The 142,698-nt window shown below is 36.9% G+C and overlaps 9 protein-coding genes across 23 annotated transcripts in view; 8 read left to right on the forward strand and 1 right to left on the reverse strand.

Annotated features, from left to right (window-relative positions):
- Positions 1-5,014: 5,014 nt before the first annotated feature.
- Positions 5,015-9,796, forward strand: tmem115 (transmembrane protein 115). Of its 4 annotated transcripts, XM_067393874.1 has the most exons (4): positions 5,015-5,338; positions 5,418-5,467; positions 5,818-6,849; positions 8,144-9,796. In XM_067393874.1, the coding sequence occupies exons 3-4, from the start codon at positions 5,993-5,995 to the stop codon at positions 8,370-8,372; spliced, it is 1,086 nt and encodes a 361-aa protein (XP_067249975.1). In that variant the 5' UTR covers positions 5,015-5,338; positions 5,418-5,467; positions 5,818-5,992; the 3' UTR covers positions 8,373-9,796. The 4 variants fall into 4 exon arrangements, with proteins under 4 accessions (XP_067249975.1, XP_067249973.1, XP_067249976.1 ...); XM_067393872.1 differs by having other exon boundaries at positions 5,015-5,467; XM_067393875.1 differs by lacking the exon at positions 5,418-5,467.
- A 1,488-nt stretch (positions 9,797-11,284) lies between these two features.
- Positions 11,285-15,933, forward strand: rhoab (ras homolog gene family, member Ab). Its single transcript, XM_067395037.1, has 5 exons — positions 11,285-11,440; positions 13,678-13,835; positions 14,211-14,331; positions 14,454-14,584; positions 14,882-15,933. Exons 2-5 carry the CDS (start codon positions 13,680-13,682, stop codon positions 15,053-15,055), a joined length of 582 nt encoding a protein of 193 aa, XP_067251138.1. The 5' UTR covers positions 11,285-11,440; positions 13,678-13,679; the 3' UTR covers positions 15,056-15,933.
- A 5,634-nt stretch (positions 15,934-21,567) lies between these two features.
- sema3h (sema domain, immunoglobulin domain (Ig), short basic domain, secreted, (semaphorin) 3H) lies at positions 21,568-44,687 on the forward strand. 3 transcript variants are annotated; one of them, XM_067393877.1, is made up of 18 exons: positions 21,568-21,746; positions 21,865-21,964; positions 28,574-28,728; positions 29,411-29,473; positions 29,660-29,779; positions 30,977-31,070; positions 31,168-31,287; positions 31,482-31,627; positions 32,678-32,792; positions 38,306-38,375; positions 39,797-39,941; positions 40,092-40,311; positions 41,664-41,752; positions 41,838-41,879; positions 42,191-42,348; positions 42,523-42,584; positions 43,001-43,143; positions 43,231-44,687. In XM_067393877.1, exons 2-18 carry the CDS (start codon positions 21,871-21,873, stop codon positions 43,645-43,647), a joined length of 2,253 nt encoding a protein of 750 aa, XP_067249978.1. In that variant the 5' UTR covers positions 21,568-21,746; positions 21,865-21,870; the 3' UTR covers positions 43,648-44,687. The 3 variants fall into 3 exon arrangements, with proteins under 3 accessions (XP_067249978.1, XP_067249977.1, XP_067249980.1); XM_067393876.1 differs by having other exon boundaries at positions 21,568-21,964; XM_067393879.1 differs by having other exon boundaries at positions 21,568-21,964; positions 42,194-42,348.
- A 4,460-nt stretch (positions 44,688-49,147) lies between these two features.
- On the forward strand, positions 49,148-56,809 carry borcs6 (BLOC-1 related complex subunit 6). 3 transcript variants are annotated; one of them, XM_067393882.1, is made up of 6 exons: positions 49,148-49,196; positions 51,064-51,563; positions 51,950-52,430; positions 52,518-52,678; positions 54,683-54,766; positions 54,860-56,809. In XM_067393882.1, the coding sequence occupies exons 2-6, from the start codon at positions 51,075-51,077 to the stop codon at positions 54,983-54,985; spliced, it is 1,341 nt and encodes a 446-aa protein (XP_067249983.1). In that variant the 5' UTR covers positions 49,148-49,196; positions 51,064-51,074; the 3' UTR covers positions 54,986-56,809. The 3 variants fall into 3 exon arrangements, with proteins under 3 accessions (XP_067249983.1, XP_067249981.1, XP_067249982.1); XM_067393880.1 differs by having other exon boundaries at positions 52,515-52,678; positions 54,860-56,411; XM_067393881.1 differs by lacking the exon at positions 49,148-49,196 and adding an exon at positions 49,233-49,374 and having other exon boundaries at positions 52,515-52,678; positions 54,860-56,411.
- A 1,156-nt stretch (positions 56,810-57,965) lies between these two features.
- si:dkey-72l14.3 (Glyco_hydro_56 domain-containing protein) lies at positions 57,966-62,378 on the reverse strand. Its single transcript, XM_067393806.1, has 4 exons — positions 61,866-62,378; positions 61,378-61,773; positions 59,321-59,410; positions 57,966-58,496 (listed from the first exon to the last, which is right to left on the reverse strand). The coding sequence occupies exons 1-4, from the start codon at positions 62,376-62,378 to the stop codon at positions 57,966-57,968; spliced, it is 1,530 nt and encodes a 509-aa protein (XP_067249907.1).
- An 18,047-nt stretch (positions 62,379-80,425) lies between these two features.
- On the forward strand, positions 80,426-98,220 carry xpc (xeroderma pigmentosum, complementation group C). Of its 5 annotated transcripts, none has more exons than XM_067393884.1 (16): positions 83,940-84,033; positions 84,921-85,067; positions 86,844-86,960; positions 87,446-87,691; positions 87,825-87,933; positions 88,098-88,182; positions 90,002-90,159; positions 91,697-91,817; positions 92,321-92,413; positions 92,500-93,291; positions 94,106-94,266; positions 96,342-96,423; positions 96,494-96,625; positions 96,708-96,877; positions 97,420-97,513; positions 97,658-98,220. In XM_067393884.1, exons 3-16 carry the CDS (start codon positions 86,864-86,866, stop codon positions 97,967-97,969), a joined length of 2,652 nt encoding a protein of 883 aa, XP_067249985.1. In that variant the 5' UTR covers positions 83,940-84,033; positions 84,921-85,067; positions 86,844-86,863; the 3' UTR covers positions 97,970-98,220. The 5 variants fall into 5 exon arrangements, 3 of the variants coding, with proteins under 3 accessions (XP_067249986.1, XP_067249985.1, XP_067249984.1); XR_010895875.1 differs by lacking the exons at positions 83,940-84,033; positions 84,921-85,067 and adding exons at positions 86,701-86,729; positions 97,206-97,296 and having other exon boundaries at positions 97,658-97,689; XR_010895876.1 differs by lacking the exons at positions 83,940-84,033; positions 84,921-85,067 and adding exons at positions 86,701-86,729; positions 97,209-97,296 and having other exon boundaries at positions 97,658-97,689.
- Positions 98,221-99,294: 1,074 nt separating this feature from the next.
- Positions 99,295-112,989, forward strand: arih2 (ariadne homolog 2 (Drosophila)). Its single transcript, XM_067395041.1, has 15 exons — positions 99,295-99,485; positions 103,290-103,723; positions 103,856-103,923; positions 106,333-106,405; positions 106,694-106,835; positions 106,942-107,063; positions 107,911-108,020; positions 108,127-108,244; positions 108,370-108,420; positions 109,912-109,933; positions 110,027-110,178; positions 110,748-110,891; positions 111,314-111,382; positions 111,481-111,588; positions 111,696-112,989. Exons 2-15 carry the CDS (start codon positions 103,499-103,501, stop codon positions 111,765-111,767), a joined length of 1,476 nt encoding a protein of 491 aa, XP_067251142.1. The 5' UTR covers positions 99,295-99,485; positions 103,290-103,498; the 3' UTR covers positions 111,768-112,989.
- Positions 112,990-113,441: 452 nt separating this feature from the next.
- Positions 113,442-127,468, forward strand: impdh2 (IMP (inosine 5'-monophosphate) dehydrogenase 2). Of its 3 annotated transcripts, XM_067395038.1 has the most exons (16): positions 113,442-114,353; positions 116,492-116,540; positions 117,083-117,184; positions 117,758-117,832; positions 119,107-119,313; positions 119,396-119,483; positions 120,484-120,683; positions 120,777-120,867; positions 120,945-121,040; positions 121,604-121,639; positions 122,689-122,760; positions 124,646-124,789; positions 125,308-125,452; positions 125,769-125,912; positions 126,202-126,285; positions 126,882-127,468. In XM_067395038.1, exons 1-16 carry the CDS (start codon positions 114,256-114,258, stop codon positions 126,901-126,903), a joined length of 1,653 nt encoding a protein of 550 aa, XP_067251139.1. In that variant the 5' UTR covers positions 113,442-114,255; the 3' UTR covers positions 126,904-127,468. The 3 variants fall into 3 exon arrangements, with proteins under 3 accessions (XP_067251139.1, XP_067251140.1, XP_067251141.1); XM_067395039.1 differs by lacking the exon at positions 121,604-121,639 and having other exon boundaries at positions 113,443-114,353; XM_067395040.1 differs by lacking the exons at positions 121,604-121,639; positions 122,689-122,760 and having other exon boundaries at positions 113,450-114,353.
- A 3,176-nt stretch (positions 127,469-130,644) lies between these two features.
- The window catches only part of dalrd3 (DALR anticodon binding domain containing 3), a 13,838-nt gene continuing 1,784 nt past the window's right edge, over positions 130,645-142,698 (forward strand). Inside the window, exons 1-13 of one of the 2 annotated variants that reach the window (XM_067393886.1) lie at positions 130,651-131,033; positions 133,281-133,585; positions 133,677-133,987; positions 135,169-135,227; positions 135,303-135,404; positions 136,309-136,373; positions 136,494-136,552; positions 136,652-136,734; positions 136,813-136,939; positions 137,417-137,475; positions 137,971-138,087; positions 138,256-138,324; positions 140,890-141,882. In XM_067393886.1, the coding sequence (XP_067249987.1) occupies positions 130,833-131,033; positions 133,281-133,585; positions 133,677-133,987; positions 135,169-135,227; positions 135,303-135,404; positions 136,309-136,373; positions 136,494-136,552; positions 136,652-136,734; positions 136,813-136,939; positions 137,417-137,475; positions 137,971-138,087; positions 138,256-138,324; positions 140,890-141,009 (1,677 nt within the window). In that variant the 5' untranslated portion in view covers positions 130,651-130,832 and the 3' untranslated portion in view covers positions 141,010-141,882. Of the gene's footprint in view, positions 131,034-133,280; positions 133,586-133,676; positions 133,988-135,168; positions 135,228-135,302; positions 135,405-136,308; positions 136,374-136,493; positions 136,553-136,651; positions 136,735-136,812; positions 136,940-137,416; positions 137,476-137,970; positions 138,088-138,255; positions 138,325-140,889; positions 141,883-142,698 lie in introns of those variants that run through there. The other variant, XM_067393887.1, reaches the window with a different exon arrangement.

Below are 142,698 nucleotides of genomic sequence, written 5' to 3' on the forward strand. Positions count from 1 at the left end.
ACGCACATCATTTTCAACGCACACAAATGTATCCAATAAAACAGCGTGGAAGCGGGGACTGCGGCATAATAAAAGTTCCTCTGCTGTCGAGCTGTGTAGCACTTGTCTCTCATTAGCAATCGCTCCAGCTCCTACAGCACTCGTCCTGCTCTGCCTATACTACAGTAACGTTAATAATCTCATCCATGAACATGATTTCTTCCCGAGTCCCGTTGGATTCTTTTCTACCTGCTGTGAGGTGAAGACAACATCTCCCATGATTCCGCGCACAAACTCAGCATCATCAAGCTATGCCTTTGTTTTGAATAAGCGACCTCTAGAGGCGAAAAATTACAAATTGTGCTTTTAATCTGTCAGCCAGGTCTCCTGAGCCGGGGCCTGCAACAATAACTCGGAGACAGTGGGAAGCTGTCTTAAAGGATTAGTCCACTTTTAAATAAACTTTTCCTGATAATTTACTCACCCTCATGTCATCCTAGATGTCCATGTCTTTCTTTCTTCAGTCGAAAAGAAATGAAAGTTTTTGATGAAAACATTCCAGGATTATTCTCCTTATAGTGGACTTCAATGGGCACCAAACAGTTGAAGGTCAAAATTAGTTTCATTGCAGCTTCAAATTGTTCTACACAATCCCAGATGAGAATTAAGGGTCTTATCCAGAGAAACCATCGCTCATTTTCTGAAAAAAATTGAAAATTATATAAGTTTTATCCATAAATGCTCATCTTGAACTAGCTCTCATCTTCTTCTCTGTTTGAATTCCAACAGTGTAGACACTGCTAAGCGTATTACTGCCCTCTGCAGGTCAACGTTTTGAACTAATTTTTATATGCAATATGCTAGTTCAGTAGTATATAACAATTAGTTCAAACTTTGACCTGTGGAGGGCAGTAATACACTTAGCAGTGTGTACACTGCTGGAATTCTAATAGAGAAGAAGAAGAGAGCTAGTTCAAGATGTGCATCTATGGTTAAAACTTATATCATTTTCTTTTCTTTCTTTTTTTCAGAAAATGAGCGATGTTTTCACTAGATAAGACCCTTATTTCTCATCTGGGATCGTGTTGAACAATTTGAAGCTGCAATGAAACTAATTTTGACCTTCAACTGTTTGGTGCTCATTGAAGTCCACTATATGGAAAAAAATCCTGGAATGTTTTCATCAAAAACTTTAATTTCGTTTCGACTGAAGAAAGAAAGACATGAACATCTTGGATGACATGGGGGTGAGTAAATTATCAGGAAAGTTTATTTAAAAGTGGACTAATCCTTTAAAGGGTTAGTTCACTCAAAAATGAAAATTCTGCCATCATTCTCACCCTCATGTCGTTCCAAACCTGTGACTTCCGTTCATCTTGGGAACACAAATGAAGATATTTTTAATGAAATCTGAGCGATTTCTGTATCTTTATTCACAGCTACTTTGACAAAAAAATCATAAATAGGACTAATCCATATGAAATGAGTGATTCAGTCCAAATTTTCTGAAGAGACACAATTGCTTTATACACTGGACAAATTTAACGTAGGCTTTATTCACATATAAACATTCATCAACTCACACATCAGTTGTGATAAACGAAAGCTCAAGCATCTTTGCTTGACATGGATTAGGAACAACATGAGGGTGTGCAAATGACAGAATTATCCCAGAACTATCCCAGTTTAGTGATGTAATCACAAACCCAAATCAGATCTGTCCCTAATCTTGCAGCAGACAGACATATTGTCCTGCTATCAAATAGCAGTCCCTGTAATCATTATTTGTCAATTTATCAAACATACTGTGTATCATTTTAGTGATAAAACCTTTCCCAGGTATCTGCAGCTCTGTCTGGATTTGCTTTGATCACACTGTTTTTCACTGTCTGACCATTTAAATAGTGAGGTTGTGTCTGCTCTCTCTTTCTCACAGTCAATTTATGATCACATGCCATGAACCGTGACTGTGAATAAGTATGGCAGCAGACCAGAGGCTTTAATTGGGAATGCCTGGTCTTGTCTGGTCTAGTGCCATCAAAAAAAAAAAAAAAAAAAAAGACACAAGCCCACATTACTGTTCATATCTACTGCACATCACATGATATCAGTGACACAGATTCAATTTCACACTGTAAGAAGAAATCAAAGGGATAGTTCACTCAAAAATTAACATTCTGTCATCATTTACATTTACATGTTATATGACTTTTATTTTTCTGCGGAGCGCAAAAGATGATTTTTGAAGAATGTTGTTAATAGAAATGGTTAAAAGGAAGGAGCAAAGTACAGAAAATTGACAACAGCTAACAAGAGTGATAACAAGAAGACAACAGATGAGTAGTGTGATGAATGCTGAATGAAAGATGAAAAGATGACAGGATCTTGAAAGCAGGATGACAAACTGACAGAACTGGAGAGGACAGATAGTGTGATTGTGTTTTCATGTGTTTGCGTTTGCATGGTGTGAGTGTATACTGAAGGACAGACATCAGTTTTTAGCGACAATGATCTTATTTCCCTCCCCCTATTATCTTTCTCTTTTCTCCTTGCCTCTTTCTCTCACATTGAAATGCACCACACGTATTTGTGTCTCCTAACCAAATGTGTTCATCAGGTGTTGATTCGGTGTGTAGGATAAATGTGTCACTGGAGGCAAGGGAGAAAGGAGACAGAGCTCCTTCATAATGCAATAAAAATTAAAGAGTGCTATCAGTGGGTCATGACTTCCCTTTTCCTATAAATGTGGCATATTGAATTTGTGGAAAGGTCCTGTTTAGTATTCGGTGTGCGTGTGTTTAGGGGGGATGGGCAGAACCCAGTGGTCTCCATAAGGAAAATTGAGTAAAAAATGGCATAATGAAAGTCTAAATAAAGGTTTCTGTTATGGGTTAGTTTTGGAAATAGAAAATATCACTAACTTAGTGTGCATTCAGGTTTTGCATACATTGTGAGTGAGGTCCAGATGACAGTTAAACATCTTTGGGACCAGATGTTCCCCACAAACATAGTAAATTGTCTTAATGAAAATGTAAAAATGCTGAATGATTTAGGGTTTGGGCATAGAAAACATCATTAGTTCAGTATAAACCCTTTGCCATGATACATAAATGTACGTGTGTACTGCTAGGATATAGATGAATGGACATAAACCATCAAAATTAAAACCATATTGAATTTATGAGAGCTAAATATTTGTAGACGTCAAGAATTGTTTTGTGTGTGAGAGGGTGAGAACATTTTATCCTTTCTGGCTTCAGTATCACTGTCTGCTCTGCCTATCTGTAAAGGCACAAGATGTGCAACAATACCTGTCAGCATCTCAGCGCGTATGCAAGACTCCAGATGTACAAAGGAGAACAGCTGAATGAACAGTCGAGTACATGGTGCTCTACACAACTGAGGTTGCACCCTCTGTATATCTGCATAACCTTTTCAGACTCTGATGGAATGCAAGATATTTGTCATCATCACTCAAGTATCACAACTAGAATGGGCCTTAGAAGCTTCATACTAGTCAGTGTGGGATTAATTTTGTCTGCCATCTAGTGGACTAGGTAGGACAATGCATTAGCATTGTCATGTCACTTGACAGGTATTTGCCACTTATTACTTAAAACAAACTAACTAGTATTTTTATTTTTATTTAATCCCTAATTAGTAGGCTATATTTTTCAATTTCAGTATTAAATATATATTAGAGACTAATGCTTACTCCAATAGTGACTATAGCATTTAGTTACTTGTACTTGTTCATTCAATAGGCTATTGTTATGCCGGAATTCTAATTGAGAAGAAGAAGAGAGCTAGTTCAACATGAGCGTTTATTGTTAAAATGTATAAAATTGTAAAAAAAAAAAAAATTAGAAAATGAGTGATGGTTTCTCTAGATAAGACCCTTATTCCTCGTCTGGGATCGTGTAGAACGCTTTGAAGCTGCACTGAAACTGTAATTTTGACCTTCAACCGTTTGGGCTCCATTGAAGTCCACTATATGGAGAAAAATCCTGGAATGAAAAACTTTAATTTCTTTTCAACTGAAGAAAGAAGGACATTGGACATCTTGTATGACATGGGGTGAGTAAATTATCAGGAACATTTTATTTAAAAGTGAACTAATCCTTTAAGTCACTTTCAAATCAACCAACTTTCTGTTGGTCAACAAATCCGCGTGACCAACTTTAAAGGTGCTAAAGAGGATATCTTCGTCGACTTAGAAACCAAAGACTGTTACTGAGTTTTTGAAATGAGCGCATGCGTAAGAACAACCCCCCCACTTTCGTGGGAACGCCTCCCAAAACTCGTGCACAAGTATTGGAACACGAGTGTTTACCACCGGCATTCGCTGTGTTGTGTTAGTGGATTCATTATGACGGACTCACCACAGGTAACTCATAATCTGCAGTTGTTACTCCTGTCTCCGGACAAAAAACATTGCATGCAGCACCTGTGGACTGTGGAAAGTTACTGGAGCGCGCAGCCGCGCTCCTCTCTCACAAGCAACGTAATGGCAGTGATTGACAAGCCAGAGGGCCAATCGCTTGCGCGATGATCGCTTAAACGATTGGCTGATGTTTTTAAGGCCCTACCTCGTGCACAGATGATGTATATTAATATTATTCCTTTCAGTGCACCTAATAAATAGTCTTTTATCAGTTAGTAAAGACAGTTTCAAGTAATATTGCAAAAACGTATAAAACAAAACATCCTCTTTAGTACCTTTAACACGATGGGAAATTTGCGTTTGCCCTCACGCAAAATTCCCTATGGCAGGGGGTTGCTACTTTGAGCAATAGTTACCAGCAAAGCAATACATATTTGTATCTAGCTAGCCTACTAGTCACTATTTGATTTTTCTTTATTATTAGTAATTAAATAATACTAATAAATATACAAAATAACTACATGTTAGTTTGAATGAATATATAAAAACAGCCGCTAAAAAGAAAAACACGACTTGTTTAGCGTTCAAGGGTGGTTGGGGGGGGAGGACTACATTTCCCAGCGTTCTTCGCTAAACGGCAGCGTAAACGACACGCCCAGTCGCAACGCTGGACGGTGACGTTTGCAAATCTGATGTTTGCGCTTTGTGGCTGTTAGCTGGAAACGCCACACTCTCAAACAACAAAACAAGCTTAATTCAAGGGAAATGTCGATGTGAGGATATTAAAAAGAGAAGCCCTGGACATTTGTTTCGGATTCACGCTTTCTGGCTTCAAACCTGTTACCTGAAGGCCTGCTGTGAGAGGAAATCCACGGACTGAACTGCGACTCCAGGCCGGTCTGAGAGGACATGCCACCGGAGAGAAAGCTGCTCAAAGCTCGTCCTTTTTCGCGTGTTTTACTCGTAAAACAAACGGCAAGTGCCTGAACTAAAACCAAAAGACTTTTATAAGACATGAGACTGTCAAACTGACATGAAAAATTTGTTAAAACAGACCGAGGAGGTGAGGTTTATGGAGTGTTAGCAGACGGTGCTGATAAGCAGGTAACGTTAGAGTACTTACTCTGATAGAAACGCATAAGTGATGAATTATATGTTAAGAATCCGAAACAGGAAAACCTGAGCATGTAGATAGTCATAATAATGTTTTGCCAGTAAGGTCAACTACTTACTTAGCAACATTTACCTTGAATAAAGCTGTAGTATTGTAAAGTATTTTGTATACGCAATTGACAGATCAGATTATGTGTTGTATTTACTAGGAAACATTATTATCTAAAACAAGAGTTCTTTTGAGGGAGGTTAAGGTCTACTTATCTCACCACAAGTGTTGCAACCACCTGTAAGACCAGTGTGAGGTAATAGTCATTTTCTCTCCTCTATCTTCATCAAAGGCACCATCCCAGAGTTTCATATGTTGCAGAACCTCTGTTGATGAGGTCACACTCCATGCATGTTGATGTCTGGGTTCCAGCTCCTGGTTGTGTTCCTCATGTTTGACACAAGCTGCTGATTTCTTAGGGTCACCATTTCTGGAGCGTTTGCAACTGAGGACTTGAATCCATCAGGATGAACCGTTACCTGCCAGTGGCACGGCAGCACTTTCTGAGTGCTCTCGCGAGCACGAGCGTGGTGGTCAAATCCATATGTGCCACAGTAATCCTGTTGTACCTGCTCTCCTGGGCTGCTAACACCACTTACCTGCTTGGTGTCACACCTGGCTTCCTTTTTCCACCCAACTTCTGGATTTGGACGCTTCTGACCCATGCGGTGGTGGAGCAGCATGTTTTTGGTGTGGCGGCAAACATTGCTACCGTGATGGTTGCCGGGCGGCTTTTGGAACCATTATGGGGAGCGCTGGAGCTGCTGATTTTCTTTGCTGTGGTAAATGTAGCAGCCGGCCTCCTATCTGGACTCTCCTACCTTCTCACCTACGCTGCGACCTTTGACCTGGACTACCTGTTTGCCGTGCGGGTGTACGGCGCACCCGCTTTTCTTGGGGGTGTTCTTGTTGCGCTGAAGCAGACTGCGGGTGACACCACAGTGCTTCGAGTTCCTCAAGTACGCTTGAAAGCTGCCCCGGCACTAGCTCTGCTCGCAATAGCCGTACTGCGGCTAGCGGGGCTGCTGGACACTTCAGCTTCACTAGCAGGGTGTGGGTACGGCGCTCTGTCCGGGTGGGTTTACCTGCGCTTCTACCAGAGGCACCCTAGGGGGCGTGGAGACATGTCGGACCACTTTGCCTTCGCCTCTTTCTTCCCAGAGGCACTCCAGCCGGCTGTTGGGTTCGCAGCCGGGCTTGTGCACGCCGCCCTTGTGAAGATGAAAGTTTGTCGTAAAATGGTTAAGCGCTACGATGTTGGGGCTCCGTCCTCTATCACCATCAGCCTGCCAGGCACAGACCCTCAAGATGCAGAAAGGCGGAGGTATGTTTATTTCATTCCGACCGATACCAAAAAGCCCATATTTATTTTCATGTTGTGCCTGATATTAAATGTATGTGCTGTTTCTTCCAAATAAATTAAAAACGTCAATCATTTTAAATGTTACAAATGAATTTAGGCATTACAACATTATAATGTACAGTATGAAAAATGGATGTTGATTCGGAGCTCAGTGTTATTTTAGTATTTTATACTGTCATAGTATTTATTAATATCTTGAGTTGGGTCTTTTAACAATTTTGTGTGTGATTTGTAAAAAAGAGTTAGTTCACTTTAAAATGAAAATTCTCCCAAGCTTTACTCGCCCTCAAGCCATCCTAGGTGTATATGACTTTCTTCTTTCAGATGAACACAATCGGAGTTACATTAATAAATATCCTGATGCATCCAAGCTTTATAATGGCAGTGAACAGGACCAACGTGTTCGAAGCTCAAGAAAGTGCATCCATAATCCATAATGTACTCCTCACGGCTCCAGGGGGTTAATAAAGGCCTTCTGAAGTGATGTGTTTGTGTAAGAAAAATATCCATATTTAACATGTTACAAAGTAAAATATCTAGCTTCCGCCAGACCGCTTACATAATCAACTTACGAAAGTTACGGAAGGCGGTTTGAATATGGAAGCTAGATATTTAACTTTATAACTTGTTAAATATGGATATTTTTCTTACTCAAGCGGATTGCTTCACTTCAGAAGGACTTTATTAACCCCTGGAGCCGCGAGGAGTACGTTTATGATGGATAGATGCACTTTCTTGAGCTTTATACTCATTGGTCCCATTCACTGCCATTATAAAGCTTGGATGCGTCAGTATGTTTATTAATATAACTCAGATTGTGTTCATCAGAAAGAAGAGTCATATACACCTAGGATGGCTTGAGGTTGAGTAAAGCTTGGGGAAATTTTCATTTTAAAGTTAACTAATCCTTTAATATTCATGTTTTGCTTTAATTTTATTTCGGTTTTAGTAATTTTCGTACTTTACCTTAAACTTATATTACTTTAGTTAGTTGCCAATGTAACATTTTTAATTTTCTTTGAGTTTAAATTTACATTTTCATTTAATATTTGTATTTTGTTTAATTTCAGCTTTATTTCATAAATTATTCGACAGTGACCAATATAGTTCTGACGTATTGTGCATCTCTAGAGCCAATTAAGTAAATCAATTTGAAGTAGATCAGTCTGAAGTTCTTTGTTTTGGTGTATCTTTTTTTACTGCACCTTCACTGGCTGATAGCAGCATCAGTTCATTTTCATATGTTTTCCCATAGGCAATTGGCATTGAAAGCTCTGAACGAGCGCCTAAAGCGTGTGGAAGACCAGTCGGCTTGGCCCAGCATGGAAGATGAGGAGGATGATGAAGATGAGGAGGTGCGGACAGACACTCCTCTCCTTTCAAGCCGAGAGACTTTGCCACCAGCACCCAGCACCACACAAAATCCTACGGGACAACAGGAGTCCAGCATCATAAGTTTCGAAGATGCTCCAACCCATTCCTAACAAACACAGACACACACAATTCTTATTTTTGTCCTGCAGAGTTCAATTTAACCTTACAAAAATGCTACTGGAGAAATGACACACACACTATCTTGGTACCGTTTTACATAGACAAACAAGGAGTTGCCACTAAATGAATACATTACCCAAATAAGTAAACTAAATGACAAAGACATCCACTCTCAGTTTTTCAGCTGTACAAAAAGCCCTGGACTAGCCTGAATCATAGCAACTACAGTGCTCCAGTACTTCTGCTTTGTTAAAACAAGAATATCTTCTCTCCCTCTGGCCTCTTGTGTAAGGTTTCTGGGGTGTATCTTTTCTGAATAAATGCTTTAGTGGATGATGGAATTGAAACTCTCTTTTTAAATGTATGGCAGACTCTACAAAATGTCTATGGGTTGCCTCTTTTTGTTGGGTGTTTTTTGGGCTTGTATCAGGAAAAAGACAATATTTCTGATATTTATTGAGCAGACCACGGGACTTCTTGCTGCTTACTGATGTAACAGCATCATTAGAATGTCTGGAACATCAAGAGCTGGATTGCTTAAAGTGAAGATTGTTTGCAAATTTTGGGACTTTTCAAAGAATGTGATCTCTAATTTAAGGTTCTGCTCCCACAGGATGTGGCCCTTTGATATCCTGTTTTCAGTCATGGCGATTTGATAGGTGGAGGCATAGAGAGGAGAGAGTTGGATACAGTCATGTCAAAGATATTTTTGTTCAGAGTAGTTTGAAATGATGATAGCAATACAGAATCTGATTCTGTCCCCTGTTGTACCCTTTTCCTCAACTGTACTTTAATGATCTGTCTATATGTGTTGGCTTTGATAAGAGTGTTTCACTCTAAATTATGAGCTTACATAATGGACCTGTTTTTATAAAACACAGATTGTCTACACAATGTGGCTTGAGTTTCATTTAATGCAGATTCTGACAAAATAGCTCAGCTATTTCTTTGGAGAAAGCTGGTTATGTATGATTTTTGGGTAGGGTTCCTGAAATTCACTAATATTTTTTTTTTCTTTGGGGTTTTTATTACTAGTAATTGTTGACCTGTTTTCTCATGGTTACAAGGCATCAGCCTTGATGCTTCTCTGGCAGTGTCATTCTCTGATTCAGGTTTCAGCCTAATTTTCTGATCTCTCTCCATCTGTAATAAAGATTGAATGAAGAACACACCTGTACCAGAGGACCTTATTGATTCAAAACAAATGATCAGTTCTTTACTTATGTTATTTGTATATTTTCTTATACAATATATACAGTCAAACCACAATTTATTGCGACACCTTTTTCATTCATTAATACAGTTTATTCACTATAGTTTAAAAAAATGGTAATAAAATATGACAAGATCTCAGAGTTAAATTGTATCAGAAAAAAATAATTATGTCAGATAACACTTAAGCAAAACATGGTCAGGTCAAAGTGTCTGAATAATTTTTTTTTTAATCAATTTTACTGATAGTCCACTGTATGATGAATTGTTGGGTATAATATGTCAGTTTACTTTATTTTGCTATCGTAACTATGAACTATAAATTAACTATAGTATCCTGCACCCACTAGTAAAAATATATCAAAAATATCTGAATAATTTTTGGTTTGACTGTACATACACCCACACACTCCTACATATACGTATGCATATGTACATTAACACTGGAGTCAGTAAGATTTTTAAAATGCTTTTGAAAGATGCTCAACAATGCTGCATTTAGTTGATCAAAAATACAGTACAAAACAGTAATATTATGAAATGTTATTACAATTTAAAAAAAAAAAGGTTTTCTATTTAATACATATCTAATTCTGTGATGCAAAGTTTGATTTTCAGCATCATTCCAGATTTAGGTGTCACATGATCAATGCTCAAGAAACATTTATTATCAGTGCTGAATACAGTTGTGCTATTTAATATTTTAGAAAACATTTTTGATCAATTTAATGTATCTTTGCTGAATAAAAGTTTATATATACATACATGTACACATTTATATTTATACACACACATATTATGTAAACAAACTTTTATGTTAGATGCGATTAATCGATTTGACAGCACTGATTACAACACGTTTAGGCCTTGATCAGAGATGATTTCTTTGCATGTCCAACAATTCCTAAAATATTTGCAATTAACAAAGGCTGTGCATGAGGCTTACTGTGTTTTACAACAATTAAAGCTGGGATAAGAAGTGGAACTAGCCACAATATAGCGCCCTCCACCGGTCACCATTCACTGTCATTATTTGGAACAAAGATGCAATAAAAGTGGATGGTGACTGAAGAATTCATTCTGCTTGTAGTCTTTTTTGTGTGTTCCACAGAAGAAATTCAGTCATACCGGTTTGGAACAACATGATGGTGTATAAATAATGACAGATTTTTCTTAAATGTGGCTTAAATACTAAAACAGGAGGGTTTGTTTGTGGACTAACGGCAGTGTAACGTGGTACAGTCGCCGATAGATGGCGCAACAAACATGCACCATCGTCTCCCTTCATCCACTCAAACAAGCTCATCCACCCTGAAGGATGTCCTGTTAAATGTGATTGCCTTCTGTTTCTACACGTTAAAAAAAATCGAAAACCGCTTCCAAAAAACAAAACTGTTAAACATAATATTCGGTGCTGGTTATTTCCTTTTACGTGATACATTTTGATTTATAGCTTTCCAAAGAAACTTTATTCAAAGGTATGCTTATGTGGTAGGGGTTGTTTTAAGCTGGAAAAAAGTTGTATGTTGGTTAGATTATTATAGTCATTTTTGTTGCATGAACGACACGCTTTTTTTTAGTTTTTAACTTCATATATAACACAAAACTGCCTTGTTATAGTGGTTAGGGTGGTCCGTTTCTCATAATGACTCATTCATCCGCCGCCAAATAAACTCTCTTCAACGTGCTCGCGCAGGCGTGGCTCGAGCTCGTGCACGTCATCCCTTCCCCCTTCTGAATGCCCGCGCTCTGCGCGTGCACGCCAACGGTTTATTGTATCGGACAGAAGAGGCGACGGAGCTCCACCGTTGGAATTAAACAAAACGGCTAGCCATCTAAACTGCAGGTAAGACTACTTTACTTTCACTACTTTACTTACTTCGTGTTTATACACCTATTATAAACTTTATAAGCCTAATTCGACTCTGAATCGTTGTTTTAAAACTACTTTTTTGATATCGTGGAAAGGTAAGATCTTAGCGACTGACCATTCACCGCTTCCGCAAGCAGCCGCCGGCCGGGAGTAGCAGCTCACCCTCAGCGTCTAGATTTTTAAAAACCGTTTAAAGCTTTGTCTATGTATTTAGACATGTAAATTAGCTTTAAAATGTTTGAAGAAAGCGGTGAAGTTTACACACAAGTGTTAGGTCGTAGATTTCATCTGTATTACCGCTAACAGTTATATATGTGGTAGAAGCTGTTTGTCTTTGTTTTTTTAAAGCAGAGAGCTAAGCTCGACCCAGACATGCGCATAATCTCAGATTTAGACGTAACTAGAGGATTAATGATTTTATTTATCTTTAACCGTCCATTGAACCATTGTTCTTCAGTGGTTTTATATATATATATATATATATATATATATATATATATATATATATATATATATATATATATATATATATATATATATATTAGTAATTTAAAATAAGCACATGATTTATAAACTGTAATTTATGCAAATATTTGAAATTATAATCTGATTGGTGTATGTTTCATTAACCTGGGTGATTTTTACTTTCCTGTTTATTGTTCATTTGAGATGTATGAGTTTCTCTGGGATTATCTTTGGTATTGTTTTATTTGGTAGTACAAAGGACTTTAGGCTATCTCTTTTTTTACTAAGGTAATTTCCCATCATTTGCTTTAGTCCAGTCTAGAAAACTGTAATGTCTTCATGAAGTGTAGTGTTAAACAGTAGTTAGATGTTCAAGTGAGATGATTATCTAAAATATGTCATACAAACAACATTTTTTTTAAGTTGGAAACAAAAGTATAGGCAGTCAAACGCATTGACCCAAGCTTAACTTTTTTTCCAGTTAGTTATGATACAGTAGCACAATCCTTTATTTTAATGCATGACATTTTTCCCAGTGACCAAGTTATTGTGAGTAACGTACCTATTAATGTGTCTTTAATCAAATACAGTGCTTTGAAACTCCCATCAGGCCTTACTTACAATGTCCAGTCAGTGTAAATGTTTCATAAATCTATGCTAATTTACATTTTTGAGTGATATTACAGACTTTTTACACAGACACTACTTCTCCTTGTTTCATGAATGAAGGTTCATTGAGCCAACAGGTGCCATCCAGACTAAACTATATCACTTTGAATAATTTACAAATCTCAGTGTTGCCATGTAGTTACCAGGAGGTCCCAGAAGCCATGTGGCCCCATGCAATCCAATGAAGTTTGACTTCCATGAGGATATAAGAATATCAGATAAAGGAGGTGCTGATAAACATCAGATTCATCTTCAGGTCTTGAGTTACCTTGCCTGTTATCCAGGCCCTTGGGCTGCACAGCATCTCATATTAATATATATTATTAATATCATGTCTCCATTTAAGTAGACATGTTGAAGTTAAGAGAGAGAATCTCCCACATCAATAGGCAATACATTTTTATATAGTGGGCCATATGGAAGATAGAACCGATGGTTGATCTTTAGTGCGCAAGGCTTTGTCTCGTCTGCTGTTTTTTTAGACTTTGATCTCAGCTTTGCTGCACTGTGTGTGTGTCAGTGTTTAATCTACTGTCCATCTGAGCTTCTCTCATCGCCACGGGCCTGTTCATCAATAATGTGGGCTCTGTTCTGTAGCTGCCAGCTTTATCTTGGCCACTGGGGTGCAGCTTGCACTTCAAAGACATCTGGCCCAGTTAACAGACACTTCCAGATCTGCCTCTATTTAAACGACTGTTCTGGATCAGAAAATGAAGTGACACGTCACGTTGATGCGATCGGATGAGTTGGTTCTGGTGTGGTCATGTTGAAATGACTCTGTTGAAGGCTTTTTGGATGTCACCGTTGGCTGTGATGAGTCAACTGAGGACTCTGAAGGCTCTGAACCCTGTGTGGCTTTGATTACTGGGCTTGGGGTGTGTTGGTGTGTATTTACAGGACTTAATAATAGTGGACGACTTCCACAAAGGGGCACTGTTTATATTAGAGATTTGTATTTTGCAGGAAGTGACATTGAAAATGAAGTATCCCAACATTAATAGCTATGGAGATGCTAAAAAGATGACTGGGAGTGTAATGCTGCAATGTTTAACTGTGTATATGTGTGTCTTTTGTAGGAATGGCAGCGATTCGCAAGAAGCTGGTGATTGTAGGAGATGGAGCGTGCGGTAAAACCTGTTTGCTTATTGTGTTCAGTAAAGACCAGTTTCCTGAAGTCTACGTACCCACGGTGTTTGAGAACTATGTCGCCGACATCGAGGTTGACAGCAAACAGGTGAGCAAAATGCTTCTTCAAAATTGTCTTCTGCTGTTTTATGTAATTATGTATCAAATCACACCAATTACTAAGGTTATTTTATGCGGATTAATGAAACGATGGATTGTTAAATGAAGATGGAATTAAAGTTTGACTCCTTTATGTGCATGTAAACCCCAAAACCCAGTTTAAAAAGCTAATAAGTCTTTGCCTGTCAGTTCAAGGTCTTAGATGCGGCTTTAATGTGAAAATATTGACCTGATTCACTTTCCTTATTTAGCTTGACATGCTGAAGGCCTCTCCATCTGTCCTTTTTTGCAGTGCAAGTCAATTTTAATGGTTTGGGATGTTCAGAATGTGTGCTTGAGCTCAGTGTGTCTCTTTACCCGATAGGTGGAACTTGCTCTGTGGGATACTGCAGGACAGGAGGACTATGATAGGCTCCGGCCTCTTTCGTACCCAGACACAGATGTCATTCTCATGTGCTTCTCTATTGACAGTCCTGACAGTTTAGGTAAGGATACTCCTTTGTTTTTTTGGTATATCTTTGTGTTCCTTTCCCATATGTGCATGCTGAAATTACACTGTCTTTCTCATTTTTGGATAAAACTGACCATTGATTTTTGTCCTCTATAGAGAATATTCCAGAGAAGTGGACACCTGAGGTGAAACACTTTTGTCCAAACGTTCCCATCATCCTTGTAGGCAACAAAAAGGACCTACGGAATGATGAACACACACGCAGGGAGCTGACCAAGATGAAGCAGGTAAACACAAATACGGAGTGTTTGCTTAGAAAGAAAAAAAAAGAAAAAAAAACGCTTATTATTACTTTTCAAATGGGTGTTAAGGCATGTAATTTCTTAATTCAATCCAAACTGCAAAAAATTTGAAGCTTGCCACTTTAGCATAAATGTACACTCATTCAATGACATTAATTAGTTAGCTTTGCCTGATTGAATATAGAAACAAATACAGTATTTGGTAATTTTTACTATTGGCATAGAGAAAATCAATGCACAGATATTTTGTACTGACAGAATTTTGTGTTGACTGTCCAATAGGAGCCTGTTAAGGCAGAGGAAGGGAGAGACATGGCTAATCGAATCGGAGCATTTGGTTATATGGAGTGTTCAGCCAAAACAAAAGATGGAGTTCGGGAGGTGTTTGAAATGGCCACTAGAGCGGCGCTGCAGGCACGCAGGGGAAAGAAGAGCAACAAATGCAGTCTGCTGTGAATACTCGCCATTGGACTCTATGCCTCAACTGGGGCTCAAAAAGAATGTGTGTGAGGGGCACACTTCTATTTACAGTCATACACCCCCCTCACATGCGCCAAATGCTTTTGGGAAAGATCCCAGAAAAAAAGCTTTTTGTCTGTTTTTTCCTCCCTTTTGGTCATATATTTTTAGTCATGGAGATGTTTATCAGTATTTAAGAGAACTTGGAGAAATGGGACTTTTTTTTGATGCTTTACCTGAATTTGTGGTATCATTTAAGCTTGCCCATCTGCCAAATGCTGTCATGTGACTCTTTGGGCTGATTGGAAATGAGTGATCCTGTGAGCTGCCAATCAATACTTCAGCCCATCCCCCATATGCTGGGCTTTTTTCTGCAACATGAAACAGGGCTGAACTTGATTGTTTCTGTATGTATGAATTATTTTAAGGTTTTTCTTTAGATCAGGGCAAGATTGGGATTTTAGAACAAAAGTACAAACTAGTTTTAAAGCAAAAAAGGGCATGGGGCTGGGGGGGGGGATATGTATACATACCTGTACATATGAGCATGTGTGTATTTATATGTACACACATTCAGGACTGGAAAACATATTTGTAAACTAGACTTGGTAATCTTGTGTAATAAAAGATGTTCTATAAGGAGCAACTCTGTGTTTTTGTGTGTGTATGCTTGTAGGAAATGATTAACAATTCATGTCTAAACCTTCGGAAACTAGCAGAATGTAAATGATACAGGAAAAAAACATTTTATTTGTCTTTTTGTAAGGAGTAGTTTACAGCGAAAAAATACTGCTGTTATTTACTCATTCCAAACCTGCCGTTTGAGAAGTGTAGACATTTTGAAGAAAGTTCACGCTACTTTTACCCTTACAATAAAATCATATATTCACCACAGTCATCAATGGACTTTATGCACCCCGACTGCCTATGTATTTCTGCTAAAATGTGCTATGCGAGCTTTCTCCCACAGCAAACTGTGATAGTTATTAGAAATATGACAAAGAATTTGCTATCACAAATATTTATAGTGTGTGTATGTGTGTATATATATTTAATTTGAAAGTCGTTTTGGACAAAAGCATCTGCTAAATGAGTAAATGTGTGTATATACATACATATGCAGTTGCAAGAAAAAGTGAACCATTTGCACAATCTGAAAATGTGAATATTTTTAACAAAATAAGAGAGATCATGCAAAATGCATTATTTTTTACATAGTACTGTCTTAATAAGATTTTACATAAAAGATGTTCATATATAGTTGACAAGGGGAAAAAAAGCTGAATTTATTACACATACTTTTGCACCAATGGTACTTTTGAACCAATGGTTCGCAAGTATGTGAACCATTGGTTCTTAATACTGTGTGGTTACCTGGATAATCTATGACTGTTTTTTTTTATACATATACTGGGACCAAACGCGCTTGAATGTAAAGGTTTGTGTCTCGTTATTTTATAACTACCGATTGATTTTGCATTTATATTAGAAATTAAGAATTATTAGTGTCATTGTAGATAGTGGTGCAAATATCTAAGCTATCTAATACTTCAAATCTCAAGGTTAAATCAGAAGATGTTTCTGTAACAGCTGCCAAAAATAGTATATAGCTCCACTGTGGTTTTTAACAAATTTTCAAAAACAAAACAAAAAAAAACTTTTCAAAACATCCCCCCCTCTGTTTTTTTCACAAATCGCACCCTGTATATATATATATATATATATATATATATATATACACACACACACACACATGTTTGTTTTTGAGAATTGTGGGGACTTTCCATAGGCCGCAATGCATTTTATACTGTACAAACCGTACTTTCTATCCTCTACCCTACCCCTAACCCTAAACCTAACCATCACAGGTCCCCACAATGTGATATAAACAAAAGCACACTAATTCCATTCAAAAAGTGAAACTTGTATATTATGTTCATTCATTACACACAGACTGATGTATTTCAAATGTTTATTTCTTTTAATTTTGATGACTATAACTGACAACTAAGGAAAATCCCAAATTCCGTATCTCATAAAATTAGAATAATGTGAAAAGGTTCAATATTGAAGACATTCATTACAGACAGACTGATATACATATATATATATATATATATATATATATATATATATATATATATATATATATATATATATATATATATATATATATATAAAATGTGTGTATGTGTAGAATTTGGAAATGATCATGTATAGAGCCAATAAGTGTGTCAAGTTCCAAATGGACAAAAAGTACTCACATAAACAATTAACTAAAGTACTAAAGAAATCATAATATATTATTGGTAAATAATGTAGTTTTGGTCAATTCCTCACACAAAGCTCCTGTATGATTTTAACTCAAAAGTTGTATGAATTATATTTCAAATAACATGAGGATGAGTGAAGATGGTGCAGTTTTCAAACTATTCCCTTAAACTCACAGTATTTTGCTTCCAAATCCAGAGAGGTTTGATTTCAGCAAAAGTGGAAGGGATAATTATGCTGCTTCCTTAGTGGTGAAATCAACTAACATTGTAAATCTCAGTTCCTGGGGTAAAATCAGGAACTATTTTTCAGCTGTACCTTTTACACAGAAACAAAATACAGATCTGTAGCATACCATCGTAATCTGTCCACATACAGTAGTACGATCTATGTGGAAAATAATCATTATGGGGTCATGAAAACTTACTGACAAGATAATTACTTCACAGGACTGGAATGAAAAAAAAAATTAATGGATGTGGAAATTCTGCTTTCATTTTGTCAGTGAACAGTATGTTCTGTTTTACTCTGGTGACTAAGCCTCTGCACTCCAGCTAATGTTGAGAGAGCTCTCTGATTCAGAACTTGGTGAAGAGGAGCTAGAATTATTTTGAGTTGCCACCCACTGGATAATCCAGGATTCAGAAGCCATCTTTCCCAATATGGATAATGACAGTGTAGTGGATAATTCTCGGATATTATGCAATACAACACAGCTTGATTTTATTTGACTGAGGGAAAAAAACATGACTTGTTGAGGAAGGAAGGAAATAGTCACACAGCCCCCACCCCCAACGGGCAACACCCAGACCTATGCTGGCTGAAAAACTGAGCGCCTTGCCATTTTCTGTCTTTCTTGTGAAAGACTGCGCCGTGACGTGGGACTGAGAGAAAAAAGGGGCCGCCGCCCTTTCGCAATCTCTCTCTATCTCTCGGAGAGCTCCAACCTTCCCCGCTACTGCTGCGTAAGTGCAGCGAGTCTCAGTGAAACGCCGGGGTTTATATATGCGCCTATTTTTAGCCTCAGCGCGTGAAGCTATTTTTAACCAATATGAGCTCATCGCTTTCCCGCTCGTCCAATCAGAGCACAGGGTTGAGCACGTGTGTGGGCGGGAAGCACAGAAAGAGAGAGAGATGAATAAACGGACAGCTGATAGAAACCGGGCTGGCAGTACGGGAGCGCGCAATGCCCAGCGCGTTCTCATGGTCATAAATGTAAAATAAATAAATAAATAAAATAATATTTTTATAAAAATATAATAACAAAACATCATTAAAGGTTTATTAAATTATTATAATTTAAAAAATGACAATTATCAAATATATAATTTTTTAAAATTAAGGCTTGGGACCTTGGGACATTCAACGCATGCTCTATCGGTCTGTGGTAGCAAGTGCTGTTTTCTATGAAGTGGTGTGCTGAGGGACAGATGCCAACAGAACAGAGAGTATTCTGAGGAAGACAGGGTCTTTCCTGGTGACTAAACTGAACTCACGGAGGGTGGTGACCGAGAAGAGGATGCTGTCCAGTGTTTCAAACATTTAAACACCCCTCGCATCGCAATAAGAGCACCATCCCCTTTACACGTATCATGCCATGGTGTACCACTGAGACACGGAAAATCCTTTCTGCCCACTTAGTCTGTACAACTCATCCTTGAAAGTGTGAATCATATATTTGCACTACTACTGCTTCCCTATATCGCGGTTTATTTATTGTTGGTTGGTTTGTTTGTGTGTGATTACATTATACTGAATGATGTGTACAACACCTGTAGGCTACTGTAAATGACACTGTGGAGATTAATAAAGCAAAAGAAATATCTATGATAGTAAACTTTTAACTGTACAACAGTTTCCACTTCCAGTTCAAAAACTAGTTTTAGCCTATACAACGTCGACACCTGGTGGCCAATCATCATCATAATTCTAGTTGTATTTTGCATTTTATAAAGGAAATAGAACTATATGAGGCCTATTTAACTCTATTAATGCTCGTTTGATATTAAATTAATATTCGTTTATTCTACTGCATATAGTGGTTTTCTCAAATTTTAGATGCTGTTCAATTGTTATGCTGACCCTAAACACAACACTATTATAATGCCATGATCTTTTGTAGCCTACAGGTGCCATAGCATACCAGAATATTCTTTGAAATACCTTGGGAATACTACAATGGTAAATAAATATGGTAATCATTCAGCACTAGACGGAAGAAAAGCAAGAAAGCATCTCTTGGAAGAATCAAAAACCGGCAAGAGACAAGTGAGAACTTAAAATAGACATCTTTATTTGTAGCTAATGTATTTTAGCTTGCTCTATACACAAAAATAACCTGGATGCAGAAAAATAAATAAAATAAAATTATCTCCATCAATATAAGATAGAACAACAATTTCAACTCCACTTATATGGCAAGTAGCCATAAATAAGCAGTAAAGTACAGTTAGCAAGTCATAATCGAAAACAAACCCATTCAGGATAATGCAAGATCCCTTTGTGTAATTTGTACAGGGTTAACACTGTGGCTTCTTTTCTTAAAGGTGCTCTAAGCAATGTCACGTGTTTTTAGGCCAAAACATTTTTTGTCACATACAGCAAACATTTCCTCACTATCCGCTAGCTGCCTGTCCCCTGAACACCCTGTAAAAAAACGCAGTCTGATTGGTTGACCACTGTTCCAAGGTGTGCAATTATTTTCAGGAAAACGCATGGCTAAAGTAGTTCTGGCAGGTCTTGACCGCATTACAGTTCCATATCACTTTGCCAAATAGCCAACCATAAAAAGAAACAAAACCCACAACAACACCGACCAAGCAAATAAAAATAGTAAACTATAGGATGAAAATGACAAATTATTGTTTTTTTTTTTGCCACAAAATGCATTTTATTGTGTCCTGAAATCTCAAACGCCCTCCTGCTTTCTCTCTTTCAAATGTACACACGTCACGTATGGACACTCACTCGCACAGAAACGCTTGGTCAGCACTGCTCTGACAAATTAATCAGTAAAATAGTTTAGCAACGTATGATACATGACTCACCAGTGAGGTAATAACTGTGTGGTTCTTGAGATAAACTTATAGTTTCTCCATGAAACAGCGTGTACTAGAGACACGCTGCCATGAGAGATGCACAGACTCAGGTAGGCTACTTCACATATGCTGCTTATTCTCTACTAGTTCTGAAATGACGTTTTGGAATTAGGAACGGAGGCTTGGGATGAGATGCGTAAGAAATCAGTCGAAAGCAAAAGGACAAAAAAACTGACAAACATCTTGAAATACAACATCTGAACAGTGTCATGAGGTGTGGTAACCGGAGTATAAGCAGAATAATTAACTCCGGGCTGTTGAATTCTTAGAAAATAAGTATCTCCGCCGCCTGCTTTTTTGTGGAAAATTGGGTTGTTGAAGCTCGTTGTTAACGTATATTACTAACTGAAACACTACTGCCAGCCAGCGGGACATTAAAGAGGAAGTGTTTGTCCAAGCTCACAACAAGGGAACGATAATATCTTTGCATGGGAACACAAAAGATTTTAAAAAAAAAATTCCTCCCATCCCAATTTTTTTCCACCACCACGTCCCTTTAGGGGCTCCGTACATTTGGATACACATCACCTTCAGTTTCATGTAGACTTTAATTTTTACTTGTAAGAGGTGGTGTATTAAACCATAATCTTGGTTCAGTCGATAGAGGGCGTCAAATTCACACAGTTGCATTTCTGACTATGTGATCCAGTAAAAAAAAAAAGATCCCTCAGAGCTAAGTGTGTGTGTTATAGGTCTGCTAGGGGAGACTTATTCTTTTGATCTTTTTGTTAATTGTTTATGTGACCTGATTCAGCTACCATTAACTCTGATCCTGCTAGATTTAATTGGTGTGTGTGTGTGTGTGTGTACATAAACAAGACAGTGAGGGTAAGAGATGAAAAGAAAGAAAACCAGCATGAGATTTCAACAGTCATTAAGCAAATGAATCCTAAGAGAGGGTCACATTCAGCAGCTGTCTTATTCTTTAAAAAAAGATATACACAGTAATGGAGCAAGGGAGAGATGGAAAGAGAGAGTGAGAGAGGGGTTGGGCACAATTGGGACAGTTCCCTCCTTCCCAGCAGGGGAGTGTTTGAAATAAAAGAAGTGAATGATAAGAGACGACTGAAGGAGAGAGAGAGATCATAAAGAGTTAAAAGATGCAAAGAGAAGCAGAGGGCAAGACAATAACAGAGTGAACAAAACAAAGAGAACGGAGCAGAAAAAAGAGAAATGCCAGCAATATTATAAACACAGAAGACAGACCAAGAGAAGAATTTGCTGCAACACTGACCTGAGCAGGATTATATTACACTGCACTGCACTGCAAGCGCACACACACACACACACACACGAGAGGTGTGTGATGCTGACATCAGGTAGACACCATTTGTGTGTGTTATTTCTGAGCAGAGGACGCCGAGAGTGTGTGTGTGTTTAATCCTTGCTAGAGTCACATAGTGTGTGTGTGTGTGTGTGTGTGTGTGTGTGTGTCAGACAGCCATGAGGAGGATGCTGGCTTTCTTTTGCCTAATTTCGGCACCTCTAATGGACGCATGGAGACCATCACAACCACGACTGCACTTCCAACACTCAGGTGAGGCAACTGAATTTTCTATCAAGATATTGGTCTTTTCCATGTCCTAACCTTCACACAAACCTTTCTGCATTTAAAATTTTAATCCAGACATTATTTAGTATGTTCTTTTTCTCCCACAATGTAGATGATATATAATATATTTCAAATCATTAATAAGGCTTGGGTCATTTAACATATGCACTAGTAACACATTACCATAATATGTTCTGTTGGTCTGCATATTTCAGTGAGACAACTGACTTTCCATTGACTTCTGTTGAGGTTTTGGCATTTTTATCCCTTAAAGGGATAGTTCACCCAAAAATGAAAATTCTGCCATCATTTACTCATTCTCAACTTGCTCCAAACCTGTATGAATTTCTTTGTTCTGCTGAGCACAAATAAAGATATTTTAAAGAATGTCGGTAACCAAACTGTTGATGGGCCTCAATGACATCTATAGTATGGGAAAAATGCTGTAGAAGTTAATGGGGTCCCATCAAATATTTGGTTACTTCAAAATATATTTTTTTTGTGTTCAGAAAAAAAAATCATACAAGTTCGGAACAACTTGAGGGTGAGTTAATGACAGAATTTTAATTTTGGGGTGAACTATCCCTTTAACCCTCACACAAACCTTTCTGCATTTCACTCTAGATGATTTCAGGTTTAAATATGTGTACCATCTGTAATGGTTTGACAGGACTATATCATGTGTGACATTGTGTAGACTGAAACTGCTTATGTTTCTCCATGACCTAGAAAACCCTGCACAGATACAGCCATTCTGCCTATCAGAGACAAAGGAAAGTGTATGTGAGGGAAAATATTATGTATAAAGTGTTTGTGTTTTAGAAAGTTCTAGGAGTAATACATATCTTAATTAATCCGTGTATGTCTGTATGAATGCGAGTGTTGTGTTTACTTGGATTTCTTAATTACCCAATTAGTCTTTCATTCACACAGACTCTCAAAGGGTATGAACATAAGTGTGTGTTTGTGTAAGGCAACGTCTGGTGGTTGATTATTATACAGCTCATTTTGGCTTGATTTCCCTGATGAGATGATAAATGACAGCTCTTGAGTAGCACACACACATACTAACAACAGTTTTATGGCATTGCATAAGTAAAATGATATATGCAGTAATATATCCAGCAAATCCTTCAGCTTTATTAAATCTATTTTCCAGCTGGTCTGCTTTGATTGGTCAATTTTCAATTGACTGGCCTTCAGTAGGTGTGATTGATTAAACATGAGCGTCAGTCAATTAGCCACTCTAAGCTCTGGCAGTGTGTGTGTGTGCGCGCTATAATTATGATGTATACTCATATTTTGCTCAGGTCAAAGGTCATAGTTAGTAGGTCTGACTGAGAGATTTGAGAAATACCAGAACACAGCAGTGTGTGTGTTCGCCCAGTTTATTTTAACTGTGTGTTTATGCATGATCCCTGAGCCTTGTGTTCCCCTGTCACAGACTTATAGTCGCACCTGTTAACATTTCCACCACACACATATGAACATGCCAGCTGGTGGACTGAGCAGTAATAGCTGATAACTCAATTTGCACAGGAAGTGTGTACTGTTTGACCTTGCGCGCCAGTAGCACTATGGGAAAATATGTGCTCAAGGAAACACACCCTAACTTTCATTCACACTTGCAGTAAAGTGTGCTTGTGAGCAGGTTTTTGAAACAAATTTCAATTCCGATTCACAAACTCTTCATTTTTGATTCCCACTGAAATTCAGTTTAATTTGAATTTGATTTATTGTAAAAAACAATCTTTTGTTGTTGTTTTTGAAATATTGTTGCTGTGGTTGTGCTTGCACTCCTGTGGTTCGATATAATGTTTCTTAGCTGTATCACACGCCACACATTTGCGCTAATCGAGTAATCCCACATCAGTCTCTCTCATGACTGAGGTAATCTAATGTTCAGATACACTCACAGCTTGTGTGGTTAAATATACAACATTAGGTCTGTATGTGGCTAAATATACCCTCAGCTGGTCATAGAATGATGGACGGAAGGGTTTGTTACTCACTTTGCGTTCATATGTGTCTGTTACAGAGAGTAAAATGACAGTTGTAGTTGTACTAATGGTATAAGGCCATCAGAATGTCTCACTGTTTGTCTAATTTAGTTTATGGCCAAAAAGGTCATGAGTCAAACTGATTACAGTCTAGGGCTAAGGGATTCTAGACCACCTAGTCATAAAAACTCACTTCCTGTTAAACACACAGGAGACAGGTGGAATACCAGCCCATAATCTATCTGAGTGATTCGAGCACACACACGCACATACACACCCTTGTTGCCACAGCAACTGCCCCCAAGAAAGGGGGCAATGAGTAGGACTGGTGCCACTGAGAAAAAGCCAGGAATGTGTGTGAGGTTGCAGGCTGTGACAGATTGTGTGCATGTCCCTCGTGACAGCTGAAATTTTTTAGTGTGTGTGGGTGAGAGAATATTTTAAAGGAGTGATAAACACGCAAACCATATAGAACAACCAACATGATATGTGTGTTTGTATGTTATTTTTTAGTGACTGGATTTTTGGTGTTTTAAGATATTATCTGATGCACTCTCACTGTAATGAATTCATTTCCCATTATTCTCAGGGCATATTTTCAATCTTTTCGCTTATTCTATTCATTTCATGGGTTATTTTATCTCTCTGTCTGTCTCATCAGCTGTTCAGATTTTTAAACAGGTTATTCTGCCCAAAGGTGAGACTGTCTGGTCCACATGTGAGTTTATATGAGTTCATTGTGTTAAGGGAACGTACCAAATACAATGTTACTTTGGTGGAGAGTTTTAAATGTTTTTAAAGGAGGGATAGTTCAACTATTTTTTAAGATTCTGGCGGTTTTATGGCACATCACTGTATTTTTTTTCTTTATATAGGTTTATAGTGGCTTATTTTACTGTCAGGAGTACATTCAATTTTTATTTAAAAGGGTTAGTTCACCCAAACATGAAAATTCCTTCATTTATTATTCACGCTCATGTCGTTCCACACCTGTAAGACCTTCGTTAACCTTCGGAATGCAAATTAAGATATTTTTGTTGAAATCTGATGACTCTGTGAGGCCATAAAGGTAATAAAAACATATTTAAATCAGTTCATGTGAGCACGGTGGTTCAATATATTTATATTATAAAGCGATGAGAATATTTTTGTTGCGCCAAAAAAAAAAAAAATAACGACTTGTATAGTGATGGCCGATTTTAAAACACTGCTTCAGGAAGCATCAGAGCACAAATGAATCAGCGTGTCGAATCTGCTGTTCGGAGCGCCAAAGTCACGTGATTTCTGCAGTTTGGCGGTTTGAAACGCGATCTGAATCATGATTCGATACGCTAATTCATAACACTCCGAAGCTTCCTAAAGCAGTGTTTTGAAATCGACCATCACTAAATAAGTCGTTATTTAGTTTTTTTTGGCGCACCAAAAATATTCTTGTCATTTTATAATATTAATATTGAACCACTGTACTCAAATGAACCGATTTAAATATGTTTTTAGTACCTTTATGGATCTTGAGAGAGGAAATGTCATTGCTGGCTATGAAGGCCTCCCTGAGCCATCGGATTTCAACAAAAATATCTTAATTTGCGTTCTGAAGATTAACGAAGGTCTTACGGGTGTAAAACGGCATGAGGGTGAGTAATAAATGACAGAATTTTCATTTTTGTTTGAACTAACCCTTTAAAGTCCATGTGAACCGGAAGTTGCAAACGACTTTTCTCCAGTATTGTGACGTATTTCCAAATGAAACGGAATATTGAATAGAGGGCAGAGTTTTACTTTAGCGCTCCTCCTCTCCATCTCTCGCTCATAGCAGACTAACGGTCAGAGGGGAGTGGTTTAAACGATTTCAACCCAAGCCGTCAAACTGACGGCATTAAAGAAGGGGCACCGTTGCAGAGGGGAGGAGCATTTTCAGATTTTGATTAAATATTACGAAGCCAAACAATTTTTTTGTGTGGATTGACTTGCACAGATGAATTATTCACCACAAAACTAGCAATTTGAGCTAACAAAATAAATAAGGTCAATTTTGATTCATGTGTACTTTAAGTATAATGCCTATTAAAGTATTATTAAAAACATTGTAATGTCAAATACAGATTTACTTTGGAAAACCAATATATAAAACTAACAATTTAGTTAATATTTTAAAATGTAATTAAATAAAAATTCAAAAATTGCTTTTTTTGGCAAGTTTACTTACTGATGTTTAAATTAAAATGTATTAACTTATGTGATATTCCTTAAAAATAACGTTTATATAAGGTGTATTATTATTATTATTATTATTATTACTTTTAAAAGTACATACTGTGCAATAGTAATATATTTCTTTTTCATAATTTCTTCAAGTTTGACTGAAGTTTTATTTTGGCGTGTTGTAATGAAGACCTTTGAGTTTCTGTGTGTTTTAATAAACGGTATTATTATTATTATTACTATTGTTATTTTTTCTTGAAGTACACTCTACTGTCAAAAAGCAATACATTTCTGTTATAATTTCTACCAAGTTAAACCAAAACTTTTATTTTGACGGGTTGTCGTGAAGAACAACTTGTTGTCCAGTAGAACTCTTGAATGAAATGGTGAAATGCTCGTGAAGTGACTTGGAGCAGATCTGCAGATGAAGTTCATGTCCTCATATAGTGAGACTGACTGCAGATGCTGATAACACCCATAGACTGTAAATAACACCACGAGGCACGAGCGTTAGGCATGTAGATGAAACCGCGGCGTTCATTACGCAGAACGTGTAGACATCAGGTTTATATAGGAGTCTTGTAATGTTCATTGTATAGTCCTGTTTTTGAAATTCCGTAACATTCCGTTTTATACAGTAAGTTCTATTTGTGACTGTATTCCGCGCGCGTTTTCTGCATCCCGGAAATCATGTTAAAAAGAGTTAACGTTAGTTGGGTGGATTATTTATTGTTGCGTTAAAAAGTTATAAACATTATTAGGCCTAAGAAGCGTATGCATTTATTAGAGGTCTCAATTGAATAGTTGCAGTGTTATTGTTTCAGCAACACACATGGCGGTTTTTGCAGAATACATGTCGGCGAAATTAAAACCGGTTAACAGGCCAGCACTTTAAGTTCAACCCAAATATAAATATTCTATCACCATTTACTCACCCTCACGTTGTTCCAAACCCGTGGCTTGACTTTCTATCTTCCATAGAGCACAAAAATGATTTAAAAAAAATAGTGGTCCATATGAAATAAAAGTGGTCCATATGAATCATGCACTATATTCCAAGTCTTCTGAAGTCATATAATAGCTTTGTATGAGAAAAAGATGCAAAGATTGAGCTGTTATTCACTGATAATCTCCTCAAGTGGGCTGTTAAAGGATTAGTTCACTTTCAAATAAAATTTTCCTGATAATTTACTCACCTCCATGTCATCCAAGATGTTTGTATCTTTCTTTCTTCAGTCGAAAATAAATTAAGGTTTTTGATGAAAACATTCCAGGATTTTTCTCCTAATAGTGGACTTCAGTAGCCTCCAAACGGTTGAAGGTCAAAATTAGTTTCAGTGCAGCTTTAGAGGGCTTCAAATGATACCAGATGAGGAATAAGGGTCTTATCTAGCGAAACGATCAGTCATTTATATAAACAAATGATCACCTTCCAAGTGCTTCCGCCAAAACCACACTTTTGTATTCTTCAAAAAGCTTACGCTGTATGTCCTACGCCTTCCCTATTCTACTTAGAGAACGAATGCGGCGCCAGTTCCATTTTTTCCGTAAGTAGAATAGGGAAGGCGTAGGACATACAGCGTAAGCTTTTTGAAGAATACGAAAGTGCTGTTTTGGCGGAAGCACTTGGAAGGCGATCATTTGTTTGTATAAAGCATATACATTTACATTTTTTTTCGAAAATGATCATTTCGCTAAACAAGACCCTTATTCCTCGTCTGCTATCGTTTAAAGCCCTTTGAAGCTGCACTGAAACTAATTTTGACCTTCAACCGTTTGGAGGCCATTGAAGTCCACTATAAGGAGAATAATCCTGGAATGTTTTCATCAAAAACTTTAATTTCTTTTTGACTGAAGAAAGAAGGACATGGACATCTTGGATGACATGGGGTGAGTAATTATCAGGAACATTTTATTTGAAAGTGAACTAATCCTTTAACTTTTGAAACGGATCATTTGAATATGCAGTAATATCCAGTAAATAACGTTTTAAATTTTGGTCTATTCCTCTAACAAAGCTATCATATTTTTCAGAATACTTGGGATATAGAACATGAGTCGTAGACCATTTTATGATACGTTTGTGGTAATTTCTTGAGCTTGACAGCCTCATTCACTGTAATTATATTGTAAAAATTTACCAGTATATTCTTTGCAAATTCACCTTCTGTGATGCATGGAAGAAAGAAACCCTCTTTCTCTGTATTTTTCCCCCTTTCCCATATAAACAATAAAGCTAAATTGCATTTTCTTTATTGGCCTGTCAGATATATAGGATTTATGATGAAAAACAGAAATGCTGCATATAAGATGATCTCAGATCAGCTAAGGGGGTCTTCAATCATAACAGAAATGTATAAAATAACCTGTTATCTTTCTTTCTCTGCCTCAGAGCTGGTGCAGAGCGGCAGGCTCATGTCTCTCTCTGTGCCCGCTGGGGATCTGAACTCTCTGCTGCCGGATGAAGACAGTCGTCGCCTTTACATTGGTATGAAGGACCATCTGCTGTCCACCAGCCTGGATGATATTACTCAAATCCCCCACAAGGTATGTACACACCCACACACACTGTTTCTCTTATATTCTTAAATAGGGGACAGTTAACTCTAAAATTAAAACCCTGTCATTATATACTCTCTTGCTTTACAAAAGAAGAAGTTTAACAGAATGTTCATGCGGCCCTTTTCCATACAATGAAAGTGAATGCTGACCATAGGCTGTCAAGCTCAGTAAAATACGAACAGTATGTTTCTCACAGAATAATATCATATAAGACTTTGAATAGATCATATATAAATCATGGACCGATCTTATGATACTTTTTCAGTATTCTTTTTTTATTTTGGCGCTAGACAGTCCCTGGTCACCATTCACTTCCATTGTACGGAAAAGAGAAGCAACTTAAAGGATTAATAAATGAAAATTATTTTATTAAAGAAATAGTTCACCCAAGATTACTGCAGTATCAAACAAGCTATGAGGCCCTGTGAGTGTATTTGTGCATGTGTGCGTAAGAGTGTGTGTATGAGCCCATCCCTGCCTGTCTACATAACTAAGTGTGTATTCATAATGATTTCATCTAGTAATACCAGAGTGGCATTCAACTGTAGTTCCTCACATGCTACATGATAAAAGCAGCATATGCATCGACATTTAATATGGTTAAAGAGAAGCTTTTATGCATACTTGTGCACCAAATTCATATCTGTGTGTGTGTGTGTGTGTACAGATATACTGGCCTGCAAATCCAGAACGGATCCAAGAATGTATAATGGCTGGAAAAAACTTGCAGGTAAAATGTGATTTTATGTACCACAGCTTATTTAGACAGCTATTCTTGAAGTGTCTAATTACAAACAAATTAAATAATTTCAGTCCTCGCTGTCTGGACAGTTTATTAGTTCTGTCTATACTGAAGCTCAGTCGACATCACAAGCAGGCTTTGTTCATGAGTGATAGTTTTCTGTTTATGTCACAGATGGACTGTGCTAACTTCGTGCGTGTGTTAGAGCTTTATAACCAAACACATCTTTACGCATGTGGAACTGGAGCGTTCAACCCTCGCTGTGCCTTCATCCCTACAAACCTCTTCCTCAGGGTAAGGAAGGACTACATTTCCCAGCGTGCACCTAATATTATTTTATTTCTTACATTTTTTTATTACTAAAACTAAAAATGTGTTACATGCAATTAAATAATGAAAATCTTAAAATGTTTAATAAAAATAAAAAGTGTTACAAATTCCCCAAAAAAGTTTACTGTTCTAAAGGTACCATCGAACGTCTTTTTAAAAGCTGTAGGTCTAAGGTGTCCCCTGAATGTGTCTGTGAAGTTTCAGCTCAAAATACCCCATAGATTTTTTTTTATTAATTTTTTTAACTGCCTATTTTGGGGCATCATTAAATATGAGCCGATTTAGGCTGCGGCCCCTTTAAATGCTCACACTCCTCACCCACGGAGCTCACACTTGCCTTTAACAGCATAAACAAAGTTCACACAGCTAATATAACCCTCAAAATTGTTCTTTACAAAGTGTTCATCATGCAGCATATCTAATTGCGTAAGTATGGTGTTTATTTGTATGTTTACATTTGATTCTGAATGAATTTGAGGCTATGCTCCGTGGCTAACGGCTAATTCTACACTGTTGGAGAGATTTATAAAAAATGAAGTTGTGTTTATGAATTATACAGACTGCAAGTGTTTAAAAAATGAAATTAACGACAGTCTTGTCTCCGTGAATACAGTAAGAAAGAAACGATGGTAATTTACAAATATCACTAAAAATATCATGATATCTTGGATCATGTCAGTTATTATTTCTCTATCTGCCATTTTTTGCTATTGTCCTTGCTTGCTTACCTAGTCTGATGATTCAGCTGTGCACAGATCCAGACGTTAATACTGGCTGCCCTTGTCTAATGCCTTGAACATGAGCTGGCATATGCAAATATTGGGGTCATACATATTAATGATCCCGACTGTTACGTAACAGTCGGTGTTATGTTGAGATTCGCCTGTTCTTCGGAGGTCTTTTAAACAAATGAGATTTATATAAGAAGGAGGAAACAATGAGACTCACTGTATGTCATTTCCATGTACTGAACTCTTGTTATTCAACTATGCCAAGATAAATTCAATTTTTAATTCTAGGGCACCTTTAATAATAATTAAAATGTAGTTTAAATTTTTGTTATTAAAATAAGAAGTTACATAGATATCTAAACATCCTTAATTAATGCGTATAAACCAAAATAAATCATTTGGACTATAAATAATGTAAAGAGTTTTTCAGGTCGAGGAGCAAACGCTGCCGTATGAAGACACTGAATCAGGGAAGGGAAAATGTCCGTACGACCCTCGCCAGAGAACAGCTACCGCCATCATAGGTAAGTCAGTGTGTTTATAGTTTATCGGTAGTTTATCTGTTTGTGTAAGAACATGCCAGTGTTACTCTGATTCAAATCTTTGTGTGTGTTTGTTCAGACGGTGAGCTGTACGCTGGCATCTCATCTGACTTTCTTAGTCATGATACTGCTTTTATTCGGAGTCTGGGGGAGCGACATGTGATTCGTACTGAACAATATCACTCTACATGGCTGCAAGGTGATACATGTGCAACCACACATACACCTCAGCTAGCACAAAACACTTAGACTTACACTTACAAAAATACACACACAGCACGTTGTTGACAACACTTAAGGATGCACTGTGCTCTGTAGCACAAGAAAATACCATATCGTTTACACAATAAGAGATTTATGAGTTAGTTTACTATATATTTTTTTTCTCTCCAGGCGCTGAATTTGTACATGTTGCAGCGATGTCAGAGAGTGATAATGAGGAGGATGATAAGGTCTACGTGTTCTTCACTGAGCGCGCACAGGAGGCAGAAGGGGCTGCTGGGAAGGTCCTCTATTCTAGAATCGCCCGCGTCTGTAAGGTATCTATCAGTGTGTTCCTACGTGCCTAACTGCACTTGTGTGGCCACTGTCTGCCCATCTCTGTGAATCTGATAGGATGTGCTTTCTCTGACTGGTTGATTTCTATCATTTTCATATGAAATATTATTTTAATAAGATAATTAGAATATACTTCATTTTTATTAAAATAAAAAGTGTTGCAGATCCAAAAAGAAATGTATCATTTTTGTCTACTGATTTACTACGGAAGCTTGTTTCAAGATGGAAACAAGCTTTCGTAGTATTTAATAGGTAAGTACACTGTACGTACATGTAAGTACACGTACTTGTGAATTTTTATCTCACAATTAAGATTTTTTTTTCTCAGAATTGCGAGTTTATAACTCTGAAAAAAGAAGTCAGAATTGTGAGATAAAAATTCACAATTACCTGTTCATCTTTATTACAGTACCTGTACTTACAGTGTACTTACCTATTAAATACTGAGCAATATAAGGTAACTACATGGGTTAAGGTTAGGTTTAGGTGTAGGTTCAGGGTTAGTACCTAGTTATTACCAAGTTATAATTTTTGTAATAAGTATATAGTATGCACAGGAACTGGACTGTAAAATAAAGTGCTACCGTTGTTATTATTAATAACCTTACTAAAAGTACTGTAGTGGTACCAATGGTAAAGTGATGGCATCAGATGGTAATGCCATAATACTGTCATATGTATGTCATAGAAAAGAGTGATTACCATATTCATGCAATAGGGTATTTACATCTACATCAAAGAACATGCCCACAAACACTGTATTAGAAGGGTACATGTCCAAAAAACATGATATTTCCTCGGTACATGTCAGAAAACCATGATATTTGCAGGGTCCAAATGTCCAAAAAACATTGTATTACTATAGTACATGTTCAAAACCATGGTATTAGCAGGGAACATGTCCAAAAATCCATGGTACCATCTCAAAAATAATCAGTATATATGATATTTTTTAGTAAAGAAGACTAGCAGGAAAGGGATATTATGGTACTATATCAGTGTGTTTATCTCTCTTTTTCCTCTCTTTCTAGAATGATATTGGTGGTCAGCGTAGTTTGGTTCATAAATGGAGCACCTTCCAGAAAGCTCGTATTGTTTGCTCCGTACCAGGTCCTGACGGCATACACACACATTTTGACAAACTCCGTGAGTAATACACGTGCCACATGAAATGCCACACAAAAAAACATTTCACTCCCACATGATTACCTAACCAAAGTTTAAGCAAATCTCTCAAATTAAATAAGGCTTTGAGATAACCTTGTACATTTTTAGAATATAATTTATACTGTTGATACCGTGTGTGTGTCATATATGCCCAAACGTCCGTGATTTATGAAACAAAGTTTATCAGTACACTCACACACACACACACAAACCACACACAGACTCAGACACACACTCAGACTGATTGATAAGAAACCGGTTTCTGTCTGTCTAAACAAAGTCCTCGCATAGAATAAACAATTCTTGAATCCTCAGTCTGACTGAACTTTTACTATAATCTCATGCTCACATTATATCTATAAGATATACACATCAAAACACATACATATTCAAATGTTCATCTCATCTATCAGATGACTACATTGACGATAGCACATCCCCTAAACAATTTTACACAATTATGAAATAAAAAACACACCCTGCAATAATCAGAAATCAAGGATGGCTTCCATATCTGACTTGATCTTTATCAAATCTGCAAGCAGCTCTGAACAGAACTATTCACTGTCCAGCACCATGGCAATCTTTAAACAGCTATGTTTACGCAACTTGTTTAACTCAGTGCATGTCCAGTTTTGTTCAAGTGTTGTGAAATGTGTTTATTTCATGGCTTACCAAAGTATTTAGAACATTCATAACAGCTTTGTTCTGATTGGCGAACACTTTCATGTATACTTTAACTTGTGAATGTGAAAAGCGTTAATGATTTTATAATATAAACATGCTGTAATACTAATATGCATCTAATCTTAGCTGTACTTTTGCCCTATGGTGGTAATCTATAAGAATTCTCTTCTATATCATGTTTACATTGTGCTCCACGGCCCCTAAACAACTACATCTCCTTTAATCTCCCCCTACATCAGGGACCCTCATGTTGCCATGGTTATGATGAGCCAGACCACACTGCAGACAGTAAATGTTAATCAAGAATATTGAGGTTATAGATTATAAGAAGAAACATGCATAAACTGACAATCAGATGCAAGTTAAGAACTACCAGGTTGCTGGAAGAATGGAGTTAGAATTGTATAGAATTTTATGTTTTCATGAAATATGGAACAGATGAAGCTTGATTAGATCTTAAAATTGACTGGTGTGTTTTTTGGTATGTGAGACTAAAGGTACTCCAGAATGTCACGGTCTGGTGTAAATAAGTTTAGATAATGTCTGTGTTTGTGAGTGTGGAGGTGATGCTGCTAGTTGATTTTGAAACTGTTGAACTGAATTCTTGTTATGTATGATCTGTTTTGAATTTTAAATAATTTGTGGTTGATTTGATGAAATGGGTATATTTATTAGCTGAAATTCAGATGGATTAGTCTTGTGTTTATGTGTGTATGTGTATGTGTGTTTGCATGTACATGCACATGTATACTACTATTCAAATTTTGGGGTTGGTAAGATGTTTTTGAAAAAGAATTTACCAAGGCTGAATTTATTTGACCAAAAATAGTAAATACTGTAATATTATCACAATTTAAAATACAGATTTTCTATTTGAGTATATTTTAAAATGTAATTTATTCCTGTGATGGCACAGCTGAATTTTCATCATCATTACTCCAGTCTTCAATGTCACATGATCCTTTAGAAATCATTCTAATTTGCTGATTTTGTTATAGTGAGGAGGACAACTGATAATTAAAGGTGCTATCGAACGTTTTTTTTACAAGATGTAATATAAGTCTAAGGTGTCCCCTGAATGTGTCTGTGAAGTTTCAGCTCAAAATACCCCATAGATTTTTTTTTAAATTAATTTTTTTAACTGCCTATTTGGGGCATGATTAGAAATGCGCCGATTCAGGCTGCGGCCCCTTTAATTGCTCGCGCTCTCCGCCCCCTCCCGAGCTCTCGACTCTATCATTGCATAAACAAAGTTCACACTGCTAATATAACCCTCAAAATGGATCTTTACAAAGTGTTCGTCATGCATGCTGCATGCATACATCAGATTATGTGAGTACTGTATTTATTTGGATGTTTACATTTGATTCTGAATGAGTTTGAGGCTGTGCTCCGTGGCTAACGGCTAATGCTACACAGTTGGAGAGATTTATAAAGAATGAAGTTGTGTTTATGAATTATACAGACTGCAAGTGTTTAATAATGAAAATAACGACGGCTCTTGTCTCCGCGAATACAGTAAGATACGATGGTAACTTTAACCACATTTAACAGTACATTAGCAACATGCTAACGAAACATTTAGAAAGACAAATTACAAATATCACTAAAAATATAATGTTATCATGGATCATGTCAGTTATTATTGCTCCATCTGCCATTTTTCGCTATTGTCCTTGCTTGCTTACCTAGTCTGATAATTCAGCTGTGCACATCCAGACGTTAATTTCTGGCTGCCCTTGTCTAATGCTTTGAACATGGGCTGGCATATGCAAATATTGGGGTCATACATATTAATGATCCCGACTGTTACGTAACAGTCGGTGTTATGTTGAGATTCGCCTGTTCTTCGGAGGTCTTTTAAACAAACGAGATTTATATAAGAAGGAGGAAACAATGGAGTTTTAGACTCAGTGTATGTCATTTTCATGTACTGAACTCTTGATATTCAACTATGTCAAGATAAATTCAAATTTTAATTCTAGGGCACCTTTAAATACATATTGACTCTAAAGTGTTTAATGTCAGAAATTATAACACAAATTGATAGAACACATGAGTTAACACCTAAAGAGGAAAATTATTCCTTATGTTTATGGGTCATTGATGAATAAGGTTTTTAATAATGGAGAGATATAATTAATTTTGTTTTTATTAAATAAGTTTTATTAAATGTTAACAATGAGATTATGTGTTTTTTACTGTCAATTAATGCTGCTTTTGTCATTTTTTATAAGATGGACAAAATTTATCACTAAATAAATTTTATCATTTGGTTTAACCAAAATTTTGGTTTTACCGAATGACACTTTTGGTTATACCGAATGACAATATTTTCAAACAATGCTAACAGGCTGATATCTAGTAAGCTACCAAAAGGACAAACAAACATTATATATTTAGTACAAGTTTTTAAAATATTACCACATTTTCCATGTTTTATAGCGGTTGTACCGAATGACCTGATGTTTCGGGATATGTGTATGAGCAAGTGAAAACATGAATTTTTCAAAATTAGTTACTTTGCTTCACAACCATGTGGTCCTTCGCAGGTGTCTGAATGATGTCACATCCTGTCACATGATATTGACCGCATGACTTGATCCAAAATCGTCCCTTTATATTGGTTACTGCAAATGACATCAATGAAATTCATTTTTCCAGACATTCTTTCTCATAACAAAGCAACGACTTCTACACATAATTTTAATACCATTTTGCACTATGTTGATAAATGATGTTATAAAATCATGCCAGAATAAAAAATATAAACATTTATTACATTTTAAGATATTTTAATCACAAACAAAGTGGCTGTATTGGCCTTTGGACGGTTAAACCGAATGACCTTTTGACACTTCAAAATCTTTAAAATACCTTTAAAACCTTTTAAATTCAATAAAATAGGTCTAGTTTTACTACCTTACATACTTTAGATGTCATATCTTTGTTATTTATTATTATTATTATTATTATTATTAAGGTCACATCATTGACCCTTATACACATTTTATCAGACCTCTAGAGGTTTTGTCACAAACTGACCCAATTTTCTTGAATCCACCCTTGAATGTTTTGTATTTTTGAACTTCATGATGATGAATATATCTTAAAATGAGTGTGCCAGCGCATATGCCATTTGTCTTGGTGGTCTGCTGAATGTTTTGAAGACCGTCAGTATCTGTGTGTGTGCATTTTCACGTCTACGGTGGCACCCCCATCCTGTTTCCACATAATCTACTGGCTAACTCTAGATGGGGATGAGGGAGGACAGCAGAGAGCAGAAGAATCAGAGGTTAGGAAGGATAAGAATGGATAGGGGCAGGATAGAGAAGTGTCAACATGTGCAGGACAGACAAAACTATCTGTACTCAAGGAGAACAAAAGCTTTTGTTGGAGGAAATTGACACAACTATAGCATCCCCGCAAAAGTGAAAGAGAAGAAGAGCCATAGAATAGGGGGTGGTGAAAACAATCTGAAAAGGAGGAGAGGAGAAAGAAATGAAGGAGGGTTTGGACAAATGAGGGATAGTATTGGGATTGAGAGGGAAAGAGGGAGTGTGAATGCTTAATTAAAGGGATTCTTTAGGGATGGTTTGTGCGTAAGATGTGAGGGGAAAACAGCGGCTGTGTGTGGTTTACCACTGAGCGGTGTGCAATTAAGGTTTCAACTATTTTATAGTGCAGATCTAGTTTATGTTCTCGGTTTTCAACAGTTTACGAGAGTCAGTTAATTTGTAGTAGCATGTCCGCTGTAGCATGGATGTTTAATACTGTGGTTTCCAATTGGTGGGTCGTGCGCTTTATTTTTGTTTTTTGTTGTCAAGGGCTGTGTGTTTGATTAAACTCCACAGTATTTTTGATTGAGGTCGCTAAGATATTTACATTTTTTTGAAAGAAGTCTCTTATGCTCACCAAGCGGAATTTATTTGATCAAAATTACAGTAAAACAGTAATATTGTGAAATTTAAAATAACTATTTTCTATTTTAGTATATTTTAAAATGCAACTTTTTTAAAAATGTTACTCCAGTCTTCAGTGTCACATGATCCTTCAGAAATTATCTAATATGCTTTTTTGATGCTCAAGAAACATTTCTTATTATCAAGGTTGAAAACAGTTGTGCTGCTTAATATTTTTGTGGAAACTGAAAAAAGGTTGAAAGAACATTTTTTGTTTTGAAAGAGAAATCTTTTGTTACGTTAACAATTTTTTTTGACTGTCACTTTTGATCAATTAAGGGTGTCTTTGCTGAATATAAATATTATTATTATTATTATTATTATTATTATGTCCCCAATTGGTATTTCATGTTAATCGTTTTGCATATTGCTGGGTCTAATAAATTCATGGCCATTCGGATGTTAAATTTTTTTACTTTTTATAGTTTAACAACTATTTTGCCTTTGTTTTAGGCTGCACTAGGGCATTAGAGTCCTGAAAACCAGTTGAGAACCTCTATCTTAACATGTGTGTTTGATTTGATAAGGCTTTTGATCATATCTGACATGGCTGGAATGTGAGAATGCAGACATGAACTAGTGTACCCTCAACACCACACGTTCATTGTAAAGATGTGTGTGTGTGTGTATGTATTTGAGCAGAAGCGAAACCACAAATATTCTGCGTTACACACGTTTATTTGTATGCTAAAGAGAGTGTGACCAGGTAAATATTCTTTTCATGAGTTTATACAGCCTTGAGAGGAAACCAGAGACCACACACACTCACTCTTTCATTAGCATTGACTGAAGCGCACAAAAAGCACACTTAATATTCTAACCCTGTTTTCTGTTTTTCCATAGAGGATATTTTCATTCAACGTGGAAAGGACAAAACGAACCCCCTCATCTATGGGCTCTTCACCACTACAAGGTGAGTCTTACACACTGATCTGGTATCAGATTTTAAACCAAGGGCAAGAGCTGACATTAAAAAAGGACATTTCTGTCATTTACTCACCCTCACAACATTCCAAACTTGCTTGACTTTATGTAAAACACAAGTTTTTTAGAAAGTTGGTTCTGCTCTTTATCATAAAATAAACTAAATGTCACAAAAATCATCATCAAATGTGTGCTATATTCTAAATCTTCTAAAGCCATTTGAAAGATTAAAAAAAAAATCAAAAGTGACAATAAAGATATTTATAATGTTGCAAAATATTTCTGTTACAAATAAATGCTGTTCTTTTGAATTTTCTATTCATCAAATGTAAAAAAAATGTATCATGGCTTACACAAAAATATTAAGCACTACAACTGTTTTTAACGTTGATAATAATAGGAAATGGTTCTTAAGTACCAAATTAGCATATTAGCTTTACCATCACAAGAATAAATTACATTTTAAAATTATTAAAATAGAAAACAGTTCTTATACCGGTTATTATATTTCACAATATTGCTGTTTTTACTGTATTTTTGATCAATTAAATCAAATTTTTATAAAACAAAACAACATAGTAAATATATATAGTGAATAACAGAACAACATAGTGAATATATGATTACACTTTATTTTAAGGGGACATACTTACATTGTACTTACTCAAATAAGTACTGAGTAACTGAGTACTTTTATGGTTCTGTCTTGTTGTTTTTTAGAGCTTAACTGCTCCTGGTCACTCTTCACTTTAATTGTATGGAAAAGAGTAGAGTAAAAATCATGAAAACCATGTGTGTGTGTGTGTGTGTGTGTGTATGTGTGGTTAAGGGTGTGGATAAAATTGCTGTATTACTGAGTCATACTTTCCAGCAGGTCTATGATGACATTAATGATGCACCCATGATGTTTAAAACACATTAGAAGTTGAACCAATTTTAAATCAGCCATCTCAAATAACACATGCATTCATCTTCCTTTGTGAAAGTGTGTGTGTGTGTGTGTCTGCTTAAGGTTTTGGAGAGGGTTGCTTAGGGTGGAGTGCACAATGAAGTATGGATTCTAAAAAAGCTGTTTGGAAAGAGTGACAGTGTTATTGCTCTCTGTTGAGCTGTTCCACTGAGTGTGTTAAATCTCTCAGAGACTCGTAAAGACTCCAGCTTTCACGGCAGACCCAGATTCAATTCACTTTTGACCAGATGACACTGCCACTTTCATTTGTGCCACCAGACCTGGGTTTTAATTGGATTTAAGCTGGGTGAAAAGGCGTAGGAGAACAGAATAAGATGAATTCTGTTGCTTTGATACATTGTAATTGATGTCTCAAGTTGAAGCTGTCTACTTACAAATTTCAATCAATTAATAATTTATGTATCTATGTTTTTGTTTGTGTTGGTTTCCTCTCCCTACAGCAATATCTTGAATGGATCCGCTGTGTGCGTGTACCGCATGCAGGACATTATTAGAGCTTTTAAAGGAAACTTCCTTCACAGGGAGGGACAACAGTACAAGTGGACAGAGTATACAGGCCGAGTTCCCTATCCCAGACCTGGCACAGTGAGTCTTTTCATACAATAAGCCAATAATTATTTCTTTTTTTTTTTTTCATACGTTTCATTTTTTAAATATATTTCAATATTGAGGGCTATGAAATCATATAAATAATTATTTTTAGACAGTAATACTGAACTTCCCATCAATATTCAGTGTCCCAGCAGGACATACGGAGGCTTTAAATCAACAAGGGAATATCCTGATGAAGTTATCTTCTTTAGCCGCACACATCCTTTAATGCAGGAGCTGGTGCATCCTCTTGGGGGTCATCCTTTGCTGATCAGAGTGGGCGTGTCTTATAAACTGACCCGCCTCCTTGTGGACAGAGTGGAGGCGGTAGATGGACAATATGACGTGTTGTTCATCGGCACAGGTGTGTGTTTGTGGTCAATATTAAAATAAACTGCAGATTGACTGAATTTAGGACGTATATGTCCATGTAGTTTTTTAAATACTGTTAGTGTATTGTATGTGTGTAACAACAAAATATTCCAAGGCACTCATGTGGTTAAGCATAAAATGGCTTTAATAAATTGGGTCATTAAAAAATTTATCAACACGCATATATATATATATATATATATATCATTCATATCTGACTCTTGGTGATTCTTCAGGTCATCTCTCACCATACACAAGAATGTCCATGATTTTTCTTCTTCCAATCTTCCCCTTTACATGGCTTGGGACTCACACACAAACTGTCACGATCACCATCTGTTCCACAAACACATTCATACCTACGGACAATTCAGTATCTCCAATTCACCTACAGTGCATGTTTTTCACTGCATAAATAAAAAAGAGGGGAAAATAACATAAAGAAAAAAATAATAAGAAAAAAAATGTCTCATTTACTCTAGATAACATTGTTCCCTTAAAGGGATAGTTCACCCAAAAATTAAAATATTCCATGATTTACTCACCCTCAAGCCTCATGCCCAGGATGCCCGAGAGGCGTTTCAAAGATGGCCGCTGAGTGAAATGACTTGTCTTAAAGGGACTTTGGTTGAGCTTGTTGCCCAACCCTATTTGTTTGAACCGCGAGAGGCGTCTACTCTCACCTACTCATATATCATACGTCCGTAAGTCGACTTGCGAATGGATGTTTGTCGGAAGCTGGTTATTAAAGTTTAGAAAGTTTTAAATATGGATTTTTTTTATTTTTATTTTTTTACAAAAATCCATCGCTTTGCTTTCAGAAGGCCTTTATTAACCCCTTGGTTAACTTTTATGATGGATGGATGCAGATTTTTGGGCTTGAAAATTGTAAATGCCATTCACTATCGTTATAAAGCTTGGAAGAGCCAGAATATTATTTAATATAACTCTGATTGTGTTCATCTGAAAGAAGAAAGTCATACACCTAGGATGGCTTAAGGGTGAGTAAATCATGGGATAATTTTCATTGTGTGTAAATTCAAAATGTCTCGCGTTGTAAAAGACGTTTAAATCTATTCCCACCTCTTACAGTACATGGAATAGTTTAATTTCCTATCACTTTAAGGGAGCTATCAGTACGATGACCCACCTCATTATAATGCCTTGCCATAGGACGCAACTAACATTTAGTGCGAATAGCATAATGTTCGGCCACTCTCAATCTCAACTTCCTTTTTGTTTGACCTATATAAAATATATTATTACATGAGAAGAATTACAATTAATGAAAGACTTTACCAGAGAACACATCATTGGAAGTTTTATGTGTATGTGTGTATTCAGATTCTGGCCTGGTTCTGAAAGCGATTCACCTTCCAAAATCTAATGGACAAAATCAGGAGGTCACTCTGGAACAGCTGCAGGTTTTTAAGGTAAAAAATCTGCATCTTTAACATTCCAGATTCATTAGGATGAACTTTTTAAACATTAACTTGCTCATCTCCTGTCACTCAACAGAACAAGTCACCAATCACTGCCATGACGATGTCCAAGAAAAAGGTACAGTGTTTATCAATGGAAGCACACATACACACACGCAAACATACATGAATATATATACATGAACACTTTTATAAATGCTCCCATCCTGTCACCATGGCAACTTGAGAGGGTGGAAGATACTTAAAATGAAACTGAGAGTTTTCACACATTTTTTTCCATGAAAAATCTAGGATGGAAAGAGCACTGTTATTCTAGAGCTGTATATCGGAATGTGGTTTAAATGTTTGGGTTTTTCTGGCCCAGTTGCTTACTGAAAAAAGCAGTAAACAGGATCACATCCCATGTGATTGTGTGTGTTTTGTCTCCAGCAGTGGCTGTTTGCTGGATCAGCAGAGGGTGTGGTTCAGTTGCGTCTGTTCCACTGTGATCTGTACGGCCAGGCCTGCGCTGAATGCTGTCTCGCTAGAGACCCATACTGCACTTGGGATGGGCACTCTTGCAGCCCATACATGCCATCTGCACACAGGTGACACACATCTCAAACTCATGCTTATTTTACCTTGATTACAACTGACTGTATGGGTAGCTTGTTTGATAGAATCCATTATATCCGCAGTTTCTCGTACATAGAAACCGGAAAGCTTTGGTATTTGGGATATCTGAAATAAATCTGATCTGAAACATTCTTCCCTGTCTGCAGAAGAAATATTCGTCAGGTTAATGATGACGGCAACCCGCTGAACCAGTGTGTCAGACAGGGAGGTAAGAGACACGGACAACCAGACATTTAATGTTGTTAAACATCCTGCTTAGAACAAATATTTTTATGTTTTTATGATTTCATTCATTCAAAGCTGGGTGGAAACTAAAAGGCTGACTGAACTCTCATCATTTCAGCCATTGGAAAAACACTTAAAATTAACATAAAGTAATTCAGTCTTAAAAACGCAGTGACCAATGCCATGTGCGCATAGACCAATTCATTCAATTAAAAATATAAATTATTTATTTAAGTTAAATACAACAACAATAATAATAGTAAAAAAGCATAATTATTATAAAAAAGTAGAATTATTATTACAACATTAATAATTAAGTATTATTATTATTTACAATTTAATTGAAAACCTAAATAATTTTTCATTTTTGTTTTAATTATTTCATTCATTGTTATTCAGCTGGTCTTCAGGTGGAGGCAGAGGAGAAGACACTAGTTGTTGCTGTGGGTAACAGCACCTACCTAGAGTGTCTACCCAAATCTCACCATGCCACCGTCACCTGGTATAAAGACATAGGCGAGAACAGCTTGGAGCAACATAAGGTACACCTACCCTCAAAATATGCATGCACACTTTAAAAACTTTATCAATATTGAGATGTCTCTAAATGTGAATCCTCTGTTTTTCAGATCACATCTGGGGAGCAGCTGGTTGTCATCAACAGAGGCATCCTCATTCCCCGGACTGAGCTCAATCATGGCGGCGTTTATCACTGTCAGCTAGAAGAGCATCAGTTCCGCTGGACGGCCGTTACTATTCGTTTAATTGTGTGGAGCCCCGCCCTGCAGCCCTTCCTTGGTCCCGCGCAGCCATGGTACCAGGATGTGATGGCACTGATCAACCACAGCAAACTAGAGCGACGCTGCAAAGAACTCAGCCAACGTCACAACAACAAGGAATCAGGGAATCACAAGCATAACAAACAAGACAGAAAGAGAGCAGACCGGCACAAGCACAGAGGAGGGGGAGAGAAAGAGAAAGGGAGGGGGCGGAAGAACCGGAGCAGAATGCAGAGTTCAGCGCAGAGGCTGCCGAGGAGCGCGTAGACAGGTGTTTACAAAGCTGCCCCAAACAAGTAAATACAACAAACCATGCAATATACCGAATGCATAGTACATTTATGCATACACACCGTCATATTAAGATGTTTGCTCTGTTCCAAAACTAATCGTGCAGCAGCATGTTAGAGCATCAGTAACGCTCTGTGAAAAAAATACATGCAAGATGGGGGATGAGAAGAGAAAAATGTTAAACTTACTTTTCATTCAAAGAGAAGTATCAGTATAAATTGTTCAAAGGTTTGGGATCAGCAAGGACGCATTAAATTGATCTAAAGTGACAGTAAATAAATGCTTTTATTTTTAACTTTCTAGTCATCAAAAAAATCTTGAAAAATATTATGTCACGATTTCCACAAAAATATAAAGCAGCACATCTGCTTTCTACATTGAGCACCAAATCAGCATATTATGATTTCTGAAGGATCATGTGACAATGAAGACTGGGGTAATGAATAAAACTTCAGCTTTGCCATCACAGGTATAAATTACATTCAAATATATTCAAATAGCAAACTTTAAATTGTAATAATATTTCACAATATTACTGTTTTACTATATTTTCGATCAAATAAATGCAGCCTTGGTGAGCAGAAGAACATTTTTTTCAATAGCATTAAAAAAAGATCTTACCAACCCAAAACTTTCGAACAGTAGTATAATTAAAAATGTATTATTTTACCAAATATTATTTTACCAAGTATTTTATGCTTATTAGAATATTGAGCTGTTTGCAACATACTTATTAAAATGTCAACTATTTAAATCAATTGCAAGTCGAAACTGTTTGTGAGGTTTGTTTCAAATTGCATACTGAGTTCGATGATAGTTAGATTGCTGCCTATGTAGGCAGCGAGGCAGCTTACTAGGTTTTGGAACAAAGCTAATATCTGAATCATGTGAAGGACTGTCGCTAAGCAATTTAAATGGTTAGTTCACCCAAAAATGAAATTTCTGTCATTAATTACTCACCCTCATGTCGTTCTAAACCCTAAGACCTTCGTTCATTTTCAGACCACAAATTAAGATATTTTTGATGAAATCCGAGTAGTAAAGACATCGTTAAAATAGTCAGTGTGACTACAGTGGTTCAACCTTAATGTTATAATGTGACGAGAATACTTTTTGTGCACAGAAACAGAACAAAAATAACTTTATTCAACAATTTGTTCTCTACCCTGTCAGTCTCCTACGCAGTTGATGCAGTCCAGCACTTTCGTGTTTATGTCCGAACGCCAGCTCAGTATTGTCCAATGCTGTTCGGACGGATGCATGCGATGCTGATGCAGGAGCCAGCCAATACAGAGTAGGCGTTGTGAAGTAGAACCTGCAATGTGTCTTCAATGTAAACTGCATAGGAGACTGACAGGGTAGAGAGGAAACTATTGAAAAAAGTTATTTTTCTTTTGTTTTTGCGCGCAAAACATTTTCTCGTTGCTTTATAACATTAAGGTTGAACCACTGCAGTCACGTCGACTATTTGAATGATGACTTTATTACTTCTCTGGACAACAACAACAAAAAAAAACTCTCAGATTTCATCACAAATATCTTAATTTGTGTTCTGAAAATGAACGAAGGTCTTACGGGTGTGGAACGACATGAGGGTGAGTAATTAATGACAGAAATTTCATTTTTGGGTGAACTAACCCTTTAAGAATGATCTGGAAAGGGTGTGGTCAAGAAAAGTGTTTACTTTAATATTAAAAACTAATAACTAATTAATTATTTGAGGACTGTGTTAAACATATCTGAAAAATCTTCTAAAGCAAGGGAGTGTCTCCAAATGATCCTCTGTTGAATTAAAGACAAATCTTCCAAAGTTAGGGAGCATCTGAAAAAGTTCTTTGTTTTAAAAAGACTTCAGTGTTGATGGCACTTTTTCATCTGTACTGAAATGTATTGCCTTATTTATCTTTCATGGTATTTATTTTTCTTGTGATTTTGTGCTTTGTGTTTATATTGTCTTGCGTTTTAAGTGTAAAAATTGTACATGGTGTTCTTTTCCTTTTGATATTTGAATAAGGTGTAATTCTGTCTCTGACGTCACTCTTCAGGGTTTCGAGAGATTTATTTAAATTAATCAATCAAAGCAAACTCTCAGAAAAGTCCCAGAATGCTACAGATCCTGTAGGATGATAAAAAGCATATTTTTCTGGGGAACGATGGAGGCACAAAGGGTGTGTTTTATATTATTGGACTGAAACGCCAGCTTCTTTCTCTTGCACATGGACACATGCATGACTGCCAAGAAGTTTGGCACCCGCCCTGAAAGTGCCTCCATTCAGAAGGATGGAAAAATGAAAAATAAATTAAGGAAAAAAGGATTTACAGGCTTTAAAGTACAGTAGAGACTGAGAGAGAAGAAGAGCACATTAAAATGCGGTCAGGCCAACACCACATGACAGAGACAGAACCAGTGATCTGTGTATATGTTGGAGCAGCTTGGTTCACAAGGAGACTCGAACAAAAAAAAAAATGTTGTTAACAGTCATAGCATAAACAGAAAATGTAGAATTGATGTTTCATGTTCATGTTTTATATGAAGAGGTAAATCCTGCCATCAGTGATTTGAACCTTGTGTATTGTGTGAGTTATAATTTTCTTTGTTTTGCCTTTTATTGTAAATCTGGTTTTTATTAATGGACTTTGAACCTTGAATAAAGTTTTGGAAGACTTGTGAAATTGACAGAAAAAGAGCAGAATTCAACATTACACTACTTTATGTATTCGACTTTGTAATAATAATAACATCAGCATATTTAAAATAGAGTGGTGCACCGCTCTATAATGCAATACCAGAAAAACATGACTGCATTAGTAATATACAACAGCTGACATATAATTTGCGGCCCTTTTAATCAAGTCCTGCTGTAAGCAGAAAATTATCATTGACATCATCATCACATTCAAAGTTTTTTTTGTTGTTGTTCAAACAATGAAAACAGAAACACTCTCACATTCACAAACATGTGCACATGTTGGATGGACAGCATGCTGGAATTTTCTCCAGGGTTTGCTTGCGGTGTGACAAGCATTTGAATTCCATGAGCACATCTGTGTATATTGCATCCTCCTTATATAAATGACAGGACACTGGGAAATTGACTAGGCGCGTTGCCTTGGATACGGCTGTCCCTTAAATCACTCAGAACTGAATACCAAATAGACTTTGGAGAGCCTATATGACAGTAAATGAGATTGGCGAAGAAAATAACGAAGCAAGGGGGTGAGAGCGAAAGAGAAATTAAATTAATTTCTGACAACCAGAAAAACAGATGACTGCTTTGATGTTGTTGAATATTGACAAAAAATTAAGAAATTTACTGTCTTTATGGTCTAATTTAGCACAATTCCCCATGAAGAGGTGGATTCTGGAATCCACTGCCGCTTCAGTATATACCTTTTAAGTTATTAATTAACATTTATCTTTCTAAATATTAAATTATTTGAATGACTTCTTCAACGTATGTTAAAGCATTTATTTTCCTTTTCAAACACTAGAAAATAATTATGGATATTGTCTATACCTCTCACTGAGAGAAAACGTGTTATCAGTATGTTTTGGGAAAGTTTCCTGCTCAGAGCCGAGCTCAGATTAACTTCAACCTTGAAGAAGCTGTGAATCATGTGTATCGTGTATGTGCGCTAAGTGTTCTGTGCAGGTCCCTTTGTACTGGACAACTGGCATTCTGCTTGAGACCAGCAGACGTCATGCCATGACCCCAAAAGGATATCTAGTCCCTAAATCCAGAGTCCCCTCGTCAGCATCCTGACGAATGGAGATATGCTTCTGACTATCTGTCCATGTGTGGAAGATTACCAAATCTGTCTATTTTTCTTAGCCAATCAGAATCATTCAGCCTGAAGTAATGACGTAGTTAGTTGACTCTGTTAGAGTGTAATTGTTATGGAAATGTGAATGTACGGCCTACGAACTCCTTGTGAGACTTGAAGTTGGCTTCTGCTGATGAAATTGCAAACTATTCTTCAGTAAAACTTCGGGTCTTTATTTATCATATCTGGTCTTTTGGGTCTTTAACTGTAAAATTAAATTTAGATACTATTTATAGTACATTTGAACCCATAGTGTAGCTACAAGTAGTAGCTAAATATATTTTTTAAATACAGAGATAGTATATTAAAAGCACATTTTAGTTCATATTTCATGGTGTCTCAAAATAGCACAGTTGAGTACACTTACATGTTCTTAAGATGATCTTAAGAAGTACTAAATAATAATTTTTAGTATATTAAGTACAAAATTAGTGCACGAAAATAGACCACTTTAAGTATATTATAGAAATGTACTTTTTTCACCTGGGAACAGCCAAATAATTTTAGCCATATTTTAGGCTACCATTTTAGCCTTTCTACAATATTGCCAATAGTTAATTCTATAGGCTAATTTAATGTTAACGTTAACATTAATGTAATAAAAATGACAGCAATCGCAAACAACAATATTTACCATTGAGACATATCAAGATACTACTGAAGGTGAACTTGACCTTCAAACTCCACATCCTGTTCAAAAAGCCTCCTCAAAAGTGTGTACTGGCAGAGTTTGAAGAAGAAATAGTGTTTTTAAAGAAGATGTTTTTTTTTAGGACATGTTAGATGTGTTTTTTTAGGACGTGTTAGATGTGTTTTTTTAGGACGTGTTAGATGTGTTTTTTTAGGACATGTTAGATGTGTTTTTTTAGGACGTGTTAGATGTGTTTTTTTAGGACGTTCTTCATAATTGCTCTATTCTTCTATGGAACAGCCACTATCGCAATCGAATTAATTTCCAATGGATAATAACATCTCACCTACCCTTTTTTTATTGTTGAATTTACTGTTCCACTCAGAAATATATCAAATTACAGATGTAAAATGAGAATGCTGTTTCATGTTGACTGTACAGTCCCTAAAGAAGAAGAGAGAGTATGTGAGGGTCAAGACTGTGACTCAGCATACTTTGGCTCTACTTCAGAGGGCTTTATTACAAGGGTAGGTTTTTTGGATAATAACAGGATCTTAGAGGTTTTGGTCTTGGTCACGGTTTTGTGACAGGGTCAAAGCCGGCCTGAGTCTTGCTGATGTGGTTGACAATTCCTTTAGTTTCAAACCAATAAAAGGACAGCAGGGTAAAAATACACACGCATCCCACTACACCGGACGTGGGCGAGAACTCCACGAATACCTGAATCCATCGGATTCGGCGGAGTCTACCGCCCCTTGTGGTGAAATATGCGTACTACATGTCTGTCTGGACCCTGGACTGTCTAGATATCTCTCTTTCTGAAAATATATGAATAGATTAACAGATTTGTTTTATATTAATTGTACAACGCAGTCATATGATAAATCATATTGAGCTATGAGTATATAAACATACAAAATACGTTTCTATGCAATGTAATACATGCCTTCTATGTCATGAGATTTCTCTCTGTCTGTAATGCGGAACTATAACGTCAACGTTGTTTCTGTACGACAAATATTTAGTGCGGACTCAGCTGGCAACCATCGTCCTGGGCGAAAAGCTGCAGGTAAATATTTAACTTCATAAATCATCCAGTGCATTACATCCTGTCGAAACATGACAGATCAATCCAAACTCAATCAGAAGTTGTCATAAAGCTGCGGGTTTTCGCTGATATCTCGCGTTATAACTATGAATTCAGAGGCCTGCTCTACAGCTGTAGCTTATCGTAAAGCTAACGTCAGGTGATCATTGTCTCTTCCTTAAACCGTTTTTTTTATCTTTTTTGCTGATCTATGTCTGATTTGTCTGGCTGTGATGCTGAATGTGTGAGAAAATGTCGTCTGTAAGTCATGGATTAGACCCCCAAATCAGTGTTTTTGGTGATTTTAGCGTCATATGATTTCAGTTCCTCTTTCAGAGACACACGTCATTACGATATAAAGTCTTTTTAGGTTTTTAGTGATTATGAAACTGAGTAACGTTAAATGTATAGTAAATAAATTGATGAACATCGAATAAACTGACAGCTGTCAAAACAGACGCCGGAAACTGAGGCTCATAACGCCTCAGTCGTGGTCACACATGTGACGTGAAACCTGCAAGATCATTCGTGATAATAAGTGAGGTTTTGAGTTTAATCTCATATACTATTTGCACTTTGAATATTTAGAGAGTGCTTTGATTATGGTTGCCCTTATTGATTGCACTTAAGACTAAAAGAAAACTGTTATTTATTTTTATGGTAACACTTTACAATAAGTATTCATTAGTTAACTTTACATGAACTAAGGAAGAACAATACTTCTACACCATTTTAGTTAATGTTAATTTCAACATTTACTAATACATTGTTAAAATCAAAAGTTGTATTTGCTAACATTACTAATGCAAATAATACTGTAGCAAAGATATTGCTCATTGTTGATGTTGGTTAATACGTTAATGTTAATAAATGAGACCTTATTGTAAAGTTTTACCATTTTTATTTATACTCTTTTTATTTCTATGGACAATTTGTGGAAAGGCGTTCAGTTAGGAGGTCAAAAGTTGTAGAAGCTCATAAATCATGTACAGTAAGGCCTGAAGAGATATGAAATCATACAGGAGAGAAGCCAGTTTGCGGCAAAACGTTTTACAGTGCTTGAATATTGTTGTCTTTTACTGCGTATGATAATTCAGTCTCAGAAAGTAGAACTGAAATAACATTCATTACAAGATGATTAGAACATTTCAAATACACCTTCAGATTATTCTTCTAATCATGTATTTCATCTTTGAGGATTTCTTAAAAATAGTGTGTAAAAATCTTGTCTCGTTCTCGTGAACGCAATCTCGTGTCTCGTCTCGTGAGATACCTGTCTCTTCACACCCCTAATACTTAATAAAAGAAGAAGAAACTAATTAACTTATTTTACGTCAAGGTAGTTAACTGAAACTAAAACAACAACAAAATGTTTGTTACTTTACGCAAAATGAATGTTAACTGAAATACAAAAAAACATTATATTATAATTTTTCTTTATTTCAACTAGTTGGCAACATTTCTCATTTTTATTTGGTTGAAATTGCTGCACTGAAAAATAAAATTAAAACTAATTTTAAAAACTAATAAAAATGATGAAAACGCACAGCAAAATAACTAAGACTTTAAAACTAAAATGAAAACAAGAAATAAAACAAATTTTATATATATTTCGATATAGATATAGATATATAGATGGATCATCAAATATGCTATGTTGTCTTTGTATGGTGAATTTTCCATAGAATAGTATAGAAACTCAGACATGTAATAGGAATTATGAGCCAAAAAACTGTAATTTGTACAAAATTTAATGAGAATTTATGGCTTGCATGCATCACACTTAACTTTAGCTTTACATCACTGATGATGATGATGATGATGATTAAGATGAACTGTTTTGTTGTAGTGGGTGGAGGTATGAGCCGCTCTCCTGTGACCGGTCAGGATGCGCAGGAAACAAGCAACGGGGTGGAAACCTCTGATTCTCCCAAGGCCTCTGATTGGTCAGGACCTCATGGCTTCTCCCACCAGGAGATAAAGTTCATTGATGGGGATGATTTTGAGCCTCACATGGACACCCCTGCACTGTCAGAGACTCTCAAACACACACCTCACCACATGGACTCATGTAGAGACACACTCCAGTCACACACAGATCACTCAGAATCCCCGCCTACACTGGTAGAGTCACTGGTTCAACACTCCCAGTGCACAGATATTCCAACTGAAGATGGGACAGACGAGGACACACTCTCCTGTGACACTGAACTAACACACGGCTGCTCTAAAAAAGAACTGGAAGAATGGAGAAGGGAGGAGGAGGAGAAAAAGACAAGTGATGGAGAGGTGAACAATGTCAACAAGAGAGAGATCAAGCAAAGGAAAGAGACTCTTATTTCTGTACAGGTAAAGGGTTCAATCCAGTGTTCTTTGATTCTCATTCAAATGTATAATATGACAAATACTAACTTAATATTCATAATAATATTAAGTATAATAATTTAATTAATATTAATAAATAATTTCTATAAATTAAGGAGTTAAATCCAATCTATACTTTTTTACTGAATTCAATTAAATACTAATATATAATATAATAAATGCTAACCTAACAATACTAATAAAATATAAATTTTAAATATAATTAAATTAATAATAAATAATAATTCCATTAAACTAATGAATTTAATTAATTAATAATTACAAAATTAAACATTGTCCAATTTTTGTGACTCAAATATCTGTTGCTGTTTGTCTTGACATTGTTAATAAACTAATCTGCCCATTCACAGCCAGTTGCAGCGCTCTCAACCGAACACCCTCCTACTCACTCTGAACCTGATGAATGGTCCAATCCTGATTCGTCTGATGAAGTCCATCCAAATACTTCCATTTCTCCTGATGAGGCCCCTCCCCTTGTTCCAGCCCCTCACCCCGACCAGGCCACACCCCCTCTGCTGCCAGACCTGGACGATTCTCCATGCCCAGCTCACGTGATGGCGGAGGTACGTGTGCGCTCTGTCCCAGAGCGAGATCGAGTCGTGCGTGGTATGCAGGACAGTAAAAGCTTGGATGAGATCAGTGGGGCGTGTGGGGGCGGGGCACGAGGAGGCGGAGCCAGAGCTGGCCAGGCGGAAGGACGCAGAGCCACCATATCCAGCGCCTTAGAATTGGAGGGTACCGTCAGCCATGATGGAGATCTCACACACTTCATCGCCAAAAATCTTGAACAGAAGATTAAAATGAGCTCGCGGCCGAGTCTGGACACTGATTGTGAGTATCTGAGGGTGTCAAAAAAAAGTTTTGATCTGTTACAATGCCTTTGTTGTCATTAATCAGTAATTATGACCCTTGCAGCAGACTGTTCTGGGCCTGTGGTACGTGGTCGTAGCTCTTTGCGTCGTCCGGCTGATATTCCGCCCATTGACCCGTCAGTGTTGGTAGACCTGCATAAACACACACAGGATGTGGCTCAGAGTGTAGAATTGATGCTGCGAAGCCTCAGTGGAACTATACAGAATGTGAGTATTACCTTGTATTAAAGGTGCCCTAGAATGTTTTTTAACAAGATGTAATATAAGTCTAAAGTGTCCCCTGAATGTGTCTGTGAAGTTTCAGTTTTCTAGATTTTTTTTAATAAATTTTTTTTAACTGCCTATTTTGTGGCATCATTAAATATGTGCCGATTTAGGCTGCGGTCCCTTTAAATTCTTGCGCTCCCCGCCCCCGAGCTCTCGACTATAAAACCGTGCATAAACAAAGTTCACACAGCTAATATAACCCTCAAACGGATCTTTACAAAATTTTCATCATGCATACTGCATGCATGCATCGATTCCTCTGAGTATAGTATTTATTTGGATGTTTACATTTGATTCTGAATGAGTTTGAGGCTATGCTCTGTGGCTAAAGCTAACATTACACACTGTTGGAGAGATTTATAAAGAATGAAGTTGTGTTTATGAATTATACAGACTGCAAGTGTTTAAAAATGAATATAGCGACGGCTCCGTGAATATTGTAATACACGATGGTAACTTTAACCACATTTAACAGTACATTAGCAACATGCTAACAAAACATTTAGAAAGACAATTTACAAATATCACTAAAAATATCATGATATCATGGATCATGTCAGTTATTATCGCTCCATCTGCCATTTTTTGCTATTGTTCTCGCTTGCTTACCTAGTCTGATGATTCAGCTGTGCACATCCAGACGTTAATACTGGCTGCCCTTGTCTAATGCATTGAACATGGGCTGGCATATGCAAATATTGGGGGCGTAGATATTAATGATCCCGACTGTTACGTAACAGTCGGTGTTATGTTGAGATTCGCCTGTTCTTCGGAGGTCTTTTAAACCAATGAGATTTACATAAGAAGGAGGAAACAATGGAGTTTGAGACAATGTATATCATTTCCATGTACTGAACTCTTGTTATTCAACTATGCCAAGATAAATTCAATTTTAAATTCTATGGCACCTTTAAATACAGCCACCCAAGAAAGCACTTGCACATTTAAGCCACAAAACATCAAAACAAGTGCAATATACAAACAAATGAGGCTATTCCTTTTTTTTCAAACTAACTAAGCCATTTCTAACCCAGTTTTTAGCCAACTGCTCTCAAGGTGATTTTATTGGCAATATGAAGTCAGTTCCACTCAAATTCACACTTGGCCTTTTTCCACTGACATAATTCAGGTGCTGGCTCCTGGCCCATTCGCGAAATGCTCTTAAGATTTCCACCACAGAAAAGCCAGTTCTGGGTCAGAAAAAAATGGTTCTGCACTATCCCTAAATACTTGCTAATAAATACTATGTCAGGGGGCGGAGTGTGGAAAAGTGTTTCGTCATTAGTTTTTACACAACAATAATTGGCTACGAAACTATTGTGTTAACATTGCAAAAATGATTAGTTCTAGTTTGATAACAAAAGTGTTCATTGGTGGTCATTAAATACTGTTTTTGGGGGGTTTGGTAAGATTTTTAAAATGATTTTGAAAGAAATTTCTTTTGCTCACCAAGGCTGCATGTATTTGATAAAAATACAGTAAAACAGTAATATTGTGAAATATTATTACAATTCATTATTACAATTACAGTTTGCTATTTGAATATATTTTAAAATGTAAAATATTCCTGTGATGTCAAAGCTGAATTTTCAGCATCATTACTCCAGTCTTCAGTGTCACATGATCCTTCAAAAATCATTTCAGTATGCTGATTTAGTGCTCAAGAACATTTCTTATTTTTATCAATGTTGAAAGCAGTTGTGCTGTGCCGTCACTTTTGTTCAATTTAATGTATGTATTCTGAATAAAAGAAATTCTTTCAAAAAAATTCTAGCTGAACTGAGAGTTATGCTACTATTGCAGGAAAAACAGAAAATTTCAAGCTTTTTCAGTGTTCATTTTGTAGGCGACCCTCATTCCAACCAACTTATGCATTTATACAGACCCATGAAGTGCACATATTGTTATGAATATAAAATGAATGAAAATCTCTTATCTCTCCAGATGACTGCATTAAGTGTGGGTTATATCCAGACATATAGAGATTCTGTGGACAGTTTGGGAGAGTCAGTGGACATGAGTATAAAGGTGAGAGTGACTTATAGTAATTTAGTCAGGGGAGTTTTCAATTTTATTTTATTTAGTATTTTGATCTATGTGTGCTTGTGTATGTGTTTCCAGGGAATGTACACGCTCATGGCGCGGTGTGAGGAGCTGGATCGCTCCATGCAACCTATACATACCCTAGCTGCTCAGATCAGAGACATCAAACGAACCCTTGATGCCCTGGAGACCATCTGCAAGTAACTATGGAAACAAACCACACCCCCTAACCGAGTGGGGACTCCACCCCTTGAAGACAAGCGGTGGCTCCGCCCTCTGCAGTCATTCTGCTACATACTGTGCAATGGAACATTTTGCTAATTATAATGTTTCCTAGCAAGGCTCTGCAAGTGCTCGTCCCCTTAGAGACAGCTTGGTTCTTACCCTTCCCCTCGGAGACCACATCTGTAAGCACCTCCTTTTGTTGTGGTTCCTCCCCGCTAGAAAGATCACCGGCAAAACAGCATTGACTCCTCCCTGTGATTTATGCCGTCCAACATCCTCCACATGAGGGATCTGTTGACCCTGTGTTATTGGTGGCTTTTGGGCAACTGATTGGTGTTACTGTTGCCCCTGTTTATGAAGCGAGTGAATGCATGTATCGGTGGGTGTTTTCACAGATTGCGTTGTTGGTGTTAAATGCGCCTATTTGTAATTTAAGACATAGAGTAGAAATGTAACACCAATATTTGCCAGTATGGAAGCCATGCTCTGTGTATATTTGTTCCTCCTGGACGTCTGTGTTTCTGCAGGATGGATGCTATGCATCCCAGATCATTTCCTCTTTTCACAGCAACCATTGTTGAAGGGATAGTTCATTTCTGATTTCATTTACTCACCCCTCATGCTGTTGCTGTATGACTTTCTTTCTTCCATGGAACACAAAAGGAGAAATTTTGAAGACTGCTGGTTGCTCTTTTTCATGTAGTTACAGTGAATGGTGATTGGAGAGCTCAGGCTTCAAAACAGACGCAAAAGTACCATAAATCGTGAATAATGGCTTAAGTTTTGGTCTGTATCTCACAGCAAGCTATTGTACAACTACGGAAGAGTTGTGCACACATCGAATTGACTACATTTATGGTGCTTTTGTCTTTTTTTGGAGCTTGAAATTGCATTGATTGCATGGAAAAGAGAAGCCAGGATGTTCCTCAAAATATCTTCTAAGAAAGGCATACAGGTTTGGAATGACATGAGGATGATTAAATGATGCCAACATTTTTAAATTTTTTGGTTGAATTCTGCCTAACACAAGCATCGTATAGGCTCGCCTATGAATTTTGGACTCTTGATTTCCATATTTAGAGTCATGACAGATGGCCCATTAATTGTTTTGTTGTCTGCAAGTGTTTATCACTAAAAATCAACCCCACAAATCAGAGGAAGGTGAGGAGAGATCGGAGGTGAGTGTGGAAAAAACAAACAAACAAACAAAAACATCAGGATGGATGAAATTTGATGACCTTTCTCTGTCTGGCCCTGTTTGAACTGTCTCGCTCTCTTTCTTTAATTGCTGTCTTGCTAACTATAACCCTGATTTGTCCAACAATCTGTCATTAATGTGTATTTTAAATTATTATATAAACCAAAATAAATTTGCTAGAATGATCTACTTAATTTTTTGTGCCTCTTCTCTTTATATTTTTAGATTTAAAATAGTTTGTTGCTTTTTGACAACAAATTTGTGTTCTTATAGTTACAGCTGGATCCTGATCTGCATTATGTTTCAGGGATTATGTGTGAAACAGAGGGAGAGAGATTGTTTGTGTCCTCATATGGCTTTAGCAGGATTATTTTACACTGGCGGATAAAAAGGTTTTGCGTATAATCCCTTATAAACCCTAATAATCACTGATGGATGCACAGATGCATAAACACCTAGATTCACACTTGTTTATTATTGAGTTGGACATTGTAGTTTTTCTTATCATCCTCCTCTAGTTAATATATTTTTTATTGAATAAACTACCAGATCTGCCTAGTAGTCATTCATATCTGTCAGTAAATGTTTGAAAAGGGTTTACGTTTTCATGACGGAGAACAGTGTTGTTTTGTACAGTCTGCTCAGATTAAGTGTAAACTTTACTGGTTTCTGTTTTTTCAGTGTCAAAATGGAGACTAAACATTTGATTAGATTTGTTTAGGCAGATAGAGGCCAGTTACACCCCGACCCGGCTGCATTCCGGACATCTCGTGATTGTGATATCGCTGTCCTGTTACACAGGTTTGACGTTGTAGAATGTGATGAGCAAATAAATAAACATTTTGCCCACGTCTGAGGTTACAGTACCGTTCAAGAATTCGAACCCAGCTACATTTTTTTTTTTTTTTATGTTTTTGGAAGACTTTTATGCCCACCAAGGATGCATTTATTTGATAGAAAATACAGTAAAATGGTATTACAATTGATCTGATTTCTATAATATATATTTAAAGTGTAATTTATTCATGTGATGGCAAAGCTGAATTTTCAGCATCATTACTCCAGTCTTCAGTGTCACAAGATCCTTCAGAAATTATTTCAGAAATCATTCAAGAAATATTTCTTATTACTATCATTGTTGAAAATAGTTAAGTTAATATTTTTGTGGAAACTGATACATTTTATAGGATTCTTTGATTAACAAAGTTCAAAAGCACAATTTATTCGTAATAGAAAATATATTTTTAACGATGTAAAAGTCACTTTTGATTGATTAAATGCATCTTTTCTGAATATAAGTATCTTTTTTTTTTTTTTTTCAAAAATGGAAAGAAGCCAAATATTACCCCAAACCTTTGAATGGTAGTGTATTATATAAAGTAAATGGTATTCATGATGGAAACAGAAGGTATAAATCTTTTGGATCAAAAGCAGAAACAAAATAATTTCATACTTTATCTGTATAAAAATTTATTCGGCACTTAGCTAGTCTGTTTTGACTGAGCCTATTAGTTATACAATACATTATAGAAGATAGCTAATTCAAAAACCATTCAGGGTCATTTTGTAAAAAAAGAAGAAGAAAAAAAAGAACTATCAGTTATTCTGTTCATTTTCAAGTGCAGGTGATTCAGTCATATTCAGATTTAAACCCATCTCTGAGATTGTCTTTCACAGTAGTTCTTCTCTTAACAGAGATTTTCCTTTGGGTTTTCAATGTGCAATCAAAGTCAAGGCCAACTGGGGTTCGCAAAAGTCCCGTCACACTCCAGCTCCCAAAACGTCAAACATAATGAAGCTGAAGAGAACCAGCAAAGAGAGATGGATTATGGGGGTTTTAAGTGCAGAACTTCCACTGTCCACCATCTGCTTGGTAGGCACTTCTGTCACAGGAACCGCTGGAAGCACTGTACTCTGACTCTGGCTCTCAATCACTGTCTTTACTGTTGGCGATGTTATTTGTCTTCTATTTTCCAGCACCGCGCCTGATTCTTGATCGGCTGCTGTACCCTCCAAGGCTTCGAACAACTGGCAGCGGAAGTTCTTCTTCCAGAGGTCCACGTAAGCAGTGGGAAGCTCTCCCGTAGCCCGGACACCTTCTGCCCCGTTTGGGAGAAGCATAAAGTTGGCCGAAGGAAGATGCAGGTATGTGGGGTCCTCGGGTTTCTTCCGCACACAGCGTCCACGGCCTTGACACAGTGAGACTCCACAGAGACGTGCTGCAGTGGTCACATTGACAGCATAAGGGCCGAGAACCTGACGAACGTACAAGCCAAACTCGGAGCAGGATTTCTGCAGGAAGCATTTATGCAGATGTAAAATAAATATTATCAATCATACAGAAATCTGTTATGGCTAATCATTAAGATGGCTAATCATTAAAAGCATTAAGATGGGCAAACAAAAAGGTGTTGTGATTCCCAATCACATTCCTGGAGGCCCACCAACACTGCACATTTTTTATGTCTCCTCAATCAAACACACCTGATTAAGGTTATCAGCTAGTAGTGACTCAGAGATCTAAAATGGGTGTGTCAGACAAAGGAGACATGCAAAATGTGCAGTGTTGTTGGGCCTCCAGGAATGTGGTTGGGAACCACTGCACTATACGATTCAAAAGTTTTGGGTCGGTAAGATTTTTTTAATGTTTTTTGAAAAAAATGCTCTCCAAGGCTGCATTTATTTGATCAAAAAAAAAAGAGTAAAACAGTAATATTGTGAAATGTTGTTACAATTTAAAATAGCTGTTTTCTGTTTCAGTCTGTTTGAAAATGCAATTTATTCCTGTGATATAAAAAAAAAATGTCAGCATCATTACTCCAGTCTTCAGCGTCACACGATCCTTCAGAAATCATTCTAATATGATGATTTGCTACTCGAGAAACAATTCTTATTATTATCAGAGTTTTTAAAAAAAACTGTTGTGTTGCTTAATATTTTTGTGGATAATTTTCTTTCAGAATTCTTTAAGTTTTGAAATAGAAATCCTTTGTAACATTATAAATATTGTTACTTTTAATCAATTTAATGCAGCATTGCAGAATAAAGGTATTCATTTCTTACTGACCCCAAACTTTTGAATGGTAGTGTAAATGGACAAATGATTAAATGATTACCTGTGTTTTAACTGCTAAGGATTTTTCCCATATAATGACTCCAGATGCTCCCATAGCAGCACTTTCTCCAATTGTATTCACCAGGTCAGTCTGATACATGTTCAATACAGACATAATTATGTGGGTGTACTGAGTAACAACAAATAGTTCATAGTTCACCCAAAAATTAAAATTCTGTCATCATTAACTAACTAACTCAAGTTGTTCCAAACCTGTATGAATTTCTTTCTTTGCCTTTGACTTCCATAGTATTTTTTCCCCCCATACTATGGAAGTCAAATGAGGTCCATCAACTGTTTGGTTACTGACACTCTTCAAAATATATTTGTTTGTGTTCAGCAGAAGAAAGAAATTCATACAGACTGGGAACAACTTGATGGTGAGTAAATGATGACAGAATTTTAATTTTTGTGTGAACTATCCCTTTAAGGTTAGTCAGTCTACTTGATAGCCATCTTGGTAAGACCTGGGCAGCTATTTACAGTAATACAATTACAACTTGAATGAAAAAGACTGAAATCTCCAAAAGTAATTGTCAATTGTATGTTTAAATAACATATTTCAAATCAGGAATACTATCAGACAGGCCAAATTGAGGCAATTATTTAGTTGTTGTTGTGGTTCTTTTTTTTTTTTACATCTCCTCCCTATTGAAGCTGTATCTGCCTCAGAGTACAAATATGAGAACGGTAAATGTGACTTTATATCTCACAATTACAACTTGAAATCTCAGAGCTGACTTTATATATCATATTTGCTAATTTATGTCTCACTATCTCACACAATAGTAATAATATAATATACACTATATTGCCAAAAGTTTTGGGACTCCTGCCTTTACGTGCACATGAACTTTAATGACATCCCATTCTTAATCTGTAGGGTTTAATATAGGGTTGGCCCACCCTTTGCAGCTATAACAGCTTCAGCTCTTCTGGGAAGGCTTTCCACAAGGTTCAGGAGTGTGTTTATGGGAATTTTTGACCATAAGCGCATTTGTGAGGTCAGGCACTGATGTTGGTGAGAAGGCCTGGCTCACAGTCTCCGCTTTAATTCATCCCAAAGGTGTTCTGTCGGGTTGAGCTCAGGACTCTGTGCAGGCCAGTCAAGTTCCTCCACACCAAACATGCTCATCCATGTCTTTATGGAACTACTTTGTGCACTGGTGCGCAGTCATGTTGGAACAGGAAGGGGTCATCCCCAAACTGTTCCCACAGAGCATGAAATTGTCCAAAATGTCTTGGTATGCTAAAGCATTAAGAGTTCCTTTCACTGTAACTAAGGGGCCAAACTTTACACTTTACACAATGCAGTCAGGCAAGTACTGTTCTCCTGGCAATCACCAAACCCAGACTCGTCCATCGGATTGCCAGATAGAGAAGCGTGATTCGTCACTCCAGAGAACACGTCTCCACTGCTCTAGAGTCCAGTGGCGGCGTGCTTTACACCACTGCATCCGACGCTTTGCATTGCACTTGATGTAAGGCTTGGATGCAGCTGCTCGGCCATGGAAACCCATTCCATGAAGCTCTCTACACACTGTTCTTGAGCTAATCTGACGGCCTCACAAAGTTTGGAGGTCTGTAGCTATTGACTCTGCAGAAAGTTGGCGATTCTGCGCACTTTGAGCCTCAACATTCACTGACCCTGCTCTATGATTTTACGTGGCCTACCACTTCGGGGCTGAGTTGCTGTTGTTCCCAGTTGCTTCCACTTTGTTACGATACCACTAACAGCTGACCGGACTTATTGCAAAGGTGGCAACCTATCGCGGTACCACACTTGAATTCACTGAGCTTCTGAGAGGGACCCATTCTTTCACAAATGTTTGTAGAAGCAGTCTGCATGCCTAAGTGCTTGATTTTATACACCTGTGGCCATGGAAGTGATTGGAACACATGAATTCAATGATTTGGAGGGGCGATACTTTCCCAGTACTTTTGGCAATATAGTGTTAATTGCAACCGTGACATATTTAAGCACAATTATAAGAACTGTGATATATAACTATATACATACTGGCTCAATTTAACAGATGGCAACCTACTACTTATTACCTCTGAGAGAAAGGAGTTAGAGGATCTGTACACAATCTTGATCAGCGGAAACACAGGAAGATCGAAGGTAGTCCCTGCAAGAGCCGCCACTCGTAAAGCCTCTCTGATCTGATTGGTTGCGTAAAGCCACGCACCTTTTGTTCCCTCTGGCAGCTTCTCCAGAGAGAGGACTGGATAAAGGGCACCGCTACGTTTCCAGAGCCACATCAACTCATCATTAAGGGCCATTTCTGCCGCAGGGCATCGTCCCGTATAATTGGCTAATGCTATCTGGGTGGAGTCAAAGTTATAACAGTTAGGATATGAGGCCATGCCCCATAATCTTTGTGGGCGGAGTCTCTTCACCTCCCGCAGGGTTTCCATCATTATGGACTGTGCTGCTGCTTCAAAGTCCACCTGACAGGAAACAAAATCATTTATTCGATTAATACAATAGAATTCAGAATGATAGTCTTTGTAATATCATGATATGTTATGATTGTCATCACCTGAGACCATTTCTCCACTTCTTCTGTGTTCCAATCTGGAAAAAATCCCCGGAGAAGTGCCCTCGACTCCACAAGATACTTTGCTTTATTTCCCTTGTTCCTGTTCCACTGAAGTGCCCACTCCTGCCAGCGCAGCACCCCCAACCCAGGTGCTCCTGTCTGGGGTAATGAGGCTGTCAGGTCGCCCTCCACCTTCTGGAGGTGAAGGTCAAGGCTGGTGTGTTGTGGTAGGCCACCATTGACAGGACAATCCTGCATAGTGAAATACGGGTAAAGTCCTAGTGTGTCCTCATAAAATATCGCAACACGGCCTTCCCACTCCATCCCAAATGCCGCTGGGTTTGGCCGACCCAAACAGTCTTTATCTGGAACCCCCCACAGGACCAGGAAAGGCTGGCCAGCGAGGAGAGGAGCTCGGGCAGGACCGCAGACACATGCAGGAGTGAAGAGACAGAGGTGGAGGAATAGATGAGAAAGGGAGAGGAGGTTAAATGTGTGTTTTCTTTCAGCCATGGAGCTGAGTAAGAAGTTTCAGGGTCCCTCACCCAAAAACTCACGCAAAAGCTGCCTCGCAGAAGGATGATATCTGGAGAGAAAGACATAGAAGGTGGAGAAATGTTTTTGGTGAGGTGTTTATTGCTTTGTTTTTATTTCTTTTGTGAGGACTTCTGTTCTAATGTGTTTGTGTCCATAATGAAACCAATTAATTCGGTTTTTTATTTTGTCTGCGTTCTGATGACATAAGGACATGTTGCTCGTGGGCGGCGCATGTTGTCATCGAAAGTCGCCAATTACCACAATTACGTGTGTGTGTGTAATAGGCCCTATGTATAATTAATTAATTAATTTATTGTTGTTATTATTATTTCTGGGGAAATGTTTAACTGTTTTTTGTGCAGATATAGACGGTAATAATAATAATAAAATATAAGAAAAATCACAGAAAAATTAGCTAGAGGAAAAGTGTGACCACCAGTCTCTATTTACCAACTAAAAACATGTAGCTGCGACGCTATGTCAGAGAAAACAAAGGGGGACGATTTGGGATAATTAATCGCTAACAGGATTAATTAGTGCTGCCCACATTCGGCGTTAATCACTCTTTAAATTGTACCAATAAGAATCTACACTTCATAAACTTTCCAACAGAGGGCGCCAGCGCGCCAAGCATCATCGGCGTCTCATAAAACTGACGCAACATAGGCTATTTATCTATCTCTTCATCGAATACTGGGCAAAAACATAATTATTTTTACTTCAATACTTGGTAGTTATTATTTTATTCATTGTAGAATAATTTTTAGAAAACTGTTATGTTCGTGTATTCCTTGAAAATACAGTACCCTTCTGCAAAACCATACTTGCCTAAAATGGCTTGACTAGTTTCCCGACCTGGATAGGCTTGGTTGAGAGGCGTTTTTGAGCTGGTCAGACTGAGAGAGCCAGCTGAGCACCAGCTTAGCCAGGCTGGAAAACCTTAAAACCATCTTTTTCAGCATGGTAATGATTCACTTAAAAATAATAATAATAATAATAATAATAAAGATTTATCTGCTCTAAACACCACAGTTAAAGTAATTTCTAATTCTACATTAAGTTATTATGATTTAAAAGAAGAAACTAACAGTTATAAGTATGTATGTATTTGTGGCTCTTCATGCTAAATGTACCCATTTTACGCTGGAGTGCTCACTCTGAAGTGATTTTGGCCACACAACCATGCCTGTTAATAGCTGTGACACACACAGAGGAGAGCCAGTTATATATGTGTAATGAACTGAATGCAAAGACATCTTTCTGAGTCAAATGAGTGTCTTTCACTGAATAGGCTGCCTGAAATTGAAACTGAAGGACCTGAAATCTGCGTTCACACGCATTTAGAAGTTGTGTTCTTTCTCATCCAGGTAACTTGGCAAAGTTTTGTTGTTGGCTGTGATAGATTTAAGCCAGTTCCTGCTTTCGAGGAAGCATTGAGGAATTGACTTTGCTTTTATAATGCCAATTTCCATCTAATTTATCTAACATTTTGAAAAAAAAAATGTTTAAACATATAATTTGGTTTGTTTGTTTTGTTTTAAACTGATACTAAGTTTGGTTTTCCTCATTAGGTTCTCGAGGAGATGGGATCGGAGTGCTGGATTGTGTTACTCACCTCTGCATTGATAGATCAGTTGTGTGTGCCTGGAGCTCAAGGTCAAAGAATCCAGAAGCAAAGGTCAAGATGAAGAGGACTCCCCTGGATGGGTAATCATAAGAAATGAGTGTTTCTGTGCAGGTCTGAGTGTCCAGGTGGCTCAGAACAGGAAGCCACTGAAGGTAGAAACTTCAGCCCGACCATGAGGGATGAGAAGACAGGCTGTCCTAACAAACGGATGGATGAAGTGACAGAAGGAGGAAATAGAGAGAAAAGCAGGCTACCTCACCTTCACCAGGGTAATCTGTTAGTAAGCAGGGTCACCACGGACCATGACAATCACATGATCAGACTCACCGTAATCCCTTAATCCAGCACTCCCTCCTAAATGGCAAACACACCTAGAGTCAAACTCAAAAAAAGTAAATACGCACTATAAAATGCACTGACTGCTATTTGCTTTTCATTCTCCATCATTCATGTCAGGAAACTGAACATTAAGGTTTCATGAATGACCTTCATATCAAACTTTCATATCTCTTCTTTATTTAATCTCTGGGTTCTGCCTTTCTTCTGCTCCATTCTTTCTCATTTCTCTGTCAGTTTAATCCTAATTCCTGAAGAGGATCACTGGGAAGATTGTTCACAATTATATCATCCAAATCTGGCATAATCCTGAAGTCTTTATGACAAGAGAAGGATTTGTTTTTTCTGCCTGCTGTCATTCTAGGTTGAGGGTTTGCTCTTTCTCATGTTTAGACTGAAATGTAAACTCATAAATGTGACATTTTTGGTGTCTAAACACTGAGCATTTTGAAAGGTAAAGAAAGGTAGTTCTATCTTGATAGGGTTGAAATTGTACAGAACAGAAAAAAGGATAAATATATACACTGCCATCAAACATTTGGTGACAGTAAGATTTTAAATAAAAAAAAAATAAAACATTCTGTAATTTAGCAAGGATGCATTCAATTGTTCAAAACTGCCAATACAGACATTTTCAGTGTTGCAAAATATTTCTATTTTTTTCTTGTTGTTATGCTTTCAACATTGATAATAATAATGAATGTTTCTTGAGCACCAAATCAGCATATTAGAATGATTTCTGAAGGACATGTGACACTGAAGACTGGAGTAATGATGCTGAAAATTCAGTGTAGCCATCATAGGAATAAATTACATGATAATATATATTCAAATAGCAAACGGTTATTTTAAATTATAATAAAATTTCACAATATTACAGTTTTATCAGATAGATGCAGCCTTGATAAGAGACTTTTCAAAAATCGACCCAACCTTTGAATTATAGTGTGTATATATACTTACATTCATGTATTATTTAAATTTGAATTATAATTAGGGGCCAGTCACCAAAGGTGCATCGGCACCTATTGTAATCAGTAGTGTTTTATTATTATTCTTTCACTCTGGAAGTCTATGGCAGCCCATAGAACCGTATGTTAAAAAGTTGTGAAATCTGGCACACTTATAGAGGCCAAACTGAACTGTCATAGCAAATTTGAAGTCTCTATCTCAATCCCCCTGTTGCCACCAGCTGTCCAAAGTTGCATGTTTATGCTAATAACTTTTGATCTGTAAGGGCTAGAAACAAAATTCCTCTTTTTCTCTGGTTCCTCAAGACAATTCGAATGCACCCTACGACATCATTTTCCGTCCTGAAAATTTTCCCGCCATTTTGATTTTTCCCCCCAAAAAAACTCCTCCTAGGCCATTGCTCAGATTTTCATGAAAATTTAACCAGATCATCTTCAGACCACGCAGACAAAATGTTATGGAATTCAAGTCGATTTCTCAAACCGTTTTTGAAAAATGTGTGAATGAATTTTACGTAGTGCTTGCGAAAATAGACATAAGGCTGTATCTCCGCAACGCTTTATCATGTCATCACAAGCATGACCTGCGGCAACATGCAGTGTTTTGGCACAGCGCCACCTACTGGTCCGGAGATACAAATAATGGCTATTTTTGCTTATAACTTCTGAACAGTTTGTTTGTCCAAAAATCATAAATGTGGTCTCATTATGAAACTCTGTATGGGTCATCAGCACGATGCCTTGAAGGAGCCTGAGAAGTTCCGGACCAGCACCACCTAATGGAGAAAAAATATATTATTATAACTTTGGATGTGGTTGACTTATTTTCACAGGAGTCATCTTGTTAGAGTCCTGAAACCTTGCCGAGTCCAGCGATACCAAACATGCCATGTTTCTCCTTATGGTTTGCACAGCATGGTGATTTAGTGCTTAAAAAAACTTTGCTTATATCTTCGAAACCGCTAGTCCGATCAAGACGAAACCACCATAGTAAATTCGCAATCATAGTTCGTTAACTATATGCTGATGCCCAAATGTCAAAATTTTGATAGTAAGTGGCAAAAAAAATCCTATCGAAGTCATCCATGGGTCATTTTTTACGTTCTCATAAATATAAATGTATTAAACTCCAAAACGAAATGAGATATTTTCACCAAATTTGACACACACATGTATGGGCTCACTCTGAGGACACATTATGCCTCTTGGTGGCGCTATTATTGAACAAAACATGAAATTGCATTAACTACAATACAGTATTATGATATAAAATGCTATATTTTATGAACGCATTGGTATGCTATTACGAAACTCAGTATGTGCCATTGGCACCAAGCTCTGAAGGTACTCAAAAGGTTTCGAGACAGCGCCTCCTTGTGGTCAAATGTTAAAATTAAATTTAAAAAAATGCTGATGGCTTTTGACAAATATAACCTATTGTCATGACTCTGGTCTTAATAGATTCCTTGGGTCATGCCGAGAACATAGATAACAATGTTGCAGTAGTTGGCCAAGCTTGCTGTCCGCCATTTTGATCTTCTTTAAAAACTACTTTGAAACTACTTTTTCAAAGTCCTCCCAGACTGTTAGTCCGATTTTCACCAGATTTGATTCAGATCACCTTCAGACCATACCGGAAAAAAGTTATGGATTTCGTGTCAAGAGACCAAACCGTTTTCATAAAGTGAGCAACAAATTAGAGGCATGTTGCCACAATTACTCTGAAGCTGTATCTCTGCACTACTTTGCCCTATTGACACCAAACTTTGCATGTTTCGTTGTCACCTTACTCTGACCACACCACATCAGTTTGGTCACAGCGACAACAATTGGTTGACTGTGATAAACCTTTCAATCATATTTCTAATGACCATGTTTATAATTTTTCAGCCAATTTGCCTAAAATCATCTTAAATGTCATTACTTGCTTGTTGTTGCAGCTGGTCTGACACTTGCAGCCATGTTGGCATGGCTTATCGTGCTCTTTGTATTATATTGTAGTTATATATTATAGTTAGAATTATAAATACATTTATAAAGCACATTTGTATAAATAGTATTTATTGCACTGAATTTATTCTGATTGACAAAAATATATTGTGTCCATACAGGATGATTTATATTACTGTATTAAAATGATATTTAAAACAAAGGTTAGAAAACATTTTATTTTCATTTTCTATATGCAAAATATTTAAATTTTGTGTTGAAATATGATGATATGATTCACTCATTTTTTTTATTTGATTCACTCAGTTAGGCAAGGTTTTGTTTATTCTCTGCTAATATCAGATTCACTTGTGCTTGTTATCTACACTGTATGCTATTTTGTTTTCAGTTGTATGTTCATGTTATGTGTGTGTGGATTTGTTACCTGGTCAAGGTTTTGTGTGTTTGCGTGTGCATATGTTTAGTTGAGATTATCTGTTTGAGGTATCTAAGGTGATGCCTGCTCTCCAGGTCCCGTCACCATGGCAACGGCTCAGATGAGTCCGGCCCAGACAGCGGATGGGGGTTAAGAATGTGTGTGTGTGTGTGTGTGTGTGTGTGTGTGTGTGTGTGTGTGTGTGTGTGTGTGTGTGTGTGTGTGTGTGCGCTGTTGATGGTTTGTACACGGAAGCAGGTTTAACGGTGATTGTGTGTTGTGTTGGTTTTGGTAAGATTGACCTTTATGTCATTGTGCTTGATGCCAGTTAAGTTGAACACTGATGATATGAAAAGTGATTTAGCGAAGACAGATAATCAGGGGGAAAAAACCCACAGTAACCTGAGGTTATGACAATGAAATTGTACTCAAGAAGTCACGCACTGGGATAATATATCACTTGTTATTTCTCTCTGTCTCTGTTAATGCAGATGGAAACAGGTGTAGAGGCTTGGACTTGACCTCAGTCCCCCCACTGAGTCAGAGTAAACACCTCTTTACAATCATGATTCACTGCTTGTGTGTCTTTGCTGTTTTCTTGCTGGGCAATTATAATTAAAACGATGTAAACATTTTTTAACATGTATTTTACATTAATCTAATTTAAATGTGAGCGTGTATATCATGAGTTCGGTGTAGATAGAAAAATGGCTGATCATCTTCAAAACAGCATTCATAACACATTTCTTAGTATTAGCCAATATTCTGATGGTGTAGTCGAAGCGCTTTGTTTTCTGTGAAATGTTTTTCATGTGGATATTTGTGTCATACCAGGAAAATGTGTGAGCGGTGTGACTTTAAATATTGTATTTGATAAAATGCGGTTATCTATACTAGAAATGTGTCCTGAATGTGAGCAATAGAGCTTCTGTGAAAGCAGTTGTGTAAAAAAAAAAAAAAAAAGGTAGTTGAGAAAAAAAATATTTTTGTGACTGGTATCTAGGTGATGAATTCAGCACTTTCAGAACATTTTTCTTTTTTGAAACAGGCTCAAGTTCTTCTCTATTTGATTGAAATGTCACCTGGATCACCAGGTCAATCATCTTAATTAGCAGATGGACCAGACGTCAGACGTGTGTGAGTGAGTGTGTATGTGAGAGAGAGAGAGAGAGAGAGAGAGAGAGTGTACAGGTTTGGCTGTACTTGGCCGTTTTTTTTAAACTTATACATTTCGTAAAACCTGTCAAACTTACCTGTGAGGACATTTAAAGAGCTCCCCACTATTTGAAAGGCCTGCAGTTTGTTTTACTTTATAAGAATTTGACAGTCTAATAAATTTCACTTACGGATTTTGGAATGTTATTTTAACGTTATTTTAATTTTTATTGCATGACTTACTTCATAAGTAAAAGCAAATGGACAAAACATTCCTAACTTGACTCAATCTCAACTTCAACTTCAAACCAACAACCTTAGCAGCCTTACCCTTAACCTGTGCTTTATTCCTAACTAACCACAGCCACAAAACCAGTGCCCCTCCTTAATCTTTACCTCAACATAAAACCGTCTTCATAACTTTAGTTTGAACCTCAAATTCGACCTTGTCTCAACCTGAACTATCACGTGACTAATTGTTTCTTGCTTACGCTGTTTACAATAGTAATTTTTAGCACAATCTGTCACTTTAATGTACTGTCACAGTGCTGTTTATACTGTAACTGTATAGAATAGCATTATAGGATATCATATACAATCAAACCAATATGTATTCAGACACTATACATATATACAGTATATATACTATATATACAGTCAAACCAAAATGTATTCAGACACCTTGAACATTTCATTCATTAATACAGTTTATTCACTATAGTTTAAAAAATGGTAATAAATTATGACAAGATCTCAGAGTTAAACTGTGTCAGAAAAAAAAAAAAAATCTTAATCTTAAAAATATTTAATATCTTAAATGTCAGATAACACTTAAGCAAAACATGGTCAGGTCAAAGTGTCTGAAGAATTTTTGGTTCCAAATTTTTATCAGTTTTACTGATAGTCCACTATGAAGTATTTTTGGGTATAATATGTCAGTTTACTTTATTTTGTTACCCTCACTTATATAAATGAACTATAGTGTCCTGCACCCACTATTAAAAATATATCAAAAATATAAAAATTGCCTGAATAATATATATATATATATTATGTAAACACACTTTTTTTAAATAAATAAAACTTTTATTTAGCAAAGACATATTCAGCTAACCAAAAGTGACATTAAAGACATTTATAATGTTAAAAAAGAAATTTATTTAAAAAAAAAAAAAGCAGTTTTTTTTTCTATTGTTCTATTTGTCAAATAATCCTTAAATGTTTCCCGGTTTCCACAAAAATATTAAGCAGCACAACTCTTTTTTTTTTTTTTTAACATTGATGATAATTAATTTTTTTCTTGAGCAACAAATCAGCATATTAGAATGATTTCTGAAGGATCTTGTGACAAAATGAACATTTAAAAAAAACATTTTGCAATATATTCAAATAGAAAAAACTTCTTTTAAATTGTAAAATTAAATTGTATTTTACAATATTTCTAAAATAACTGTATTATTCAATCAAATAAATGGGTGAGCATGAGATACTTCTTTCGAAAACATTTAAAAAATCTTACCATCCAAAAATTTGAGTGACACTTTATTTGTACTTTATTTGAATTAGCTCTTGTATGTCATTTCATTCAGTCAGTGTAGTTTGCAATTCTGTACTGCTGCTGTACTGCAGTCTGAGCCTTGTCACAAGCATTCAGTGCCCAGTGAACCCTGCATAAGCTGCGCAAATGACAAATAAAAATAAACTTGACTTGATTTAACTCAGCCTCAAAACAAACCTCCGCCTTAATTTAAACCTCAACCATAAATCATTTATAATAATAATGTCTGTATATACTTGTAATACTGTATAATAATGATTATATAATTATAATCATTAATCATGATTAGATTTGACTCCGTTCAAAAAATAAAATGTGTTTACTGTTTACAAGTTCATGGAGCAAGCATCGTCCTGGTATAAATTTTAAAGCTACTCATTAATTGGAATGAAGCACAAGCTGTATGAATCACTTTCATGATCCTTTGTCCCTTCAATGTCCGTTTTAGGACTGAAAGTTCCTGTTTCTTGTAATTGCATGGAAAAGAGAAACTAGTACATCGTTCATAACTTCTCTTTTTGTGTTCCACGGAAGAAAGAAAGTCATACAGGTTTGGAACAACATGAGGGTGAGTAAATGATGAAAGATTTTTTTTTAATCCCTTTAACATTGTGCAGCACTGCCCTCTTGTGATTATTTGAGCTGACAGGCTCTCTGATGGCATCGCTTGATAGTCATCTTGTTTGTTGTATATTTTTGTGAGTTTAATGATTTTACTATAATCATGTGATTTCTGATTATCGCTGATACTATCACTGATACTTTTTTAACCCCAGCTCAATCATGAAAGTTTGCAAAGTTGTTTTTATGTGAGTGTAAGTGCCTAAACAGTGAACTTTCCTCAGGACCCCTAAGGTTCAAAAATCCCGCAGTCACTTAGACTTTGAACCACACTGAAATCCCTCTCACTCCTCAGGTGGTTTATCCCCGTTGTGTGTGACTGTGTGTATTTGTGTGTGTGTGTAAATGTGTTTTGGAGCCAGATGACAAAAGGAGAGTTTGAACGTGGCATGAAACCGGAAAGAGGTCCACAAAGAGCGAGTGACAGAGAGATGGGGACAAAACCTTCTGGAGGAGAGGGGAGGGGCTGAGCCTTTGATCTGTTTGCTTTCTGAAAGAGGAGGAACAGAATCACAGGAGCAAGACGAAAAGAAAGAGAAAGAGAACGCGAGAGAGAGAGAGAGAGAGAGACAGTGAGGGGTGAGGGAGATGGAGCGAAACAGGGAGAGAGACTGGAGCAGATTGTAATTCCTCCACTGGTGGAGCAGATGGGGGGGGGGGGGGGTATTCAGGAGCAAGAGAAGTGGCTGTAAATGCTGGAGGAGGAGGAGGAGGAGGAGGGGGACGGTTGGAAGGAGAGAGAACTGGGAAAGTAGAGGTAGAAGGGCGAGGGTGGGAGAGAAAGGGGGAATCTGAGGAATTTCCAAATGAAAGGAGAAGGTTTTTCTTTTAATGCGATTAAAGTTTTCCATCTCACTGCATCTCCTGCAGACAGTTCGACTCCAGGAGCAACATCCCTCAAGAGTGTGAGACAGAGTTTGTGTGTGTTTCTATGTGTTTGATTCTGTGAACTTGGTGGCTTTGGATGTGACAAATGTGGGTGGAGTTTGGAAAGTGTTTGCGAGTGAGCAAATGTATCACAAAATTAATTTCAACTTGTCCCTCCTTTTTTAGGTTACAGTGTGGCACTTCCAAAGGAAGGGAATGAGGCCAATTTGTAAACGTTAAGGTACTCGCTTTTTTAGTATAGCCACAAGATGTAAACAATATGTGTGTTAACATGATTATTTATTGTGGAAAAAATGCTTACCAACCCTTTCTTTGTAACATTATATCCAATTTTACAACCTTGTTGCCATGATAACACAAAAAAAAAAAAAAAAAAAACCTAAACTAACTACAAATAATGAAAATAGTTTGTAACTGTATTTGAAGGAGTCTCTTATGCACATAAAGGCTGCATTTATTTAATCAAAAAATACAGTAAAAACAGTCAAATTGTTAAATACTATTAAAATTTTAATTTTAAATTCTATTTAATTCTATTTTAATATATTTTAGAATTTAATTTATTCCTGTGATGGCAAAGCTGAATTTTCAGTCACATGAAATCATTCTAATGTGCAGTGTTGGGAAAAGTTACTTTTAAAAGTAATCCATTTCAATATTGCGTTACTCCCTAAAAAAAAGTAACTAATTACGTTACTTATGATAAGTAATATGTTACATTACTTTTGTGTTACTTCTTCTTATCTGGGCTGGTATTGATTGTTTGATTTTTAATAACAACAAAAAAAGGTCTGTTTTTGGCAAGTGTTAAGTCCCTTTCACACCAAAAGTGAAATGAATGCATATTTACACCTGTACAGTAGAGGGCGCGGCTCAAACAAACCTTTCAGCTGTGCTGCCATTCTGGGTTAAAGAAGAATAGGATACAGGAGAAGAAAGTTCAGCACTCTTCTAAATATAATCTGAAGTAATTTTTGCTTATTACTATGGTTGAATTAGATCACTGAAGATCAGCAGCAAATATATTGGTTAATAAATGAGATTAAAAACATAAAGTATATTTTGGTAATATAATTATTACAGGTTTGCATACAATTCTGAGATTGCATTTCAAAGTTTTTATTCATTTTGAGGAATAATGAATGTTTTCATGCAAGTGAGATTAGTAAATGCATGTTCACTTTTAGAGTAGAACTACAATAACCGTCATGTTTAACCATCATCACAGCCCACACAAGACCTCTGCACTTTATTTCTCTCAACATGGGACAGAACTGCAGTCAATAAATGTGAAAAAGTAACTTGTGCCACTTATTTGAAAAAGTAACTAAGATATTTTGAAAAAGTAATGTGTTACTTCACTAGTTACTTAAAGTGATCTGATTACATAACTCAAGTTACTTGTAATGCGTTATCCCCAATACTGTTAGTGTGCTGATTTGGTTCCTAAGAAACATTTCTTATTATTATCAATGTTGTCCTGCTTAATTTTTGTGGAAACCACGATATGATATATATGATATGAAATATATTTTCAGGATTATTTGATGAATACAGTGTTTAAACTAACAGCCTTAATTTGAAATAGAAATCTTTTATAACATTGTAAATGTCTTTACTCTCACTTTTGATCAATTTAATGCATCCTTGATAAATAAAATAATTCTTTTAATAATTTCTTGAAAAAAAAAAACTTACTGACTCATTAAACATTTAAACTGCAGTGGATTTGCTTTTAAATCCTCACAATAACCTCAATCCGCAAGAAAATGAGGGACAAGTTGAAATTATTTTTTGTAGTTATCAACATTATGCCACAAAAGCTGTTAAAGCCGTTGTTCCAGGTTCTAAGAGACGGAACAGAACAGCACACTTTATTCCACTCTGTTGAATTCTAAATGTACTAAATGTGAACCAGTATTCTTCCATCCACAGATATCAAGAAACCTTCATCCGTGAATTCATCCATGTGTGCTGTCCTCTGTGACTCATGAACCTCAGTTTAGGTTTGTGTGGGTACAGAAATGGCCTTTCGATTTCAGGGTCTCTATGTGTTCTCTACATTTGCGTCTGCGGAGTGGGAGTGTGTGGAGATTCTGGTCTCATTCAGGAAGATCAATTTGAGGATGTCCTTGTGTTTACTGGGGTCATGTAAGTGTTTGCCATATGTAGCAGGTTTTAGATTTAAACATAAGATTTTGAGCAGTGAAAAAGAGAATTTATGCGATTCCTCAAAAACCACGGCTCCCAATTCATCGAACAAATTATTTCATCTTGCACCTCAAAAGAACTTCACAAAATGCCTCAACAATTACCTCACAGCCCCAAACTAATTTCTCCTCTTTGTTATGGCAACACGGGGGTTTTTCAGCTCTGAAGGGACCACTAAGAATGCTCTCTCTCTCTCTTTCAAACTCACTCACTTAAACACACACCCAGCAGGATTCTCCTCCCAGCATGCACTTCTGTGTGCAAACACATTCCCTTAGCCGCTGACCCCCGGCCCAGCTGTTACTATGGCAACCAGAGCCCCTCTCCATGACGACTGTTACCACCTCCCCATGGCTCAGCCCAGACCAGGGATCTCCAGGTGACCAGTCCCGCTTTTTCTCTTTTTCTTTCCTTTTCACTTGTTTTCACTTTTTTGGTTTTTGTTCCGCTGTTTTTTCCCACTGGTCATCCGTCCCCTTACTTTTTTTCCGTCCTCCTTTCGTATGTTTCTCTCTTTCTTGCGCTTTCTTCTTGTCACGTTTAATTAAAAACTTTACAAGATTATGGTAGCACAATTTCAGGTAGTAACTGCTTTTGCCAACTTTTCAGATTAGAAGAATTAATTAGCAAAATATGTAAAGTATCCAGAAACAAACAGTGGCAAAACTCTCAGAGCGGTATATGAATTACACAGTTGCATTTGTTTGATCAAAAATACAGTAAAAACGTAATATTGTGAAATATTACAATTTAATATAACTGTTTCTATTTTAATGTTTTCAAATGTAATTTATTCCCATTACTCCATTCTTCAGCATCACATGATCCTTCAGAAATTGTTCTAATATGCAGATTTGCTGCTCAAGAAATATTCATTATTATTATCAATGTTGAAAACAGTTAATATGTTTGTGTAAACAGTGATACATTTTCTTTTTCAGGATTCTTTAATGAATAGAAAGTTCAAAAGAACAGCATTTATTTGAAATGGAAATCTTTTGTAACATTTTAAAGATCTGTACTGTCACTTTTGATCAAATGAATGCATGTTCTTTCAAAAAATAAAAAATCGTACTGACCTCAAACTTTTAAACATGCGTGTATCATGCATGGTTGCATAATCACAGATGTTCTTAAAGGCAATTTTGTATGTAGGAAGACTATAGCATAGAAAATTCAATAATATGATCAGCATAGGAATTGTCTTCTGCTCATTACACCGAATAGAATTAGCAAAGTCTCTAATATTGATTGAGTGTCTTTAATTGGGTTGCAGAATTTCATAAACCTAATCATAAACTTCTCTGCTGATACTATAGTGGTAGATTTCAGCCCCTGAGCAGCTATTAGTGACTAATAACATGCACACACAGGCAAACACATCTGTTTAATTGTACACAACCTGCTAACATCACCACAATGGTTAGAAAGTACTTAACAGATGCGTTTCGTCCAATCAATACCTCTCTAGTGCCTGGACACCCGTAGCTGACCTTGAATACTTCACCTACGACTTGCAAGATTAACGCTGGTTTTATAGATTAAAAAAATGGTTGGAAATTTTGTTTTAGAGCAGGTTTGCAATTCCTTGCTTTTCTCGTTGCACTATATTGTGTTGTTTTTAGTTTGGCATCATAATTAGATTTTTTTTAATAAGCGCCTTAAGCACCAACAGACTTGTTCCAGTAGTTCTTCCAGCGAGCATCAGAACTGGCTGAAGGTTAGGTGTTGAGGTTTATTATGTTCTCCTCAGCCCTCAGCCAAACTACAGTTTTCTGTTATTAAAATTTCAAGCTTCATTTAAGTTCCTGAAAGTTCAATATTCGAATGAACAAAAAGGAAAAAAACAAAACAAAATTCAACGTAGACCACTGCCACACTTACTGCCTACTCCTCTCTGTCTTTTACTGTCTCCTGGCATGTTCTGACCTTTCTCCCAAAAGACCAACAGAATGAGTGTGTGTTTGAGTGTGGTTGATTGGGAAATAGAGATATTTACCGCATTCCATCTCCCTGCTGTAACCATGACAACCTCTCAGCGGGAAGAGCTGCCTGTCTCACGCAAAAACACACGCACATACTGGCTAACACACCCACATGCACACACACCGCTACCCGATAACCTGGACATAGAGAGTGGGAGAGAGATGTACATAGATGACAGTAGCCTAAGGCCTCGAAAGGTATTGATTACCTCTCACTGTTCAACTGTTATTTTTCCAGCAGTATAACTACCACTGTGGACTTATTGTTGCTTCATGCCCCTGTTAATGTTATTAACAGTTTCTGTGGACACTTTAACAGATTGCTGCTGCCGTTGTAAGCTTCGGCAACACTTTTTTCAGTAGGTGAATTGGCAATGAAGCTTCCTTTAATTGAAGAGTGAGACAGAAGGAGAGTGAGAGAAAGAAGGAAATTATCCTGGAGGGGACCGTTAAGGTATCCTAATGTAAGTCCAGAATGAAGAGTCTCCAAGGGAGACATATCCTGACCATTTTCAGAGCTCAAAGTGTGGGGATAATTTGCAATGCATTGTGTGGAAAGACAAGGCATGCATGAACTGACAGCGACAAACTTTAGCAATGTAACGAAAGTTGTGGCAGATTTTTTGTGCTGTATTGTGATGAACATCCGATTTAAACGTTTTTTTGAAAAAGTTGATTGTGGAGTGGTGGGGTTTATTTAATTCAGATGAGATAAATCTGTCATTTCACCAGAACATGGAGTTATGACATTTTGATTAAAAAGGCCAAAAAATTAACAGTACATATGCATGATTGATTTACAATAACATTTACAAAATAGGGTTCATTTCCATTTCTTGCCAACTTTAAATGATTTTCAATTTCAATTTTCAACTTCAAATTAGCTTAATTAGCATATATAAATGATTTAAATAATAAGCACATGCATATAGGTCATATGTAGCATACACTCTAAAAAATGTTTGGTTAAAAACAACCCAAGTTGGGTTGAAAATGGACAAACCCAGCAATTGGGTTGTTTTAACCCAGTGGTTGGGTTAAATGTTTGCCCAACCTGCTGGTTAGTTTTATTTAACCCAACTACTGATTAAAAATGACTATATGGCTGGCTTAAAATGAATCCAAAATAGGTGAGAAATTAAAAATCATAATTACTAGAGGCAACAATAATAATCAAAGGGTGTACATTTATTAATAAGCAACTTAATAAATGTTTATTGTTTATTATTCATTATCTTATTAATAAATGTTCATTTATTAAACATATTACTACATGTTAATTTCCAGCATATTTTGGGTTCATTTTAAGCAAGCAATACAGCAATTTTTATACAACAGTTGAGTTAAATAAAACTACCCAGCAGGTTTGGCAAACATTTAACCCAACCACTGGGTTAAAACAACCCAATTGCTGGGTTTGTCCATTTTCAACCCAACTTGGGTTGTTTTTAACCCAGCATTTTTTAGAGTGTAGTAAATAAATCTCTCACGCATACATTTTTGATTAAGTTGTAAGCAAATAATTGTTAAAAATAAAGAGAGATTAAATTTTTTTTTTTTTTTATAAACAAGAAATAAGAAAAAGATTGTGACAATGTAAAAAAAAAAAACAACTTTATACATACATTCAGACATGTTAAGAATATATCTGACTTTAGTTTTGTCCACTGGCTGACTCTCTGTTGTTATGATCAAGCTGGAGTTTTCTCTCAAAATCTTAATTTTTCTGGATTTGGTAGTGCAATAAAATCTGGTGCTCTATGTGTTGAAATTTTGTGAAGTAGACAGGTTGAGTGCCCTGATATTGATCACAGTGCAGCAGGAAGTGTCCTTCTGTTTCCACCTTTCTCTGAGAGCACATGAACACAGTCTAAGTTCTCATGTCTGTCTGTGCCGTCCTCTCTCTATAGCCAGACAGGGATTAATTACTCGGTCTGCATTTGGTTAGTGTCTTTCTCACTTTATGCTCTTTCACACAGCTCAGGTATTCTGCTGGTTTGTAATGTCTTTTCAGGTGTAAATAGAGTTCCATCTTCTGTTGTAATTTAGTGGCATCTTTCCAATAGGCAATGTAATTTTCTTTCGTAATTGTATAATTTGGTTGTGCCAGATTGTGCTGTGCTCGTTTGGATGTAGTTTCAGCAGCAGCTGTGAAAGAGCGCTCCTGTGCATGTTCTGCTCCTGTCACTGCAGGGCTTGAGCCTGGTATGAGCTCGGATCACTTCATTTTAGGTGCTTATAGAATTTCAGAGCTCTTTTTTAATAAGGGGTATTGTCCTAATTCAGCTCTGCACGAGTTGTTTGGTGTTGCTCTGTTTACTTTTAGGATGCTTTTACAAATTTGGGTATGCAGTTTCGATTTCCTCTTTTTCTCATTTAGGAAACTCTTGGGGTTTTATGGGTCCATATCTCACTGCCATATAGTGCAATGGGCCAGGTTTGAACTGGAATTTCATATTGAATTGTATTTTTATTCATGTAAAGACTCTCATAGACTTCTGAAAATTATGTACTTTCTTATCTCATATAAGTGTACATCATTCCAAAAATGTTTTAACTTTAAGGAATAGATTTTTAGTTTTAGTAAATTTTGAGGCAATCAGTTGACTCAATTTTTAAGTTAAGAAATTCAAAATTTAAGTAAGCAGAACCAAATTTTTTTTATCTTAACTTAAAATGTTTGAGTAATTCATATAGATTTAACTTAAATTTTCCATGTAACTAACCTTTTTATTAATGTAAACTTATCTAGCAATAACAAGCTAATTCAGAAAATGCTAACTTGATGTTAATGTAAACAATAGCATGGTATAACACTTGCTGAATGAGTGCAGAAATATAAAGCATTTAACGTACCTCCTCTTAAACCAAGCCGCATACACCATTTCATCATGATGGTAACTCTCCAAAAACCCACATTAACAGAAACTCTTCTAAATTAGCATAACAAAACATTAATCACTACTAAATCTTCCACTTAACATTAATCTTGTGCAAAAAAACAAACAAACAAAAAAACATGATATAACACTTAATTTTAGTATTTACTCTCCCTTTCGAGTGCCATGGGCAAAGCATGCTGGGAAATAGAAATACCAGCCTAGTTTCAATTAAACTTAAGTTAGTCTAAATTAAAAGAAATAAGTTCATAAAACTCAAAACAATGAAACAGTTCAGTTTACTTCAAATATATCAGTTCTGTGAACTTGAAAGCAAAAAAAAGTGCTAAATACTCATAAAAGTTAATTTGACTGAACTAATTTGTTTTAATTTAAGTTTGTCCTACTCAAACCAATTAATTATTTTGAGCGTTAGGGGTTTACAGTGATATGTTTTGTACAAATTAATATGAAATCACCAACTCATAATCACCAACTTGCAATATTAAAAATTAAAAAATTCTTTCCCACTACTTAAGTATTTCATGCCCGTGTTTTAATAATTTTTTGTACGTTTCACTAATTCATTCCCTCATTTTAATTTTGCTAAATTGAGGCTGAGGGAACAAATTAGTGCAACGTGGCCATGATTTAACTAAAACGATGGAATGAATTGACGACGTCACAAATTAATAAATTCTGTAAATCTATTTTTTTTCTTTCGCATATCATATGTGGGGCTCCATACAAAACGATATATCTTGATTTTGCTGCAACAGTACATGATTGTTGGCCAAATCGCGGCGTCGATATCTTGTTCTTCCTTCCACATGTCAAGCTCAGGGCTCCGTACGTTTGCTATCGGATCGAATTCTAACCCTACTGAGCTCACCACAACCTTGAACAGGAATAGCAATATCTATTGCTTCTATTGGTCCGGGTAGAGGAGACTACTTTCCCAACATTTCTGGATAAAAAGATAAGAAACAGAGATTTCACCCTTGAGTGAATGAGGGGATGGTCTTATGAACTCAACCCTGACAGAAAACCTACAGCAGACATTACTAACAGTCATGCTCCTCTCACTAAATAAGCGCACAATGGTTACTTTCATCCATATAGAACTTTATGAGTGATAACTAAAACATAAAAAGGCTGATTTAAAATTGAAAGCACTGAAAATAGTGTTTAGATGTGTGTGTGTGTGTGTGTGTGTGTGTGTGTGTGTGTGTGTGTGTGTGTGTGTGTGTGTGTGTGTGTATGTGGGAGGGGTTGCAGAGCTCTGTCAGAAGCTCTCTTCCGCAGGCTGTCATGATCAAAGAGCTGTTGGACCCCCTATCAGACTCGCACCTCATGCTCACACATACACACAAGCCACATCACACTGCACACACACACATACTACCGTACACAATTTACCCAGCCACCCATATCACAAGAGATCTACACTTAAAATTACGTAAATAAATCACATCACAGTCACTAATTAAAGTGTAAGTGTGAGTATGTTGTGTAGTCGTGTGCGGTTGTGTTCTCATTTACTACTGGCACTGGTCTAGCTGCTGATTCAGTGGTTCTAAAACTGTGAGTAGATGCTTATTTCAGCTGTGCGTGTGTTTGTGTGTTTGTGTTTGAGCGAGTGTGTTTCAGGTGCCATGCGTGTCTGTTCCCTAGTGTGTGCGTGCATGTTGTGTGCCCATGTGTGGCGGTCTGTTCATTGTTAGGTAAATCCCAGTTGATTATGCAGTTCATTGTGTCGTTGTGCTGGTGCGGCGTCCAGAGAGCTGAGCGTGGAATTCTGACGGGGAGCCTCGCTGCAGACCAGATGACTCTCATGATTTTCCTGTCCCTCTTTTTGTTCCAACGGCCGACGCTGCTGTTCGCACAATCCCTCCGACTAATCGCACATGCAGGTGTGCCCAACTTTCCGCTGTGAAACTCAGGTAGTGTTATCCACAAGAGAAGCCACACTCCTCTGCTTGGTAAACCGACAGATACCAAATTACTGGTCAGCACTCTGTAAACACGGCTATTACTGAGCCTCGTCTTTCCACGCAATTGCTTCCACTTGCATTTCTTCAGGTTTGTTTGAACACTCACAAATGATTCAAACACCTGCATTCTTTGGCAGAAGGAATTCAGGGTCTTTCAAGCATGAAACATCTTAAACTGTTCTCACTATTTGCCTTAAAGAAATGCACAATTGTGTCTCGGCTCTTTTATCCAAGTCTTTACAAGTGTGTCTTGGGGGGATCAGTGTGTGTGTGTGTGATATTTCACATAGATATCACAGAGATAACCTAAATAAATAAACGATATTATAGTATCTTAAAATTGTGATTTTATATCTCACAAATTGACCTTACAATTTCAAATTTTAGACTTTAAAATTCACAATTACCTGTTTTATTTGCTTTACCAAACTTGCACAAATTACATATTTACTCCTAGTCCAGGTGTTTTTTTTTCCCTGCGGTGAGTTCTAACTTCATCAGAATTATCCTAAAGTATTAAGGTTTGTTGTGTATGCTGAGTTCTTATGGGATTATTAAAAAAGGAGTCACATTTATCCACATTACAGGGCTTTTTGAATTGCTGATAGTAATGAATGGCTTTGAATCTGTATGAAACACGTTTGAACAACAATATGTTGATCCAACTAGCTTAACAGAGTTGTCTAAACAAAGAGTTTCATATTGGAGAATATTTCTGATTTGTTTATTGTTTGTGAGCTCCTAGCATACATTGTGGTTTGGATAATTATGCAGTTAGTGTTAGAATAATTTTTCGCAGTTTCCAGACTTTATGCTGTTGTTGTTATTTTTGTTGCCATTGTTGCAGGGATAGTTCACCCCAGAATGAAAAATCTGTCATTTACCCACACTCATGTTGTTCCAAACATGCGACTTTTCGTTCTTCTGGAGCATAAAAGTTATTTAGACTTTTGAGAAATGTCTTTTTTCTGTCCATACAGTGGAAGTCAATGGACACCAAAACTATTTGGTTAACAACATTCTTCTTTTATCTTCAGTACACTTTACAATAAGGTCTCATTTTTTAACATTATAGTTAATGTATTATCTAACATTACCTAACGATGAGCAATGCATTTGTAACAGCATTTATTATTGTTTGTTAACATTAGTTAAATACACACCTGATCATAGTATAACTAATGTTAACAAATACAATAATGTATAAGATTATTGTTCATTCTAATGTTAATAAATGAAACCTTATTGTAAAGTGTTCCCATATCATCTTATATCTTCTTTTGTGTTCTGCTCTCTTTTTTGTTTTTGTTTGTTCATTACAAGATGTTTTCTTGATAGGCAAAAATTGTGGAGTTTACTTTATTCAAAACATATCTAATAATTATTACTAAAATATGTTTAAATAAATTCAGTTAAATTTGGAAGTTAGTTTGTTAGGATTCCTAATAATATTCCCAAAGATGCATGTTACCTTTGTTTACTTGCCTTAATTCTTTTTTCTATCTTTTTTTTTTTAACAATCTGGCATTCAAGCGCAGATTTTGTATGCCCTCTAAGACCACAAGACCACTCACTTAAAAAAAAAACCCTTCAGGTTTAGCCCAATTGGCAGTGGAAGTAAAGGCAGCCTCTTCCTGCCTCTGTACCAACATAATTATTTTTTACGGGCACAATGCAAAACAACAAAAACAACATGCAGCCGACGGAAGAAGAGTTACATCATTTGACATTTGCCTCGAATGGCTATTCTATCGCCTGAAGAAGAAAAACCCTCTGCCTCAAAAAACGCCTTCGACCCCATCTTTCTCCCTCTCCGTTCCACCGTGATGTGCCCCGTTCGGCTCGGGGGGGACAGCAGTGGAGGGTCAAGGGGAGAGAGGGCGCGAGGAAACGCTGTGGAATGTGCTGGAGAAGAGAAGGGGGGCAGTGAACCCTCCAAATGGCTGTGGAAGGGTTTTTTTCTTCTTCTTCTCTCCGTAGACACTTGGAGCTGTCTTTTGTCTCAAGGGGTCTGAGTCTACAGTGTGTTGTTAGGACAACCAACAGGAACGGACGCCCGACAAAGTATAAAAAGGGGAACCACACACACATAGATTGGAGAGAGAGAGAGTAAAGAGGGAGGGAGAAGCACAGAGCAAGTGCAGGATGTCCTGGTGAGTTGTTCATTAGAATGAAGGAGCAAGATGTAGGAAGAGTAGCCACACACATACACACATATTTTACTGCTCTCCCACTCCAATGTCTCTCGTGTACTATTAGAGGCAGAAAAGAAACTGCTTTTTTGGCGGTATTTGAAAAGAGGGTTAAAAAAGGCCCTATTCAGCGGCCGCAGCCCTTTATTAACACGCGCGCTTCTCTAACAGATGAGGGGGGAAAATCCCCCGCGCGCACGGAGGTTGGTCTCGTGCTCAGGTATGATGTCCTTTCTGTTCTCGCTGCTCCACTGCCATTGGTCGTCCGGGCTTCAGGGGAGGGGGCCTGTCCGCTCCCCCACCCCTCCTCGCGGCGGCCCCCTCGCCTCTGTCTGCGCGAGAGTGAATGGAGGGGCGCACAGCTGCACAACGCTGCTCAAACTCCGACCGGCTGGCTGACTGACTGACTGACGCTGCTGTGCCCCGTGAAACCGGGACTCTGATTGGGCGAGGCGACATCCACCTGCTGGCTCACAGTCGCTAATACCGATACCTATTCATGATCATCCGAATGAGGCACTGGAGCTGGAAACACGGGCATTTGGGTCGGGATGACATGTTCCGATCCATGCTTTGGAATGAGGAATGCCGTTCCGCTAACTTTTCACCTCAGCCGCTGCTTTATCGCAGACTTCTCTCCTCCGGAGTCTGGAGCAGCCGGACAGACTTTCGCCGTTCATCATCTCTCTCTCTCTCCTGTCAGACTGCTGCGCCATGGCTCCTCTCATCCGGTCACTGATATTATCGATCAAGGGCTTTTCTGTCTATCTCTGTCTGACTCGCTTATCTCTTACAGGGCAAAACTCGTGTAAAATGAGGCTACGTCGAACTGTTAAAACAGAAAAGGAGGTATAGTATGGCACGCAAATTTAACATTTATGCCGTAAAAATAACTAGTAGCCTATTTTTTTATTTTAGTTAGCTTACTAGTTATCTATAATAGGCAGTACTGTCTTCTATTAAATATGACTAATTTCACTTTTCGTTAGATAGGCTACTAACCTACACATTCTGATAGTGACTAAATCTGCAAATACCTTTGGTATTAGTCCAACCAAATAGTGCCAAGTACTAATCCATTGTCATTTTTAAGAAATTACACATTTTTTTTTTGTAGGTATTTGAAACCTATGAGGATCTGTTGTTCATATATTAACTATTCTTTTCCAACTAGTGTGTAATTCAGTTGATGATGGTGCCTATTCCAGTTTTATAGTTTTACCTATTCGTTATGTTCTAGTAGTATTTTTAGTTACTATTATCCCTATATAGTGCAGTTTTACAAAAACCTAAAATACTATTATTAATATCTATTCCAGTTATTACTAGCAGCATTTCAGTCTTACTAGTAATGTTTTATTAGCATTACATTTAAAGTCAATTAGTTTTATTAGGCTAATAATATTTAGGCTAATTAGGTAAAAATCAACTGTAACTAGTGAGATAATTTTTTTTTTATTATCATGAATAAATGTTAATCTGGCTTGCCATAGTAGCCTATCAGCCTATGTAGTGAACAGTAATGTTGCAAGAATGTCACACGGACGTTTCCAGTCATTTCATCATCATGCGTTGGTCATCCTAATGTCATGTATGACATGGTGACGATTTGAGCTGCTAGTTTTTACGCACCGAACCGCGCGTCAGATACTGGAGAACATAGCTCGACCTTCATAAAGATTTATAGTTTTGCTTAACCTGTTATTTTACCAGTTTTTTTTTCTTTTTCTATGCAGAGAGTCTCGTCGGTTTGTGCTCCTCCTGTTGCGCGTGCACGGACGGAGAGAAAATACTCGCCAGCGTTTTCACGTTTTTACTCTCAGACATCGCAATGACTGGACAACAGGTGCATGTGCCGGCGATCCGTGTTATAGCTACTTAAGGTGTGTATTGATGCCATCGACCTTAAACGGCATCGATTTGGCTGCAATGAGGGAAATGTGAATTATTTCATTCACAAAAAAAAAAAAAAAAGTGGTTTGTTCTCACACTTTAGCGTGGACATTTTAGCTCCAGCGGGTAAAATCTAGCGCTATTTTTTTAAAGTTTAGGGATATGACGTTATTTTTGTCAATGCTGTATCGGAAAGATTGTCCTGTAATGGTCACAACGGTAGTGGTGACGACTATTGCAGTGCGATTTAAGAGCAAACTTGTAATACCGGACACCTCCACTGGATGTCGCGCTACAACATAAAACCAAGGAATCACGTTTTCTGTGTATTGGCATAAAAAATAGATGGAATTACTGTGTGTAAATGTCTGAAAGAGATCTCTTTCGTTGCTCTTTGCCCCGTATGGCTTTTTATTCCTATCTGAGAATGCTCAGGACTCATATAGGGATGGAAGCCATGCAGGGCTGGGGGACTGTGTCGTCATTGAGTATTGGTGCCAAATACCACTCTTTCTATGCCAATCATGTGACACATACACCTGTCCTGGCATCGGTCCGGGCACAGATGCCCATTGAGTCTGGCTGGCTGCAGGGAGAATATCTGATATCTGAAGTCCACAGACGGTTCTCTGAAGTCTCTCTCTCTCTCTGTCTCTCTCTCTCTCTCTCACACACACACACACACACACACACACACACACTGGCTGGACATCTGCTGCCAAGTGATGCTAAAACAGCTGTTCATTTGCATCAGCACCATCAGGTACATACACATAGACGTACACACACACACACACACACACACACACAAAGTCAGGCCCAAATGTTAATGAACTTGACTGAATGAGGTTAATGTCCTATATAATGCAAACAGCAGCAATTTTGAATTTAAATAAACAGAATTTTATATTATTAACACCTGTTTTTATGGCAAGCTATTATCACACCACATCATAAATATGATCATCTATATGATTCCTGTGATTGAAACAGCACACAATGATTAGTGTTCATCAAAGATCAAATCTTCCTAAGCTTAATGGAAAACGTTCAAATAATAAAATAATAACTGTACAGTTGTCTATGTGTGTTTATTTATTGATCAATAAAACGGGATTGTGGTTTTTAAAAAACACTATCCTAGTGCTAAACACAGCGGTTTCCAACCCAGACTATGGACAGAACCATATTGTCATCAAGCTAGAAAATATTAATGCTATGATTAAAGGGATAGTTAACCCCCCCCCCCCCCCCCAAAACAAAAAAATGAAAAATTAGAATAATGAACCTGTATAAAATTCTTAAACACTTTAAGAAAAAAAAAGATATTTTGGAAGAAAAAAAAAATACTATGGAAGTCAATGGGGTCCATCAACTGTTTGGCTACAGACGTTCTTCAAAATATCTTCTTTTGTGTTCAGCAGAAGAAAGAAATTCATACAGGTTTGGAACAACTTGAGAGTTAATAAATGATGCCAAAATTTTAATTTTTGGGTGAACTATCCACCTTGATAACGAAAAAAGAAGTTTGTGCAACATCCCCTCCTAGCGTTTAGATCACCACATTACAATGATACAACGTTAGTAGAGGCGGATGTGACGTATTATCGGATCTCCTGCAAGCAAAGTGCATGCTTTCGGTGTTATGAAAGGTGGGAGTGATTGTGTTGAGTAACAGTGGTCTTCAGGTTACATTACACAATTTGACGTGTAACGCAAGTCTATCTCTCTTTCTCTGAATGCGTGTTTCATTTGTCCCGAAACAGTCCGCGAACAGCGACAGCAAATGGCAAAGAGAAAAGAGACACAGCAGAAAACGGACACAAAGAAACCGAAGCAGATTGCAAAGAACAAACCGGCATCCAAAACACAAAAAAACAAAGGTATCTGTATATAGAGATATATCTGCGCTCCATAAAAATGTATTTTGTCTCAAAACTATTCGCCGAGTTGTTAAAAGGCAGCATTGCAGTTAAATGAATGAACTGTGATAGTTGAATTTAGTGCACGGTTGATGCATACAGCTGCAGTATGCAGGTGTACAGCCACTCTCGCTCGAGTTCTCTTGCGTTGCTTGTTTTTAACGGATGCATTTCAAATTAAGCCCTTCTTCTTGTCATTTGATTTAATGTGTCACCAATATATGAGTGTGGGCGTGTCCAGCATACATATTTGGGATTATGTGTCTGTTTTGAGTGCTTTTTGGTATTTAGAAAGCAGAATGTGAGAGTAAAAATGTCCAATTTTTGTGTAAAGACTGAAATGTCAACCTGTCAATCAAGTACATCCAACATCCTGAATGATGATGGTCTGATTTCTGCTCTCTAATACATCTTTGTTCTGTTCTTGTCCTGTTTGTCTGTTTCAGAAAATGGTATGCTGGACAAAAAGAACTGCAAAAACTCTCGTGTGTCCAAAAAGGTCAAAGATGCCTCTGACGAGAGGACAAGCAAGTACTTCCGGGACAGTGAAGTTAAAACAGAAGAGCCAGAGGACATGAGTGACCACACTGAGGAGATGAGCCCCATGTTCATAGAGCACTCATCACCATCGAAACAAGTCAAAGAAGAAGAGGAAGAGAGTGAAGATGAGGAGGACTGGGAGGAAGTGGAAGGTATAGGCATAGTCTCATTTTGTGAACCACTGATGTTTATATATTTCAGTATCAGTAAGTGTTCTAAGCTGGCGTGTTTTTCAGCACTCATACGCACTGATGTTACCATGTTTTGAACTGTGTGCTTTATCAGAAATGGCAGAACCGCTGGGTCCTGTGGACTCGGCAGAACTGGCAGTTGTGTCAAAGCCTGTGGAGATTGAGATCGAGACTCCAGACATGGCTCGCAAGAGGCAGAGGAAGTGAGTGTGTGAGAGAGAGTTTAATAATTGGCAGATTGCTAAGCGATGAAATTCTTTTGTGTGGTAAATGTCTACAAGATAGTTGCAGTCACGTTCATAAAAGGAGCTGTGATGGTCAGAAAGATTGAAAGGAAAATCCTAAACACCATGACAACTGTTTCCAGGGAGAAAAGGAAAGAAGAGTTTGAAACTTATCTGCGTCGAATGATGAAACGATTTAACAAGGAACTGCTGGTGGATACCCACAAGGTATGTGTGTGTGTTTAGTCTTTTTTCCAGCTAAATATACACGTACTATCATTCAAAAGTTTAGGGTTGAAAAATGTTTTGAAAATCTTATGCACATCAAGGTCATGATTTATTTCAAATATTAAAAAAAACAAAAACAAATTAAATTATTACAAATGGAGAGAAAATTAAAACCAATTTTTTTCTGTTTTAATAATTAAATGTAATATATTCCTGTGATGGCAAAGCTGAATTTTTAGCAGCCATTCCTCCAGTCTTCAGTGTCACATGATGCTTAATATTTTGTGGAAACCTTGATTCTTTGATGAATAGAAAGTTTGAAAGGGCAGTATTTATTTGAAATAAAAATCTTTTGTAACATTATAAATGTCTTTATTTTGGATCCTTGCTGAATAATAGTATTTTCTTTCAGAAAAAATCTTACTGATCACACTTTTTTGAATAATATAATAAATATAATGTAATATGATTAGGGCTGTCAAGCGCTTACATTTTTTAAAAATCAAATTAATCATAAATTACAGTCAGAAATTACCACAAAAAGATGATTTAAAGTCATTATTGTGTTAAATGAGAAAATCATCAAATAGACATTACAAAAAATAGTTTTAAAAATAAATATTTTATTTGATTCAACATATAATTTATTACACAGAGGCTGCTTCTGAATTGGTATTTAGTAGATCAAAGCAGTTTGGTTACCAACAATCTAAAAATGATCTTTTATGTTATATAAAAGAAAGTTATACATGTTTGAAACGATACAAGGGTGAGTAAACGTAAATAAACAGAATTTAATGGGCAAACTCTTCCTGAAATATGAAATGATACTCTGAATAAGAAACTAAAGCTTCCAGTTGTTGTAAACCATGCTTACCATGCTGTAAATGTCTAAATAAGTAAGTGATTGAGTCATTCATTCGATTCATTCAAACAGCTGATTCATTTTGGAATTATATAAATAGGTGTGTTTGATTTGAGGCGCCGCTGCGCAGACCGATCGGTGTATGACATCAAAGTACTGCAAGAGCGATTTGAAAGCATACAGAGCCATTTGCTCTCTAATCGCTCTCTCGCCGTACTTTGATGTCATACACTGAACGGTCTGTGCAGCGCCACTTCAAGTCGAACCCACCTAATGGCTCTCTTTATGAATGGGCAATTGAAAAAAGTGGTTTACCCGATTGATTCCCTCAAAAGCGGATTCATTCAGAAACGAAACACTGCTGTGAGATGCACAAAAGTTTGCTCTGGCTTTATAGATAATATTTTCTTTGGAAAAATTGAGCAAAAACTGATAATATTGTGTGTAAAATATATCACAACATTAACTTATTCATTAAACTGTTGTATAAAATCAGTATCGCATTGGCACTTGTGCTATTCATGATTAAAAACTGCACTTGTGTGATATTGCGCTTGTTACTTGTGTGACATTGGTATTGCTTAACTAATACTATATCATATAGGCCTATATATGAGACAAAAATTCATACAGGGGCACTTTTGCCCTGATATCTTGAATTGTAGGCCATTCTAACTGCATTCTATAGGCTACATCACACCGTGAGTTTTTAACCTGCATCATGTTCGGGTGCAATAGATGCGTTAAATTATTTTATCACATTATTTTTCTATTACTAATTAATTAAAATAACATGTTAAATCGACAGCTCTAAACATAATATAATATAATAAAAGTTTATTGCAATAATATGTAGTAGGAATGTATAATATGAACTCACATTATTCATTTTTTGGCTTTTTTAATTACTTGTATTGTACTGGTGTATGATTTCTTATTTACTCTGTCATACAGGTTCATTTGCTTTGCTTATTGGCTGGCGGTTTGTTTCGAAACAGACTCGCCTGTGAGCCTGACTTGTTGGCTGTTGCCTTGTCAATACTGCCTGCACACTTTACTACAGTTGCTATAAAACGCATAAACACTGGCTTCCTGGAGGGGCTTCTCAAATGGTAAGCCTGATTTGCCTTCTTGGGGGAGTATTACACTTAGTTATTTAAAGGCATATTACACCCAAAAATGAAAATATCATCATTTACTTACCCTCATGTTATTCCAAACTTGTATGACTTTCTTTCTTTTGTTGAACATAAAAGATGTTTTGAGAAATGCCTCAGTATTTGTCCATACAATGGAAGTCAGTAGGCTCAAATGTTGTTTGGTTTCCATCATTTTTAAAAAATATTTTATTTTGTGTTTCAAATAAGAAAAAGTCGTACAGGTTTGAACTATATGAGTGTGAGTGTCCTGAAACAGGACAAGTGTAAATGCATCTGATTGTTGCAACCTCATATGTAAATTTTACTCTTCCCAAAATGTAAAAAAAAGTATATTTGTTTTGCTGAGACACATTTATGTAGCCAAGTGTAAATGGAAACAAATCGAACAGATATCCGATCAGTAAAACACATGAAGTGACCAGGTGTAAACAACAGGCCCTTAAAGGGTTAGTTCACCCAAAAATGAAAATGATGTCATTAATGACCCTCATGTCATTCCAAACCCATAAGACCTCCGTTCTAAAGATATTTTAGATTTAGTCCGAGAGCTTTCTGTCCCTCCATTGAAAATGTATGTGCGGTATACTGTCCATGTCCAGAAAGGTAATAAAAACATCATCAAAGTAGTCCATGTGACATCAGTGGGTTAGTTAGAAGTTTTTGAAGCATCTAAAATACATTTTGGTCCAAAAATAACAAAAACTACGACTTTATTCAGCATTGTCTTCTCTTCCGGGTCTGTTGTCAATCCGGGTTCAGGACTTCGCAGTGACGCTGCTGACGTGTTATCCGGTGTGCACAAGCTTCATTTACAGTCTGAGGGAGACACATGCTGTTTTCAAGCTATTCTACATTGTTTGTATTTTGGTATTGCTATATTTTTTAAAATGGTGCGTAAGTGTGCATGTCGCAGATGTCCTAATCGCCAAAAACAACCACGGTGACGTAAAAGTGCATTACCAACGCCGCCAGATGAAAGGATTCAATGGAATCAATTCAATGGAAAGGATTCTGGAAGAGAAGACGATGCTGAATAAACTGGTAGTTTTTGTTATTTTTGGACCAAAATGTATTTTCGATGCTTCAAAAACTTTTAACTAACCCACTGATGTCACATGGACTACTTTGATGATGTTTTTATTACCTTTCTGGACATGGACAGTCTACCGTACATACACTTTCAATGGAGGGACAGAAAGCTCTCGGACTAAATCTAAAATATCTTAAACTGTGTTCCGAAGATGAACAGAGGTCTTACGGGTTTGTAACGACATGAGGGTGAGTCATTAATGACATAATTTTCATTTTTGGGTGTACTAACCCTTTAAATAATCAGACTGCTATCTGATTTTATATACACAATTTACATTTAGCCACAAAAATGTGCCTCTGCATCTATTCCTGTGCTATATGCAAATATTGTATCAATAATCTCTGACTGTGTTGTGTGTTGTAAATTAATAATTTTTGTTCTGTGACCCCCTCCCAGGTTTCAAGTGACGTTCACATTAAACCCCACCTTACCTGAGGAGAAGGGAGTGGAGTTGAGGATAGTACTGGAAAAACGAATTGGCTGTTTATCAGCAAGGGACCATGAGGAGATGACCTATGTGAGAGAGATCTTCCTTACCTTGACCTTATAGCAGATGAATTATACAAAAAACATGTATATAAGATACAAGGTACATTACTGTTCAAAAGTTTGGGGATGGTAAGGTTTTTTTTTTTTTTTATGTTTTTGAAAAAGCCAGTTATGCTCACCAAGGCTGCATTTATTTGATTAAAATACAGTAAAAACAATAATATTGTTAAATGTTATTACAATTTAAAATAAATTGCTTTCTATTTTAATTTGTTTTAAGATATCATTTAATCCTGTCATGGCCAGTCTTCAGTGTCACATGATCCTTCAGAAATCATTCTAATATGCTGATTTGGTGCTCAAGAAACATTTCTTATTATAATTAATGTTGAAAACAGTTGTGCTGCTTCATATTTTTGTTGAATAAAAGTTTTCATTTCTTTCAAAAGTCTTGCTGACCCCAAACTTTGAATGGTAGTGTTTTGGGGTTTAACTGAGTTTGGTTCTGATCTGTGATGTCACTTTCTGTAGCTGTTCTTATTGGTCCTGCGGTCATTGCGGCTCTTCTGTCGGTTGGTGCTGTCCTTGCAACCTCTTCCTCTGAAGCCACCGCCTGCTACCAAGGTGACTTTTTTCGATTCTTATTTCTTTTGCTTGTTAAAATTCCTTCTTTGTTTTTTGATAGACTGAGCATTTTTTCTTGCTTTTAGAGTAAGACCACACCTACCAAGAGCTCTCCAGAGAAAGATCAATCAGAGAAACCCTCCCCAAATCTTAAGATATCCCCTGGATCCAAACGCCCGTCATCAGCGACTGCTGCTGTAAAAGAGCAAAGGGGTGGAAAGAGAAAGAAAAAGAAAGAGGAAGCAGTAGAGAAAGAGGCAGCAGGGGGCCTGAAACCCAAAAACAGCAGAAGAAGAAGTGTAGCTTCAAAAGTGTCATACAAAGAAGTCAGCAGTGAGGAGGAGAAGGAGCAGCTGAGTGATGAGGAGTTTCAGCCACCCAATGAGGATGACAGTGAAGACTCCGACGGGCCCATGAAAGTATGCAGAAAGTTTAAAGGCAAAGTTGGGGCTCCTCGGAGGTCGAGCAAGGTCAAACAGGAGGAGAGAAGTGAAGAGGAGGAGGAGGAGGAGGAGGAGGAAGAAGAAGAGGAGGAGGAGGAAGAGAAAGAGGTGAAGAAACAAAGACGTAAAAGAAAAGAGGGAAAAGGGGCGGATGAGTGGTTGGAGGTTTATTTGGAAAGTACCGGGAGGTGGGTGTGTGTTGATGTGGACCAAGGAGTCGGCCAACTGCAGCTCTGCTCCGATCAGGCGACTCAACCGATCACTTACGTGGTGGGCGTGGATGACGAGGGGTACCTGAAAGATCTTAGCAGCAGGTATGACCCCACATGGCTGACATCATCACGGCGGCGACGCGTCGACTCTGAATGGTGGGAAGAGACTATGGAGATCTTCAAGTCTCCAGATACTGAACGAGGACAGAAGGAGGATCAGGAGGTACGTTTGCACTCTCACTTAAATTTGTGATCAAAAGTTTGTGGTCAGTAAGGTTTTTTTTTTTTTTTTAATTCAGTAAGAATGCATTAACTTGAGGAAAAGTAAAAGTAAAGACAATTATAATGTTACAAAAGATTTATATTTCAAATAAATTCTAATAAAAAAAATCCTGAAAAAGGTGTATCAGTTTCCAAAAAAAAAAACTTTTTTTAACATCGATTTATAATAAGAAATGTTTCTTGAGCACCAAATCAGCATATTAGAATAATTTCTGAAGGATCATGTGACACTGAAGACTGGAGTAATAAAACTGTTATTTTTAAATTGTCATAATATATTATTTCATAATATTACTGTTTTACTGTATTATTGATCAAATTAATGCAACCTTGGTATGGAAGTAAAATAATGCCATATGTTTTTGAAACAAAAAGCACTCATTTTAGATTTTTTATATTTAATAAAATAAACAAATAAAAAAATATTGCTAATTTTTAACTACTGCATGAGCTTATATTTATTTTAATATCAACAATCTAAAATTATGGTCGAGTTTTGATATTTAATAAAATAAACCGTCAAATCATGTATAAATATTACTAACCCTAACTACAGTCAGCACAAGTTCATATTTATTATTGTGCATCACACCTACATGCACACTTTACAGACTGTAATTCATTCTCTTCAAATACTACAGAGCTTTAAATTATGGTATATTTTGTGTATGAGCATACAGTAGGCTAAGTGAAATATATAACGATATTTACATATGTGACGTGCATTAAGACTCACCTGTGTTCCTCATCATCAGATGCAGGCAAAGTTACTGGACAAGCCATTGCCGACATCCATCTCAGAATATAAGAACCATCCACTGTACGTGCTAAAGAGGCACCTGCTTAAATACGAGGCCCTCTACCCCCCTACAGCCGCTGTCCTGGGGTACTGCAGAGGAGAACCTGTTTATTCACGGTAAACCCCATATATTTTGTATGCTACAAGTGAATGTAGGTACAACAACATTATAATGTACAACATTAATATTCCTTTTGTAAATCTGCTTTGGAAAAAAACATACTGTTTGAATTATTAAATAAATGTATTTATGCAGATAAACCACTGTTATGACCAATAACCAGTAAATGGCTGATATTAAACCAAAGACTTTAGATAGATATACAAAGATGGTGCCCTCATGTTACTTAAGTGCTGCCTTCTAAATAAATGAGCCAATTGGTAAAGTCATTGCATCACCGCAGCTGCCATTAGAAGCTCCGGGTGCTAGAACATGCACATTGGCTGGTCTAGCCTGAAAAAAAAAAAGCTCTTTTAACACTATTTGATCATAAGAAATAACATCTACTGTTCATGTCAGATTTTGTTGCTGATTTGAAATGTTATTTAAATGTAAGTTCAGCATGCAGTTTTTGAGTTTTCAGGATTTCCCAATTCAAGTAGACAGGACTTGGGCTGCTTCTGAAATCGCATACTCTCTTAAATAGGTACTTATTTTGAGAAAGTTTTTTTTTTTTTTGCATAGTATATAGAGGTGGGCGATATATCGTTTAGACGATAATATCCAAATTGTTGTCTGGACGATATGCAAAATTGGGATATCGAATATTTCATAATTTGTACAATCCGACCCCCCAAACATGAAAAGAGCTGAAGGAAGTTAAAGAGAAAACAAATAACGCACACTATAACCTTCTAAACAATTATATGTAGCGATTTTAATAATGTAGGGGTTTGTTTGACTGTATTTTATGTTTGTTTTTGTTTTTTTGTACAAAATCATGATCGTTCCTCAGTTGCACCTAATTTGCAATACAACTACGGAGTTCTTACCTGTGTGTTATGACGTTTCTAAGGTTGAAGCAACAATCCAAAAACGTAAAGAGTAAAGCCGATGTACGATTAATAAAATAGCTGCTAGAAAAGGAAAAATATGCGTTGTTTGCGGAAAACTGAAGTCTGAAGTTAAAAAGTTTTTCTTAAAAGTCTGTGGCATCCTTAAGTGGTGAGCTTCGTGATTGCATCATTAGAAAATTGCGTTGTATAATGATGAGTCCAAAAGATGGAATACATTTTCCCAAGAGATCCACCGGAATAGCCTCGGAACATGAACAGAGCTTCTTTTAACTTTTAGAAAAAACTTTTTTTTAGTACAAACTAAAACATTTTTATTAATACGGGGAACTGCCCATAATGCCTCAGTGCCCCTGACGTCTTACATCGTTACAATGTGCCGTGCGTATGTTACTCATCAGTCACTTGCTATCTAGCTTTGAGCGCAACAACACAAAAATGAGCGAAGAAAGCGAAAATACACAGTCATCCTCAAAACCAGTGCCAGACGAGCTAACAGCGAGACGTGGGTCAGCTTCTTTAGCCTGGAGATGGTTTGGTTTTGACAAAAAAGACGAGCAACAAACGTCGCACATCTGTAGAATTTGTCGCAAGCAGATCGCTGCAAAGCAGAGCGCCACAACCAACCTCTTCCATCATCTCCGTACCACGCACAAAACACAGTTTGAAGAGTATGAAAGGCTTCGTGCTGAACAAAACAGCACTGCTGCTACAAACACGGTGTTGTGTTCTAATGACCTTCTTTGCCAGTTTGCACACATTTCTTTGAAGGATTGCAAAAATATCGTCTGAATATCGATATCGAGATATTGAAAAAAATATATCAAGATATTCATTTTTGTCAATATCTCCCACCCCTAATAGTATATACTATATAGTATGGAATAATGCGATTTCGGATACAGCCTTGATCTTGGATGCCCAAAATATCTGCCGGAGGTGTTGGCCACCGAGTGAAATGACTTTCCTTTATTTCAGATTTATTTTAATGACCAAACACTATTTTATATAGTTTGTTTTAGTTAACAATAACACTTTAAGTGAACATCAGATGAGAGCAAAGGTGATCTAAGTCTATACATACATTCTTTTCTATTTTTGTTGCCATATTTCCTGTTTCCCCACATCTGAGACACTACAACAAATAGAAATTGATAATGGTGTTTATTTATTTTCAGAGACTGTGTGCAGACGCTCCATTCTAGAGATACCTGGCTGAAGGAAGCAAGAACAGTTCGACTAGGAGAAGAGCCATACAAGGTCTGTTCTGATCATGATTTAATATGTTCTTGTTTTTAAAGCTAATTTAATATTAAGTGCTTTCTTTCAGATGGTGGTTGGTTTTTCCAACCGTTCTCGTAAAGCCAGGATGATGTCCGAGCAGAAAGGTGTCAAAGATCTGGCTCTTTTTGGAGTCTGGCAAACTGAAGAGTACCAGCCTCCGATCGCCGTTGATGGCAAAGTGAGTTTAAATAATTTTTTTATAAAGTTTAAGAACATAATTACTTAAGATATACTGGTCTGTTCTTTGCTGTGTGTTTCAGGTACCACGTAATGAGTTCGGGAATGTGTACATGTTTAAGTCGTGCATGTTACCAGTAGGATGTGTTCACCTGCATTTGCCAAATCTGCACAGAGTGGCTCGAAAACTGAACATAGACTGTGCTGCAGCGGTGACTGGTTTTGATTACCATTGTGGATTTGCACATGCAGTGTAAGTTTGTGTGTATTTGTGTTTGTAACATGTCCCAACCAGGCGAAATATGATAAAAGCTGTCTCTCTTCCATGTAAATGTTTTGTCCTATCCAGCCACAACTGAGTGACAGAACACTTGGGACATTTTGTCACTCATTTGGTTTCTGTTTATGCTGAATATTGATTATCTAATCCTCTCTACTTAACCGTCAGTATGGGCAATATTAGAGTGTGCATGGATCTGCATTTAGATTATCAGGTTACCTTTGAGATACTATGTTTTGGGACACGCAGTAGGCGAATTGTAATGCAGTGCTGATTAGCTCTGATTGTGTTTGTTTCACAGCAGTTTTGCATTCGATGTGGAAATGTTTCACATCTGGTTAGAACACATCTGTAAGAAATGGGCAGTTCTTGTTCCATTCATTTCATACATGGTAAAAGAATAAAAATATAATATGGATACATTTTGTGTCTGTCTGTATGATACATATAATACATAAAAATGTATGCATGTGTTTTTTTGTACAATCTGATTTTATTGAATCAATGTGTTTCAGTAACGATGGCTATATTGTCTGTGAAGAACACCAAGAAATCCTGAAAGCAGCCTGGGAAAATGAGCAAGATATTCAGCAGAAGAAAGAAGAAGAGGTATGTTGATTTTTTTTTTTTTTTCTGTCATAGATCTTGGTCTTTCACAACAGCATCCCCATCTAAAGCACTCGATTGACTTTGAGGTGAAAAAGTTGTTTTGTAAAAAATTATGCTGACATCACTGTTTGAATCTTTTAACAGAAACGTGAGAAGCGTGCAGTTGCTAACTGGACCCTGCTGGTCAAAGGCCTGTTGATAAAAGAGAGGCTAAAGCGTCGCTATGGGCAACAGGGGCTTGCATCAGGGATGGGGCTTAAGCAAGGGAAAGAAGGCGGGGCCGAAGGACTGTCCTCAGATGAGGAAGAAGGCGGGGCTCAGTCAGCCCCACCCTCTCTGGCTAGTTCATGGCCACAGAACAGGCAAGAGGAAGAAGAGGAAAAGATTGTACGGCGTGTAACTAAACGAGAGAAACGTGGAGAGCAGAAACACCTCTTCCCTTTTGAAAAAGTGTAACTTAATCGGCCCTTTATTACCTCTCTTGTCTTCCTTTTTAAATGTTTTTTTTTCTGCATTTAAAAGCATATGTCATCTCTAACTTTACTATCCCCAACCTTTTTATAATCGCAGTAAGGTGGATATCCATGATCCAGGGGGATTTAAGATGTCAAGCATTTGTTTCTTTTTTGTCTCTACATTTCTTTTTCTAGCAAAATACATATTTTTATAGAACATGCTGTAAAAAAAAAAAATGCAAATAAACATTGTTGCAGCTTTTTGTGTCTGTGAATGAGTTGCGAACAAGTCTGGGCATTGTGTAGTCTTTCACTCTTTGTAGGTTCCACCTGCTGAACTGGTTGTGCATAGAATAGTACTTTTGGCTGATAATTGGAAAAGCCAATTTCATTTGGAAGTATCTTTCCAACTGGTTATATGGTTAATTATATAATTAATGTTTTAGCAGCACATTATTTATCATTTTTAAACTGTCTTGATCAAACTAATTTAGTGGATACTATTGAATATGCATGTTAACACAATTCTTAAAGACGTCTTGAAATTGCAGGACTTTTCTTTCATGTGTTGATGTATTTCCAAGTGAAACCAAATAGCATACTACTATAATACTCATACTATTTCTGCCATAAAAAGATATTGCAGTAATCAAGTGATATGGTAGTGTCCTCAGACTTTGAGCTGGACATGTCAAGTGTGTATCCCTTTTTTGTAATAAAAAAGCAATAAGGCATTAGTTACAGTACATCACAGCCATGAAACATCCCCAACTGTCTCTAAGAGTACTTTTTGGAGGCCAAGAGTATCCCATCATTCTTCATGTTCAGGAACTTCAATGTAAGTTAAATACATATTATTTAGTAGGTTAGTAAATGTAAAGTGTTGCCCTTTTTTGTCGGTGGAGAAATGAGTGTGTATTTTGTAAATGTTTGCAACTGCTGTTTACTACTAAAAACATTTAAATTTTTATTTTAAAGTGGAAAATACTGAAAATGTGTATAAAGATTGCAAGTGTGGGTACTGGGACAGACCCATTGACTTTAAATACATATAAGTTTATTTTGTGAACTACAAACGTACACTAGTCCTGTATAAAAAGTCTTAAAACTGTTTTTAGTGTATCTTTAATGTTAACAAAGCAGCTAGGTGCTTTTAATGAGGTCACATTTCTGTTCTCCTTTGTACTTACAAGCACGTTGCACGTTGTAAATCAGGTTTCTTGTTTTGTTGACCTACATTTGCATTAGCGCACGCGTGTGTGTTTGACTGCAAGTATGTATGTCAGTTTTTAGTACTTGAGCTCGTGTGTCTCGTGGCCCCTCCTGAGTAACAGGAGTCTGTTCACTGTGGAAAACAGCCTCACTCTCACTCGGACACGGAAGTGACGACGCTCTAGAATCCCCCCGTACTTCCGATCTTCAGCTCTGCTGAGACTCATCTAAGCGAACGGATCGGCTCTCTGTCCCAAAATCTCTCTTCAGCCAGCATCGAGTCGCGACCCGACGCGGTCCGGCAGGTGAGTAAAGTCAGTATGTTGGGTACGACGGGGGTCTGTAACCGTTCAGAGCAGCGGCTTTATCGAGCGAACCAAAACGGCCTTGTTTACATACGAATCCCCGGGCTGGAGTGCGCGCTGGCGGATGATTGCGAATAAAGCCTTTAAAACGGCATTAAACGATCCGTGCATTCGCTTATACGAGTTTAACTGGACTATATGCACTTTAAACTGCGGGATATGTGTATTGAAACAATAAATATTTAGAAGGATACTGCGGGAATGAGGGACTCTGCGCATCGATCGCGCTGCTGTATATATGTGCATCGCTGATCTAGAGTAGCAACAGCTGGTGCGGCCCGATTCATATGGAGTAAACAAAGCAGAACCCGTACTGTCCGTACCGTGAGTTTGCAGTATTTGCTCATCCCCCACCCGACACCTACGCACTTAAACCATGATCCCTAACTCAGCTGAGTGTGATATTATACGTGCCACCCAGAGTCGCTCGCTATTTATAGCCCCGGGTGGAATGTGAAGGATAGACAGTGTCCGCGCGTGTGGGACCGGGCCAGGTCGTCCCATGACTGTGGGGTTCCAACCAATCCGGTACCGGACCGGACGGCTGCAGCCGCTCACCGACCCCGTGCTCACGTTGAGTTGAATGTGCAGATTGTTTATTCAGTTGGAATCGGTGACTGTCGTCACATCAGCAGGCGCGCGTACGCACGCAGAGCTCTGATCTCTGTGATCATCAGACGCGCGGGCACGCGGCCTCCCCTGCTCCTGCTGTCCGGTTGGACTGTCAGTACACCGTGTAATCCGTTAAAACGAAGCACTAAGCCGCTCTGCATGTGAGTTTATGATTGTCTTACGCTCAAAGAGATGCTTGGCGACTTTTAATACTGAGACAAACAAATATATACAACCTTCAGATATTTTCCAAGGTGTTCTGATCTGTAAATAATGGAGCAGCTCCTTGACCAGTGGTTCAAGCTTAGCGAGTGTCATTGAAGTTGAGTACACTAGCAAGGCCACTATTACCATTTAAATTTTGTCTGTGCTCTTGGAAATAAACTACCAATCCAACGTTTGGACACAACTACCCACTCATTATAGTGTGCAACAGACTTGAAGTAAAAAAAAAAAAAAAAAAATCCCATTTATTTTCTCTAGAGGGGAAATCATTTTAAATTATATCCTATTAATTGATAGTACATACTTTTGTTAAAGCTGTTAGTATGCATTATTTCAACTTATTTTATTTATAAATGTTTAACTGTGGAACTCCTGGTGAAAAACTACATTGCCCATGATTCTGCAGAGAAATATCCAGCAATCAGAGATTTGCAACAAGCACCAAAAGGACACTTTAGCACCCACCTACTCCTATAAAGCATTGCAAATGATGTAGAGTCCGTTTCTGCTTCCAAACTACTTTAATATGTGTATGCAAAATATGTATATCTTTAAATCGGAGTATTTTATATTTATGTATATCGTTTTTAATTTGATTGTCATTTGCAGTGCTTCATGGTATTGTAGTTCTTTTCTTCATTAAAGCCTTTTAAGTACACAGTCTCATACTTTTGTCTTTTTGTCCAATTTACTGCTTCAAAAAAAGTTTGTAATGTTATTATTCACTTTGTAGCTGGTTTGAACCCTATGGGAAAAACTTCTTGATCCAAGGCTGCTGAAAAAGTGGGCGGCCACTGCTGCACTCTATAGAGTGGTGGAACTATGACGTCACTTTGTAGGCCAGTCAGCAGTTTGCATCACGCTGGTTCTCAAAAAAAGGATTTTCCCATAGGCTTTTGCATTATCACAAAAAATAAGTTCTGTGATCAACAAAAGTTTGATACTTACACGTTTTGTCCATCAAGATCATTTTCACAGATAATGAAACAGATTGAAGCCTAAATGCAGTCACCAGAAGTAGGCTAAAGTCCGTAAAAGCAGACTGAGCTTTCCTGTTTGGCGTGATGACATGTAATGTAATGTCCCAGACAGCCTTTGTAGTTCAATTTAGTCACTTGTTTGCAACTTAAAAAATCAAGGGTAGGTTAATACGGCTGTATTTTATGTCATAGAATAAACCATGAAAGTATCTTTCTTGAGCTTGTGTTAACCCTGGACCTTGTTTCAGCCATTTAAAGGTGCTAAGTAGGATGTTTTTGTTTTATAAATTTTTGCAATATTACTTGAAACTGTCTTTACTAACTGATAAAAGACTCTTTATTAGGTGCACTGAAAGGAATAATATCAATATACATCATCTGTGCACGGGGTAGGGCCTTAAAAACATCAGCCAATCGTTTACGCGATCATCGCGTAAACGATTGGCCCTCTGGCTTGTCAATCACTGCCATTATGTTCCTTGTGAGAGACGTGCGCGGCTGCGCGCTCCAGTAACTTTCCACACTCCACAGGCGCCGCATGCAATGTTTTTGTCAGGAGACAGGAATAACAACTGCAGGTTATGAGTTACCTGCGGTGAGTCCGTCATAATGAATCCACTAACACGACACAGTGAATGCCGGTGGTAAACACTCGTGTTCCAATACTCGTGCACGAGTTTTGGGAGGCGTTCCCTTGAAATGAGCTGTAGGGGGGTTGTTCTTACGCATGCGCTCATTTCAAAAACTCAGTAACAGTCTTTGGTTTCTCAGTCGACGAAAAGATCCTATTTAGCACTTTAAACCAAAAACCCATTAAAAAAACTTATTGATTGGACGATGGAACCGGAAGTACTAAAATGCTGAGTTTTGGCCTACAAAAGTGCATCATAGTTCCACCACTCGATAGACCTTATGCACCAGAGAAACAAGCATGCCGCCATCTTTATAATATTGTCTTTGAACTTCGGTTTTTGCGGTAGCTCTGTACATTTCTATGGCATCGTTGTCTAAAAATAATTAGCTGGTGAAGTGGATTTACTTATTGTAGAGTTAACAAAAGTTGTCATGAGCATTGAAATGTTTAAAGCAGATGTCCTAAAGGATTAGTCCACTTTCAAATAAAAATTTCCTGATAATTTACTCACCCCCATGTCATCCAAGAGTCCATGTCTTTCTTTCTTCAGTCGAAAAGAAATAAAGGTTTTTGATGAAAACATTCCAGGATTTTTCTCCTTATAGTGGACTTCAGTGGGCACCAAACGGTTGAAGGTCAAAGTTTCAGTGCAGCTTCAAAGGGCTTTAAACGACACCAGACGAGGAATAAGGGTCTTATCTAGCAAAACGATTGGCCATTTTCTAAAAAAATAAAATAAAAATGTATATGCTTTATAAACACAAATGACCGCCTCTCGCAAGTGCTTCCGCCAGACCGCTTTTTGTATTCTTCAAAAAGCTTACGCTGTATGCCCTACACCTTCCCTTATTTAAATTACGGAAAAAACGGAACTGGTGCCGCGTTCGTTACGTAATTTGAATAGCAAAGGTGTAGGACATATCAATAGTAGGACAATACCAGGATTCCCTGGGTGCTCTCTCTTCTCACTTAATGAAATAATTTAAACTCAAATCAGTATTTTATGTCCATTTATTTATTTATGCAGCTGTTTATTAAATGGGGAAAGATAAGGTTCAGCCAGTCATTTTCATAAAATAAATACCTTTAGGTTGATGGCAGACTGTCTGATTAAAAATAATAATTTAAAATAGAAAATAAAATGTATAGGTTTGTAAAGAAATTTGTAGACCATTAATGTTTGTCCACAAAGCTTATTTTGATCATTTAAGCATAAGCTTTTAAACACTTAAGATTGTGAGAAATAATATAAATGATAGTTACCAAATAATATGTTTTTGTTCTCTCTTTCAGTATTTTCTTTTCTCTGTGTGAGCTCATCCTTCACTCCGGTTCCTCATGAGTGACGGGGAGTGTGATTTCTTCTGTTTTTTTCGGTGCTGCTAAAAGCCACAGGGCCCCCTGGGATTCGTGGTCCAGTCGGGGGCATAGAGAAGCAGCTCAGAAGCTGCTGATTAGTGGAGAGCAGCTGTCAGTCAGGGAAAGGTCAGGCCCAGAGGGCTATGTCTGTGGATATGAGTAGCCAAGCCTCAGACAGTAACGAGGAATTCGAAGATGACGAAGACGTCGTAGAGGGTGACATCCCTGATTATTATGAAGACCTTGACGATGACGTGGCGGTAGAAGAACCGTTTGACCCGGAAAAGTACCAGTTCAATTGCTTGACGTACAGAGAGAGTCAGAAGGTACTATCTGAGGAAGTCAACAATGTAGCCAGTGCCCTGAAGGTAAGTGACAATGTTTAGTGGGTTTAGTGTTGTGACTAACAATATTTAGCTGTGTATATGTGTCCAAACTATAAATAAAGACTGTTCATTAAGTTTAGTCTGTCAGTACAGTGCTGTTTTCTCTTCCTTTAGGTGTCACCAGCTGTAGCCAAACTGGTCCTTGTACATTTTCACTGGCAAGTGTCTCAAATACTCGAAAGGTAATTAAATATAGCAGAGCATGCACACTTGGGTAAATGTAAGTACATGAAAATGTAAAAGTGACAGTGGTGTGATATTCTATACTCCATCTAAAATTATTTAAACAAATGTTTTTCTAATCCTTGTATAATTACTCATGCTGTTTCATGACATCTGAGAGACTTAGAAAGGGCAGTAAGATTATTATTTTTTTTCTGTTTTTGGAAGAAACTAATACTTTTAATCGGCAAGGACACATTCAAATTGAAAAGTGACAGTAAAGGCATTTACAGTGGGTACAGAAAGTATTCATACCCCCTTAAATTTTTCACTCTTTGTTATATTGCAGCCATTTGATAATCATTTAAGTTCATTTTTTTTTCCTCATTAATGTACACACAGCACCCCATATTGACAGAAAAACACAGAATTATTGACATTTTTGCAGATTTATTAAAAAAGAAAAACTGAAATATCACATGGTCCTAAGTATTCAGACCCTTTGCTCAGTATTTAGTAGAAGCACCCTTTTGATCTAATACAGCCATGAGTCTTTTTGGGAAAGATTTTCACACTTGGATTTGGGGATCCTCTGCCATTCCTCCTTGCAGATCCTCTCCAGTTCTGTCAGGTTGGATGGTAAACGTTGGTGGACAGCCATTTTTAGGTCTCTCCAGAGATGCTCAATTGGGTTTAAGTCAGGGCTCTGGCTGGGCCATTCAAGAACAGTCAGAGAGTTGTTGTGAAGCCCCTCCTTCGTTATTTTAGCTGTGTGCTTAGGGTCATTGTCTTGTTGGAAGGTAAACCTTCGGCCCAGTCTGAGGTCCTGAGCACTCTGGAGAAGGTTTTTGTCCAAGATATCCCTGTACTTGGCCGCATTCGTCTTTCCCTCGATTGCAACCAGTCGTTCTGTCCCTGCAGCTGAAAAACACCCCCACAGCATGATGCTGCCACCACCATGCTTCACTGTTGGGACTGTATTGGACAGGTGATGAGCAGTGCCTGGTTTTCTCCACACATATCGCTTATAATTAAAGCTAAAACGTTCTATCTTGGTCTCATCAGACCAGAGAATCTTATTTCTCACCATCTTGGAGTCCTTCAGGTGTTTTTTTAGCAAACTCCATGCAGGCTTTCATGTGTCTTGCACTGAGGAGAGTCTTCCGTCGGGATAAAGCCCTGACTGGTGGAGGGCTGCAGTGATGGTTGACTTTCTACAACTTTCTCCCATCTCCCGACTGCATCTCTGGAGCTCAGCCACAATAATCTTTGGGTTCTTCTTTACCTCTCTCACCAAGGCTCTTCTCCCCCGATAGCTCAGTTTGGCCGGACGGCCAGCTCTAGGAAGGGTTGTGGTCATCTCAAATGTCTTTCATTTAAGGATTATGAAGGCCACTGTGCTCTTAGGAACCTTAAGTGCAGCACAATTTTTTTGTAACCTTGGCCAGATCTGTGCCTTGCCACAATTCTGTCTCTGAGCTCTTCAGGCAGTTCCTTTGACCTCATGATTCTCATTTGCTCTGACATGCACTGTGAGCTGTAAGGTCTTATATAGACAGGTGTGTGGCTTTCCTAATCAAGTCCAATCAGTATAATCAAACACAGCTGGACTCAAATGAAGGTGTAGACCCATCTCAAGGACGATCAGAAAAAATGGACAGCACCTGAGTAAAATATATGAGTGTCACAGCAAAGGGTCTGAATACTTAGAATTTTTGACATTTTTGCAGATTTATTAAAAAAAGAAAAACTGAAATATCACATGGTCCTGTGTTTTTCTGTCAATATGGGGTGCTGTGTGTACATTAATGAGGGAAAAAAATGAACTTAAATGATTTTAGCAATTGGCTGCAATATAACAAAGAGTGAAAAATTTAAGGGGGTCTGAATACTTTCCGTACCCACTGTATATGTTACAAACGATTTCTATTTTAAATAAATGCTGTATGTTTTTTTTTGTTTGTTTGTTTTTTTACCAAAGGATTCTGTAAAAATTTTGGTATCCTCAAAAATATGAAGCAGTATAACTGATTTCAACTGTAACAATAATAAGAAATGTTTCTTGAGCACCAAATCAGCATATTAAAATGATTTCTGAACAATCATGTGACACTGAAGACTGGAGTAATGATGCTGAAAATTCAGCTTTAGGATCACAAGAATAAATTGCCTTTTGAAAATATTAAAACAGAAAAAACTATTTTAAATTTTAATATATTACTCTATATTTCTGTTTTACAGTATTTTTGATTAAATAAAAGCCCAAACTTTTGAATGTTATTGTAATTTGTCACCGCATCATTAGGTGAACAGGTAAATGGCAAAAAGACTACATGAAAATGAAAATGCAGCTAAATACTGCTAAAATAATTGCTATATTCAAATATTTTTTTTATTCTAAATTCTTAATATTTTTCTTGTGTTTGAAGGTATAAGTCCAACTCTTCACAGTTGCTCTGTGAAGCCCACACCCAGCCCACAAGCACCTGCAGATCTCTCACTGTGAGTTCTCATAATGTGTGTGTTAGTCATGACAACTGACATTTAAAGCTCTTTTTTACATTGTTACCATTTGATTAAATATTGTTTTGGAGGTTTCTTTCAAAACCCCTTAAACTTGAGTTCTAAGACACTCTTAGCTTTAAAATGCAATGTCAAGGCTATTAAAAATGTGCAACCTGAAACCTGTTCATTGTCAAACTGCAGATGGAATTGAGTATGGTATATGTGCAGCGTACAGTCAGTAAAGGGGTTAATTTATTTATACTTGACATGTCTGTGTGTTTTCAGGCCGGGACGTCACTGCAGTGTGGGGTGTGTCTGCAGCTGGTCCGGAGAGACTCTCTCCTCTCTCTACCCTGTCAGCACTCCTTCTGCAAGGGATGCTGGGAGCAGCATTGCACTGTACTTGTCAAAGATGGCGTGGGAGTAGGTGAGTATACACGAGCACACACACATTGAGTACAGTATTGGGTATATATTGCTGATTAGAGCGATCTGGTTATCTGATCTCCTCTATGGATTGTGTTCGTCTATAGAGATCTCCTGCATGGCGCAGGAATGCTCTCTTCGCATGCCAGAGGATTTTGTTCTTCCTCTGCTGCCCAGCGAGGAACTGAAGGACAAATACAGACGCTACCTCTTCAGGGACTACGTGGAGGTGTGTCAGTTTAGGGATGCACTGAATGTGTCTGTGCCATGTCTGTTATCTGCCAATTTTAGAGATTATTTTAATATTTAATTTTTTCATGCTCATTTCACTTATTATTATATCTTGATTACTTTGCTTACATCTAACTTTAATTTTTAAAATTATTATATATTATATTATAGAATTAGTATCTACTACCATTTTAAATGTTTAGAGTCAGTAGAGTTTTTTTTTTTTTTTTTTTTTTTTGAAAGAAATTAATACTTTTACTCAGCATGGATGAATTAAATTGGTCAAAAAGTGAAAGTAAAACTTTTACATTGTTCTATTTCAAATAAATGCTGGTCTTTTGAACTTTTCATCAAAGAATTGCAGCCAAAAATCATAAAAATATTAAGCAGCACAACTGTTTTTAACATTTATAACAATAATAAATGTATCTTAAGCACCAAATCAGCATATTAGAATGATTTCTGAAGGATCATGTGACACTGAAGACTGGAGTAATGATTGCTGGGAAAAAAAGTTATTTTAAATAGTAATAATATTTTAAATTGTAATATATTACAATAAATGCAGCCTTGGTGAGCACGAGACTTCTTTCAAAAACATAAAATATTACAGATCCCAAACTTTTGATTGGTAGTGCATATTACATTATAATATTATGATGAAGATAAATTCACATAAAACATTTAATTTAAAACTATTGATTTTAGAGTTTTATTTTTATTATTATTTATTATTATTATTATTTCAATATTGGCCAGAATTTTAATGACACATTCAGTTTTATCACTTTCTAGTAAAGGTCAGTGATCACTCTTAACCTGCTCATGTTTGTGTGTGTCTGCAGAGTCATTTCCAGCTGCAGTTGTGTCCTGGTGCAGACTGTCCGATAGTCATACAGGTGCAGGAACCTCGAGCTCGTAGAGTCCAATGCAGCCGCTGCCAAGAAGTCTTCTGGTATTACACACTATTACACTTGGACACACTTCTCAATTCCTAGTGGTGTGAAAGAGTGCACGCGATTGCATGTGTGTTTGGATTGACTGTGTCCGTCTATCTTCAGTTTTAAGTGCAGACAGATGTATCACGCCCCCACAGACTGTGCTACCATCCGCAAATGGCTGACGAAATGTGCAGATGACTCTGAGACGGCCAACTACATCAGTGCACACACTAAAGACGTAAGGAAGCACACACCGATACATTTAGGATGGTCACATCAAAGTATGTACTGTCGAGGGTTAGTTCAGTTTGATAGTTATGCTATAATTTTCCTTTTATCGTTATGTTTGGATTTTGTCCACAGTGCCCTAAGTGCAATATCTGCATTGAGAAGAACGGAGGCTGCAACCACATGGTTAGTAGTGTATGCTTTCTTTTTCATTACCTGAACACTTAATAGTGGACTTAATAAAACACCCAGCATTTCAGAGTGAGAGTACCGCTTCATTAGTTTATCACCTTCATTAGATCTTTAATGTTTTTGAAAGAAGTCTCTTATGCTCACCAAGGCTGCATTTATTTTTGATCAAATAAACAGTAAAATTGTGAAATATTATTACAATTTTAACCACAATTAAATTCCAGATGGTTGGTATTACTGTTATATATTTTATTACCATTAAAACTGTATTTGATTACCGTGATTTGAAAAACTCACTGTAAATATTGTCCAGCATTATAGTTGGCATGAAATAGAAGTCGCGATAGTCTTTTCTTCCCTAGTGTGACGTATATCCCAGTGAAACAGCTTCTCAAACAAGAAAAATGTAGGGCGCCCGGCGGTACTTGATTTTGTCCATCGGCAATTGATTGGATCGTTGGATGGTTGTGGTTTGCTATTGCTGTGATGTCATTTGAGTGACAGGTTGTCCCGCCCTCATGCCAGTAAACATGACAACAGAGAAGAGATGTTGCTGCAAGAGGGAGGGGAAGTTGTTTTGATTAAAGATTTTGAGGGCACATAAATTAAAAAAAAAAAGTGCACATATAGATAAACACAATATTCCATAAAAAAAATAACAGTTGTCCATTTTGATTTCCTGGTGACTTTAAGCAAAGTTAGCAACAGTCTCATGCAGGTGCAGCATGTAGCATAGTTTTTTTTTTTTTTTTTTTTTTTGTGAAAACATGGCAGAAGGCAGTGAGAAGTTTTACGACAACCGAGTGCCAAATTTATGACTGAATTATATGAATGTATCTCTAAAGGGAATCGGCTGTCTTCTGAAAAGTCTCAGTGGCATTTATTTTTCATCTTACGTCCATTTACAGTAGACATTTTACATTTACCAAAGAAACGTCTCTATTTATGTTGTTCCAGTGGCGCCACTTACTGGCAGAGTGTGGATTTACATTTTGATTCAGGCTGTCTGCTCTTTTTATTTAGACCAATTTGAAAATATGTCCTAATTTTATATGCAGTTTTGTATATTTGAACTTGTTGAGGGATAATAAGCTAGTGTGCATTCTAAAAATCTCAACAATTCAGATAAGGTATTTTGAATTATTCATGGAGCAGATAAAATACCTACAATCATATAATCAATATAACCTATATAAAATAATTAATCATTTTGACTCATTCGTTTTATTAAAAATGGTTTAAAGGCTGAAATGTGCGGTTTATCATTTTATAAAGCTTTATTTGAACTATAAAAAAAGTAGATAACATGTTATTTTGTAAGTCACCCAACCAACTTTTTTTTTTAATTTAAAATATGGCCAATGTTAATGTTTATGCAAAAAAAAAAAGTGCATAGTGCACACTACTGGTTTAGAATGAGGATGGTAATAAAAATGAGTCATGTTTTTACTTAACATGTCTTTTTCTCTCTCTTTCTCTTTGCAGCAATGCTCAAAGTGTAAACATGGTATGTTTATTCCCAGTGATTTTTAGTTTCTTGAAATCCCTTTGAGTGGTAAAGTGGTCTTGATTGTAATTGTGTTGTTATGGCTGTGTGTAGATTTCTGCTGGATGTGTCTGGGTGATTGGAAGACTCATGGCAGTGAGTACTACGAGTGCAGTCGCTACAAAGAGAACCCAGACATAGTGAATCAGAGCCAGCAGGCCCAGGCCAGAGAGGCCCTCAAAAAATACCTGTTCTACTTTGAGAGGGTAAGACAAAAATGATAAATCAATAATAAATGAATCTCTTTTGAAAAAGGATAAAGACCAAAGACCACACTCATATAGTGTAGACAGACATGGTGTGTACTGCTAAACATTATCTTTGTTCCAAAACCTAGCGAGCTCTTTAGTAGAGATCCTGACACAAAAGATTATTCCAAAAAGTAAGCAGCGACATTATGGTTCACTCATTACACTAAGGTGTCAATAAAATGTTATCATTCTAAATCTAATTTAAAATGGCTAGTTTACCTAATATATGTGTGCTATCTATTTTGTTATGCTAAGAGTAGCATGCTGTTAGCTTAGCAACATGCTAACGCTGTTGAAAAAAAGTGAGTCAAGTTTGTTTTGTGTAGTGCACATATAGTTGCTGCCTAATATAGTGTTCTCTATGGGATGTTGCCTGTGTGGGGAAACAATATAGCTCACTAGATTTTGGAACTGAGCTGTTATCTCATTGTTGCAGAAGGCAATTTTTCATCTTGACTGTATTTACAGTTAATTGCTTTAAATGTTGATATGTAAGCATTAATCCTGAAATTACCTTTGTTCAGTGGGAGAACCACAATAAGAGCTTGCAGCTGGAGGCACAGACATACCAACGGATCCAGGAGAAGATTCAGGAGCGAGTCATGAATAATCTGGGTACCTGGATCGACTGGCAGTACCTTCAGAATGCTGCCAAGCTACTGGCCAAGGTACATACTGAATCCAGCTGTATTGCACACTAGGGCTGGGCATGCACTAGGGCACACATGCATACTTGGCAATGTAAATTTTACTTACATTGCTAAGTAAAATTGCAGTTGAGACTTAAACGGTTAATTAGACATTCTAAACCATTATGCTTTTATTGCACGTTATAAGCTACCCAAACTTACTGTGATCCGAACTGAAAACACGGATCATGAGCTTGCTCTCATGTAAAAGAACACAGTGCCACTCTTCCCCCTGAAACATTCGGCACATATATTTATTTATTTCATGTTTAACCTGCAAGTTATATTGTGTATTTTGGGTTTATTTTAATTAATCTTGCATCCCTATTCTGCAGACGCAAGTGTTCATGCATAAAGGTCCATGTTTCCACACACTCACACTGTCTTTGCTCTCTCAATAGTGTCGTTATACACTGCAGTACACTTATCCTTATGCCTACTACATGGAGTCTGGACCCCTCAAAAAACTGGTAAGCAGCTGTTAAATGTGTGAATCTCTCATTGAAGATCAAAGATCTCTTTAAGATCTGTCTTTGATAATGGGAAATCTCATTTTTATTTCCTGTAGTTTGAGTATCAGCAGGCACAGCTGGAGGCGGAGATTGAGAACCTGTCATGGAAAGTGGAGAGAGCAGACACTTATGAGAGAGGAGAGCCGAGTGCTAACGATAGAGGGGTGAGAGATGGAACGAGGACTAGAGGAAGATGTAAAAAGGGACACTGGAGTTAAAAAAAAAAAAAAAAAAAAAAAGCATAAGTTCATTTCTTTCTCTCTCCCTGCAGGATCTTGAGAATCAGATGCACATTGCTGAGCAGAAGAGACGGACGCTTTTGAAGGATTTCCACGACACCTGAACATCCGTCCATCGAGTCCACATCAAGTTCGCTCTCCTCTCGACTGTCTTGCCCCCTTCTCTCCAAAGATACCCCTCCACTTTTTTGTCAAAACTCTACACTGCATCGCAAAACCTTTTGTCCATCTGTTTTTCTCATTTATAGCATCTCTTTTCAAAGCTGTATTTTTTTCCCCTTTTTGTTCATTCTTTCCTTCATCAGTGCCCGTTTTTTTGCTTTCTAATCTTTACTCGGCTGCAGGGTTTGAGAATAGCACGATTGTATCCTAGCATTCGCATACACAAACATTGCATTCTCACATCCCCATGTCAGCTGACATTACACACACGCGTGCACCCACACACACTCAAAACACTCCACCGAAAACAACTTCCCTTGCTCCTGCCATAACTTCTGCCTTCCTTTCTTCTCTTTCTTGCTTTCTTCTCATGTTTTTTTTTTTCTTCTCTGGAAATGGCTGTTGATAGTTAGATCATTTAAAAAAAACTGAAAATTTAAAAAAAGATGAAAAACAAATGATGCTGTAATTTTCAACGGTTGTACATTAATACAGAAATAGTTACTGAGAGAAAGTTTTTAAACCAGACAGTGACTCTGAGTGTTTTCTTGTGTACACACACTTTAAAGATGTATTTGCACCACACTACAGTTTTTGAAAGAACAAAAAAATTCCACCTAGGGTACATTTGATTACAAATACAGTAAAAATTATTACTGCGATGGTATGACATTTTAAAGTAACTGTTTTCTATTTTAATATATTTTAAAGTAGTTTATTCAAGTAATGGCAAAGCTGAATTTTCAGCAGCAGTCTTCAGTGTCATGTGATCCTTTAAAAATCATTATAATATGCTGATTTGGTACCCAAGATTTTTATTATTAAATTATTTCATTATTTTATTAAATCTTATCACAGCTGAAATGGTTGTGCTGCTAAATGTATTGTGAAAACTGATAGAATATCTGATACCTAATATCTTTTTTTTTTTCAGGATTTTTTTATAGAGTTAAACATTTATTTGAAATAATCTTTTGTAACATTAAATGCATTTCTGATCAATTTAATGAATCTTTGTTGAATTAAAGTGATAAAAAAAACAAAAACAAAAAAAAACAGAGTGATCCCAAACTTTTTAACGGTATACATATATTTGAAATAGCATGCATGTACCACACAGACATTTTCAACCAGAGCTGCCATATTTTAGGAGAGGCTGCTCGCTGCAGAGCCATGGGTGGAGCGTGAAGTCCATCTCCCCCTCTGGATGAAATTTGGGCATAATGGGTAAGCTAGAAGGTCCAAACACACTCTAGCCGTACCCATAACTCTATCCCTCCATCCATTAGATCCACAGAGGTGGAGCTGGACTACGTCAAACTCAACCTATGACATCTAGAGAGGTGGAGCTGGATGTCATTTGGCTATGCAATGAGCAGCACTTGTATTTTTAGTCTTTTATTTTGTTTTTATATGCTATTTTTACACACGACTGGAGGTGGCACAAACTGAATACTTGAACTGTTCTTACATGATAATTATTACTATAGGCAAACCATTAAATACAATTATAGAAGTAAATAAACAGTGTTTTATGAACCACTTCAAGATTTAACTAATCTCTGGGCATAATATTTTATACTTTTTTTTTTTTTTTTTTTTTTATCAAAAGCCAAACACACAACAAGGATTAGATGCAAAGTCAAAATTTCTGCTGGAGAAAGATCCATTACAATACAAAATGTTAAAACACAAGGAGAATAAAAGGACAAGGTCAGCAATTTATATAAAATGTTTAATTTTACTGACAAGCAGTAAAGATTGACTGTTCATTACTTAAATGTCAAACTGATTTTATTGCAGACCCAATAAGTGAATATAACTAAATGTCGAAAAAAAAAGTAAGTTTCACAGTAAAAAATAACCTTCAAATGTTCTTTGCGTGCACTAGACTCGAGGGGCATTAGGTGTCCTCGCGCGCTCCCGAGCCTGCATACATATTTAGGTCAGTTCACACGAGCCAAATAAAGGCAGCAACAGAGTACGCGAGATAAAATTAAATCGAAGAAGTCCCCCTCGTGCTGTGCACATATGCGCCGAGATAACGAGAGCCCACCCTTTCACTACACCCCAGTGAGTAGATGATCCTCCTCAGTCTCGAACAGTGAATAAACGCCACCCAGCTACAGCCCGGAAGTGACGTTCGAAGAAACCTTATTTATATCTGCGGAAGACGAGAACGTCCTCCACACAGACACGTGTGATGCTTGTGTGCACCACGGAGCAGCGTCAGTCCCAAAAACAAGAGCACGTTGGGTTTTATTTGATTCAGACCTGTCTCTTTACATAAACTTGAGCTTTTTGAGGCATTTAATGACATTAGGCGCTTTGAAGACTGTGTCGGGTTGAAGCTCAGAGAGGAGCAGAACTCACCGGCTCACTGTCTTGAAAAACTAGCGAGAATTTGGACTTTGACGCTTTTCATACACTATGGCGGACTATTTAATCAGCGGACAGACGTGCTATGTGCCTGACGACGGTCTGACCGGACAGCAGCTCTTCAACTGCGGAGACGGCCTTACTTACAAGTAAATACCCCTCAAGTCGTGCCTCATACTTGTGCGTTCTCCATGTGCTTGCTATTTATTAAACATTAAACAGGCTTGCCATTCAGCACTGCAGATGTGCTCTCACAGCAGCTTCCTTTAAGACAGAGTTAATATTGAGCTGGACGGCATGTAGGTGTCGTTGTCGGTCCGTGTTTATCTGGTTTAGCATCCAGCATGTCATATATGACCGCACACTGTCATTCATCTATTATGCGATTCGATTTCACGTGGGTCAGTACTGCATAAACGGATCACTGTGGACAGCACGTGTCAGTGTGGCGTCATCTTTGCAATGTCGATTCACAAAAGGTTAAAGGATTAGTTCACTTTCAAATTAAAATTTCCTCATAATTTACTCACCCCCATGTCATCCAAGATGTTGATGTCTTTCTTTCTTCAGTCGAAAAGAAATCAAGGTTTTTGAAAACATTCCAGGATTTTTCTCCTTATAGTGGACTTCAATGGAGCCCAAACGGTTGAAGGTCAAAATTACAGTTTCAGTGCTGCTTCAAAGGGTTCTGCAGGATCCCAGATAAGAAATAAGGGTCTTATAAAGAGAAACCATCGCTCATTTTCTAAAAAAAAAATAAATAAATTATATAAGTTTTAACCATAGATGCACATCTATGGTCTCTTCTTCTTCTCTATTAGAATTCCAGCAGTGTAGACACTGCTAAAGGTATTACTGCCCTCCACAGGTCAAAGTTTGAACTAATTGTTATATACTTGCACTAGCATATTGAATATGACAATTTAGTTCAAACTTTGACCTGTGGAGGGCAGTAATACCTTTAGCAGTGTCTACACTGCTGTAATTCTAATAAAGAGAGCTAGTTCAAGATGAGCATTTATGGTTAAAATGTATAAAATTTTATTTTTTTTTAGAAAATGAGCGATGGTTTCTCTAGATAAGACCCTTATTTCTCGTCTGGGATCGCTGTAAACTGTAATTTTGACCTTCAACAGTTTGGGCTCCATTGAAGTCCACTATAAGGAGAATAATCCTGGAATGTTTTCATCAAAAACCTTCATTTCTTTTCGACTGAAGAAAGAAAAGACATGAACATCTTGGATGACATGGGGGTGAGTAAATTATCGGGAGATTTTATTTGAAAGTGAACTAATCCTTTAAGTCAGTTCGGAAGGACATCTTGAATTTACTGATGAACTGTGGATGATTCAGCACAGAGATCATCTGCAGCCATTCCATTATGCCAAATTCAGACAAGCAGAGTCACTACATTTGTATTCTTAAACCACTGACAACCCAATCAGCTTTTCCTGTACCAAAACTAATCGCTGACTCCCATGCCAGGTCTTTCAGATGTGCTATAAATAGGCTGAACTTTGTGAAGTATGTTGTGGTTGTTTTCTCTACAAATTCTCTGGTGCCATGTAAAGCATTTAACGTCTCCGAGTGAAAGCCTATCCATGGCAGGTGCGAGCCTGGATGGTGCAGGTCACACTTTTTTTTCCCAGAAACATCTTTCTGTCTACCATCTAACATAAGAATTGTTTACTGTGTTTACATTGGACATAAGGTTGCAGCATTGACGTACACTTGTTTTATCATAAAAAATGGGGCGTTGCTTGACACACCAGTAAACAACATGATGTGAGACATGGATAAAAAGACTCTTTGGAACATAATCAACTTGTTGTGTATGTATCAGTGTATATGAGATAAGAGCATTGAAAGAGTTGAATGTTGGTAAATAGGACCTAATTGGTTAGAGTGGTTCTTCTTGAGTCAACAAATCCTGGATCATTATTAAACTCCAAACAGCGATTTCTGCATAATTGCAAGAGTAAACTGTTTCAAATATATAATGTTAATGTTTCTTTAATAATAAATACATTATTTCCATATAGGTTACCCAAACAATCCCCTCTGCCTTTTGTCAAATGGTTTTCTGATAGAACTGGAAATGGAGTCAGATGCAGGAATATCACAGAGACACCTGTTAATTCTCAGTATACTTTGTTTTCCGGTTATATCTATCAATAAATAGTGATGCATTATGTGTTCAAAATCACAAAGCTTCAAATTAATTAATCACCATGGCAACACTCACATTTTCACACCCTTATGTCCCTTTTCTCTGTTCTCTTTTCAGTGACTTCCTGATTCTGCCAGGGTACATTGACTTCACAGCTGATCAGGTGGTAAGTAAAATAATCTCCTTTGCTGACAGTATGTATATGTGCGTGTCTATATAGACACCTTGAACATTTCATTCATTAAAACAGTTTATTCACTATAGTTTGAAAAAGGTAATAAAATATGACAAGATCTCAGAGTTAAACTGTGAAAGAAAAAAATAATCTTAATTATGTCAGATAACACTTAAGCAAAACATGGTCAGGTCAAAGTGTCTGAATAATTTTTGGTTCCAAATTTTTATCAATTTTACTGGCAGTCCGCTGTATGAAGAATTTTTGCATATAATATGTCAGTTTACTTTATTTTGCTATCCTTACTTGAATAAATGAACTATAGTGTCCTGCACCCACTGGTAAAAATATATCAAAAATATCGAAAATGTCTATATATATATATATATATATATATAAAATGTATATATGTGTATATGTATATATATGTGTGTGTGTATATATATATATTTATTTATTTATTTATTTGCTTGCTTGCTTGCTTGCTTGCTTGAATGGATGATGTGGTTTAATTTGATTGGCTCTCTTTGTAGGACCTGACATCAGCGCTGACCAAACAGATTACAATGAAAACCCCACTGGTCTCTTCACCTATGGACACTGTCACAGAGTGTGGCATGGCCATCGCTATGGCGGTAAGAGGAGGATTGACAGAATTCACATGGCGTTAAAAAAGAAAGAAAGAAAGAAAGAAAGACAGAATTCACCACAGAAAGTGGTCTTACTATCAAAAAGATTTGAATAAGCACAATAAATGTCTATATGTATGTACATACCATTACAAAAGTACCTGAATAGTTTGTTTCCAAACACACTGCCTCATATTTTGACATTCATAAAATCAATAAAAGCCCCATGAATTAAGATAGGAGTTTTGTGTCTTGTAAATCTATATCTGTTAGATTTTAAACCAAATATAGTCCTAAAAGATGACAAAAACATTTTATCAGCCATTAACATTTTACAGTCGGTCTCTTCCAGGATAGGGGAGCAAAATATTGATCGATAAAATGTTTTCTAGAAAAAGAATTTCATAAACACGCTATTGACTATTTTAAAAAATAAATAAAAATTAGACTCTTTTTCTATACATCATTCCTCAATAGGGAATTCATCGACATGGTCTTCAAACCTAAATGTACAAAGATTGCTCTTTCATGCATGTAGCATTATGTTCTAAAGCCTAATGTAATGTTGTGTTGTCACAGCTGACTGGTGGGATTGGCTTCATTCATCATAACTGCACTCCTGAGTTCCAGGCTAATGAAGTCCGCAAGGTCAAGGTGAGTCTCTTTTAGGGCTGCCCCCCAATAGTCGACTAACCACTGGCTGACGAAAAGAAGCTTAGTCGACCAAAATTTTATTAGTCGCTTAGTCGCAGGGGAAAAAGTCTACAGGAAGTGGCGAAGTCACGCAGTCTGTGACGGGCCGATCGTTAACAGCTGATCTATGTGGTAATTACAGTACATCGGGCAGGACATCCAAACACTCACCTATCATTCATCGACCTCAAATATGGCTTATCATCTCGAACATGTAAGTAGTAGCAGCTTTACATGGCTGCTCGCTTTAACATTAACCTAGAAAAATGTGGGCTATTCAAGTGTTTGTGTGGAGTGTGAAAGCTGAATAATAATGCGCTTACTGCATAACGGCTAACATGGAGTCGCCGGTGCGATTTCTTGCACTTAAAATGCTCTGTCATTTTTGGACATACAGATAAGAGGAATACGTCTTTTGAACCTTTATTTGTGTGCACTAACAATAACAACAAAATGCTGTGCTTTTGTAAAATAATGAAAGCAAATGGCGCGCTCTATGTGAACTTGAGCGAAAGAAAATAACCAAATCTCCCATGTAAATTTGCCTCACAGACAAGAAAAATATATCTATAGAAAGCGAATGTCTACTTTTAAATGAACCAATTCAAATGGAAATCAAATATTCTCAGGTTTTGTAATTCGTATGAAACGTGCATAGGCGCATCCACTACTGCAGAGATGAGGAGTCAGCATCGTCAACTTCATCACTGCAGCTGAAAATGCAGAAAACACTAGCGTATAAATGAATTATTAAAATGTTAAAGCAATCTTCTTTCTGTTTTTCCGCAACACATTCATAATCATTACTTCTGCCGGTGCGCTATGGCAAGCTTTATGTGTGCGATGGAGTGCTGATTACGCTATGTAGGCATTAAGGGCTCTTTATTATGATATGGTTTATGAATAAACATGCGATTAGTCTGCTAATCGCTTAAAATGAACGACCACTAGTCGACCAAAAAAAAGGGCAGCCCTTTTACATCTCTCTCTGTCTTTGGCTCTTAACTTTTTATGTTTGTACCATTTTTCTCTTCTCTATACACATTGGTAATATATGTTTTTGTTCTGACCCCTTCCCTGTAGTTGCAACAATGTCCTTCTGAATAAAAAATTCACACCTCAGTCTGTATTATGACCCAAGTAGAAATGCCAAATAGAACATCCTTTTTTTTTTTACTCGTCCACTCGACTTTTCTCCCTTCCTTTCCCTCTATTTTTGATTCGTTCCCGCTTAGAGGTACGAACAGGGTTTCATTACAGACCCAGTGGTGATGAGTCCTAATGAGCGGGTAAGAGACGTCTTTCAGGCTAAGGCTCGGCACGGATTCTGTGGGATTCCAATCACTGACAATGGACAGATGGGCGGACGTCTGGTCGGCATAATTTCATCACGAGATATCGACTTTCTCAAAGAGTCAGAACATGATCTGCCACTCAGTGAGGTGGGTGGGACTTAACACAGAGGACAAGGGCTAAGCAGTTTTACTGACTCAACTCAACTCACCTTATCTTTCTGTCACTTAGGTGATGACTAAGCGGGAGGATCTGGTTGTAGCTCCAGCAGGAGTGACATTAAAAGAGGCCAATGAAATTCTCCAGAGGAGCAAGAAAGGTGGGGTAGACTTTAAGCGTTTATGAGAGCTCCTTACACTTTCTTCTTTCTTCACCCTGTCATTGCGGAAGGACAGTTTGAGTAATCCTTGAACCAAATAAAACGTTAACTATTCATTAACCTATATAGCAGTGTTTCATGCACCACTTCTCAGCAAAATAATGCAACAAACAGTAATTTTGCACTGTTTTTGCAGTTAGGTTCGGAATGGTAAGTTTTTTTTTTTTTTATTATTATTTTTTATTTTTTATAAATAAGTCACTTATATCAACCTGCATTTGCATGTCGGCATTTATTTGATGATGAATGTAAAAATGGGTTACATTTCAAGAGATAATATTGTGCAAAATTATTACAAATTAGAATAACTGTTTAATATTTTATTTAATTTTTAAAATGTAGTTTATTAGGCAAAAGCTGAATTTTCAGCATCATTAGTCCAGTCTTCAGTGTCACATCCTTCAGAAATCATTTTAATATGCCAATTTGGTGCTCAAGAAACATTTTTTATTACTATCAATTTTGAGAATAGTTGATTAATATGTTGAAACCATGATAATTTTTTCAGGATTCTTTGGTGGAAGAAAGTCCAAAAACAGCATTTATGTAAAATAAAAATCTTTTATAACATTATAAATGTCCTTACTGTCATTTTACTGAATCTATGAATTTAATGAAAATAAATGTTGTTTTTTTAAATCAGAAAAAGGATTAATTTAGTAACATGTCAACAGGAAAGCTTCTAGTATTTTTATTCTCAAGTGCACTTAAAATATCTTTTAAAAAAAAATAATAATACATTTTACCTCTCTGTAATTTTTTACCCCTGTTATTCCAACCATTATCTAATTTTAAAGGTTTATTAATTTCTTTATTTACCCAATTTTTAAAATGATTTTAGCTATGAAAATACTCAACTGCAAGTTTTAAAATGAAGTCGGAATGCTGCAAGATAATTTTCCTATATGAAATTCTCACACTCAGTGTTTGTTTTCTACAGGCAAGCTTCCTATAGTAAATGAAGAGGGCTGTTTGGTGGCCATTATCGCTCGGACGGACCTGAAGAAGAACAGAGATTTCCCTCTGGCCTCGAAGGATTCTCGTAAACAGCTGCTTTGTGGTGCTGCTATCGGAACACACAATGATGACAAATACAGACTCGACCTGCTAGTTCAGGCTGGCGTAGATGTAGTCGTCCTGGTGAGGCCTGTTTTGGCCTTAAAACTCTTGAGTGAATAATGATTATTTATTTTTGTCCTATTTGCTTACATTTTGCCACTCTCCTCGCTTTAGGATTCTTCCCAAGGAAATTCCATCTTTCAGATTAATATGATTAAGTACATAAAAGAGAAATATCCCAGCCTACAAGTCATTGGAGGCAACGGTTAGTTTTAAACACACTTTTTCAACTTAACATCTACAAACACACAGTTAACATACTGAGTTGTCTCTCTGTTGTAGTGGTGACTGCGGCTCAGGCGAAGAACTTGATTGATGCTGGAGCGGATGCTCTGAGAGTGGGAATGGGCAGCGGCTCCATCTGCATCACACAAGAAGGTCAGTCCACCAATCCCATGCCTGACTGCCAGCCCCTCAGCCAATCACAGGCTGTGTTTCCATATTCAGTTTCTCCAGAGGGAGCACCTAATGTCCAGTGCCTCCTCTGGTCCTCTTTTAACATTGTTAGAGCAGTCCATTTCCCAAATATCCCTGCAGTTGGCTTGGTCTGTAAGATTGAGCAGATTTATTGGCAGACAATCTGCACTGCCCCTATTTGCCCTCTTTTCCTTTTTATGGGGTTTTAGAATCTGTGGAGAAAAATATTAAGTGCAAGTATTATTCCATATCCTGTGTTTTTTTTTTTTTTTCTTAGAAAAAATGTGTGTGTGTCTATGTAAATGTATGTCTGTCCGTTTACTGTTTGTTTGTGACAAATGTCTTTCTCTGTCATTCTGAATGATGGAGGTATGGTAGTGAAGGCTCTTCCTTGATTTTTCTTTCAGTCTTTCCTATCAGTTTACCCTTTTCCCCCCTCAGTTTTTCCACTGTCTCTATGGCATATTTGCTTTCTTCGTTCTGAACGTTTGTCTGTTACTTGCATCTGTCCCCTTTTTTATCAGCTCTGTTCCAAAACCTAGCAAAGACTGTTCTAGAAGGTAGGGTGTATAATTATACTGACTTCTGAGTACACTACTGTTTAAAATTTTAGAGTCAATAAGGTTTTTTCTTTTTTTTTCCTTTTTGAAAGAAATGAATACTTTTATTCAGCAAGGATGCATTATCAAAAGTGACTGTAAAGTCAGTATAACAAAAGATTTCTTTTTCAAATAAAGGCTGTTTTTTGAACATTCTGTTTATCAAAGAATCCTGAAAAAAATGATCATGGTTTCCACAAAAAATATTAAGCAACACAACTGTTTTCAACATGAATACAAATAAGAAATGTTTCTCGAGCACCAAATGACATCAGAATTATTCCCGAAGGATCATGTGACACTGAAGTAATGAATGCTGAAAATTCAGCTTTGTATAAATAACACTTTAAAATGGAAAATTATAATATATAAATTCACAATATTTTATTTAAATCAATAAATATAGCCTTGGTGAGCATAGGTAACTTCAATTAAAAATATTTAAAAAATCTTACCAACCCCAAACTTTTGAACAGTGGTGTACTTTATTTTAGCAAAATGGTAGGGCAGCATTGCATGTGTCCTTTGTGGATATTGCATCTCCATAATGCATTGCAAATAAATTCAAGATGGCTGACAAAGCAAGAGACACGTTGATTATAAATAAACGTATTTTATTCATTACAGTTTAATACTTTAAAACAGGTTTAGAGTAATTTGAATATATTATTACCCAACATTTGTAAGTGTAACTTTTTTTATACTACTTTTTTTTATGTTATTGTATCATGTTATTATCTTAGCAACATGCTAATATCAAACTCTATTGAAATCAATTACTAGTCAAGTCTCCTGTGAAGCACTCTAGCTGTGTGGCATGAAGAGTTTGCTGCCTTTGTAGTGCATTCCATATCAATCCCTTATGAGGTTCCATAACAATTAGTTAGAATGGTTCCTTAGAAGGAAGCTGCCTATGTAGGCATTGAAGCGCTCACTAGGTTTTAAAACAGAGCTACAGTGTGCTTTCTTTCTCAGTCTCTATCTCCCTTTCTATAATTGTGTCTTTCTAGCTCCTCTCAGTATTCCTCCTGGTTTAAAGCTCCACAGCCCCAAAACCCCAACTACTGTTACGGGATACTCCAGTAAGTCCCTCCCCTTGATCCCCATACAGAGATCCCATTGGCTCACTATCTCACTCTGCCTGCCCCCTCCTACAGCCTGCTGCATTGATTGGTTAAATGCTCTGCATTATTAGAAGTAGTTGCTGGTTTTTGGGGTTTTGGATGCTTGTCATTGTCTGACTAACCTGTCAGTAATGGCGTTTGGCACTTCCTTTGATCTAAGTCTGTTACCCAGAATACCTCACTAACATATGTGAACTAGCTTGTGCAGTAGCCCCAAAAAGTATTTGGACATGGAAGTCACACTTAAACATGTATGTGTGTCAACATATAATAAAATATAATATAACTACTTTAAAAAAAAAAAAAAAAAATCGCAAAAAAACACACATATGCTGTTAAAAAAATGACGACAATGAACATTTTGACATTTTCTTCAAACATCAGTGTATCATCTTCATAGTTAATGTGGTTAATTTGATAGGAACTGACTTCATACATTTGGACCCGCTCATTAAAAGCCATTGCCAATTTGACACAAAAAGTGAAATTAGTTCTGAGAAAAGCCATAGCATTGTTTGTTTTTATATGTCACTTGCTTCGACATTTTATCTGTACAATAAAAATGCGAGAAGTATGGCTTAAGTGTCCGAATACTTTTTTGAGCTGCTGAAAGAGCACTGGAGCGTATAAAGTGCACTTGTTAACAAAGCTGAGGGTTTCACAGTCATCGGTATCAATGCAGAAGATCTGTTTTACCGTATAGTTTGTGCTATTTTCAGACACCCTTTTTTCATTTTACATTATGCAGTGTAGATGGTGTGACTTTAGAAATGATAGAAAGGGGGTTATGGGTAAATCACTCATTTCTCAATGCTGCTCCCTCGCTTCATTTCTTGTCTCCTCTCATACTGTTTAAAATAAAATGGCAACATTTTCATAAACTCCCATGGCAACAGGGCATCAGTTCTAGGGCTCTGTTTACACCTGGTATTAAGATACATTTAGTCAAATGTATCTCACCATTCCTGATTTCCTGTGCACTCGCAGCGTTCGCTGTCAGTTCTAGATGTTGCTGATGATGGGAGGAGGAGAGCATGGATTTCCATGCATCTCGCATGCAACTCTTCACTCATTGTTATGCTAATTAATATAATGTTTAATGAGTAAAGTTGCATTAATCAAGATATTAGCATTTGCACTAGTGGTCTCAGACTTTTGGACCTCACTCTGTCAACAATAATAATATGTGGGTTTGACAGGTGTGTGTGCATATAACACTCTCAACACTGCTGTTTTATCGGTTTTGTTGTGCTTTTGCATAAGATCACACATACAGATGGTAGTGGAGCAAAACATTTAGTGGATTTTAGAGAACGACTCCTTTGTCCTTTCCATTCAGTCTCTGATCTTCTTGTTTAATGTTTTTTTCTCCTTTCTTGTCATCTCATAATTGATTGAAAATCTCACATCTGAAATTCCACTTTTATAAATCCACATTTCATATAACGTTAACCTTTTGTCATTGAACTCAGTGAAGTTCAAAGAAATGCTATAATAATTATTGTTTCATTCGTTTTGCTTTGGCCTGATTGCAAATTTACATGTAATACTGTCTTTAACGTTTAGTGAGTGGTTGATTTGACACTGACTGAAGTCACATGACTGCACGAGTAAAGAATACACTGATAGTGACAGTCTGTCTGTATCACCGTGCGTGTGTGTGAGAGAGAGAGTATGGATGTCTTAGTGAAGAGTATTTGTTCATTATTAAAGCATATGTTTGTCCTCATCTGCACACTTAGTATTTGTAAAATAAGCAAGTTTACAGGAAGTTAATAGTAATGGTAATTTGCAAGTAAGGGTCATTTATAACCAAGTCTTATGTTTCTCATTGTTCTCACAGTGCTGGCATGCGGGAGGCCACAGGCAACAGCCGTGTATAAGGTATCGGAATATGCTCGGCGGTTTGGTGTGCCCGTCATTGCTGATGGAGGGATTCAGACAGTCGGTCACATTGCTAAAGCACTTGCATTAGGAGCATCTACAGGTGAGATATGGGTTAGATATAGATTCACTTGCAGTCACTGCACTAGATAATTAGACCGTTTATTCTTTAAAATATAATTATAGTAATGACAATAATGGTGTTTATTTTTTTATATACAATTATTAGTATTTTAATATTTTGAATTAGCTTTAATTTTTTATTTTCAGTTTAGGTAATTATTTAAACATGTCATTTTTATTCGTTTTTGTTTTGTATTTCTATTTAGATTTTTTATTTTTTATTTTAGTAATTTCAGTACTTCAACTTATTTCAGTTAGTTAAGGCAAGATTTCTAATTTTCTAGCTTTTAAACTTTAAAGTTTTTCTTATAATACTTCATCTATTTTTTTTTTATAGTTTTTGTCAACAATAAGAACACAATAATAATCTCACCATTATTATTATTATTATTATTTATAATTGTTGTTTATAGAATGATAATTATATCTTATTAGGTCTTAAGACTAATATTATAATTTAAACTAAATTCTCTTCTGCTTTTGGTTTCTCTATCTCAGTAATGATGGGGTCATTGCTCGCTGCCACCTCTGAAGCTCCTGGTGAATATTTCTTCTCGGATGGGATCCGTCTGAAGAAGTACAGAGGGATGGGCTCACTGGATGCCATGGACAAGAACCTGGGCTCACAGAGCAGATACTTCAGGTAGCACATATAAATACATTGTTTCCCAAACACAATACTGTGCATTTACTGTGCTAATTCCTGCTACAGTTTAACCGCCAATTACGGTTTACCCCATGTTTTTTGAAACCGCTTTGCTGCATGCTAACTAGTTTCACAACTACTTACATAGACTAATGCATGTTGATAACTGGACTTAACTTGATGTTTTGATAAAACAGAATATTTAACACTTATAAAAGCCAAGTAAAACAGCTATTCTGCAGAAGAAGAACGTAAATAAACCAAGTTAACTCTCTCAACCCCTCTGTCTTCTTTCTCTCTGTCTCTCTTTCAGCGAGAGTGATAAGATTAAAGTAGCTCAGGGAGTTTCAGGGGCAGTTCAGGATAAAGGCACCATCCATAAGTTTGTTCCATATCTCCTCGTTGGCATACAGCATTCCTGCCAAGACATCGGGGCAAAGAGCCTCACACAGCTGAGGTACATGCAAATGCTCTAATTACTCACATACCTGCAATATGTATGCACTTATAGGCGCAGTGTATCGTTTCTGTGCCACTAGTGATGCCAAACAAAAATGTAAAAAGTGTGATTGTTTCCAATCAATCATTTCTTACTTTTGCAATTCTGTTTGATGGAACTAGTGGCACAGAAATTACACACTGCACTTTAAACACTATAATGCAGTGCTCAAACAGACACATGTTTGAGTTCAGTTACAGATAATTTTTCATTCTCTTTTCTCTCTTTCTTCCTACATCTGTCTCAGGGCAATGATGTATTCTGGTGAACTAAGGTTTGAAAAGAGGACAATGTCTGCTCAAATGGAGGGTGGGGTGCACAGCCTACACAGGTAGATGAACATTCATACACTTAGTTTGAAGATATTGTACACTACTGTTAAAAAAATTTAATGTACACAAGTGATAGTTAAGACATCTATAATGTTATTAAAAAATATATTTTTCATATATTTGCCGCTCTTTTGAACTTTTTATTCATCAAAGAATCTTGAATGAAGGTTTATCAAGGTATACACACAAATATTAAGCAGATACTAAGCAAATATTAAAAACTATTTTCAACATGAATAAAATACATGTTTCTTGAGTAGCAAATCAGCATATTAGAAAGAAAGATTTCTGAAGGATCATGTGACACTGAAGACTGGAGTATTGATGCTGAAAATTCAGCTTTGCCATCACAGGAATAAATTACTTTTTAAAATATAATAAAATAGAAAAGTTATTTTTTAATTGCAGTAACATTTCGCAATATTGTCTTATATTTTTGATCAAATAAATGCGTTTTTGGTGAGAAGAAGAGACTTCTTTCAAAAACATTGAAAAAATCTCTCCCAACCCCAAACTTTTGAACCATATAGTGTACATTTTACATTTTTTAATAAAAAGTAACTAAATGAATTGACATTTTGTTTTCTTCTTTCAGCTATGAGAAGCGCCTGTTTTAAAGACACTACAGATGCCAGTACATGCACAGCCAAATGCACATAAACCCCCATAAATGGACTTCCACACGTGCCTTTGCACATTCAGGCACCCAAACACACCGAGAACCTCAGCTTCCTCTTTTTCGTCTTCCCAGCCGCCTTTCCTCTTAGTGAGGAGAGAACCCTTGTGTGAATGTCTGCGAGCATACGCCAGTGCGCGTGAACGTGTGGTTATGGGGAGCTCATGCCGTCTGTTGTATGTATCAGATGCCTTACATGTCAAATTGTTTTTGATTGTAATCATTTGACAAGTTTTGTTTAAAAAAAATACATTTTTTGCCACAGATAGTTGTCTTGACTCATGTCTTGTTCCATAAAATACAAACATACCCACATATGCATCATTATAAGCAATAAAGTCAACCTTTTCAGTCCTGAGAAGAAAACAGGATGACTTAGTGCAGTTAAGTCTGTGTGAAACAGGAAGTGTTATATTTTAATGGGATTTCTGTCAAGTTTGTTATAAAAAGAGAACTGACAGTTAAAGTTAGGTGTGTGCATGTGAGTACCTTCATAAAAATCTGCCTGGGTCATGTAAATTATAACATAGTTTTGACTTGCATGTGTGTGTTTTTTTTTTTTTTTCATAATAAATTGATTTTCAAATCCTGAATCTGTGGGCGTGTGGGTAAGCGGCTGCTAGACATTGACAGTGGTACACTATTCCTCATTTTGCAAGCGTGTCTCAAGGGAACCAGCCTTCACCTCCAAAACTACCGGACTTTCCAAACAAGCGTTCACACATGCTCACTAATGGACCCACACCTGGACAGGTTGGGGTGAGAGCACCAGGTGGCTCCTCATAAATGAAATATGATATTGGCCCGTTAGTAAGCTCAACCCAGCTGAGCCCAGATCTCATAACGCTTTTTTACACAGCAAAAATGACTGACAGATATATATTAATGTGTGCAGCAGTATTGTCTTACTTGCTTTCTGAGAAAACTAAAAACAATTGTTGAAAAATATTAGAAAAATGCACATATATAATTCTCTTTTAAATATATATATATATATATATATATTTACAAGTATGTATGTGTGTGTGTGTGTATATATATATATATATATATATATATATATACACATATATATATACACACATATATATATATATATATATACACACATATATATATATATATATACACATATATATATATATATATATATATACAGAGTTTTTTAAAGATTAACAGAAAAATATCAGTTAAAAGAGAGAAGACAGGAATTATGAGAAGAATTATAAAAAAGAGAAGGGAAAGACATTGAGATGTTTGGAGGGGGAGGTTGTGGGCAGCCTAGTGAAGAAGTGAAAGTGAAAATGTTCCTCAGATTTCTGAGGAGGAAGTCAGGAGGCATAAATACGCAAACACTCTTTGACAAACTCGCACAAGCCAGGAAGCAGAGAGAGGGAGTGAGCGCAAGAAAGAGGAGGAATGACTGGAGCAGGTAACAAAATTATTCATCTCATCTCTTTCATACCTGCCTGTTTTTATCTTTTATGCTCAATGTGTCTTCCTCTTGTTGTTCATCACAGTGACAAGTGGTTTTCTTTCATTTCTCTTCACCTTTCCACCACTTGTTTCTTTCATTTGCTAACTTATCTTATGCAAGTTGATTGCACTGAAATGGAGAAATGAGCATGTAAACTTACATTAATACAAACTGTCTCATTCATTTGTTTCATTTTTTCCCCTCACTCATTTCACTCTTTGGGAAATATGAGGAAATCTTAACATAAAAGAAGGAAAGACAGTGAGAGAAGAGATCACTTCAACTAGACCACAACATATGTATAATGTGCCATCAAGGTTGTTTTTTTCTAAAATGAAGCTTCATGTTTCATGCTAGTTCTTCCTTATATTTGACTTCATGTGACTTTAGTTAATTTTATATCCTGTTTAATCTCTCTTTTCATCTCGTCTTCATTTTACTTGCATAACCCCCCCTTCTCCTTCTCTCTCCCTCCCTCTCTCTGCCCACTCATCTCTGATAGGGAACAGGTTTTTCAAGACACAAGTCTACTGATGAAGCAAGATAAATAAACAAGTTTAATTCTTTTGAGGAAACACAAAACTTGTTTGTGGTAAAAGCTGTTTGAATGTTTCATTTTCAATTACTTAATGAAGTCTTGAAGAATGTAATTAGGTTTTGGTTTCCATATGGAATAATGTTGACTGGCAAAGTGTTGCTGGATGTGTTTATTCATAGTGTGTCAGTGAAAATGGCCACAGCAGTTTGGATGGTAACGGAACCCATAATGCAGCTGTTCGGTTGATTGACAGCTGGCTATGGATTCTGTGGCCCTCCGTTCTTGCAGGAGCTTAAATTTGAAAACTGTGTTTTCTGATATAGTACTTTTGTATTACTCTTGAAATGTCTTTGAATATAACTATGTTCAATATTAAGTTCATAGTTGATTAATGTTAAGGAAAAAGCTTAATCAGAAATGTGTATATGAGTTCTGATGTTGCTCTGGAATGACACGTTTTCTCCCGGATCGCCAGCAATATGTTTCGCCACCGGGAACTTCGTGTCAGCCAAGATTGACATCGATTCCTGACAATCAAAAATCTTCAGAATCTACCAATATTCAGTGTTCAGTAAATCACATAATCTTTTTCAGACATTTTAATTTTGTCTCTGTAATTCTTCAATAAATTATGAACATTTGTTATAACATCTCTTGATGACTTTTTCACTTTTAGGCCTAAATAATTCTTTAGATTTACATGGTGTTACAGAAATGAATGACAGGTTTGTATTTTCAAAAGCTGACTGATCTGGAGCAAGTTTTGGATGATTTGGTTTGTGGATTTCAATCTGACCAGAGGATACAAAGTGAAATATATGAGCCAATGTTGCTGTTTTAGTTGATCTGGGACCATATCCAAATCTTGTAAAGCAACAAGTCACATGTAATTTGACTCAAGTTCAGCCCTTACTGGCAACTGTTACCTGCATCAAACAAAAGCGGAAGTATACTCAAATAAACATTCAAACAACCAGCATTCAAATATGCCTCGGTATGAAGTGTGATCAGATCTTAGTTTGATATATTTTTCTAAAGATTCCTATAAACCCTTTACAAATATGGTTTTATTACTCTAACATAAGGAAATATTGAAGTATTCCAACAGTAGTCAATTGTTAAAATGTGTTAATGCTAAAACTGTTTATCCTGGAAACTATATTCCGCATACAGCCTATTTAAACATTTGGTAACATAAAGGTTTGCTTATATTGTTAGAGAAGACTACTTCACTGTCCCAAAAACTAGAATATTCTGTTATCATTTCCTCACCTTCAAGTTTTGTAAGTCAGAAAGGGAGAAATTTATAGAATGTTCAAGCTACTGTTTTCCATAAAATGAATGTAAATGGTGACCATATATCAGCATAAAGCAAGATTTAGCAAGAATACTGAAAGCTATCAAATGTCTTGTAGTGCAATAAATGAAGTCATGTGAGTTTAAAAGCAGAGAGTGAAAAATTATGATATAATTTGTATTTTTGGGTGAAGTATACTTCAAATTTTGAAGTAGTTTACGTTATTCAAAAAAATAATGTAGTTTACAAAACAAAACGGCAATTTATGAACAAAACGCATTTTATCAGAAGAACACTTTTACTTTCTTTTCTGTCACTGACAGATCTGATTTTGCCACACCCAAAATGGCGTCTTTCAAAAGGTCGCAACCGGGAAGTAGTGTTGCATGAAAATATGTCCCCCTCTGACCAGTGACAATTCTTAACGTTCCGGTCATCGTACATCTGTTTTTATTGGTGATCAATCTGAGCAGAGCACCGCAGTGCCGCTACAGTCAACCTCAGTAACAGTCCTCGAGTTCAGGCACTAATGACAGTGTCAACATATTGAGCCTAATCATGGAGGAAGCAGTGCCTTTTAGCATCGTGTCCACCGTCAAAGCGCTAAGCGGTGCGTTGCGGGGAGACGCTGAAAATGAAGCCGAAATCAGCCGCGAGCGAGAGAAGCTCTGGTTCAAGGAGAGCAGCGCCAAAAACCTGAGAAATCGCGACTTCTTGTCACCTAACACGGTTCTGACGACGTTGTACGCGGGTGGAGAGGTCAGTCTGAAATATGTATTTCTATGTGAATGTTTATTTTCTATGTTATGAGGTCTTCTGGCCTGCATCAGTGACAGATGCGCTTCTCCGCATGGGGATTTTACGCATGGCTTGAGGCGACGTTTTGGATATTTAAAGCTTGGAGTGGTTATGCATCAGATATGATCAGAGTCACTGACACAGAATTGTCAGAATATAAGCCCGAGCTCTGCACAGACACGCAGGGCGCCAGCTAGACTGTTGACATTGGTCGCATCGACCAAACATTTGAACCCTGCGGCAGAAATGATTAACTCCTCACTGCCCGTGTGACCTGGGTCAGAATTTGCCAATATTGAAAATAGCACTCATTGGGTGGACCTCAAAGTCATGATGACTTCCTGATTCATTAGGTGTCAAGAAACCTTATTTTGTTTATGTAGTGCGAATCATTCAATGACTTTGAGGTGGTCAAAATTTCAGAAATTTCTGTCTGTAAGTATTTTGGGGCGCAGTTTGTTAAGGTTCTTCTCTTGACACCCCTAGAAATTATACGTGTAAATGACCTTTTAAACAAAACGTTTTGCACTAAACGTGATATATATGTATATATGTGTGTGTTTTAATAATAATATCGATAAGAATAAAAATAATAATAAGTACAATATGTATTACAGGGTTAGTTCACCCAAAAATGAAAATTCTGTCTTTAATTACTCACCCTCATGCTGTTCCAAACCTGTAAGACTTTCGTTCATCTTCGGAACACAAATGAAGATCTTTTTGATGAAATCTGAGAGATTTCTGTCCCTTCATAGACTGCCTTTGCAACTTGATCTTTGACGCTTCAAAAAGTTCATAAACAGATCGTAAAACTAATCCATATGAATCGAGCGGTTTAGTCCAAATTTTCTGAAGAGACTCAATCGCTTTATATGATGAACACATTTAATTTAGGCTTTTACTCGCATGTAAACCTTGATCAGCGAACCTAAACGGAAGCCAAAGACTATAGAATAACACAAGATGTGTCACTCGTATTGTTTTGAATGGGAGAAAGTGTAACGCGCAATATGGCGGAATAAGTCCTGCCTTCTAAATAAGAGCCAATCGCCGACTGGTAAAGTCATCGCGTCACTTCAGCGGCCGTTAGAATCACCGGTTTCTATAGAAACAGTCAGACGCGTGCCTCCGAAGAGACACGCATTTAGGTCTGCGCATGCGCATTAGCTTGATCCAGCCTGAAAAATACAGGTTTCTTTGTCATGATTCGAGCGATTAGAAACTAAATTTATGAGCCGGTTGTTGTTAGATTTCATTGGTGATTTCAAATATGAAATTTAATCATAAGGTTGGCGAACAGTTTTGGTGAATTTGATGTTTCCCCATTCAACGATATTGCATGATGCCCAGGATGCCCGAGAGGAGTTTCAAAGATGGCCGCCGAGTGAAATGACTTGTCTTAAAGGGACTTTGACAGAAGCTCAACTGAACTTGAATGATGCACAAGTTTATATGTGAGTAAAAGCCTAAATTAAATCTGTTCATCATATAAAGTGATCGAGTCTCTTCAGAAAATTTGGACTAAACTACTCAATTCTTATGGATTAGTTTTATGATCTCTTTATGAATTTCTTAATCGTCAGTTTAAATTGCATCGGCTGACTATGTGACAGAAAGCTCTCAGATTTCATCAAGAAGATCTTAATTTATGTTCTGAAGATGAACAAAAGTCTTACAGGTTTGGAACGGAATGAGGTTGAGTGAATGATGACAGAACTAACCCTTTAAGTTGGCATTAAAAACAGAAATTGTGATCACCTTTTCTCCCCTATTGTGATGTATGTCCGAGTGAAACAGCTTCTCAAACTAGACAAATTGTAGGGACTTGATTTTGTCCATCGGGAATTGATTGGATCATTGGATTGTCAATTGCTAATTGCTGTGATCTCATCTGAGTGACAGGTTGCTGGAAAGGAGGGTTTATAGTCCCACCCTCAAACACCAGTGCACATTATCAGAGAAGAGACGATGATGATATGGGGGAGAGTGGACATTAATGTTTTTGACTAAAGATCACAGATATTATTTAAAAAAAAAAAATGATGTGCACAGATAAATCATTTATAATAAACTATTACAAAAAAAAAAAGAATTGTCCATTTTGATTTCATGGTGATTTAGTAATCTTTGCATTCATGTTGGTTTTTGTGCATTTTTCAAATCACTTTATAACATTTTCAACAAAAGTTTTGATTTACTGTCCAGGTCCCCTCTGATGTTGTCAGTGGTATTCGCTCTCTTCGTGGCAGCGGTGTTTTGCCGATAGGAGCAACTGAGGTGACAGCAGAAGGGCTGCGTGTGTGTGTGGATCGCTGCACAGCATTCAGACATGTTTTATGTGAAATACAGCCATATCTGAGACCTGCTGCTCAGAGACAGGGCTGTGTCCTCATCAACTGCCCTGCCCTCCACACCAAACAAGCCGTGCCGTCTCCAGATACACTAGCTCTGGGGCAGCTACGAACCGTTCTCATTGCTGACCACCTCGGGGCACAGCTCAGAAGACAAGGGTCTGTGCTTTGACTTTTATGACCTTGCCATATATTTTGTGACCAAAAGAAGAGAGTAATCATAAAACTCTTTCTTTATTCCAATATTTAGGTACACTGTGTCCTTTTGTCCAGCCTTGCCGCAGGAGAGTGACATTGTCAACTTCCTGAAAACACTAGGCATTGATTGGCCGACAGTCCCTGTCAGCTGGACCAATGAGGACAGGGAGGAGAAGATGAAAAAAGCTTTAGAGAACTCAACCTACAGAGACAGAGAAATGGAGAGGGGAAAGAGGAGAAGCAGAGGAGAGGAAATAGAGGGAGAGAAAAGAGGGATAAAAGAGGAAGTTAGGATAAACCTTAAACAAGTGGTACAGGACGAGAACCTTCAGGGTTATGATCCCAGTCTTGGCACTTGCACAGGTGAGCTGTAGTACCTGAGTGTGTGTTTGTTAGAGATATAATGGGTTAAATTTCTCATGATTTGGTTTATATACAAGATCTGAGTCTGTTTGGTCAATAAATGTCATTATTAAGGATGCATGAGTAGGATATTTGATGTTGAGATTATAATTGTATTTTTTGTGTCTGTCTATATCTATCTATCTATCTATCTATCTATCTATCTATCTATCTATCTATCTATCTATCTATCTATCTATCTATCTATCTATCTCTCTCTCTCTCTCTCTCTCTCTCTCTCTCTCTCTCTCTCTCTCTCTCTCTCTCTCTCTCTCTCTATATATATATATATATATATATATATATATATATATATATATATATATATATATATATATATATATATATATATAGCATTCATATATATTATATATATATATAAATAATAATAATAATAATAATAAAAATAATATTTTTTTTCTTTTAAAGAGGTATTTGCCATTTTATTTTTCTTTTACAAGCCTTAAGCAATATTGGTTGGCTGTCATCGGATATTTTAGATTTTTCCTTTTCAAATTTATCACCATTAGTGGATATTTAATTATGCATGATTATTTCCTCCAATTTTACCTTTAGATTATCATTGCAATCATCTTAACACTCACTTAAAGTTCATTTAATAACACTGGGAAATGTAATCTTTAGTAAATCTCAAAATCAGTATAAATTTTTTTAATTGAAAGGTATATGCTGTGATGCCTAAATTTACATTTAAAATTTAAAATATGGAGATTTTAGCTTGTACTTTTTTTATTTAATAAGATGTCATTTATCGGCCATAACATGAAAATAATCTTATCTTATGAGTAGCAATGATTTTAATATAAGTGAATATCTAAATTTGAAGACAATAAATGACATGCAAAAGTGAACACTTAAAATATATAGAAATTGCAAAATAATTTCTAGTTATTGGATTTTAAAATTGTTTTCTCACATACTGGCGTTGTCATGAGTGAAATGTGAAAGAGAGAAATTTATGTTTTTCTTTTTAATGTTTTACAATTTTTAGTTATATCTTCAAACTAATTGCATCAAGATGAGATGAACTTGGCCATTCCTAGTGTTTAAGTGAATAAACTGCTGAATAGCCTCAGTTTTCCTCTGTATTATACATAAGTCATTGATTTCTCTCTTTTCAGTGCAGAAAGAAGCTTTGTGTCATCTGGCCCAGTTGGACAGCGCCACCGCAGATTTCCCTGTGAGTTAAAAGGACCCTCTGTCTGGAGGTTAGCATGTTTTAGATGGACAGTTGTAATGGATTTCTCTACTTCAGGTCTGTACGGCAACAGCCCTGCATGTCACTTCCTGTCAGGATGAGTTTCGTCAGCAGCAGACAGCCATGCTGTGGAGAGCAACGGGTGCATCGGCAGTGCAGGTTTCACACCCTCTGTACACACAGAGACGTTTGCCTATCAGCATGTTTTACATGCTAAACACTTGTTTTCTGTTTTGTATATTCTGTCATGTAACAGGAAGATTGGGTGGGACATATCGAAAGACTTCTTTTCATTCATTTTTTTTTTTTAAATGGCCAATAGGCTTTAGGCTGGAGCCCTGCACATGATGTGGGAAAAAAAATATATAATGGCCATGAATTAAGAATTCATTCCCTTATTTTATTAATTTGTTACCTCGTTTCAGTAAATCATGGCCACAATTTACTAAACCGTTTCCTTGTTTTTGGTTAAATCGTGGCCGCAAATGAAGAATTTCTTCCCTCATTTACTATATTGTAATAATTTGTTCCCTTGTTTTAGTTAAATCAAAATGAGGGAATGAATTAATTACTAAATTAATTAAAAGGCGGGAACGAATTCTTAATTCATGGGAATGAATTCTTAGTTAGTGGCCACTATATATATATATATATATATATATATATATATATTTTCTCTATTTGTCATGTGCGGTGCTCTGCATTTTAGTTGCATCACTACTTATTTGGTAGCATTTGGACTTGGGCAAGGATCATGCACATTTACAGAGCAATTGAATATAACAGTCTGATCAATATTTATGCTCCATTTCCTTGAAGAGAAAGACTGTAAATTTGAAGTGTGTTTAATTGTTTAAAGTGAATTTCATCAGTTTATAGGTGTACACTTAGCATATTGATGGTATCAAAGCTAAAAGAATAATAAAACCCATAAGTCTTTACAACAAGATCCATTCATTGTAATGTTCCCAAATGGATGAATGCACAATTTCTAGCTCAAATGGTTGGACAATCTCTGCTGGAAAATGATTTAATGAATGATTGCTCTCTCCCTCTCTATTAGAGATTAGTGATTTGTGGTCCTGTTAAAACTCCTGGTGTTCAAATGAATGCAGCTCAGTATCTTCAGTAAGGCAGAACTTTAGAACATTAACTCGATCACAGCTCTTTCTAATTCTATATTAAAAAGAATACTGTCTGTACGTCTGATGATTACAGTGTTGCATGCTTGTTTGTGTACTGCTGTAGGTTAAGAAAAGCTCAGATGAAAGAGGCCTCAGAAATGAAGTATGGAGACCAAGTTGAAGGTGTGTTTATCTGTGCTACTTTGCTGCATGTATTATGAACATTTGTGATGCGTATTAATTCCAGATTTCTCTCTGTGGGCTATCGACTTACTATTTTAGGTCAGACATGGGATGACATCATTAGAGTCATGACCTCAGCCACCGTGAGGTTTGAACTGCTGTCCACTGTGCACACAAGTCCGGTGAGTGTGTTTGCATGTGCGTTTGTGGAATATATTGTCCCGCAGCAGCATCAGGGATGATTGACAGCTCTCTTTCAGGTGACCTTAGATGTGCAGCGGGACAGTGGTGTGTCCACAAAGGGCCCCAGGGGTGGAGTCTTTGTCATGTATAACTGCGCTCGTCTTCATACGCTCTTCAGCAGCTACGAGAAAGGGGTGGAGCAAGGTAACGCACACACTGTAGTGTTTTGACATGATTCATGATCAAGTAATAATGTCAAGATAGTGAACTTAGAGAGGTTGTTGCGAGCGCATGCAATATGACTACACCCAAATCTTAACAATTTCCTGTTGTATACATGTTTAAAGTCCAAACTTTATTAGGCAAATGCTGTTTTTTTTATTGCTAGTTACTGTTCTAAAACTAAGGTAAGAGAAAATCCATGAAAGACAATACATGTGCTCTATAACAATAGAAAAAATGTTGAGAAAATATACAGAATTTAACAACAATAGCCAATATAGTCTATGCAACAGAGATGCAGTATTCTTATTGGTTGTGATGTTTCAGTGTAAACTTTGCGATTGGCTGAAGTACAGAATCCATACTTATCTTTCTCCATTGGGCCTTTTGATTAATTGCACATTAAGTAGTAATGTGATGGATAATATTGTGTCTGTTTGTTTATTTTGAAATATGTAGGTCTTTATCCAGAAATCCCTGGAGGCACAGAGCTGGACTTTACTGCCCTGAAAGAGGAGGTAAAGCAATATGTAACCAACATTCTGTACAAGCACATTCAATCATTGTCCTATTTTTTTTTGCATTCTTTCATATATTCAAGTTGCTCTGTATAAAGCATGCTAAATGTATTCGAACAAGCTCTGTTTTTGTGTTTCTATGATCTGGGGCCCGTTTCAGAAAGGAGGTTCAACCAACTCTGAGTTAAAACTTGAACTCTGAGTTGACTTACTCTGATTTTTCTGTTTCAGAACTGTTGAATTGAGTTAGTTCAGTCGACTCCGAGTAGGTTGCCTCTGAGTTAAGCGCATGGACCAAGACTATGACAAGCCAAAGGCTTGACTTAACCTGCTTTCTCGGGTTTGACATACCTCCCATTCTGAAACGGAAAACCCAGAGTTTCCCTCATTTCAGGGTTAACATACTCAGAGTTTTCACTTAACCTCCTTTCTGAAACGGGCCCCTGGTGGCATAGAACTTTGTTTATTTGATGGTAATGTTACCTTCATCATTAGGGGGAGTGGCTTCTTCTCTTCAATTACCTCATTCCATTCTCTGAGCTGCTTGACCAATCAGGACAGATCCTGGAGCATGAAGGGGTTGGAGCCAGAGTTAATTTAAGAACAGAACAGGTACTTTTTTTTTATAAATGTTTCATTGCTCGGATCTTTTTGTAATGTAAATTTATGTAATTTATTAGTAATTATTTAGTCTAATCTCAACCAGTCATATTTCTTATTCTATCTGCTGTCTTGTCTTCATTAATACAGCCTTTTATAATTGTTTTGTTTGTCTGTCAGGTGTGCAGATTCTTGGTGTCTCTCAGTAAAGATTTTAGTTCCTACTACAACAGAGTTCACGTACTTGGGGTAAGACATTCAGTTGTGTGTGAATCAGTTTATCAATTTCAATCAGTATCTGTTTATATAAGGATAATTCAGATTCTGTTACACACTTCTTAAGTCCTGTTCACACCAAGGACAATAACTAACAATAAAGTTATAATTTACAAATTGTTCTAAATAAAAGAAATAAAAGAATAGCAGAGTCCTATTGTTCCTATAATGATAACAAGACAGAACGATGTAGTTAAAATGACTTTCAGAATGATTTTTTTTTCCAGCTAATGAACGATAAAAAACATTTACAGCTAATTAGAAGAAGTGCTCAAGCATTTAAAGTGACAGATGACAAAACTGCACAGCGTGATTGTAATAAACAGAATGATATTGTGCATTGGTGTGGACCAGGTCCGTGATCATTATAGACATTGAGAGGGTCCTACCCAATATTTGATATTATTGATGCTGTACTCCATTACGCACCACTCTGTTTGTTATTAGGAGTATGACAAAAAAGTTTTAAAAGTTACATTTTTAGGCTAGTCTGGCTCAGCGGTCTAACAGTGCTCATCACTGTCAGAATGAGTGAGCTGGCCAATCAAATCAAAGAAGGCAGGGCTTACTGTTCACAGAAGACCAGTGCGAATTCAAATGTGATGCTTTTGTTTTAGCAGTGAAAGAGTACGTGGCGAGTAAGTTGCTAAACATTTAATATTTGATGGTTTTATGATCTAAATATTCGGTGGCTGAAAGTAATGTTCAGTGATGCAAACTACTCAACATTTTTATGAAATTTTGCCATTTTGCATTGAAAACGTGCTATTATTTGGTTAATATGATTAATGTAATTCATAACTGAATGTGACAAGACAATAAACATTTTGCGTTTTTGACACACTAGCAGGGGTGTAACGGTTCACAAAATTCACGGTTCGGTTCGATACGATACACTAGTGTCACGGTTCGGTTCAGTACGTTTTATCACAACTATGCAGTGTTTTCAGCCACATAACGTTCTTTAACGTTCATTCTTTTAAGATTTCAGACATTTATATACGCATAAGCACCATTAAAACAATATATTTAGAGTTTATAAAATGCACACTAATGTCAGACATCAGTGGAAGGAGCAATAACAATCCATTCATATACAATTTGCCGATATTTATTCATATCAGACACACATAATGGGCCTAAGTAACTATAAAGTTTACTCTATTATTCTTCCAGTTCACCAGCCACTTACTTGCATATATTTCGGGAGAAAATGATGAATTCACCTGCTGTAAATCCAACTGACAGAACTGTGTGAACTGCAGCGCAAACTAAGATGGCGGCGCCTATATCGCGTTATAGATCAAGATAAAGATCATTTATAAAGGCTTTTAAACGACAAAACACACTCACTTACACATATTTGAGGATCGGAATATCATATAATTGATAACATGGTAAGCAAGTTTGTGAATATTTTAAATAAACAAGGAAAAACAAAATAATAGCGATCCATCTGTCATACAGTGTTATTGTTGCTGCGCTCAGCGCTAGTGACACGCAAGACGCGTCGCTATGGAAACATTAAAGGCAAACGTTCTAAAATAATGGTTGCATTAAAAAAAAAACTATCTCTGGGGGGAGATTAGAACATTTTAAACTCACGCTCGAAAGAGATAAAACAAAAACAGCTCCTTTATAAAAAATGAAAATGTTATATAGCTTACATGGAATCCAAAGTGCACCCAAACACCAGAGCTGTTGGTTATTTGGACGATCTTCTATTTCTGGTCTGTTAAACCTTTACAGTCTATGTGTTAAACACATTAGCCACTTTGCAAAGAGCCTTCAGCGCGTACTGAGTGAGCGAGCGCCTGCTTGAGTAGCCACATGTAACGTTAAATCAGACGCTCCAGACGCCCCAGACGCGTTCGGTTTGAACGCAGCATAACATAAACGTATAAGTTGGTGTTTTTTTTTTTTCTTCGGGGGTGTCAGGGGCGTTGCCTGTTACGTCGTTTGGGTTATTGGGCTACCTTGTTGAACGCATAACATTATATTTCACAAACTTTTTTATTTTCCAAATGTAATTAATTAGTCCAACGAACCGTTCGGTACATAATGCGTACCGCGTACCGAACCGAAAGCCTCGTACCGAACGGTTCGATACGAATACGCGTATCGTTACACCCCTACACATTAGACGACAAATTTATTTGCAAATTGATTACATAATAACTATAACAGACCTGGAACTTTTTACTGTTTTTTCTTTTTTGTTATTCCCTTAAAACCCCCCCAGGGAGGACACCCACCCCCCCACACACACACACACACACACACACACACACACACACACACACACACACACACACACACACACATTGTTAAACCAAGGTTACGGCCTTGGTGTGGACGCTAAAATAGTTATCTTTTATAGTTTTAGTTTTTGGTGTGAACGGGCCTTTAGTGTGTGTTTTGCATATCTGTGTGTGTATAATCATTTACCAGTGATTAATGTGAATAAACAAGTTGACATAAAGTTCAGGGCCATTAACTTTCCACTCCTCCTCTTTCTCCTTCTCTCTTTCTCTTTAGGAGCCCCTGCCTCATCTTTTTAATCAGATGTTTTGTCGTTTATTGTTGCTGAGAGCATTAAGAGAACTTTACCACAGCGCTTTGGACTCCCTTAACTTGCCCCCAATCCCCCAACTATAGCATCTCCACTGCAGACATTATAGTCAAATAGTCACAAACTCTCTCCCTTAACAGCCAGCACTCTTCCATTTTTCTTGGTTATTACACTTTAGATGCCTTCCTCATACCCATAATTGCTTGGCCACCTTGTCCAAATAGTTCTGTTTTAAATGCCCTAAACACAAGGCAGGATAGACCCCACTAAATCTGTTACACTTCATCCTTTTATCCAAAAAATTATTTTACCCAGTTTGAAAAATCGCCCCTACAAACGTCAACAAGGAAGATGCTTTCATTCACAGTGAATATGAATTCTCCTGTACCATATTCATAGACTCCTGCATGACAATGTATTCTATGTAATGGTCTTTAATGAGTGTAAGCTCTATTTGTTCGACTCTGAACAGTGTTCTCACAGTCTGATAGATGCACACACAGTAAAGTATCTGTTGCCACTGTTTCTGATTAGGAAACATGTCAACAGGGTTGGCTCTTTCATACAGTCATTTTGGTATTCTTGAAATGTCATGATCTGGGATACCACTTCCTTTAATTTAAATATAGTCTTGTCTGTACCAAATATAAAGTGTCCCTCACTGTTTGTGCCACTGTAAGTGTACAGATGTACTACTGAGAATCCTTGTGTGCCATACAGAGTTCAGATGTGTCTGAACTCTCAGTGTGTCTGGAGTTTTCACAGATCTGTGCCATACGTCACACAGTATTCAAAAGCCTGAGAGTACTAAACGCATTTAGAGTGCATTCAAAGTTTTTGTTAGTGGTGATCTCACTCAATGTATTTAAAAAAAACAAACCCACAAAGACTCAATAATTAAATGAGTGTCTGCCTCAACTTCTGACCTGATTGTCTTTCAATTGTGCAAATGTTTGACCTCTACACAAGTCTTATAATTATTTTAATGGTATGACTTTACAATGAGGTTTAATTGGTTAATTGGTTTAATTAGGAAACTAACAATGAACAATATTATTTGATATCATTTATTAATCTGGATGATTATTTGTTGTTTGTTTATTCAGAATACTTCAGCTAATGTTAATTTATACATGATTTTTGTTTTGTTTACCTAACATTTACCTAAATTAGTATATGCTGTAAAAGTATTGTTCATTTGTATTTTTTACTCAATTGAATGAACTAATATTAATGTATAGGACCTTATTGTAAAGTATTGCCATTTCGTAGTCATGTTTATACCAGTGTAAGAAATTAACTTTATGTTAGCAGGTAATATTTGCCCCATCAGTTTTACATTTATGTAAAAATATTATTATACATATGCATATTTTAATTAAACCAATTACTGTTCAAAAGATAAATACTTTTATTCAGCAGGGATGCATTAAATTGATCAAAAGTAACAGTTAAAGACTTTCATAATGTTACAAAACATTACTATTAGATGTTTTAAACTTTTCACAGAATTCTGAAAAAATGTCTATCATGGTTTCCACAAAAATATTAAGCAGCATAACTGTTTTCATCATTGATAATAATGATAAGAAACTTTTTTTGAGCACCAAATCAGCATATTAGAATGATTTCAGATTCAGCTTTGCCATCACAGGAATAAATTACGTTATTAAAATATATTAAAATCGAAAATACTATTTCACACGTTTAAAGTTTAAACAAATTTTTTCTCACCACAGGTTAATATCTGGTTGATTTCTGATACTAATACTGAA

Source organism: Chanodichthys erythropterus, chromosome 9, assembly GCF_024489055.1.
Source record: "Chanodichthys erythropterus isolate Z2021 chromosome 9, ASM2448905v1, whole genome shotgun sequence".
Classification (NCBI taxonomy): Eukaryota; Metazoa; Chordata; class Actinopteri; order Cypriniformes; family Xenocyprididae; genus Chanodichthys; species Chanodichthys erythropterus.

What these genes read in the sequence shown, in the direction of transcription:
- si:dkey-72l14.3 (XM_067393806.1), bottom strand. Translation starts at nt 62,378, where the DNA reads ATGGCTGAAAGAAAACACACATTTAACCTCCTCTCCCTTTCTCATCTA. An exon ending in AAGTGGAGAAATGGTCTCAG is followed by an intron (nt 61,774 to 61,865) that starts GTGATGACAATC and finishes GTTTCCTGTCAG; the next exon opens with GTGGACTTTGAAGCAGCAGC. An exon ending in CCTTAGCAGTTAAAACACAG is followed by an intron (nt 58,497 to 59,320) that starts GTAATCATTTAA and finishes TGCTTCCTGCAG; the next exon opens with AAATCCTGCTCCGAGTTTGG.
- impdh2 (XM_067395038.1), top strand. Translation starts at nt 114,256, where the DNA reads ATGGCGGACTATTTAATCAGCGGACAGACGTGCTATGTGCCTGACGAC. An exon ending in GCGTAGATGTAGTCGTCCTG is followed by an intron (nt 120,684 to 120,776) that starts GTGAGGCCTGTT and finishes TCCTCGCTTTAG; the next exon opens with GATTCTTCCCAAGGAAATTC. An exon ending in AGCAAAGACTGTTCTAGAAG is followed by an intron (nt 121,640 to 122,688) that starts GTAGGGTGTATA and finishes GTGTCTTTCTAG; the next exon opens with CTCCTCTCAGTATTCCTCCT.
- arih2 (XM_067395041.1), top strand. Translation starts at nt 103,499, where the DNA reads ATGTCTGTGGATATGAGTAGCCAAGCCTCAGACAGTAACGAGGAATTC. An exon ending in GTGTCTCAAATACTCGAAAG is followed by an intron (nt 103,924 to 106,332) that starts GTAATTAAATAT and finishes TTGTGTTTGAAG; the next exon opens with GTATAAGTCCAACTCTTCAC. An exon ending in CTGCCAAGCTACTGGCCAAG is followed by an intron (nt 110,892 to 111,313) that starts GTACATACTGAA and finishes CTCTCTCAATAG; the next exon opens with TGTCGTTATACACTGCAGTA.
- rhoab (XM_067395037.1), top strand. Translation starts at nt 13,680, where the DNA reads ATGGCAGCGATTCGCAAGAAGCTGGTGATTGTAGGAGATGGAGCGTGC. An exon ending in TCGAGGTTGACAGCAAACAG is followed by an intron (nt 13,836 to 14,210) that starts GTGAGCAAAATG and finishes TTTACCCGATAG; the next exon opens with GTGGAACTTGCTCTGTGGGA. An exon ending in TGACAGTCCTGACAGTTTAG is followed by an intron (nt 14,332 to 14,453) that starts GTAAGGATACTC and finishes TGTCCTCTATAG; the next exon opens with AGAATATTCCAGAGAAGTGG.
- xpc (XM_067393883.1), top strand. An exon ending in TGCTGGTGGATACCCACAAG is followed by an intron (nt 88,183 to 90,001) that starts GTATGTGTGTGT and finishes TCTGTCATACAG; the next exon opens with GTTCATTTGCTTTGCTTATT. An exon ending in GACAGAAGGAGGATCAGGAG is followed by an intron (nt 93,292 to 94,105) that starts GTACGTTTGCAC and finishes CCTCATCATCAG; the next exon opens with ATGCAGGCAAAGTTACTGGA.
- borcs6 (XM_067393880.1), top strand. Translation starts at nt 51,075, where the DNA reads ATGAGCCGCTCTCCTGTGACCGGTCAGGATGCGCAGGAAACAAGCAAC. An exon ending in GCCGAGTCTGGACACTGATT is followed by an intron (nt 52,431 to 52,514) that starts GTGAGTATCTGA and finishes TGACCCTTGCAG; the next exon opens with CAGACTGTTCTGGGCCTGTG. An exon ending in TCAGTGGAACTATACAGAAT is followed by an intron (nt 52,679 to 54,682) that starts GTGAGTATTACC and finishes TTATCTCTCCAG; the next exon opens with ATGACTGCATTAAGTGTGGG.
- tmem115 (XM_067393873.1), top strand. Translation starts at nt 5,993, where the DNA reads ATGAACCGTTACCTGCCAGTGGCACGGCAGCACTTTCTGAGTGCTCTC. An exon ending in CAAGATGCAGAAAGGCGGAG is followed by an intron (nt 6,850 to 8,143) that starts GTATGTTTATTT and finishes GTTTTCCCATAG; the next exon opens with GCAATTGGCATTGAAAGCTC.
- sema3h (XM_067393876.1), top strand. Translation starts at nt 21,871, where the DNA reads ATGAGGAGGATGCTGGCTTTCTTTTGCCTAATTTCGGCACCTCTAATG. An exon ending in TTACTCAAATCCCCCACAAG is followed by an intron (nt 28,729 to 29,410) that starts GTATGTACACAC and finishes GTGTGTGTACAG; the next exon opens with ATATACTGGCCTGCAAATCC. An exon ending in AACAGCTGCAGGTTTTTAAG is followed by an intron (nt 41,753 to 41,837) that starts GTAAAAAATCTG and finishes GTCACTCAACAG; the next exon opens with AACAAGTCACCAATCACTGC.